Source organism: Corvus hawaiiensis, chromosome 17 (genome assembly GCF_020740725.1).
Source record: "Corvus hawaiiensis isolate bCorHaw1 chromosome 17, bCorHaw1.pri.cur, whole genome shotgun sequence".
Lineage (NCBI taxonomy): Eukaryota > Metazoa > Chordata > Aves > Passeriformes > Corvidae > Corvus > Corvus hawaiiensis.
Genome location: NC_063229.1, coordinates 14,078,948 through 14,218,589, shown reverse-complemented (window position 1 = coordinate 14,218,589; position 139,642 = coordinate 14,078,948). Strand labels below are relative to the sequence as shown.

The 139,642-nt window shown below is 46.6% G+C and overlaps 7 protein-coding genes across 12 annotated transcripts; 5 read left to right on the top strand and 2 right to left on the bottom strand.

Annotated features, from left to right (window-relative positions):
* Positions 1-23,455: 23,455 nt before the first annotated feature.
* FAM210B (family with sequence similarity 210 member B) lies at positions 23,456-28,333 on the top strand (the record flags this gene model as incomplete). The annotated part of the gene is made up of 3 exons (XM_048321991.1): positions 23,456-23,491; positions 24,999-25,171; positions 26,240-28,333. Coding segments are annotated over 3 exons (426 nt in total), but the record flags the coding sequence as incomplete, so codon positions are not given.
* Positions 28,334-28,755: 422 nt separating this feature from the next.
* On the bottom strand, positions 28,756-34,025 carry AURKA (aurora kinase A). Of its 2 annotated transcripts, none has more exons than XM_048321989.1 (9): positions 33,956-34,025; positions 33,717-33,804; positions 32,774-33,056; positions 32,144-32,243; positions 31,333-31,524; positions 30,972-31,110; positions 30,477-30,625; positions 29,747-29,921; positions 28,756-29,454 (listed from the first exon to the last, which is right to left on the bottom strand). In XM_048321989.1, the coding sequence occupies exons 2-9, from the start codon at positions 33,768-33,770 to the stop codon at positions 29,269-29,271; spliced, it is 1,278 nt and encodes a 425-aa protein (XP_048177946.1). In that variant the 5' UTR covers positions 33,771-33,804; positions 33,956-34,025; the 3' UTR covers positions 28,756-29,268. The 2 variants fall into 2 exon arrangements, with proteins under 2 accessions (XP_048177946.1, XP_048177947.1); XM_048321990.1 differs by lacking the exon at positions 33,956-34,025 and adding an exon at positions 33,934-33,951.
* A 238-nt stretch (positions 34,026-34,263) lies between these two features.
* Positions 34,264-43,102, top strand: CSTF1 (cleavage stimulation factor subunit 1). Its single transcript, XM_048321947.1, has 7 exons — positions 34,264-35,065; positions 35,806-35,967; positions 36,703-36,898; positions 38,162-38,439; positions 39,287-39,484; positions 39,973-40,363; positions 41,624-43,102. The coding sequence occupies exons 1-7, from the start codon at positions 34,946-34,948 to the stop codon at positions 41,881-41,883; spliced, it is 1,605 nt and encodes a 534-aa protein (XP_048177904.1). The 5' UTR covers positions 34,264-34,945; the 3' UTR covers positions 41,884-43,102.
* Positions 43,103-44,457: 1,355 nt separating this feature from the next.
* Positions 44,458-63,373, top strand: CASS4 (Cas scaffold protein family member 4). Of its 3 annotated transcripts, none has more exons than XM_048322195.1 (7): positions 44,458-44,614; positions 54,410-54,817; positions 57,984-58,088; positions 59,026-59,175; positions 59,690-61,027; positions 61,794-61,853; positions 62,479-63,373. In XM_048322195.1, exons 1-7 carry the CDS (start codon positions 44,570-44,572, stop codon positions 62,890-62,892), a joined length of 2,520 nt encoding a protein of 839 aa, XP_048178152.1. In that variant the 5' UTR covers positions 44,458-44,569; the 3' UTR covers positions 62,893-63,373. The 3 variants fall into 3 exon arrangements, with proteins under 3 accessions (XP_048178152.1, XP_048178154.1, XP_048178153.1); XM_048322196.1 differs by lacking the exon at positions 44,458-44,614 and adding an exon at positions 47,022-48,199; XM_048322197.1 differs by lacking the exon at positions 61,794-61,853.
* A 1,015-nt stretch (positions 63,374-64,388) lies between these two features.
* RTF2 (replication termination factor 2) lies at positions 64,389-89,947 on the top strand. Its single transcript, XM_048321689.1, has 9 exons — positions 64,389-64,498; positions 65,484-65,578; positions 65,677-65,770; positions 65,955-66,094; positions 67,276-67,354; positions 83,373-83,486; positions 86,375-86,429; positions 86,516-86,608; positions 88,752-89,947. Exons 1-9 carry the CDS (start codon positions 64,430-64,432, stop codon positions 88,934-88,936), a joined length of 924 nt encoding a protein of 307 aa, XP_048177646.1. The 5' UTR covers positions 64,389-64,429; the 3' UTR covers positions 88,937-89,947.
* LOC125334636 (beta-1,3-galactosyl-O-glycosyl-glycoprotein beta-1,6-N-acetylglucosaminyltransferase 7-like) lies at positions 72,714-79,986 on the bottom strand. 3 transcript variants are annotated; one of them, XM_048321687.1, is made up of 6 exons: positions 79,428-79,986; positions 77,140-77,240; positions 76,341-76,436; positions 74,581-75,611; positions 74,057-74,152; positions 72,714-73,291 (listed from the first exon to the last, which is right to left on the bottom strand). In XM_048321687.1, the coding sequence occupies exons 4-6, from the start codon at positions 75,554-75,556 to the stop codon at positions 73,059-73,061; spliced, it is 1,305 nt and encodes a 434-aa protein (XP_048177644.1). In that variant the 5' UTR covers positions 75,557-75,611; positions 76,341-76,436; positions 77,140-77,240; positions 79,428-79,986; the 3' UTR covers positions 72,714-73,058. The 3 variants fall into 3 exon arrangements, with proteins under 3 accessions (XP_048177644.1, XP_048177645.1, XP_048177642.1); XM_048321688.1 differs by lacking the exon at positions 77,140-77,240 and having other exon boundaries at positions 76,335-76,436; XM_048321685.1 differs by lacking the exon at positions 77,140-77,240.
* A 22,664-nt stretch (positions 89,948-112,611) lies between the features above and the next one.
* Positions 112,612-122,199, top strand: TFAP2C (transcription factor AP-2 gamma). The gene is made up of 7 exons (XM_048322124.1): positions 112,612-112,866; positions 114,084-114,560; positions 114,775-114,826; positions 116,290-116,512; positions 117,163-117,281; positions 118,619-118,760; positions 120,453-122,199. The coding sequence occupies exons 1-7, from the start codon at positions 112,819-112,821 to the stop codon at positions 120,736-120,738; spliced, it is 1,347 nt and encodes a 448-aa protein (XP_048178081.1). The 5' UTR covers positions 112,612-112,818; the 3' UTR covers positions 120,739-122,199.
* Positions 122,200-139,642: the final 17,443 nt, after the last annotated feature.

Genomic DNA, 139,642 nt, shown 5'->3' with positions numbered 1-139,642 from the left:
GCAGGAGCAGGAGCAGGAGCAGGAGCAGGAACAGGAACAGGAGCAGGAGCAGGAACAGGAACAGGAGCAGGAACAGGAACAGGAACAGGAGCAGGAGCAGGAGCAGGAGCAGGAACAGGAGCAGGAACAGGAGCAGGAGCAGGAACAGGAGCAGGAGCAGGAACAGGAGCAGGAACAGGAGCAGGAGCAGGAGCAGGAACAGGAACAGGAGCAGGAGCAGGAGCAGGAATAGGTACAGGAACAGGAGCAGGAGCAGGAGCAGGAGCAGGAACAGGAGCAGGAACAGGAACAGGAGCAGGAACAGGAGCAGGAACAGGAGCAGGAACAGGAACAGGAACAGGAGCAGGAGCAGGAGCAGGAGCAGGAATAGGTACAGGAGCAGGAACAGGAGCAGGAACAGGAGCAGGAGCAGGAACAGGAACAGGAACAGGAGCAGGAGCAGGTACAGGAACAGGAGCAGGAGCAGGAGCAGGAGCAGGAATAGGTACAGGAACAGGAGCAGGAACAGGAACAGGAGCAGGAACAGGAACAGGAGCAGGAACAGGAGCAGGAACAGGAACAGGAGCAGGAGCAGGAGCAGGAACAGGAACAGGAGCAGGAGCAGGAGCAGGAACAGGAACAGGAGCAGGAACAGGAACAGGAACAGGAGCAGGAGCAGGAGCAGGAACAGGAGCAGGAACAGGTACAGGAGCAGGAGCAGGAACAGGAGCAGGAACAGGAACAGGAGCAGGAGCAGGAGCAGGAATAGGTACAGGAACAGGAGCAGGAACAGGAACAGGAGCAGGAGCAGGAGCAGGAGCAGGAGCAGGAACAGGAGCAGGAACAGGAGCAGGAACAGGAGCAGGAGCAGGAACAGGAACAGGAGCAGGAGCAGGAGCAGGAACAGGTACAGGAGCAGGAGCAGGAGCAGGAACAGGAGCAGGAACACGAACAGGAACAGGAACAGGAGCAGGAGCAGGAACAGGAACAGGAGCAGGAGCAGGAGCAGGAACAGGAACAGGAGCAGGAGCAGGAGCAGGAGCAGGAACAGGAGCAGGAACAGGAGCAGGAGCAGGAACAGGAGCAGGAACAGGAGCAGGAACAGGAACAGGAACAGGAGCAGGAACAGGAACAGGAACAGGAGCAGGAACAGGAGCAGGAGCAGGAGCAGGAACAGGAGCAGGAACAGGAGCAGGAGCAGGAACAGGAACAGGAACAGGAACAGGAATATGTACAGGAGCAGGAGCAGGAGCAGGAACAGGAACAGGAGCAGGAGCAGGAGCAGGAACAGGAACAGGAGCAGGAACAGGAACAGGAACAGGAGCAGGAGCAGGAGCAGGAACAGGAGCAGGAACAGGTACAGGAACAGGAGCAGGAGCAGGAGCAGGAACAGGAGCAGGAATAGGTACAGGAACAGGAGCAGGAGCAGGAGCAGGAGCAGGAGCAGGAGCAGGAGCAGGAACAGGAACAGGCACTCCACAAAAGTCCTGTCCTGCAGGAGGGCCTGGATTTGAACAGATCTAATCAGCAGTTCAGGCAGGGCTGCCTTCCCCAGCTGGCCACAAGTGTTTATAGACACAAACAACGTGCCAGTGTTTCCCTGAGATCCATGCTGATAAACTCTGGAAGGTAATCAGCATTAGGAAGCAGAACAACAAATAATTGCCATAGACGAGTACTGCAAAACAGCCAATTTGGCTGTGATTCAAATGAAAAATTACTATTACTCGGCCTTCATTTCCTATCTTCTTTATCAGAACCTGTTATTAATCATATTCCCAGTTCAGACTGCAGGAATAATACAGTTTAATACCCAGCAGGAAGTGTTACATTGACATAATCACCAAGGTGTACATATTTTGGCTGAGTAATTGCTTTCTTTCGAAGGAGGAAGATTATGGCCCATCACAAATCTTGCTTTGACAAAAAACTTCCTTTTAAACAGACACCATTATGGGAAGAGTCACTCAAGTGGAAAAATATAAGCACTGGATTGAACAGTGCACATTAAATGGCAATTAGAGGAATTCCTTATTTAAAGCCAAACCCAAACCAAGCCACAAACCCAAGACAAATTACAAATCAATTACCTCTTACTGTCAAGCACATGATAATTAAAGCTTGCTTGATGCCACACTGTGAGAGACTGGCAGGGGGTTTCTAGTCTGAAAAATGCTGCAAACCCTGACTTGTTACACTGGCCCACTTCAGTAACAAAAATACTTAAGGATGTCACTTAAACTCCAAAAACTGCTCCCAAAATCTGTCAGAGGGCTTCCCAGAGGGCTCAGTCTGCTGCTGGAAGCCTCACTGGGAGAAGAACCCTGACCAATGGGACTGGGAGCAGCTACAAAGCCACAACAGCAACACACGTGGCCCATTTCCCTATAGTCTGGCTGCTAAAATTCAGATGTTTACAACTCCAAATTCTCCATTTACATTCTCCAAATAAAATTAAGCTGCCAGCAGCTGATGGCCACGGATGTTGAAGGAAGTGTCCACAGAGAATGAATGAAAGGAAAGACATTTCCAATGTATCAGCATTTCTTACACTCATCAGTGATTCTTTTCATGCTGCTTTGATTGTCTTGGGTGATGCCAATTGTACCCTCCCTGTGCTTCCCTCAGGAAGCAGATTTGTGCATTGGTTGTGTGCTGGCTGCTCTCGTTTGTGACATGCTGCCATAATTCCAGATCCGTGCCTCTCATTCTCCTGTTCTTGTTAGAAAGTGTGGTACTTTTGGGCAATAGATGATTGTCCTCTGTCTGGAGGGCTCCTGCAAAGCAAAAAAACCCCAGCTGTGAGGCTCACAGTGGTGTTTCTGAACAATAGCAAGAGGTCATCTAAGCTCACTCCAATTTACTCTGGCTGTGCCAACCTGATAACATTTTCACCTCAGACATGCTGCCACTTGAAACTTGCCATAGTGCACTGGAAAAGGATGGTTTTTTCTCCTCCAGATAACAGAAGGAAGGAAGACTGGAAAGATCCTGCTACTTCTGTAATCAAAAGCAGGCTTCATACACATTTTCCCAAAATTCATGCCACTTTTCAAAATGAACAACACAGGAGGGTTTTGTGATTACTGCTCCCAGCACTATGTCTGAGAACAGTGTTAAATAAGGTAACAGGGGAAGGCTTCTGCCACACATGGTAAATATTTCATGCTGAATTTATCTAAGAGACCTCTTTTCCTCAGTATCTTGTTCCAGCTGGCCATTTTCCATACAGGTTCGAAGCAGCTCACGTGAAGAGCAGCTGCAGGAGAATTTCTGTTATTAGAGCAAGTGGAGAGGCCCAAAGCAAGAGGCCTCTTCAGCCCCTTCAGAAAATGCAGAATCAACCATTTTCCTACCACTTCCCAAGGCTTTTGATTGTTTTTGATGTTTACAAGTGGACTTGGCAATGTCAGGTTTACAGCTGGACTCGATGTTCTTAAGGGTCTTTTCCAACCTCAGTAAGTCCCTGACTCCATGAACAGCTGTTCCAAAGGGTTACATCCTCTTTGGAAAGCACAACTGCTCCTAATCCATCCCTGATGGTGCAGCTCATGCCAAAGATCAGCAGCTCCGTATCAGGACTGGGAAGAGTTATAACAGAGATAAGGGACAGTTGAAGGCTACAGATCATAAAAGCACACCTCCCCTCTTTTAGCAGACTTCTTAATGCTTCCCTTTCTTCTCACTCAGTTTCCTTCTCCCCAGGAGATGAATTCATGTTTTATGAAGATATTTCTATGCTGCTGGGATAAGGGTGCAACTACAGACTAGAACAGTCAGGAGACACCAAAAGTTCAAAGAACCATGAACACTCGGTCCTTTTCTTTCCTAGGGCCTACTGACACAAAATTATGGAGTGTTTTTTTTTTCATTTTCTCACCTCTACTATCTGTGGCAAAGATCTTCCTCACAGCAGTTTCAGCAGGAGGAGATAATTGAAGGACATAACACAGAACTGTTTTCAAGACATTCATCGTGGTTGTGCTGACACAGCCAGGCAGGCACAGCCCTCCAGCAGGGACTGTTCTGCTCACTGACAGCTGCTGGGGCTGCTTTTATCATCTTTGAATATATAAATCACAAGCAAATATTTCTGGTTTGCTGCAGTCACAGAAAATCTTCTCAGTGTCCACCTGGTGCTGGTTACACACTCCAGGACCAGCATGCAGGAAACAGAAAGGAGCAAAGGCAAACAGTTCCTGTAGATTGTTTTTCATTATGGTGAAAATGTGATTCTGGATGGAAGATTCAAGCCGAGCACTACTTGGGTAATCATGGAAAAATTAAAGCTGGGGAAATATTTGCAGCCATTCAGTTCTGCAGCCCAGCACAAGAAATTCACCTCCACAAGAAAACCAGGTGGGTCCTTGCGGTGCCAAGTGTGGGTAAAATGTGTTGCAGACACTGCAGCCTGAGCAGCTTGGGATGAGCTCAGTTTTGGTGGAGCTTTGGGATATATCCAGGCCTTTTGCAGGCTCGATCACGGCAGCCTGTGAGTCACCCCTTCCCAGGCAAAGGAGAGCTGGTTACGTGTCTCTGATTGCCCTGCAAATCCTCCAGCTTCTCTCCCATCAGCACAGGCCTCAAGAAAGAAATAGCTTGGTGGCCTTGCCACTGATGAGTTCCCTCCTTCGAGAGGCAACAAGGAGTCCTTGTCCTTGTTCCTCGTCCTTGCTTCCAGTGACAAGCACCCTCACCATGCAGGGACAATGTGGTGTGTCCCTTTGCTGCGTCAAGACATGGTGCTTCAACATTAACCACCAAAACTGAGGAATTTCTGTTGTTTTGCTCAGGCTTTTTACTGTCAAATCTACAATCCTTAACTGTAAATTTACAGCTTTCAGAAATCTTCCACAATCACAAATACATGCTAAGAAAACTCTTGTTTGCTTGTTTGTTTGTGGCACCTAAAGATAGAAGAATTTTTCATGCAAAAGTCAAGTGTTAATCCTTCCCCATGTCTTTTAGATGAACCTTATTCTATCTTCCAGTACCTAAAAGGGCTTTGAGAGAGCTGGAGAGTGACTTTTACAAGGACATGGAGTGACAGGGGATGGCTTCAAGCTGACAGAGGGCAGATTGGGATTAATTACAAGAAAGAAATTCTTTACTTACTCAGAGGGTGGGCAGGCCCTGGCACAGGGTGCCCAGAGCAGCTGTGGCTGCCCCTGGATCCCTGGCAGTGCCCAAGGCCAGGTTGGACGGGGCTGGGAGCAGCCTGGGACAGTGGGAGGTGTCCCTGCCATGGCAGGGGGTGGAGATGTTCTTTAAGCTCCCTCTCAAACCAAATCATTCTATGAATGGAAATGTTCCAGACAATACCATTTTCTGTTTCCTGTGCTGGTGACGTGGATGTTATGGCACACTGCACTCTAAGCACTTGCAGCAACCATTTAATGCTTTCATTTTTTTCATTATATGTAATTTGGGACCTCTGGACAAGGAAGTGGGGAGTACATGGACAACCAAAATAGCTAAAAGCTTTCAATTAGCTTGGTACATATTTCAGTGCAATTAACGTTAGAATGAGCTTGGATTTATAGTTTTTTAGGCCAGTTTATGAAACAGCTGCAGTACTTAACTTTTACAATCATTTCAGCATCACAATAATCTCAGAAGTCCTGCTGCAACAACGAAACTGAAGTAGGTTTCTTTCCACTAAAATCAGTGCAATTATGGTTGCCATAATGATGCCCCAAGCAGAGAGACAATGTGGAGAGAATGTGGGCATTTTATTTTCTGCCCAAGATCAAGTTAGAGGCCATTTCTCCCTCTAAAAGCCTCAGGGAATCAGGAAGTTTTATGAGAGAAGTAAAGTAACAAAATGGAGACTTGTTCAATCTCTGACCCACCATCCTGTGCCACACACAGACATAAAAGTCTTTAAAAGAGAAGAATTAATCCATGCCAAGGTGGAAGACATGTACACATCCCTGGGCACTCCCACCCGAGCTCTCCTTGAGGATGGCTCTGCACTCAGGGTGCTGGGTGCTGCTGGCAGGGTACCTAAGCTATTTGTACAACCTGGGAAATCAGATCCTTAAAACAGAACTGTAGATTGTCCTACAGGAGCCCTGCAGCTTCAAAACTATGTGACATGACCAGACCAAGCTTTTTCTCTCACTGAGAGTCACCAGCCCCGCTTTGAGCAATACAAACTACCAGCAAAGCCTCTAAAAACACTCCTACACGCTGTTTAAATATTTTGCATTATTAATGAGGAAAAAATCACAGTTTCATTAAATGTCAAGGCCCAATTAGACAGACGAAGCAATGCACAAAGGCACAACACTTGCACTGCTTTTTTTTAATGAGCTGCAAAATAATGAGGTGAGTCCTGATTCTGAGCATAACGTGGGATCCTTGAGTTTACCCAAACTGCCTTTTTTCCAGCTGGATCTTTTATTCCTTTCGCAATATAACTGATCATTGAGCTGCGGAGGATGCTCTGCTTTTATGTGCTCTCATCTGGCTGCTGCAGACTCCACTTTCCCCCCAGAGCATCCTTAATTAAAGTTACTCTGCATTGTATCCAGCCTGCCAAGGGACACAGGGATAGCGCACAGCTTGCATTCAAGCTCGGAGAGAGCCAGAAACAAAGACAGGAATGGGAATGGGAACGGGAATGGGAATAGGAATAGGAATAGGAATAGGAATAGGAATAGGAATAGGAATAGGAATAGGAATGGGTCTTCCTGTGGGAGGAGACAGCCTGCAACCCCACAATGCCTGACCATAACCACCCTGGCAGCAGCATTGGGCTCAAGATATCCAAAACCCAAAAAACTCTTTGGTAATCTGAAGCATTTATTTTTTTTCGTGTACAAGCAATGCAGTGTTTAATCCATTAATTGGTTTAATTAACGAGTTATCGTGGCTGGGACTTTGCCCTCGTGGTAATGGTTCACTGAGAATGGAGAAGTCAATGGCACAAACACACAGGTCGGACACAGGGTGTGGAAGGGAAGCTGTGGTGGCTGGGTCACTTTTCTGTAGCTCGTGGCTACTCTGGATGTCACAGCCAGAAAGAAGAGAGCTCTGGCAAAGCTCAGCAGTATCTGAAGAATTTCGTTGGTGTTACAGAATCACGAAATTGCTGAGGTTGGCAAAGACCTCCAAGAGTCCAACCTGTGCCGGATCCCACCTTGTTCCCCCAGCCCAGAGCACTGCGTCCACGTCCAGGTGTTCCTTGGACACCTCCGGGGCTGGAAAAAGCAGAGTGGCACCAACCCAGTACAACCAAAACATGTAAAGCCACAGCCCTCAAGTGACCAATGAGCTCCAATGCTCTGACACAATTGCCAGCATTCCCAATTTGTTCCTTAATTGCTGTGCTTCCATTTTTACACCGTAAACCAAGTGCTAACGAGCCTTGTCAATGGATGAGGAAATGAAAAGCTGTGTCACTTCTTTAGATAAGACCAACACTGCCTGTTGGATTGGAGACTCTCCTGGCACTCAGCTTCATTCTTTGCTCCCTCCTGATTCCATGGAGCTCCATTGACGCGACGGGGAGAGGATAAGAACAGGCAGGAGTGCCTTGTCAGCCTCGGCACTGAGAGCTCTTGTTAATCATCAAGGGACTTGTACAATCTTTGCCATTATTTAGGGAATAGCCTCATGAATGTGTCAGGTGCCTCCTCCAGGAGAGAGAGCGATTTTAGCAACTGGCAGAGCATCAGGCTCGGGAAATGACACAGGAGTGGAAAACAAAGATCCTTGGAAAAAGATTTTTCCAGACCTGGTAAGGGCCTGCTGGAAAAAGGCAGCTGATCAGGGTGACTGTTAGCACAAGCAAGTTCAAATCTGCTGCTTCAACCTATTTATTGGGCTGTTTGGATGCAAAACTGAACTAATTTGCATTGATTTGTAATAATTTGCCCAAACTCACTCAGAAAGTCCAGTACTATGACCTAAAATATCCTTATGGATGGAGAATGTCCCGTTCTCTTCCTCCTCCCAGTTTCCAGTAACTCTGTCCTGGGAAGAACAGAACTGTATTGCTCGAGTTTTAGTGGGAGGCTACTCAGACTGGGGCAGCTGTGCAGATTTCAAAGGTTTCTGAATGAAATGAATCAGGAGATAAATGAGAATGAACTAACTCATCAGCATAATCAAAACAATGATTTAGTCACATTACAATTCAGACAGAAACAATGCCCAAAATGGGAAGCAGGATATAATTAGTCCTACTTTCAAGCAGTATTGATGCTCCTAACAGTCTGGTTAACATAACTGCTTAGCAATTGATGTATGCAAATTCAATGTTTCTATTGCTATTAATGAAGTTTGAGAGGAAATGAGAAAATATATTCAAATTAATGCTATGCAAGGTGAAAGGCAGAGCACTGACTGCTCTTTTAGCAGTCTGAATCCCAGCAGACACTGATTCAACTCCCACATCTCAGGAACAGCTGTAGGACTCTGGCCCGACCTGGGAAATGGATGAGTTTGGCCCTCATTTCCACTGAGTGGAGTCTGAACTACCTGTTAATGGTTAAGCTTCTGCTAAATGCTCAAGAGGGTCAGGATTTCACATCCATCGAGCATTGCTGGTTTTCAGGGGAGATGGAATTAGATGTACAGAATCTGATGTTTACCAAGGGCGTTCTGAAAAAGCAATAAAAGCAATCCTGTATATTTTCTAAGAGCAGGGTTGAACAGGGGAGACGTGAATTCATCAGACCACAGATGAATTTACTACACAGATAAAATAAATGTCACTACCTGATCATCACATAAGATTCATCACAATGAAAAAAAAAGCCAAACCCAAACATAATTAAGCCAGTGCGCATATCAGATTCTGAATCGAGCAATTTGGCTGCACTGAGCCTAGAATTGAAATGATCTTGTCTGTGGATGACTAAAGGTTACTGCTCTCACAATTCAAATGGAAAAATGTGTTCATCAAAAACATATCTATTAGCTTCACAATAGTAAGCACTCTGTGAATACAAAGAAGTTTCTTAGGAATAGGTAATGCTGAAGGCTTACCCAGAAACCAGGGAGCTGCCAATTTTCAGAAACAATTACTCAATTTGCCAGCAAACATATTTTCCTTCCGAGCTCTGGAAGGAGAGGCCTGGTTGTACTCACACACTAATGCCTATGTTTGCAGCTCTATATACTTCGGTATTTTTAATTTTCTGGTAACTTGTCTTGCTATAATTTTAGAGATGCTACTAAATATTTTATAGAGCAGGCCATTGTAAATCAATCTGTGACATAATGTACCATTATTTCCCATAGATCATTTTCTACAGCTCAAAAGCATTTCAATAAAGCTCTAAAAGCCCTGGCAATGACAACACACCGTGTTGTGCATTGCCATGGCAATGCTTCAGAAAACAGCTCTGATTTGGGGTCGGAAAGATCAAACATTTTATTAGACTGAAAGTACAGAGTTCATCTTGATACAACCTGAAACTATCATGTCCTAACTGTCGTGTTCTCGGCTGCTGAGACTGGAGGCAAGATTGAGGCAAGAGGAATCCTGCTGGATGCTGAAGAGATTCAGACCTTCAGTCAACAGGACACAGTCAGAAAGTTTAGGAGTATGTTTAAGGTCCAGTTTCCCAGAGCCAGGAATTCAAAGTTTGAGCCAGCCTATATCAAAAGGCAGGATTTCAGAAGAATTCATAAGAATTCAGAAGAAGAAATTATTCTGGATCATCTGTTGTGTACCATTTAAGCTTTCACTTAATCCTGAAATTATGCAGCTGGGCTGCCCTAAGGGGGTGTGAAGGGATGCTTTAGCCTTGGGTGTGAAAGAGAAAATAACATGGTACATTGGAAACTTTTGTTGCTCCGTTGTCACCCCTCCCTGGATAACCCCTGGCTGTGACAAACAGCCCTGCTGTGGCCTGGATGTGGTTTCTGGTCCCCTGAGTGCAGATTCCAGGCCAAACTCTTCTGCAACTCATCCCTCCAAACTCCCAAGCCCACACAGAGCTCCCCCAAGATGGCAGTTGCACTGTTAATCTCAGGCCTAGAAAAGCATAACAGCAAGAAAACAACTTTTTTTAGTAGAGGGGGTTGGTTGAGAAGATTTCTATGTTGTTTTGTCGTGGGTTGTTTGTCTGGGTTTTTTTAAGCCACAGGTACTTTCTGAAAGTACAAAAAAAATCCCTGTTCATGGAGTCAAGGTGAGTGCAAGAAACCCACAGATTATTTCTTCTTTCCTCCTCATCTCTTAGGGTAACTTCACATCTTGATTCAAAGAAACAGCCGTCCTTTCAAGTGGAGTGGATTCCTTCCTGCCCTCTGCCATGGAATAGTCTCTCCTCATGGCAAGGATCCCTCTTCAAAACCTCCTCTCACTCTCTCCTGCCACATCCAGGGCACTGAACCTCGGGGTGTTCCAGCACTCAGAGGCTGCTGCTCTGTGCAGGCAGAAAGTAATCAAGGGGTCAGTAGCAGGAACTTCTCTTTAGTCACACAAGGGATTTCTAAGGACTCTTCCAGAACCGGCAACTTGCAGAGGTCAGTCCATCACCCCAGGGTACAAAACTGCAGGAGCACAGAAAATGGCAGAAGGGAACAGAAAATGGATGTGGAGGAGGCAGGGAGTTATCATGGGACTGTTACATCCCAGTTTGTGTGTGTGATATGGCTGCTTAAATTAAAAATGGCAAATACAGGAAGGGAGAAAAATCCTCTGTTTGTGTTAGTTTGGAAGCTGGGGTAGCCACCCTAGAGAGCTTGTGCAAGGTTTCATCAATGCAAGATGAAAATCAAACACAACAGACAAAGAAACAAATGACCTATGAGTGATACAGGGGAGAATTCATCAGTAATACTTAACTTAAGACAGGGTGACTCACATCCTGGATATATAAAAGAGAGATGTCAAGTCCTGGATAAACAAAACAAAAATTTAAAATACTCGCTGGTTCTTCCAGAAAGTTATCCCATCAATGTACTCTTTTATAAATAGAAAAATAACTAAAATGCTAAGCATTCCCTTAGGCACTAAAGCCATGTTTAAGAGCACTTTCTGGGCTACATTCTCATCCAGGTACATCAAACGAGACATGGAACTGCTCATCCATTAATGTCAGCTTTGTAAAACCAAGAGATGATTTATTTACTTATTAATAATCTGCCAGACTATGACTTCTGCATGGAAAAGCCAGGACTTAATATGAGCTTTGCTGTCAACAGAGTTGCAGGATCAGGCACTCAACCCCTTTCCTCCCTCGGGATATTTTGGATGTACAGAATATCCGTGTGTAAACCTCTTCTTTGCCTTACTCAGAATCCCAGAATCCCAGAAAGACCATTTAAACCCGTGGGAAATCAGATTTCCTTCAGCTTTGCTTCCACTGAGCAGTCCAAAGCAAGCCAGAGTTTCTTAATTTTGAGAGCGTTCTGTTAACTTAAAATTCTTTGCTCATTTCTATGGGCAGCTCTCTGTTAAAGGAGATGAGGTTTTTGTCTTTAACTCCCCGGATTTAAATCACTTCAGCCAAGGGCAGATTCCTGATAATAGATGAATCACCTCTAGGTCATTAGCAGCTGCACCTTCTGAAGCTGACACTGAACTCCAAGGGAAATTTAAAGGAATTGGATGTTTTTCTCCTTCACCTTCTGAGCCTGGTGGTAACAAGAGTGTGACTGAGCTGAGCCAGGAGCTCAGGAGATAAAGCCCAGTGTGACAGTGGCAGCCTGAAGGTGCAGCCAGGCTGCTGAGGCTCAGGCACTGCCAGATCATTAATTAATCCTTCATTAAAGTTCGGGATCTGCATATGGGATTAATGCTCGGAAGCAGCTGGCCAGCAAGGAGCTGTCCCACATCGCCATGTGCAGCCAGCAGGGTGACAGAACTCAGCACCACAAACAGCCCACAGTGCTCATTATAAAGCACATTAAAAAAATAAAATTTCATATGAATGTGGAAGCAGCTACGTTCAAACTGTTTTACAACAGACGAGCATTGTTTGGGTTTTTTTACAGGGCCCCAGATATGGCTTTAAAGTATTTGCTCACCACCAGAATTCTTTTTATCTTATGTGTTTTAAGAAGTCTTCAAGAATTCTTCTGAGGTACAATTAAATCTGAGCCTGAGAGCTCACAGTAGTCTTACACTGTGGTTTGAGAAAGAAAGTGAAGACAAAATCTGAATTATTTGGAAACCAAAACACAAATCTGTTAATCAGACTTTTTCCCATGCTCACACACCCCAAAAAAACCCAAAGCAAAACCAGTATTCATTACAAGTTATTAATCTGGGTTTGTGTTCTAGTTGTCAATCTTTGAGAATTCAAAAGTGCAACCTTTGGGTTCTTTCGTATTAACAAAGATATGGGAAGGTGACAAGTTCTGTAATCTTTATTAAATGTACAACTGCATGTTTAGAAGAAAACTGTGTATTAAGAAAAGAAAAACAGTTGGTAGTGTTCCATGATCTTCAAAAATTGTCCAGAAAATTGAATATTGGACATTCTTGACCTTTCTAATATACAAATGCTCCAGCTACAGAAGAAAAAATATAAAGTCAGCCCCTGGTATTCTGCAGCAGGAAATAAAAAGCTGGACAAAGTAAGGATTTTTAAGTTAACATAGAAATTTTTTTTCCTAAAAATAAAGGTCCCTCCATTCATTTGCAGCATTTCTAACAATAAAAATAAAAGCATGCAATATATACCCTAATTTGTGAGCACATATGGCTGCTGCCTTAGAAATTCAATTCAGATGTTGAAAACAACTAGTTAAACATAATGTAGGTCCCTGAGGAAATTACTCCAAATTTTATCTTCAGTCCACTCCATTTAAAGTTTTCAGGGAATTATTTTAAGCATTTTTTGAAAGCTCTAGTGGCTTATGCAAGAACCCCTATTGTTAACCTAGATGGAAAAAACTTTCCTAGCTGGCATTTCACCTCATTTTAAAAAAGATAAATCTACTGCTAAGCATGAAATTAAAATTTCAACTGGATTGGTATTGTCCACTGAAGTATTTCCTGTGAACTAATTGTCTCCTCATTCCTTCAACTAAAAATCCGAAGAGTCCCAAGGTTTTTTAAGCATTTCTTGCATTACACCATGATTTGCTACAAGGTCAGGCCCTACTCAGCTGTGTTTGGCAATGTGGGCAGAGGCAAATGTTGCCACGTGCTTCCAGGGTCACATTTTATATCTGTTCCAGCCTAAAAGGGAAACTTTCTGAAAGGAGGGAAATTCCAGCTCCAGGCTGCTGGTGCTGTTCAGTGCAGAGCAGTTCAGAGGAGCAGGTGGGAGATGCTGCCTGAGTGGCACGAGGGAGCCAGGGCTGCCCCTCTGCATCTGGGGAGAACATCTGGTTCCAAGAGAAACAGCTGTGGGAGACATCTGGGGAGAACATCTGGTTCCAAGAGAAACAGCTGTGGGAGAATGGAGAAAAGAACTGCACCAGATGAGGCACTGTGGCCCCTCTCAACCTCCCCCATTCTGTGACTCCAGGGTAGCACAAGCTCAAGATTATTTCTTCCCAATTTCACATGTGTAAACTCGTTGTAGGTGACTCAGGAGCTGCATTACGTAAGTTATTGATCTGGGGTCTATCAGCTGCTAAAAATTCCTGTCTGCCAGTGGTGTGTGAGAAAATCTACTCAGGCATCACAGCTGGAGGACACTGTCACTAACAGTTGAGGACAGCTGACCTAGCTCTTAATTAACATTCCCAGTTTCTATTAATTTCATCATATCCAGCCCCGATGGTGATATCACACTGGAGCAACAGTGACCCAATTCCAAGTGACACTGCCCAGGCAGTTTCAGTCTTGTTGCATTAATAACAGACATTTTCTGTAGCCACTATCCCCTGGCAGCTGTACTGGGATTCTGCTTCTCAAATTGCTTCTGCCCCCATTCCCACCCTCTTCTCCCCTTTCCTACCCCCTGCAGTTAGCCAGGAAAAGGCAGAGGTGCTCAGCAGAGGGGATTTTCCAGGCTTTCCCTCCCTTTTTTCACTGTCTGTTTACAGGCTGGGTTATTATTCTGGGGTCTCTATGAGTGCTGAATGCTCTGGTTTGTCACTTCAGTGCCATCTCCTCAACTTCAAAATAGACCAAAGAGTTCATCATTTCCTCCTAAATTCTTGAGTTTATTCTGAAAACAAAAAAGAAGGAATCTGAACTAAGCCCGAGCCCTTTCTGCTCACTGAGAATGAAATCCTGATATTAAATACTGGCTTGCAAAAGACTGCCATGGTCATCAGCACAGTTCCTCTGCGAGTAACGTGAAGATAAAACAGAATTACAAATGTTCATGTAACTTCTGTCTGCACAGTGCTTTCCTGTCACAAACATTTAGAAACACGTCACCCCTCACAAAACCAAAATTAAACAGCTCTGGGCCCTGTTGCGTCAGTGTGTGAACTGCTTCACACCAGCTTTTAGAATCAATTATTTTGGTGTAAAAATCCATAAAAGATGTGTACATTGTTCTTCCATTCTTTAAACGGTTTTTAATGTTATTTCCATGGAAACAACTTACAAGCACATGCCCAATGTTTGTGGGTTCAAGTGTCATCCAGGAACTCCAAATCCCAAGGCTGCATCACTAAGCTGAACTCCTAAGGTCTATTCCCAGCAGTTGATAACACTGATGTTTATTTAGCTCACAAGCCAGCAGAAAACAAAGCTGCTTAACCCAGAGAAGTTTAAAGCAGACAGTGTCTATTTTAGGCCTTTTTCTCCAGTACAATTACTTTGCCTTCAGAACTGTCAGAGGCAGCTGAAGGCTTCTCAAACAACAGGCAAAATTGAGTTTTGTAGCCCCAAAATGAGGAATTCTTTCTTTTCAGGCCAGCAAAATTAATTCCCACACTGGCAGCAGCAGAACTTCTCCCAAACCAAAGTCTCTTGGTTAGCTGTGGTGAATGTCACATCCATTAAAAACCTGATTGTTCCACAAACAACTCAGAACAAAGCAGGTAGCACCAGAGAAAGCTGAGGGTTTCTGATTATCAGCAAAACCTTCAGTTTTTCAAGGGTTTAATACATCTGACACCCAATTAGAAGCAAAATATTCTCCCAATTTATTATTTTTCTTAATTATCTCGAAAGCGTTTCTAGAAGGCAAGTGACCAATTAGTCTGCGGGGTGATACACCACAGAAACCACTTGGGGTTTCCACAGGACTGGATCTGCTGTTGTGGCAGACTGGTAATTAAGGCACAGATCACTCTGATTTACATCCATTTTATAATTGCAACACTGTTCATGCCACTGAGCTGCATCCAGCTAAACCCAGAGTGTTTTCAGGTTGAGTTTTTTTAGGAGCTTTTGGAATCGGGTTATTTTCTAAAACTTATCCAGGCTGCTGGAAAAAGCAGATCTGTTCACAGACAGCTTTTCTTCTAACCTTCCCCTTCCAGTATTTCTGGTTTTTCTTCACTTTTTATGCTTCTTAACCTTTGTACAACATTCAAGATCCTTAAAGATTTCAAATTTTCAGCTCTCCTTTCTGATTTCCCTTTTAAATTCACATTTCTCTGTCCTCTTGCTCTTCTCTCTCATTTTACCAACTCTGGGGTCACAACAGTGTAATTAAGAATTTGCCTCAGCAAGCTCAAGTGAGAACTAGTCTGTGACAAACCAATAAAATAACTAAATCCATGAATAATAAGTGAATTCTCATGCGCCATCCCATAGGATAACAAATAATGAAGAATGTAGCACTCGCTATTAATAAGAAATAAAGAATAATGGGATGTTGGGAAGGAATTCCCCCCTGTGAGGGTGGGCAGGCCCTGGCACAGGGTGCCCAGAGCAGCTGTGGCTGCCCCTGGATCCCTGGCAGTGCCCAAGGCCAGGTTGGACAGGGCTTGGAGCAGCCTGGGACAGTGGGAGGTGTCCCTGCCATGGCAGGGGGGGGAATGGGATGAGATTGAAGGTCCCTTACAGCCCAAACCAATCCATGATTCTCTGATGTGATTCCATGATATTCCCAGCAGATCTGCTAGTGCTTGGCAGTGGCTCCAGGCTGAGCCCAAGCAGGCTGAGCCCAAGCAGGCTGAGCTCCAAGAGCCCCTCTCTTGTCTGTGCACACACAGCTGAGGCACAGCAAGCCGTGCTCCCAACGAGAACTGGGGAGTGAGGGCTGGCTGGGGGCCCAGTCACATCCCCGGACAGACCCCCAAGGCCTCTGCTCCACCCCTGCTCCAGGGAATCTGGCTGCTACTGAAGTAACCCCTTCCCACCAGCGTGCTTTTAAACTGAGCAATGAGTCATGAATGCACTTCACAAGGCAGCTCGCAAACAAGCCCGGCTGTGAAAAGCCAGCAGTGCCATCCATTGACTGAAGGATGTATGGCATGTGCCTGGCAGGGGAGAAACATCCATCAGCAGGCAAGGAATATCCCTCCACTCTGCCCTCCTGCTAGTGCAGGTAGTTTGGCAAAGTCTTCCTGCGTTGGAGTCCGGTCCCAAACAAATTCCTGCAATGCCTGTTCTCAAGCATCAGCTGCCAGGCTGGTTAAAGGATTTCACTGATACAGACAGAACATCTCTATTCGTACCCATCGTGAGGGATGGGCGCCTGTGCCAGTGTCACACAGAGAACACAGCAAGCCACAGGGTGGTCACACTCCCGGAGCCACAGAACAGGCTCTTTCCTCCTCCTGAGTACATTTAATAAGCACCACCATAAAGCAAGATCGGAACCAGGCACTCACGGCACTATAACACAGCCGGTAATAGGGCATCACATGCCCAGAGGCTCAGGAAAGGTTCCTTATTTTGTAAGATCTCAAAGCTGACAACCTCAGATGCAATGACTCTATTTATAATGGTTCTACTTCACCAATTCCCACTTGAAAATATGACAAAAATCTTTTATAAAGGATAGGTTATATGCTTTAAAAAATGTTCCCCATTGTTAAATGTTAGAAAGATCAGCAGACCAAAAAGCTGCTTATAGCTGTGGCTGTAATGGACATTGTTCCCTAGCTATGGGCTCATTATATTCTCACACCTATGAAATGCCTGTATAGATGCAATATATTATCACTATTTAAAGTTTGGTCATTCAAGTAGCTACAATTGTTGGTGTATCTCAAATTCTGGCTGAAAAGAAGAGCAGAAGAAGACACCAGAAGAAGGCACCTCTCCTGCTGGTCTCAGGATACTTAGAATCAGAGAAATAGGGAATGGTTTGGGTTGTAAGGGACCTTAAACCACCCCCTGCCACGGGCAGGGACAACTTTCACTATCTCAGGCTGCTCCAAGCCCTGTCCAACCTGGCCTTGGACACTGCCAGGGATCCAGGGGCAGCCACAGCTGCTCTGGGCACCCTGTGCCAGGGCCTCCCCACCCTCACAGGGGGGAATTTCTTCCCAATATCCCACCTAACCCTGCCCTCTGTCAGATGCAAGAACACAGATAAGGTACAAGCATGGGGACCTCCCCTTCTGCAAAACACTCTTGCTGTTTGTTCTCCTGAGTGTAGAACTGGCAGGATTTGAGGAGCCCTTGGTCCCTTTCTCCTGCTTTAGGGAAGTTCACAGGTGGATTTTTCCTTATGGCCAGTCCCACCAGAAGGTGTTCTGCAAAGCAAAGGTGTCTGTCCCAGAGCTCCAGGCACAGTCCCTCCCCGCGCTGGGAGCGCAGAGCGTGTGCGTCACTCCCCCGAAGGCCGCGTCCCAGCGCAGCAGCAGCAGCACAGCCACCTGCAAGATGTGGCAACAATTTCCAGTAACCTCGGACAAACAGGGGCTAATCACCGTGCCCAGTAATTCCCAGCAGCCTTTCTGAGTACGTGGCAGATTGATTATTGCATTGCACTGAAGCGTTTGACCAGAATCTCATTATGGCATTATGCAGTGAGAGGTGGAAAAGAGGGGATCTGGCCTTGGCTGTTACTTGTTCCATCTAAATGGACTGACAATTGGCTTTGGAGCAATATTGGTAAGGAGCAAAGGGCAGGAAAATCTGCCCTTGGCAATGTGACTTATGGGCTGCTACAAGAGGATGTTATCAACTATTTACACAGCTTTTAAGCCTGAAGGGGAGGAGGACAACTGGCTTTTATACTGTGAAAACAATTTGAAATTGCTGAACATTTAGAAAAACATAAACCACGTAGAATGATTTGGGTTGGAGGGGACTTTCAAGATCCAGTTCTACCCCCTGCCATGGGCAGGGACACCTTCCACTATTCCAGGCTGCTCCAACCCAGCCTTGGACAATCTGTTCCCTAATTGCCTGGAACATCTCTTGCCTAATTTTTCTTAAATTCTCATGAAGCTAAATTATCATCAGTAGTGAGAGGCATCAAAAATTAAATATAAATAAGAAGTTTTTAAATCTAAAGAAGAATCTCTCTGCAAATTTGAAATTCCATGGGAATCAGATGAGGTGTGAAACACCTTGAGGAGGCAAAGCAGTTTAAACACTCAGCTTCCAAATTTGGCCCCATCATTTTTCACTTCACAAAATACCATTTTGCCCATTTTAGTGGCGCCAGAAGTTAAACAGGACTCAGCAAACAGCATCATTTGCATGCCTCTCCGTGTTTAGTATTCAGCACAAGACACTGCACTTTTGCTGGGCTACTTGACTTCATCTGGTTTAGAAGTTTGAAAGCTCTTTTCCAGAGGTGCAGGTCTCGAGCAGACACCTCTCCTTAGAGTGGGCTGCACTGAATGATAAATAAATAACCTTCAAAAATCATCTCCAAATGCCAAACCCTAGGTACTGGAGTGACTGTTTGCACTTCACTGCAACATAAATATCAATCTAAGGGTAGAAGATGATCAATTCTTCGCAGACATGAGTTATGAAAACTTCGCTGGGTACCCAAAGAAATGAGTTATATGTTAAAGCCTGCGTTCCAATGGGGAATGGGTCCATGACAAACACAGCTCACAGAACCAGCAATGGGTACAGCAATTATTGCTCCTCCAGCGTAACCCAGGTGAATGCTTACACCAAGGTGAGAGCTGCCAGTGCTTCTGTGAGGGGAGTTTTGTGTGTCCTCAGTGCTCCAAGAGACAGGGCAAAAGGAGCTGTTTGGACGTGGAGCTGAGCCACCCCGTTAGGGTGACACACAGGGGGTGCCAAGGAAGAGGCTTCTGCTGTCACTCCCTGCAGTTCAGCTGCTCTGGGAGAAAACAACGTCCCTGCTTTGCTGGGGCTATCAATCCCACACCTGGCAGGATGTGATTTGCACTCACACACATCCAGAAGGCTGCACATCACACCAGCCAAATGGAAAAACATCTCATCAGAGGATCACTGGGGAGGATCTTGTGGAGAGGAAAATTAATGCTGCTGGCTTGTGTCAACCAAGGGACAAAGATGCCAAAAGAATTCTGCTTCCTCCATGGGAAAAGGAGCGAGCCACACTGCTCAGCAGCACCAGTCTGCTCCCTCACACACATGCACAGGGAATCAGCAGCAGTTCCCACCAACATGAGCAATGTGGATATTCTCACTTCTATTTTCTTCTGGTTTTACTTTACACCCGTTTTTGCCCAACCAGCCTAAGGGGTTAAAGAGCAAGACCTGCTGAGTAGGGGAGATTCACCTTTGTGCAGAGGCTCCCACAAGTCATCACATAAATTGCCTGATTAAGTGGGATTTGGGTTGAAGCCACAGTTCCCCTTGCTTGGACAACCACAGATTCCCACACATCTCCAGGACAGGCCCACACAGCCTCATTCTTCAAGGATTTCCAGGTAAATTAAGCAAGTAATTCCTTCTTTGCTGTCCTGTTTAGAAATTTTTCTTGCCCTCAAGTCCTCTCAAAGATGAAAATACCTGGGCTGGCTTTCCTTGGATTTAGCAATCCTAGCACTGCAGTCTTCTCCCATTCAAAGAAAAGACACCAAGATTTAATGACTTTTTACTGGTTTTGCTTGAGAAGAAAGATGTCCCTGAAAGCTGATTGTTTGTACTCAAGGATTCATGATACAGAACTTCCCTAATAAATATATTTATCATTTGCATATGGATACTCCTTTCCTGGTATCATTTTAATTCTTATTCAACTTATCAACTAGCCCCATTATCTCATCTTCATGATTCAAACACTCTTGGAACATGATGTGAAAAAGCCAATGTGCTAAAGAACAGGGCCACTTAAAACTAGTTCACATGCCATGCCCTAAGTTTACTATAATATGAAAAAATTTACCTTTGGTTCTGTTCTAAATGAAAGTCATGATCAGTTGCCAGCTCCTCTCATTGTATTTATATATGCATGACATTACTACATTTGTAATGATGATAAATGACACAGCTTCCAGCACGAAGAAGAAATTGCCTCCCACTCTCGCACAGGAACCAATTCCTACGTGTCCACAAGAAGGCATTAAATTTTGGTACCGGCACATTCACAATCCCTGAATTATTTGTAGATTAAATGATCTGCAAAACGTGTAATGAATCTGCTCTCATGCAATTTAGAAAACTTAGCAGACTTCTAAGATTTCTTCATCATCAAAACATCCTTGTAGATTCGCTAAGACATTCTCACAAGCTATTACTGAATTACTGATCTCATTTATCCCTGCAAATGGATTTAACTCCTGAACCAGCTCACTGCAGAGTCCCACAGGCATCAGTGGCTGTGTTTAGCTGGGACTCTCAGCAAACCAGAGATGGAACAACTCTGCATCCTGGATTTCTGGTTACAGAAATTGCACATTAGAGCACACTTCAGTTTTGTCACTCTTCCTACAGCACTGTCAAACCAAGAGAGATTTTGACTTCAGAAAGTCAAATTATGGAAGGGAAATTGTTATCTAAGAGCTTTATAATAGGTACCTTGATAAAGAGTACCTCCTATATTACTACATTATACACATTCTGATGAAAACATGACAAACCTTTCTGACAAATTACAGAGAATGGTCATTATGGAAAAGTCTTTGCCTCACAGGAATTCAAATGCATCTCCTGGTGACATTATACCTACTGCCTCTTCAATAGCTCTCAGCTCAATTCCCAGCTTTCCTCTTACTGATGATAAACAGTGACTGCAATAACACAAATAACACAAAACCAGAGCAGCAGTCTCTGGCTGTTGGAAAATTGCAAATGGAAAATAAGAGTAAATATAGATAGAGACAGGCTGAGAGATGGAACAGGGGTTCAGACAGAGCACAAATAAATGCAGTAGATAAAGTGCATTAATAATTTTGGTTTATTTTTAAATAACAGATCCATGAGCCATCTGGATTTGGGGTTCACATCTCCACACCCCACGCTCTTGTTTCAGGACTGCACAACACACTGTTGAGATCTGTGTATTTTTTAGCATTTTGTAGCACCCCTTTTTTCAGTTTATCTTATATTTAGTGTAGGCACCAAAACATTTTGAGATGTGTTTGTAAATATGTGTGTCTATGCAGAAGCATTTTCTTGAGCTGTTTCTGAAAGCTGTACCGTGTCCCCTTTATCTTAGTTACAATGAGCAGGACACAGCTAATGTCTTTTTCCCTGCACTTATAAACCATCTTCACATTAAGCTGTCTCCAGCCTGGGTGTTTGCTCCTTTTTCACTGAGCATATATCACTGGGTGTTTATCATATTGTTCCTTCCTGCTTCCAAGCTAAACCTCCCACTGAGATTTGGAGGCAGCAGACAGCCAGGCTGTGCATATACAGCTGCCAGCCCTAATGCTTTCATGCCTCATTAAGTGACCTCCTGCTCTTTTCTGCGCTTGCCCAGGATTTTTGGATGTCCAGCAGCAGCAACACATCTGTCACAGGAGAGCAGCTCCGTGGTCTCTGTCCCACAGCAGCTCTGATGGATCTGCCAGACAAACACAGGGAAGTACCCAGTGTCCCTGTGCAGAGCCCAGAGCTGCCACTGACATCTCCTTTATTGAGACCAGAGTTAACTCCTGGGATTTTTTTATTATTCAGAAAGAAAAGGGACAAAACTGTAGTGTGCTCTGCTCAGAGCACTGCCATGCCAATATCATGTCTGCTCTGGTGGTGCAGGTGTGTGTCACAGAAAACACACGGCAAATTGCTTTGGAGCAGTAATAAACATTGAAATTGTATTCTGAGAAACCATTCTTCTCAAAGCATTCAGAGAGGGGCTGGATTTATGAAGCAAGAACTAAAGGCAGTGTAAAGCCCTGGAACTGGCAGTGCTGTTAAGACAGAACAGACCATTTCAATGCAAGCAAAGCTCTCTCCCTCTCTTCCCCTGAGATCCTCCTTGAAACCCATCTGTTCTGTGGTGCCTCGCACTTAACAACAGCCGCCCACCAGCCCTGCACCACCCTGTGCTGTCCTGTGCAGCTCCACTTTGTGCTCCTGAGCTGCAAGTTCTTTCCGGAGGGAACCCGTCCTATTTATCCGACACAGTTCTCCCATTGTCCCCAGCCCTGTGTGCTCACATGGCTGTGGAAACACAGCCATGAAGAGAAAAGGCTTTGCCGCTGGCAGAGGGTGGGATTTTACTGCTCGGGCTCGGCCCTGGGATGCAGTTTCAGGGATATTCACCCTTCACCCTGCCATGAGCAGCCGTGTCTGCGATGGCGCGGAGCCCTTTCGGAAAAATGCAGCTTTAAAACCCTTGTGATCCCAGTTATGAGGGCACCCTCTGACAGTTTGCTGACAGCTCCCAGCTGTGCGGGGTAGTCACGCACTGGAGGAATGGGATGGCATCCAGAGGGACCTGGAAAATCTTCAGAGGTGGAACTGTGCGAACCTCATGAAGTTCAGCAAGGCCAAGTGCAAGGTGCTGCCCTTGTGCCAGGACCCAGGGAACGGCTGGAGCTGTGCCAGGGCAGGGTCAGGTTGGATATTGGGAAAGGTTCCTTCCTCAGAGGATGCTGGGGCACTGACCAGGCTCCCCAAGGAATGGGCACAGCCCCAAGGCTGGCTGAGCTCCAGGAGCATTTGGACACCGCTCCCAGGGATGCCCAGGCTGGGATTGCTGGGGTGTGAATTTCCCCTCTCTCCGTTTAGAAGCGCTTCCCCCTTGCTGCATCACTCCAGTTCCTGAGGAAGAATCCTTCTCCTTTGCTGGGGATTGCTGGGCTGTCCTGTGCTGAACATGATTCTGGCAGGTCCCTTCCAACCTAGAACAATCTGTGACTCTTGGGGCTATTTACAAGTGCCTGGAGTGACATGACATAGGGATAAAACTTCAAAATGAAAGAGACTATTAGACTGGATATTAAGACGAAATTCTTGGCTGTGAGTGTGGGGAGGCCCTAGCACAGGTTGCCCAGAGAAGCCGTGGCTGCCGCATCCCTGGAAGTGTCCAAGGCCAGGTAGCACAGAGCCTTGGACAGAACACATCCCTTCCTCACGGCCGGGACCGCTGCGGCTTTAAGGAGGCGGTCGGGGCGTGTGCCCGGCCCATCGTGCGCGCTCGGGAGGCCGGGCCGGTGCCGCCCCGGTGCCGCCCCGCTGCCGTGTGCCGGCGGTGCCGCCATGTATCGCCTGTGCCGCCTGTCCCCGCTGCTGTCCCCGCTGCTGGCCCCCGTCCCCCCGCGCTGCGCCCCCCGCCCCGCCTGGGCCGCGCTCCCGCCGGGGCCGGGCCCGCGCCGCGCCGCCGCCAAGGTACGTGTGAGGGCTGAGGGGCCGCCTGCCGCGGGGCTGCGCGGAACGGCACAAAATGCCCTCATCTGAAAGTGTTCCTCAGCTTTTTGGAGGTGTCTTTAAGTTTTTTGGAGGTGTCTTCACCTCCACCCCCTCGCATCCCCATGGGATCAGTAAAAAATCGTGTTTATCCCGGGTTTCTGTGGGAGCTGGTTTGCACCTGCTGGTGGTCACATTGTCAGTGTGAGCTTTCCGGGATGCCTCGTCTACAGTTTAATTTCTACGGTTTAATTTGCGGCGTGGTTTCTGCTGCCTCGTTGCGAAGCATCACGGGGTGGTTTAGATACGTTTTCATGCTTTAAATCGCATGAATGATGCGAATAAAATCGGCTTTTTAGCTGAAATATTGTAGCAGAATGACATGGAAATAGGCAGTAGCTTTACTTGCTAAGCTGTACATTATTCCGTACATGACTCCCTTGGGTACTCCAAATAGTATCTGTCGAAGTGGTTCTTTTTTAACGTTTTGCTTCAATACCGTTCCTGGTGTGTGAGCCTGGGAACATGGGTGAATTGGAATGGACTTGGAAGATCAGAACAAGCAGGTTTTCAGTCCTTATGATCCGTCCATAAGACCCAGAGCTCATGAGTCACAAAAGAAAAATCTAAAATTATCCATTATGCTTGAAAAATTTAGATACAAGAATCAGGAGATGTTTTACTCCTGTTAGTATTTCTTCTCTGGCGAGCATGGGGGGTTTCCAAGGGCTGCCTCATTGCTACCCTCTGCTAATGTCTTTTCAGATTGCTTTGGCATATAGTTTAGTGTGAAGTTCTGCGCTTGAAATGTACTCAAAATAAAAATCTGTCAATGACTTCTACTGTGACAAACATTTTCAGTGCAGTTGGACTCTTGACACCAGCCCTGGCATGTCCCTGCAGTTGTTGTCTATGCCGTGGCAACAGAGTTGCTTGTTCCTGTCATCACTTGCAGTTCCCGGTTCTTCCTTTTATCAGCTCATCCATTAAGGGTGATTTATAGGAATTTAAACGTTGGATCTCTTCCATCAGGGAGCTGTTACTAAGTGGTACCGGGTGGGCTTCCAGTGCCACTGGCTGCTTAGCCCTGGAACAAAAAGCTGTGCTCCAAGGAGTCGCTGGGTAAAGCTGAGCAGTGGGTGGAAGCAAATAGCTCTGACACCTCAGTCTCATGTCTGAAGCAGCTGTGTGGGTGTGCCTTGGCACACATTTGGATCAAATAATCTGGTTTTAATTATGAAACTTGAATTGTGTAAGAATTTATGCCAAGCTCAGTGCATCCCTTTGACAGGAATAGTTGGGAGAAGGGAGCTTGCCTGGGCTCTGCCACAGCATCTGCTGTGCTGATGTGGAAGAGCAGAAGTGAGTTACTGTCTTCCCAAATCACTGTGTGCAAGACACTTCTTTCATTATTTCAGACTGGTTCAACTAACTGGAATATGATCTTGTGCATAATGCTAATAAATACTTTTAATTGTTTTCTTTCTAGGATGCACATGAACCCCTCAAAAAGACAGCCACTGATCCCAGTGCTGAAAACAAGAAACTCAACAAATCCCAGCAGCTGAAACAAGTTTTTAAAGAATATGGTGCTGTAGGAGTTTCCTTCCATGTTGGAATTTCATTAGTATCTCTGGGAATCTTCTACTTGGCTGTGTCAAGGTGAGGTTTGTACAGCTGTCTGCCACCTCTGGGTAATGGTAAAAGTAAAATACATTTACCATTGTGCTTGCCTCTGGCAGGAGACAGGCACCTTATGCCTGCTAGATCTATAGTCACCTCCTGAATTTTGAGTATGGATGGGTCCATAAATGGACCTGATCTCCCATCAGGCATGAGACAAGAGAGCTGTACAAGGTCTTTTTGCACGGGTTCATCAGCAGTGAAAACAGCAGACACAGCACCAACATAACTGACTGGGCAGAGAATGTATTTGTTTTGCAGATATCTTTTGTTCTTGCTTGGTCTGGAGAGATAGAGCCATGCAAAAGTGCTGGGGCTTGGAGATAAACTTTTTTTTCTGGGTGTTGAACACAGTTTGTGCAGTGGAACTGCAGAAAACAGCAGCCACTAGAACAGAATTACAGTGAGAATGTAACAGAACTGCACGGGAGTCAGGCGGGGAGTTTTGTGTGTGGCTTTGTGAGAATGCATCAGTTACATGAGGTGTTCCAGCTGAGGAGACAGGGGAATGTGTTGTTTTTCCAAACATTCCCTGCTGCTTATTCCTGACTCCAGTGGGGAATATGTGAATGCCTGATTTCTCCTGTTCACTACATCGTGGGACAGGGTAATAACATTTTTTTTTCCTTAAGGTATGGTTAAATCCCTGATGAAATCTGCTATGTCTATATTAATGAATTTGGTGGATAATGCTCATTTGAGATCTGTAACACTTCCTTCACTTGCTAGATTTTACATAATTTGTCATTTTAACAGCTTTGTACTCCTGTGTTAGAACACTAAGCCTAACAACAGGTACCTCGTTTGGTTTGCACTGGTCTGTGCTTAGGTGATAAATTTCCCCAAGACACAGAATAGAGTTGAACGTAAAATTTGGGAAGATGAAGTTCCAATACAAATTCACAGTAACATTTTGAGAATCACTATGCAGAGAAATTTTATCTCTAAAGGCTGAGTTGCAAGCACGATACATTAAATTCCCTGAACGAAAAACAAGCGCTTTATCTTTCCTATCTTAAACTAAAGCCCTCTTCCCTCTTCCCGCAGCGGTGTGGACATGAGCGCAGTTCTGCTCAAGCTGGGCTTCACTGAGGTCTCGCTGCAGTCCGGGATGGCAGCTGGCACCAGCACCTTCGTGCTGGCCTATGCTGTGCACAAGCTCTTTGCCCCAGTGCGCATCAGCATCACCGTGGTGTCCGTGCCCTTCATCGTCCGCTACTGCCGCAAGGTCGGCTTCTTCAAACCCCCTGCCTCCAACCCCTGAGCTCTGCCTGGCTTTTTGTTTTCCAGTGCTCCACATCCACGTAGCTCTTCAGGTGCAAAGTTTAAAGGACTTATTTGGGTTCAGGTTGACCTCATTTTGCGTTTCTTACTTGGTCTTTCAGGTAATTGTGAGAAGTGCTGTCCTTGTCTCCTTTCCCTTTTGCCACTTACTCTTTGGAAAAACCTGTTCAAATGGGATCTGGTTTGCACTTCAAGTGGGAATATAAATGCTTGACAATGAGCACAGTTCTGGGTCTTTATAATCCAGCTTTTTGAACCTTTTTTTTCCTTTTCAAAACAGTCATAGCACTCATTTATTACTGTGTAGCTGAGAAAGTGAGATTCTCTTTCCAGTAGAATAAACAATATCTCACTACGGGGGGTAGTTCTCTTGAAAAGGGTATATATTGGAATCTAAAGTGGCAGGTGCGTGGTTTTTTGTTAGGAGAGGCTTATGTTATAGCCTCTCTTGCAGTATAACACAGGCACTGAACTCACTTAAGTAGGAATACCCATATGATGGATTATTGCACAGTCATAATTGGTTTAGTCACCAATAGGTGATGCACTGTTCTGAAACTACGTGTAGTGCTTCCATATTCCAAGATTTTATTGTCTGAAAATGTGCTGGCTAGGAGCCAGCCTTACTAAAGTTCTTTTTTTTTTTCTCCTAATGTCTATAGACTCAGAAGAAATCCTGAGTCTATTGAAGTCACTGTAACCAGAATTACCTCTGTGAACATACTCCAAAGAGCATCAAGGCAGAGATAAGCTGGTGAAGGTTTAGCATTTTGAGATCTGACTTTGTACTGGAAACACTTTTTTTTTTTTTTTTTAAAGTAAGCCCAGCAGCTCTCTGCTCCTGTGGGTGAAACTCAAATCTGCACGTGAAGTCCAAACATTCCAATTTGCAGCATCCCAGGAAGAATTCCTGTGCTTTGGGTGGAGAGTATAGCAATGAGGGGGTGTTGCCCTTCCTTATGGACACACTGTTGTGTTAGAATGTATCATCCACATTCCACCTTCCAGTTAACCCAAAGACTGATCCCAAAACATAAATGAGTGTAACACTGGGCTAAGCCTGAGTTTGGGGCTCAGGCCTGTGCTGCTGTGAGTTTGAGCCAGATCTGGGGGTGTTTGGGACCTGCTGTCTGCTCTTTTCACATTTGTGCTTGCACTTACCCCAAGGTGGCTCTGATACATCTGTTCATACAGAGCTGTGATTTAAGTAAAATAGCAGGAAGATAGCCTGATGCTTTTGATTTTTGCTAAAATTTAGTGAATGGAGGAAGGAATTGTGGAGTTTTGATGAGAGTTGGCTGAGGGAGGAAAGGAGGAGCAAATAACCTCTTGTTATGGAGCAGCTGCTTGCCTCCCCTCAGCCAGAACATTAAATTGCACCTTAACTCCTTCCCCCCCAGGAAGGCCCAGCTTTCCTGTGTACCAAGGATAAGAATTCCTAAATAACTCTTGAGGCAGCCTTGTGTACTTCAGAATCATTTCTGAGAAGTTTTGTCTTAAACTGGATAGAGAAGGTATATTCAGAGCTTCTTTTTCAAAATCCTGTGTAAAGCTGAACTCCTTCAAAATAAATGTACCTAAGTCAGTAGAAGGCACCAGCACTCAACTAGAGATTTCTTGCTGTAAAGAAACAGCTTCAGATAAATTATGGCCAGACTTCTGATTAGTTAAGGTAAATAGGGTTGTATAAACTACTGGCAGTTTGTTTAGATGAATTTTTTTGCAAAGTATATTTTAAATTAATTCAAGAATATATTTTGAATTCTAGAATCCTTACTTGTAGAAGGATCATTTTTTTAAATTGTTTATAAAATAGCCAAGTCTTATAGTGAAAAGACAATAAATTGCTTTCTCTTAGTTTGCTTGAAGTGTTTTACTGGAAAAGAGTTGGTCTCTTTATTTTGGTGGCAAGGGGCCTGACCCTTGGTCCAGTTTAAGGAATGTCTTACAACATCTGGTGTTGTTAGTTCCTGTTACACCACATCTGAAAGTACTTCTGAGAGAAAGGGCTGGAAGATATCAGATGGGAGATGTTTGAATAAATTCCTTGGAAAAAGGACAGAGCAGGCCAAGCTCTCAATAAACCAACCAGGTTAAGTAGTAACACATTTGGTACTTACCTGGTAATCCTAAACTGGGATTGTGGGATAGTAAATGAGTGTGTGAGCTTCCTTTTTGACAGGTGGGAATTACACTTGTGGGAATTCACCTCTGGCACCAGGAGTAGTTCAGCTGTGCTAGTGCCAACCAGTGCCCACAAGGAACCTGACCCTGCTGGGTGCAGTATAGGAAGTCTTTATTTTACAAATTGAGTGCTCACATTTAAAACTAGAGACAAAAGCAATTGCCACATCATTTCTAGAACACTTGAAAAAGGCATTCACCTCGCTCAGTTTCAGGTTACACCACAGGTAGGAGACCCTGAGCAGCCCAGGGAGGGAGGAGCAGGCATCGCCAGGATATTGCACTGTTCAATAAGCCAGAACAACAACTTCTCTTGGTGGAACAACGAATCATTTTCGGCACAGACCACAGCACAGGAGCCTGCAACAGCTTTACATCAACAAACCTGGCCCACATGGAACTGGATTTCAAGTACATTAAATATTCCCCAAGCTCCAGCTAGAAGTCAAATAATTTGATGCTGCAATTCAAGTGTAAGACATCAGCCAACCCAAGGATTTGCATCCCAATTGCCACTAGATTCCAAGACCTGCTTTTCCTATTGTAAGCATTACAGTAGTCACAGTACAAGGCTCCTCTTGTTGATCCCACAAGTCACCCTCCTAAAACTATGTTTTGGATGGGGCAGCACCATCACTCTTCTTGCTGCTGGGAATCTTTGTAGAGTTTGCTGTGATCCAGGGATGGAGAAGGACATCCTTCAGGGGCAGGCGATGGAAGGGGTTATGCTTCAGGAGCTTGGAAATTAAATCCCTCGCACCTTCCGTTACAAATGGAGGAAACTTGAATTCCACCTAAGGAGAAAGGACATTAAAAATTACACAAAAGTTCTTTAGCAATAACCAAACTATAGAACCAAAGAGCTCTAATCAACCTCCAAGTTACACCTTGAAAGCTTTGCCAGCCTTGCAGGCTGTGCATCTTCTGCCTATTAAGAAGACACCAAATCATTTCATCATAATCCTGGTTCATCATAATTCACAGGTTGTAGAAGTATTTGTGTATTACTGTGTCTGTTTTCTTCATGCTTCAAACTTAAACCTTTCTAGAACTAAAAGCACAACCCAGATAAGCACTGGCACTTACCCTGGAAATAGCTCTGTAGGTTTCCTGATAGGTTGCTGCTTCAAAAGGTGGTTTCCCTACAAGGAATTCATAGCACAGAACGCCAAGGCTCCAAACATCCACCTTTTCATCATGTGTTCTTCCCTCAATCATTTCAGGAGGCAGGTAGTCAAGTGTCCCACAGAGAGTTGTTCTCCTGAAGAAAAATCCAAATTAATCATTGATGAAGATAATTATAGGATCTATTTCAAGAGCCAGATAAAGACTAATGCTGGCAATCATCTGCACCTCAGTGCACCCACCTGAATGGGCTCAGCACCACAACAGCTGGGAAAGAAAAGCCAGCAAGACATTTTCTACTTCTCCTGCAACTAGTCTTAGCTCCTTTCTTCACCCCTTCAACACCTTCTTCAACTTGCTAGAACAAATCTGTTCCTCTCTTGTCGGGTGCAATGTCACACTCTCTAAGAAATAACCAAACTGGCAGTGTAATGTTTGAGTGCAAGTGCTGGTTTGTCATCTCAGGGACCATGGTAAGCCTGCAGTAACCTACATCTCTTTCAGGGTCAGCAAGGTTTGCCCTAAAAATCAGGATAACAACACTCCCACACCAGTTGACTGTTAAGACCTCTGTTGTACCAGCATTTTTCACCAGTATTTTAAGAAGTTCACATATAACCTCCCTTCCACAACTGACACAAAAACTAACACTGACTACAGGAGTTCACTGCAGAAGAGACTGAATTCTCACCTAGAAGATGGAGCATGCACAGACCACCCAAAGTCAGCAATTTTTAACTCTCCATTTGATCCAAGCAGCAGGTTCTCTGGCTTGATGTCTCTGTGGATCACACTCTTGGAGTGACAGTACGAGAGGGCATCTGCAAGTTCTGTGATGTACTGGGTGCAGAAAGAACAATCTTTAAGCCACAATGGCATCGTCACCTGAGTTTATCTGGCTGCAGCACAGCTTTTTTGAGGCATAATTATAGTTTTAAGTTAAAGCAATTATTCCTTAACCCTTGAAGTCTGGCAATACAGGCTGTGCCTTGCAATATTAAACAATTCTGAACATAAATTCCTGCACAGCACTAAGTCTTCCCAGTTATTCCCTGTCCCTATGCCAGCTAGCAGCTAAGGAATCTCAGTTTCTCCAGCAGAACACAGAACGTGATCTGAAGAGCTGGCACTATCCCACAGATATCCCAGATACACAGAGTAATGATAGGAAGCTGGAACAACCTACAGTAGCAGTTCTTGGCTCATCAAACTTGGTGAGCTTCTGAAGTTCCCTGTAGACTTCTCCACGAGGTGCATGCTCCAGGATCAAGTAGACTCTTGTCACATCATGGAAGTAGCCATATAATCTGAGAATGTTGGGGTGCCTGCAAAGAGATTTCAATGTTCTTCTGAACCAGGCGTTTGTCCAAAACCTTTAATTTCCCTGTCCTGCTCCCCCCTTTCAAGGCAAGCATGGGAATTTCATCCCATAAGTGTTCCTTCACCTCACAACAAGGAAATCTTATCATAAAGGGAAAACCTTATCATAATCAAGGTTACTTTATTTGGATGCAAACAAAGCAGAGTATTTAGTCACTAAATTTTACCTAAGATGAGACTGTATTTCCACTTCTCTTCGTAGTTGATGTTCTACGCCAGCTTCCTCAAGTTGTGTTTTAAAGAGCACTTTCAGTGCAAGAATAAATTTGCTCTGTTTTTCACGCGCCAGGTACACATTCCCAAATTTTCCTTTCCCCAGAGGACGACCAATTTCAAAATCATCAAGAGACCATTGCCTTCTGCAAGAGGAAAGTTAAAAGCTGGATAGTTGTGTTGGCTTTGACTCAAATTTATAGTTTGTAACGTTCCTGTTCAAAAGATGCTTAGGGCTCTAAACTAGACTTTAGTCTGTAAGAAAACACCAAGAGAATCAAGTAGGCATGGACATTTTTCAAAAGGAAGTTCTGAAAGCTATTTTCTTTGTTCCTGAAGCTTTTGCAGACACTACCCCAACCACACTACTACAAAATGAAATTGTGTTTGCCAAGCTGGGCTCCTTTAGATACTCTTAACCCAGCCACATCACTAGGGCATGGCAAAACAATTTAAAGTTGCCATAAACAAATGCAATTTCATCCCACATTAGACTCCAGCCTCCTGCCCCAATGAGGGAGGCTTTGTTTTCAGGAGTACCTTTCATGACAGGGGCAGCAGCTATCAGTGTTCTCCCATGGGAAGAGCTACTCTGCATTTAGCAAAGCTTTCTTTAGATTACAGCAAGTCCTTGTTCCTGACAAATTGCCAGGTCCAAGGCAGCTTTCCTTGTGTTGTGCCTGCAAAGTGTGAGGGTCACCAGGCTCCACAACCAAGGGAACTCCAGCAGGGCTCAGTTGTCCAGAATTTAGGCATAAAACTTACTTTTTAGTCTCTTCACTTTTCTTTTTAGGCTCTTCAGTCTTCTTCTTAGCAGGCTCTTCAATTTTCTGTTCAGAGGTGCTCTCAGCTTCAGGGTTTTTTGCTGTGTACAGAGAAATAAATCAGTTTATGAACCAGACCCACAAACACAACACAGACACACACATAGGAGCAAATCAACCCCTGTGCATCATCTGAAGCAGCTTTTAGAATACATTCAATGATATTTTATGCAACCTACCATAACTGACTGCTAGGAAAGGAACAGCACTGGCAAAATGTAATTTTAAAAGCTTTCTAAAAATAAAAACCCATTAATTCTCCCCCCAGAAAAAAGTATTCTTGTACATGAATCTCAGAAAAACCTGTAAGGTCTGAGTGCCAATTATACTAACTCCCAGCTGGCTGCTGAGCACCTGGAAGTTTTTAACAGCATATTGGCTCTAAGTAGTTAATTTAGAGATAAATTCACAAGGATGGTGCAGTGACACCGGAGGTGAATCATGTACTGCTGTTCTGTTTGGGGGCACAACCAGGAACTTCCCTCCAGGCCTGTTGCCAGCCCAGCAGCAGCTTTAGGGAGTGTCCTGAGTGTCACTGCTGCACACACATGTAAATCATCCTCAGAATTACCAGGTCCTGCAGCCTGGGGAGGTTTTTCACTCCTCTTGCTTGCAGCCTGAGGCCTCACAGGGGCTTGCTGGGGCAGTTTGGGTCGGAGCTGCTGCACTGTTTGGTTACTGGACAGTTTTTGGGTTGACAGTACAGGTTTTTGGGATTGCACAGGAACTCGCCGGGCAAAGTTTGCAGGACACAGAACACGTTGTGCTGGAGCTCCACTGGTCAGTAACCGGCTCTGGGCTGAATGCTGGGACACAGGGACACGTTTGGGGCCATCCCCAATGGGATTTGCAACCTTCAAAGAGAAATGATGACATGTTAATTGTACAATAGCACACCAGAATCTTTACAGCCCCATTCAGGATAGCAAAACCACACAAAGCATATTAACGGAAACACTAAAAATCATGTATTGATAGATTAATTAAAAAGAAGTTTTGTTTTTACTGTTCTAAAACCTTTCTAGGTCTACTTGATTTTATGTTAAAACATTGAGAAAGCACCTCTGTTTCTAAATAGAAAAAAATATGTAATCAGGGTGATCTTGGGCACTGCTGCACATGTGTATCAATAGTGACATTGACACAGTGCTCGGTTTTAAAACCTGTATCTAAAATAATTTGATTATACACAGTTGCTTACTCTTTAAATGATCTTAAGTACTTAAATTATAAGGAGGCCTTCCCCATTTAATAAGACATACTAATATTAATAATAGTAAATAAAGAAAGTCAGCTCTGGGCACTGTTTTGTCCACGAGAAAGCTACTGAAAGATAAATTACTAATTTGAAACCTGTAGCGAATGTGCGATAGGAGAAACGCAAAAACCGCCACTCCCTGAACAGACCAGACCTACAGAATTTTAATGGCGAACTCCCAGGCATCGAGACCAACGATCCAGTAGAGGAAACTGCTCAGGAAGATGAACATAAACCGCGCATTTCAGGCCTTTACCTTGGCAGCGCGGCTGGGGTACGCGGCGTGGTTCTCTTTCATGTTCCTGTCCATAGCGCCCGAGCGGGAGCAGCACGTACAGCTCTGCCTGCGGGCGAGAGGGAGCCAACGGCGGTCAGTGACCGGAGTACAGGAGGTCTCGGGCCCTTTATCAATCACCAGCCCTTATCGATAGCAATCCCTTACTAACACCCCCCTGCCCGCACCCCCATCGAACCAGGCCAGGCCGCGCCGCTCACCCCGGGCCCGCCACCTCAGGGCCGCTGGAGCTGTTTGAATTCAAACCGCCGCGCCTTAAGTACCCCTTTAAACCCCCGCCGCCCGCCATTGGCCGCCCTCGCGCGGTCCGCGCACGCTGATTGGCTCCTCCTGCGGGCGGCCCGCCCGCCCATTGGCTGCCGAGCGCGCTCCGCCGCGCCGCGAGGGGCGCACGCGCCGCGCCCGCCCGTCCGCCGGCGTTGTCGCCGCGCGGCGCGTTACGCACTTTGCGTAGCGCCGCGCCCCCCGGCGCGCGCCGCCCGCGCACTTCCCGCCGGCCGAGCCGCCGCTTCCGCTACGCAAATCGCGTAACGCGCCGCGCTCCCACCTGTGGCCGCCGCCGCCTCCGCTCCGCCCCGCACCCGGGAGCGCCGCCAGGTCAGTCCCGCTCCCGCCAGACCTCCCCCCGAGACACCCCCATCCACCCCCGGGCAAGGCCGGGGAGCGGCGGTGCTGCCACCGCGCGTGGGGCCGAGCGCGAGCGGGGCCATTGTGTGGGTGCCCCCCCGGACGGGCCGAGCAGGGCCGGAGCCTCCCGGTGCGTCCCGGCCGAGCGGCCCCGGGCAGCGCCACGTGCCGCCAGCGCTTGAGGGCGAGTGCGAAGTGCGAAGGCACCGCCCGGCCCGGCCCGAGCGACGCGCGGACCCCTCGCGTCGCAGCCCCCGACAGCGCCCAGACCCGCGCGGCTCCCGAGGAGACGCCGGGACAGCGGGAGCGCGGCCGGTCAGCGAACGCGGCCCGTGAGTAGCGCAGTGAGCGCGGCGTGAGGCGCTGCTGCCCCGCAGCCCGGAGCCCCCGGGTCCCTGCGAGGCGCCGCGGAGCGAGGAAACTCCAGTCGGCACTTGGGGCTTGTGAAGAACTGCGATCCAAGGCAACTTTTCACTGTCTCCGCGGTGCTGAAAACAAGAGCGAAGGAGACCCTGGTTGTGTGTGTTGGTGTTTACAAGTGGTTCAGGATAGGTAAAAAGAAGATGTCGGGTCGCCGTGTCGCTGCAGCGTGTGACAGACGACAGCTGCCCCGGGGCATGGGGAGCATGGCAGCCCCGCTGCTCGACCCGCGCCCGCTCCGGCTGCCCTTTCTCGAGGCTGACGTGAGTAGGACTCGGGGAGGGGACGGTTTGCGCTGGGGACGGGGCCGGGCCCGCCCGCAGCGCTGGACAGCAGCGCCAGCAACTTAATTCCCAGCCCGTTCACGTCGCCGTGTTTGGGATCCGGGGTCTGGCGGAAGCGGCGCTTCGGAGCTTTGCGGCTGCGACACAAAAGAACCCCCGGGCTCCCCCCGCGCCCGGTGGCGGCCGGGCCCGCGCCGCTGCCCCGCCCGCGATCCCGCCCCGAGCGCGGCTCTGCGGCCTCCGCCAAGGCCCTGCTGCTCCGGGAAGGGGGAATGGGAATGGGGAGAGGGATCCCCGGAAGGGGGAACGGGAGGATGGGCCCTCGGGATCCCCGGAAGGGGAGGAATGGGGAGAGCGACCCCCGGGATCCCTGAAAGGGAGAATGGGGAGCGGGACCCCTGGAAGGGGAGGAATGGGGAGAGCAACCTGCGGGATCCCTGGAAGGGAGAATGGGGAGCGGGACGCGCAGAAGGGGAGGAATGGCGAAGAGGGACCCCCGGAAGGGGGGACGGGGAGAAGGACCCCGGGATCCCCAGAAGGGGGGGAAAGGGGAGCGGGGCGCCGGGACCCCCTGAAGCGGGGATGGGGCTCGGGACCCCCGCCATGGGGGGGTGGGGGGGGGGGGGGGGGTGACTCCCCGCCTCCCCGTCACGTGATGCGCGGGGTGTGGCGGTCACGTGACGCCGCCCCGTTGTGTCGCCCCCCTCCTCCCCCCCAAGAGCCGCCTCCCATCGATGTGCGGGCGCTCGATGCAGCAGCCTTCGCGGAGGAGCGTCCTGCGGGCCCGGCCGCCCCCGCCGCTGCCGCCGCCGCCGCTCGATGCGCTCCGCGCTCCCGCCGCCATCTTAGGGGCAGAGCGCGGGCGGCAGAAGGAAGGCTCGGTACGTACCGGCACCGACGGGGCCGCGCCGCCCGCGGCTCCGCCAGCGCCCGCCACGGGGCTGCGGGCCGCCCGCGGCCGGCGGGAGGGCGGGGAGGGCGCGGGGCCCCCGCAGGGAGGGCGGCGGGGCCGGCGCGGTGCTGTCCTGCGCGCCCCGTGCATCCATCCATCGGAGCCCGGGCCCGCCGGCAGCACCGGCTGGGTCGTTTCGCTCGTGCCGCGGCTCCGCTGCCGGCTCTGGTGCTGCTTAGCACAGTCCGGGGCGGTTTATGGCGGAGATTTTCATTTACATAGCTAGCAAGCGCAACAGGTTTTTCCTCCCCTTTTCCTTCCCTTTCCCCTCTCTTTTCCTCCCCCGTTCCCTCTTCTTTTCCTCTCTTTTCTGCCCTCTTTTCCTTTCCTTTTCTTCCCCTTTCTCTTGCCCTTTCCTCCCCTTTCTCCCCTCTTTTCCTTCCCTTTTTCCCCCCCTTTTTCCTGCGTTTTCCTCCCCTTTTCCTCCCCTTTCTCCTGCCTCTTCCTGCCCCTTCTCCCTTTTCCTCTCTTTTCTCCCACCTTTTCCTCCCTGTTTCCTCCCCTTTCTCTCCCCTTTTCCTCCTCTGTCCCCCCCAGTTTCCTCCCTCCATCTCTGCTTTTCACCAAAACCACAGCAACATTTGGTGTCTGCACTGAGATTTGTTCTAAGGTGCTGGTGGTTTCATGCAACTCTCTTGTATGTGATTTTTGTTCTTCATTCCAGGCCCCCCCAAGGCAGTCCCTGCTCACAATGTATAGGACAAAAGTCAGTTTGAAAGACCGTCAGCAACTTTACAAACTGATAATTAGTCAGCTGCTCTATGATGGATACATCAACATTGCCAATGGCTTGATAAATGAGATCAAACCACAGTCTGTCTGTGCACCCTCTGAACAACTGCTGCACCTAATTAAGTTAGGTAAGCTGGAATCAAAAGCTGACATAAAAGTCTAGTTTCTAAATCCCCAGTGAATTAAGAGTTGGTGTCACTGGAAAGACACCTTTGATGCAAAGGTGGTGTCTGGTAATAGCACAACACTTGTACATTTGGGTACGGCCTTTGCTTCTGTGGGGTTTTTTGAAGGGCATTCCTGTTTCTTTAGAAACAAACCAGATCCCTGAGTGTTGCCCAAATCTGCTTGAACTCCTCTAAGGACACTCAGCATCCTGGGTGAGTGGTAGCTTTCTCAAAACATCCCAGTAAATGGGAACACTGAGCCCACAGATCTGAGGGAAAACGTCACCTTCACAGTTCTGCTGACTTTAAAAGTAATTATTTCTATCTGGTTGTTCCTGACAGTGTTGGAAAGGGAGCAGGTCCTTCCATTGGCAATCTTTGCTGGCTTTTATATATCAGTCCCCAGGAAAGAGCTTCACAGTCTGGGGCCTCAGCAGGGCTGTCACCTGTTCTCTCCCTGTACTCCCTCTGGAAGTGCCACAGCGTAGGGAAATCAGGGAAAACCCCTGAGCTGCTGTTGGAACAAGCTGACCAAGTCCTGGAAGAGCTCTGGCCATGACACTGTGTGTAACTCAACTGGTTCTGCTGCCTGAACAAGCTGAGTGCTGAGGGTATAAATCTGTGAAGCCTTGTGTCTGTTTGAAATATAAATTTTAGACTTGAAATGAGCAGATGAAAGCAGCAAAAACATCAGCACTGGGCTGAAAACTCTTTGTGTCTGCCCTGTTGCCACTTCCAGTGCTGAACTCTCTGGTCTGTGGCTGCATCCTGGAAATAAAGATAAAAATCTCTAAAGTGGGTTTGAAGAACAGTAACATTTTTCCCTTGCAATGCTGGGATAGTTTGGCTTCAGTGCCATAAAATAGGAAAAGAATCAGTAATTGCCTTTGGGTTTTTTGCTTTAAAACTCAAGTAATGATGTTGGGGCTTGTTGTTCCCCTGTGAAAAGCTGACCAGAGGCCTGTCCACAGCCAGTGACTGATTCTCAGTGCATTTATCAGCACTTTCCAGTCTCACTGGGGTATTCCCACAGCTAAGGAGGAGCTGTGCCTGCCCCAGCGCAGCCCAGCTCCCATTCATTCCTCCCCAGTGCTGTGTGACCAAACCTGCTCTGCCAGCTCAGCTTCACCCTCTGGGCTGCCTTTCCCAGAACCTTCCCCGGAGCCGTGGCAGGGGCTGAGGAGAAGGGTCCCTGCCCTGAGGGCGTGCCCTGTGTGTCCCCAGGCATGGAGAACGATGACAGCGCCGTCCAGTACGCCATCGGCCGCTCAGACACCGTGGCACCGGGCACCGGCATCGACCTGGAGTTTGACGCCGACGTGCAGACCATGTCCCCCGAGGCATCCGAGTACGAGACCTGCTACGTGACATCCCACAAAGGGCCCTGCCGGGTGGCCACCTACAGCAGGGATGGACAGTTAATAGCCACAGGGTCAGCTGATGCCTCCATCAAAATCCTGGACACCGAGAGGATGCTGGCCAAGAGTGCCATGCCCATTGAGGTAAGGGATTGGAACCACTCTGGGAGTTGTGTTCATGGCATGCCCAGCAAGGTAAGGGATTGTCATACTGGGAATTCTGTCCATGCCATGCCCATTGGGATAACTCGGGAAATGTAACCACTCTGGGAGTTCTCTCCATACCATGCCTGTACCTTGTGGCTGCCTCAGTGGGTTGGACTAAATACCTGTCTCAACATATTCCCTACTCCAGCAGCTGCTTGTAAAGTCCTGTTGAAGGAAGAAGAACCAGGGCAGGGACACTGGTGTCACTCCTGGCAGCAGGGAGAGAACTGAGCTAGAAGTGGCTTCTGGGTGCTGATCATGGCTGTATTGTCTGACCACAGTTCATGCTGAACCCACCTGTGGCCTCTGCAGCCCCCACGGCCACCCATGTTTCCACTGGGTATTTCAGAGCTGTTTCACACACTGATTTGCTTCATCTTTCTCCAAGGCAGTTAGCAGGTGGCAACGAAAAGTGGGATTTTTTTGCTCAGAGCACACACCAAATGGTCAGCAAAGAGCTGCAGTTTTGGTGCAGCTTCTCTCGATTCTTCCAGCAGTCAGTGTTTTGCTTTGGGCTCTTTATGAAGGTGATGTTTTCTTGCACCAGTTCTCTGCCACTGAAACTGCTTTGTCCTTGAGCCAAGTAGTTTTGACCTTCATAAAGACACAGGGATCTTACTTGTTGACATGTAAAGGGCCTTCAGATAATGAAGGGAACAGACTCTCTGCCTGGTCATGTCAGAAAGGAGCTGCTGTTCATTCACTCTGGCAAGCCTAAAACCTACTTTTCTTGTCAAAAACCTGCTCTATTTTCCAACAGCAAGATGTTAAATGTTCTTTGTAGGTCATGATGAATGAGACAGCCCAGCAGAACATGGAAAACCACCCAGTGATCCGGACTCTGTACGATCACGTGGATGAAGTGACGTGTTTGGCTTTCCACCCAACAGAACAGATCCTGGCATCTGGGTCGAGGGACTACACACTTAAATTGTTTGATTATTCAAAACCTTCTGCCAAAAGAGCCTTCAAGTATATCCAGGTGAGATACTGTTCAGAGCAGCCACAGCTCAGATGTTTGAGTGCTGAGGTGTTGTGAGCTGACCTGTGCCTCAGGGTTTCGGGGTGCAGGGGGACACAGGTGCAACACTGGCAGACATTACAGACATTGTGTCTTGAGTTTGTGCATCATGGACACCTGTATTTAAATGAGTGCCAGTCAGCTTTTTGTTCATTAGACCAACTCTAATATGAATAACTTGGAAGTTAATTTTATTATCTTTGTTTTGGAGGAGCATTTGGGATTAGGTGCTGGTGGGCTGGGGCGATGTGATATCCCAAAAATGAGGAGGCACTGCAGGCTGCTCTAGGACAAAAGCTACAATGCAGCCACAGGCAGCCTGTCCCTTCAATCCCATTATTTGTGCTGATAATTTCAGTAGTATTTTAGCATTTTAACACCACCAGCACTAACCCTCCCATTTCAGATTTTTTCCTTCCTCACCCCACTGTGCATATTTAATCCAACAGGAAGCAGAGATGTTACGCTCCATTTCTTTCCACCCTTCTGGGGATTTCATCCTGGTGGGGACCCAGCACCCAACATTACGCCTGTATGACATCAACACCTTCCAGTGCTTCGTGTCCTGCAACCCCCAGGACCAGCACACGGACGCCATCTGCTCCGTCAGCTACAACGCCAGCGCCAACATGTACGTGACGGGCAGCAAGGACGGCTGCATCAAACTCTGGGATGGGGTCTCCAACCGCTGCATCACCACCTTTGAGAAGGCACACGATGGAGCTGAAGTCTGCTCTGCCATTTTTTCCAAAAATTCCAAGTATATCTTGTCCAGTGGGAAAGACTCTGTAGCTAAGCTCTGGGAGATATCCACTGGTCGGACGCTGGTGAAATACACAGGTACGTAGCAGGTGACCTTCCAGCCTCCTTCTTTTCCAGGTGCTGAGCCATGGCAGGGCTGGAAATACTGTCAGAACAATAACGATTCCTAAAGGCAATGGAGAAACTGCTGCTTTGAGGATAAATTACCCCAGATTTTTGAAAACACTTCCTGTAGACTAATTCCAGAAGAGAAGCTGTGCTTGTGTGTGTCAGTGTAAACGTATTTAGTCAGAGTAGATCTGGAGAAGTTTCTGACATCGTTACTCCATTGTTTTGGAGGGAAGTTACCACTGAATTAGGGAAAAATAAGAAACACTGAACCTACTTCAGGGCAGTTGATTTAACCATTAACTCTTGCGGCTCTATAGCCATTGCAATACTCTGAAATGTACCTACAAGCTTCAAGTTTGCAGTTGTGTGCGAGGTGGTCATCCTTGGAGCATGCTTGGATCTCAGCAGGATTTAGGGAATAAGGAAGGCTGTGGAAGCTTTGCATGTGACAGCAACTGTGGAGAGCCTTTGGGGTCAAGCATTGATGTGCTTAAGCAGTAGGAGCACAAAAGATGCCGAAGATGGGTGTGTGTCAGCTTTGGGGTTTGTAGCTCTCTTTGCACTCCTGCTCCCGGCCAGCAGGGAGCAGCACTTTCCCGGGAAACCTGTGCGGGATCCCAGGTAGGATTTGGTGTGTGCGGTGCACTGTCAGTGTCTGTATAGGAAGCACATTTTATCTGAGGGTATGGCCAAGGCAGGTCATACAACGTGTGCCATGTGATAAATACACTGGAAATTCCTCAAGGATCACCAGAGTCTGTGGGTTCTCCTCTCTGTGCTCTTTCCCCTTGGTCACAGCTGAAAGCCTCAGGCAAAAATACTCTTAAAGGTAAAGGCTTGGACTTGGCACAGCTGCAGTAGGTAGTTTTAGAATATATACATGGACACCAGGAGGAATTTCCCCATGCAGAAGGTGGTCAGGCCTTAGCAGGAGCTGCCCAGGGATGTTTGGAGTCCCCGTCCCTGGAGGTGTCCAAGGAGGGGCTGGATGTGGCACTCAGTGCTCTGGGCTGGGTGATGAGGTGGGGATGGGTCACAGGTTGGACTCAAATCTTCCTGGTCCTGTAACTACAAAAGAATATTCATCCCTGCATCACTTGTTGCTTGTGGAAGCGGTTGGACAGCAGAGCTTTCTACAGCTCCTTTGTAGAAAGTTGATACTTACAGAAAATTATTCTTAGGCATTGCAAATTTCCTAAAAGTCACTATTTTGCTGCCTGTATTTAGGTGCTGGTTTGAGTGGCCGCCAAGTACACAGGACTCAGGCTGTGTTCAACCACACAGAAGATTACGTGCTGCTCCCAGATGAAAGGACCATAAGTCTGTGCTGCTGGGATTCCAGAACTGCCGAGCGCAGGAACCTCCTGTCCCTGGGGCACAACAGCATCGTGCGCTGCATCGTGCACTCGCCCACCAACCCCGGCTTCATGACCTGCAGTGACGACTACAGGGCCAGGTTCTGGTACAGGAGGTCCACGACAGACTAAGGAGAGCTTTGCAAGCAGAGCTGCTGCAGCCCTGTGGGATTGTACTGCCAACAGCTGCCTCCGGGGAAGCCGCGCTGGGCCCGGGCTGAATTCTGTCAGACGTGGCAGGAGATAACAAAATACTGACGCTCTTCACCCCACACTAATTTTTTTATTAGTGTGCGTGGTTTAATTTTTTAAGTCATCTCTAATTGTACTGAAGGGAGGGGGGTGGAGAATAAAATGATCCTGGCAGGAAGGGCTAAGCTTGTTCCCCTGCCTTTCTGAATCACACAAGGGATAATGGGACTGTGTCTTGCTCAAACTGGGCAGAAGGAGCCAGTTCTGCTCTGAGTTGTGTTTGTGCAATCCCACTGAACTGTGGTAGAGAAGAGATCACACAAAGAGCAGCAGAACTTGGTGTAGATGCGTTAATGAAGCCTTAAGCTGCCTTCAGCCACAATTCATTGTTTGTAAAGCTCTGGTTTGTATCTTTCAGTCTGGGGTTTTGGTGAATTCTTTTTTGTGTTTTTTGTTTATTGGCCAAGTGGTCCTTCAGTTCTGAGTTGTGCCATAAGAATTCAAACAGGATTTTAAACTGTTCAGATGAATTCAAGAAATGGTCTTCTAGTTCTGGTGTTAAAACTCAGATTTCATCTCATTTTGAATTTAGCTTAACAAGTGGGACCTCAAAGTGAATTTCTAATCGTTTTAAGGAATATCCACATTGCAACTAAAATGTGACAGTGCTGCTGCAGGTGAAAATGACAATAATTTTGCCTTAGAGACCTTTAGTATCCTCTCAAAGAAAGAAACTTGTGCATCTGAATTTTTGTGTATGTACCTCAGAAATGTCACTGTTCCATTTGACTGAGAAACCTTCATCTATATCTGTTACACAGCACTTGAATTACATTCTTTAATTAGTCACAAACCCAGTGCCCATCGTTAAGAAACTGTGCTTAAAACTTCTCTAAGTTGGAAAATTCATTACTTGTTCTCCCAGAGATCTGCCTGAGCAGAGCCTTAAACTTGTTCTTGGAGGCCTCCTCGTGCAGAGCTTTTGGGCATCACAGCTGGGAGCTCCTTTGCTCAGAGCTCAGCACTTGCCTTCATGAGGGAATTTCAATGTGAGGTGGTTCTTGCTGCTGGATTAACTTCCCATCACACTGAGGAATTGTCAAGGGCTGGTGAGGGTACAGGTTTTGTCTGTATTTAAATAAAGATTGCTTTTTAAAAAGCTCTTTGATACATAAAAAAGGGATTGTATTTGTTTTCTATATAACAAAAGAGAAGTGGATCAAATATGGGAGGCTGGGGCTTTGGGGACTTGGGAATGATGAATTTGTTGTGTTACACCTGAATCAGGTGCAATTATAGACTCCAAGTGGAGAATGTGGGATGTTCTTTTTAAAAGAATGAAATTTCATTTTCTCTTGAAAAGCTCCCTGTATGCAAAACATTTCTGAGGCTCAGTCCTCTTTGCTCCTCTGCCTCTGAGTTTCTGACTCTTCAGAAGCAGTGGTGGCAAGAGATAGTGATGCTGGTGGCTTTTTTGCTGGAGGAACAAGGAGAAGCAGAGCTGGGGGGAGGGAAAAGGGAAGTCCTGACACAGTCACTGAGGGTGATGTGGGGTGGGTGACAGCAGTGGCTTTTTTTTTTTTTTTTTTTTTTTTTTTTTTTGGTGCCACCTTTTTTAATTCTGCTGAAGCACCTGTCCATAATTAATGCACTTGTTCTTGGTGTTTGGAATCTACTTTTAGAACCCTCTTGGTGGTTTACATGTTCAAGCACCGCTGTGGTTGTGAACAATGTGTGAGCTCTCACCTTGAGCTTCCTCAGTTCTGTGGGCTGTAACTTGCAGTGCAAGTGCAGAAAGTTCCTTTGTTAACACAAAACCATCCTGCCCTTGGCACCCTGCTGCCTTTCCATGTCCTGGACATCTTCTGAGGCCAGAAGGTCGGTGGGTTTCTGTTGGAGAAAGAAGGGCTGGGAAAAACTGAACTCGTCCTATTGAGGGAGGAAATGCAACCCTGGGGTGAAATTTAATGTCCAAGGGCAGGTTGGAGGGGGCTTGGAGCAACCTGGTCTGGTGGAAGGTGTCCCTGCCCATGGAATGAGGTGGTCCCTAAGGTCCCTTCCAACCCAAACCATTCCATGACTCTCTGGAATCACCTTTCCCTGTGGAAGTCTGGAGGTGCCTTGAGTGCCCATTCTTGATGGGCTCCTGCTTCCTGCTGCCCTCAGGGCCATGAAAGCTGAGACCACTTGGAAAGCCAGGAAAACCTGGCTGCGAAATCCTGTGGCAGCAGTGTCTTATCAAGCCTGTGCAGCTCCTTGTTGTGCCATAGCCTTGAGCTCACTGCTGCAAAAGAGGAAACACAGGAGCATGAGCAGAGGGCTCAGACTTCCCACTGCTTCACTGCAACAAGTTGGTGGCACGCAGACCGAGGAAAATCCTGCTTGCGCACATTTTTCTTACTTCTAGTCGCCAAAAGGGGTTTTTTTTTGGGTTTTATTCTGTCCTCTCATCTTCTGTTGTCACAGATATTATCTTGCATGATACCTTGTTTGCAAGTTGTCGGTGCTGTTAGGGGCAGAGCTGTCAGATGGACTTTGCTGAGGCGGAGTTCCCAACACGCGGTGCCTGTGCAAGGCTGAAGTGTCCCCGTCCCACTGTGATTCTCTGTCTTACTCCGAGTGGGGAATGACAGCAATGGATGCAAAGCCCAGGAGCAACACAACTGCACAGGTAGGTCTGGTTTTTTGGGTAGGGAAGGGTTTGATGCTTGAATTCAGTGGGATTCTTGGTGATGTTGGAAGTAGCACTGATGAGGCTCTTCCAGTTCTGGCCCTTCATGCCAAGAGAGACCTTGAGGGGCTGGAGCGTGTCCAGGGCAGGGAACGGAGCTGGGAAGGCTCTGGAGCCCCAGGAGAGGCTGAGGGAGCTGGAAAGGGGCTCAGCCTGGAGCAAAGGAGGCTCAGGGGGGACCTTGTGGCTCTGCACAAGTCCCTGACAGGAGGGGGCAGCCGGGGGGGGTCGGGCTCTGCTCGCAGGGAACAGGGACAGGAGGAGAGGGAACGGCCTCAGGCTGGGCCAGGGGAGGCTCAGGGTGGACAGCAGCAGGAATTTCCCCATGGAAAGGGTGCTCAGGCCTTGGCAGGGGCTGCCCAGGGAGGTTTGGAGGTGGCACTCAGTGCTCTGGGTTGGGGACAGGGTGGGGATGGGGCACGGCTTGGATTCAGTGCTCGCAGAGCTCTTTCCCAGCCTCAGTGGTTCTGTGACTCTGTGAAGTGTTTGGGGGACAGAAGGCTCTTGTACCTCATGTCCCCCTGTGCTTTTCATTGTGACAAAACCACTGACTGGGGAAAATGTCTTCCTGGGGTAGATCCTGAATAAAGCGGGATTCAAAATGAACAGGCATCTGGAAATGACCACATTTGTGAAATTATAAAGATAAAATGTCAAGGTTCCACCTTACTGCTATGCTGCAGTGACATTAGAGACACAGATCCTTTGCCAGAGACTTTCAGTGGCAGCCCTGGTGACCTCTTGCATGACATAATTCCTTTGTTACATGCAAACCAGAAAGCCTTTTGAAACACTATGTATTCCTATTTTGAAAGACTTGAACCAGAGTATAAGGTTTGTTACATTTATTTCTGTATTCATATTCCATCTAGATTAATTTTATACGGATAAGAGGCCCTGCTGCAGCTGTAAGGGTTGGAGCATGCTGAAATCTTGATTCAAAGTCAGTGCCTTGCCGTCCTGCTGTCTGCAAGTCTAATAAATGTAATGGAATTAAGATTTTCATCCTGGATTATGATCTCAGTGTTTACCATAAATAAACTGCCTCCTGGAAATCTGATAGAAAATGTGGGGAGAAACCTTAACAGGACTTCAATGAGTCATTGTTTTACACTCAAAATTTTCCATCGAGGCTTGTAAAGATTAGGGGGCTACTTTTCACACTGAGTCATCAGTAATTGAGGCAGGACATTTTTCATCTCTGTATAGAGGAATTTTCTATTTCTAGATATATTTCCAGTTCTCTTCAGTGGATTGTCAATAAATCAATGTAATGGTAGCAAACCCATTCCCTGTTCTGCTGTGAGCATTTTAGACATGGCCAGAGCAACCCAGTCAACTTCAGCTGAGTAATAAAAAGCCAAACTTATTTCTGCAACATCATTTCTGAACTGTTTATAAGGCCCCTGCTGGCCTGGCAGTATCATATATTTGAATAATATAAAAATACAAAGGGGTTTTTTTGTACTCTCTGCACTCCTTGAGGCACCAGCCCTCGGCAGCGTTACTGTGACGGGAAATGCTCTGCAATTATCCCTGTGTCCCAACTATTGCACCTGCACAGGGAAAACACTTCTGAACATGATTTCAGTTTGAGTTTAGCCAGAAAATGGTGTTGTTTGTTTGTTGTTGCGTATCCAGTGGCAGCACAGGAAGCGTTGCACCCCTTGGTGCAATTTCAAACCCCGTGAGCTCCACGGGCTCCTGCTGTGTGACAGCTTTGGCTGAGCTGCTGCCCCAGGAAAACAGGAGTGTGTTTGGATGCGCATAAAGTGGATGTGGAGTTTATCTGTCCTAAAATGCCCAGTTCACATCTTCCCTTCTCACCCACAAACATGAGTGGGGAATGACAGAGATTCTGCCCCTGTGTCCCACTCAGGTGAGACCCCACCTGCAGAGCTGCCCCAGCCCTGGGGCCAACAGCAGAAGGACGTGGAGCTGCTGGAGAGAGCCCAGTGGAGGCACCAGGATGAGCAGAGGGATGGAGCAGCTCTGCTGGGAGGAAAGGCTGGGAGAGCTGAGATTGTTCAGCCTGGAGAGGAGAAGCTCTGGGGTGACCTCACTGTGGCCTTGCAGGACCTGAAGGAGCTGCAGGAGAGATGGAGAGAGAGGATTTCCAAGGGCTGGAGGGACAGGACACAGGGAATGGCTTCAAACTAAAAGAGAGGAGGTTTAGATTGGATATTAGGAAAAAATCATTCCCTGTGAAGGTGGGGAGACCCTGGCACAGGGTGCCCAGAGCAGCTGTGGCTGCCCCTGGATCCCTGGCAGTGTCCAAGGCCAGGCTGGATGGAGCTTGGAGCAGCCTGGGACAGTGGGAGGTGTCCCTGCATAGCAGGAATTCCCTCTGGGGTTCCTTCATGGGAACGTTTAATTGTATTTGAAAGTAGTTCTGTCCCCACTAGATGTGGGTTTGTTGCTGATATTTCTCCATCTTTTCAAATGCTGGAGCACCTGAAAAACTCCAGGGTAGCAAGGGAATGGCTCTTTATCACCTGCATGAAGTGTCTGAGGGGGTCAAACTGCTGCTTCTAATGTTAAAAAAAGAAAGAAGAGAAAGAGCACGCAGGCATTGAAATGGGCTGCTTTTGCCAGGAATCCTTTCTCCTTTGGACAGCAGCTGGTTTGCTCCCAGCCCAGAGCTGTAGATTCTGTTGAGGAAGCTTTTCAATTCAGCATTTTCTAGTCAAGACACTCAAGGCTTGTCTAGCTACATGATTGTGGCTTTGGGAGCCAGTGTCTAATTTAATCTTGAAGCTGCTGTGGAAAGAGGAAGGAAGAAGCTTTTACCAGAGAAAAGCCAGCCCATACAAAGGCAAAAACAGTAAAAATTTGCAAATGCCAAGATACCACAAATCCAAAGTGGTAAAACCTGTGCACCAGCATGACCTGGACTCAGCTGGGCAAATAGCAACCATGAATAATTTAAATAACACTATAGCTTAATAACATTCAAGGATTTTTTAGATTAGCCCAAGAAACAAAACCCTTCCGCTGCAGGTCATATTTGGCTTTCCTCCTCGGGTTTTCTGCCTCTGCAGGGTTTTGCAGGGGGTTAATAACCACAAAGGAGATCTGTTCAGTTTTCTAGAGACAGGTTGAAAGTGTATCCAACCTCAAACTAGTGTTAATCAAAACAAAACAACAAACCAGGAGTAAAAATTGCTGCTGCAAAAATGTTTCTAAATCCAATCCTTTTCCTGGTCCAGCCCTGCTGCCCTGGCTGTTCTGTTCAGAGCAGGGCAGACACTCCCTGCAGGGGGGTCTGTGTGTCCTGCACATCACCAGCTGCAGCCCAGTGGCTCCCTGGAGAGAATTCTGCTATGTAATGAGCTCCCCCCATTCCCAAAGCTGCTTTCCTGGGGCTCCCAGCGAGCAGGAGGTGGCAGAGGCTGAGCCTTCCCTCTCCAGCTTCCAGCCAGACCCTCCAGAGCTGCCTGATCCGCTGACAGGGCTGGGGAGATCCTCCTCCTCCTCCTCCTCCTCAGGCGATGGACTAACAGGGAAACAGGCAGCAAAATGAAGGTCAGTGTAAATACTGGGTTTTTTCTTTCTGCTGCAGTTAATTTGATGACTTTCTTGATTTCATTTGTAGTGTTCAGAGGGTAAAATCTGCATCTGGCAGGGTCCCTTTGCAGTGTGTGTGCTCAGCTGATTTGCACATCACTAACAGAGCACGTGGTGCCGATTTTTAAAATATAATCCAAATGAATCCTTTCTCAAGAACAGCAGTGTGGCTGAGGAGGGTGAGGGTCGGTTCTGTGGGTTCTGTGTACATTGAGTAATAACAAGCTTATTAAAAACGATCATGAGTGACCCAGACGGGTCACTTCCACATTCTCTTGGAAAAAATGAGCTTAACAGTTGAGCTGTATATTACCTCAAAAAAGATGTTTTTGCATTGATTCCTAGAAATGGGAAATGGAAATGTTGAAAGAATTGAGGTCACTCTGTGATGAGGAAAATGCCAAGTAACTTCAGTCTGAGTTCTGCGAGCCTGGGAAAGCCTTTGCACTCCAGGGTAAGGACTGGCCCCATCCTGCAGAGCCATCTGCAAGGAGAACTGAGGCTCAGAAGAGGAAAGGAGTGCTCTTTTCCAGGAAATACAGTTTTCTCTGCTGGTGGAGGGGAATCCGTGATGGATCAAATCCATTTTCCAGCCGCTTGTCACCGTTTCTGCCCCCAGCCCCCAGGCTGGGCTTTGTGCTGGCAGGGGGCTTTGGCTGTGACACAAGTGAGTGGCTCGGCGGGTCCCAGCTGATCCCTGGCAGCCGGGCAGGGCAGGCTGTGCTCTCACCATGTGTCCTGTGCTAATGACAGGGAAGGAGCAGTGTCCAGCTGCTGCCTGCACGCGGGGATTCACGCCACTGATTAGGGCAGGTGGAAAATCCACTTAGCCCAGAGAAATGTTACAGTTTCGGTGATATTTATTCAGAAACCATCCATTTGTCAATTTATTCCATGCATTTAATTCATTTGCTCAGAAGCACGAGCTTTGCAGGGCTGTCCAGAGGGCAGGGTTAAAACAAGAGCTGTTTGTGGGGGCTGATAAGAGCAGCCAGAGAGCCCCAGGAAGCCGCAGCTTTGGGAGTTTTGTGGTGCTGCTGCTGATTCACTGTGAATCAAAAACCCCCACCCTGACCTCGGCCTCTCCACTGCTGCCACAGCCATGGAGAAAGGGCACGGCCGCAGGGACAGCACCCGGCCACCTCCAGCAGCAGGAACCCACAGCAGGAATTCCTGCCGAGGAAAAACGTGCCTTTTGCTCCTGCCGAGGAAAAATGTGCCTTTTGCTCCCCTGCCCAGCTGCCCTGGCAGTGTTTCACCTGATGCACAGGCAGGGAGAGCAGGGAAGGTGAGGACCCTGCTCTGAGGAGGACACTTGCACTCATCAGGACTTTCCGTATCTGTAAAGCCACGTTTAGAAATGAACGTGCTCAGATGTAATTAAGATCCTAAAAGGTTTAAAAAAGTCAAAAGAAACCTAAAGTGATTGGGTGCATATGGGGAAAAGAAGTTTGAGGACCCAAGCCCCAGGAATGCAGCCAGGGTGAGAGGTTGGAACAGCAGGAAGTGGCAGCTTTATCTTCCCTTGAACGTGGGCATGAGAGCACTCGTGTAAAAGTGAACTGAGTGGCGTGAAATCCTGGCTGCACTTGCCACTTCTGGAGATTTTAACACAGCTAGGATTTGATTAACTTTATTTGTGGAGAAAAGAGCGTTTGGGGAAAATTAACACAACTCCGGCTTGTAATTCCCACCTCTGCAGCACTGCCTTGTGTGAAGCTGCAGGAGTTGTAAGCTTGAATTTTTAAAGTGGTGATTCTGTATTTGATCAAAACTGATCTGACCATTTAGAATTCAAAACCTGCTGATCAGCACCTGCTTCCACCCCCACAAATCAATTAAAGCAATAAAAGCAAGTCCTGATGTTCATTCCTCCTTGAAGCTCACATAAAACTTCTGTATGAGCTGAACATTTCCAAAATACATAAAAAAAACCAAAAAAATTGCAGAAGGACCTTCTGCAAGTCACAGGAAATGTTGCACATGCAGGTAGAGAATGATTTGAGCTTTCAAGGTACATTTTCCTTTTCCCTGTGGATGTTGATATGAACTCTCTACAATTAACTGGGCAAAATTTAAGTGACTCAGCGTGGTCTGGGGTTTAGAAGGGAATTCTCATGGAAGCCTGTTCCCAGCTAATGGATGATGGAGAATGTTTATTTCTCCAGCTATGTTGGGAGGTGAAGAGATTAACTGGAAGCTGCTCTGTAAACATGTCAGAGGTGCCACTGATGCATGAGCAGCACTGTTTAGCAAACACAGGACACTGCTGTATCTCTTCCTCCTCAAATATTTTAAGTCCCACTTTCCTGCAGTAAAATGCTTACACGTGTATTGATGTGCAACAAGAGAAATATTTCTCTTGATCCACGAAAACTCCCAGGATTTAAACTGTCTCTTTATTTACATGATGTCAGTAGGAGTTTTTAAGAAGCAATTTGAAGACAATAAATGAAAAAATATCTTTTTTATTTGAAATGCTGTGAAATAGTGCAGTACCCATTCACATGAAATAATACAAGGGTAGTAAATTGAGATTTCCAAACACAAACTGAGTGGGAAGGGGGCATTGAGAAATTATTTTGTGAGGCTTGTGGGCAAGATGCTCAAATTATCACGTGCTGTAAATCACTGGGTATCACCTGGATTTTTCTAGCAATGTTTGAGTATATTTTATAAGGTTATTTTTTCCTCTTGTGTAGTCCTGTAGGCTGAGGATAAGGCTTGGCATAGGAGAGGGATCAGGAGATTTTAGTAACAGTGGGATGTTTTTTCCTTAGCATCAGTATCTATTGTGTACACAGAGCACAGATGTCAGTCTGAGGGTGTAGAATTTGACATTATAGAACTGTGCCCTCATCAGCTTTACTGCTCTTAATTACAATTTCTCCATTAATAAACATGAGGTAGCAGCTTTCATTCCTATGACTCCCAAGGGCTGTCAGGTTTTACAGAGGGACCAGTGCAAACAACAAAGATGTGAAAAGTCCAGTTTGGGGGGGAATTACTCTCTCCACATCTGAGCCACAGTCCAGTAAAGGAGATGCACTTCCAGCTACATGAGAGCTTTTGAAGTGAAGCTCTTCCGGAGACCCTGCTCTGTAAATCCCTTCAGTGTGTGACCCACTTGCTTTGCCCTCGGATGGCTGTGGGCTCGGGGGTCCCGGTGCCTCGGGGAGGGGCTGCAGGGGACACTTTTTTCCTCTTTTCTAGGTCCATGCTCTGTCACCAGCTCGTTAAAACCCTCTCAGTGAGAGCAGAGTCCCAGCACTGCCTCTCAAGGTGCTTTTTTTTGGGCTTTTAGGATGTTCTTTATCTTAGGAAAAGTTTTACAAGGCTGCTGATGGGGATGAAGCAGCAAGCAAATAAGGAAAATCACTTTGACCTCACCTGTGTTGCTTTAGTGCTTTTTACACGTTTGTTATTTAAGGGCACAACACACAAAGCACCAGAGAGCTCCACAAGCCCTGGCCGGGGAGGACACACTGGACAGCCAGAAATGCAGCTCCCACTGCCCTCCCAGCACAGCCCCCTCCTCGCCGAGCATCCGTCAGGGCTCTGCCATCCTGGGAATGCAGCGCTTGTTTACAGTCACGGGCAGGTCAGGGAGGCTTCTGCTCACAGAGGGGAAGGGGCTGCCACAGCGATCCCTCACACACGTCCCGGGGAGCCGGGAGTGCAGCCAGGGCCTGCCTCTGGCACACAGCCCCACGCTGGGTGATGCAGAGCCTGCACTGCAGATAACCTCACCCTGCAGACAGACGTGGTGGGAGCAGGCACCCACCTCCTGCAGCTTCTGCCTGTGTGCTGTGCACTCTGCTGAAATACTGAAATACCAGGAGTGGATGGCAAAGATGTGCTCTCCAACTCCAGAGTATTGGCTCTTTGTCCTGAAACATGGAATTTAATTAAGCCCTGCCTTAGCTGGGAAAACCTTTGGGGTTTGGGGTTTTTTTATTTTTCTTTTTAACCTCTTCTTTTTGACAGCTCCACTGACCCTGCTTGTCAGAGGTCTGACAATCTCTCAGTTCATTCATGTTCTACTGGAATTTGGAGCTTGTTTCCATCACTTCTCTACTCAAAGTCTTCATTTTTCCATTCCAGCCCTCTGGATGGGATGTGAGATGATCCATGAACAGATCTGTTTTCTAGCTAGGTCAGGTTCTCCAGAATGCCCTATGAATTAATTGATTAATTCATTAATCTATCTCCTGCTTGGCTTGATTTGGGATGATTTTAGAGGTCCCTGGGTTCGTGTTGATCACATACTCCAGTGTGAGCTCTAGAAATGCAAAATCTGAGGCACCATGTTCTGCCTTGGCCTGGCCTCTGGCTGGGGGCTGCTGGCCCTGGGATTTGCACACCTTTACTGGCCAAACCCAAGGAATGTGTGTTGTGCCCTGAGTGAGGGACCCCTCTGATGGAAAGGTTTGTGTCTCTGGTTATAAAATTAGGCTCAGCAGCATCTTGAGTGTGCTGCTGCCACAGGAAAAACTTGTCTGGGGAAGTGTCAATATTGAGATGCCTTCTAAAACCACAGTGTGAACCAAATGTTCCTCTCAGCTGTGTGGGTGTGAGTAGGAAGGGCAGCCTTGCTGTGTGTGCCCCAGCCAGGCTCAGATCCTCCCTGCAGGCTTCCTGGCCCTTCACCCATTTCCTGCATGTGCCTGGATAAGGCTCTTCATGTTGGAAAAGGGGGAGAGTCTTCCTCTGCCCACCCTCCTCAGGGCTGAAGAAGAGGCTCTGTCCTTCAGAAGCGTGTCTGCGCAGCATCCAAACCCAAGGATCAAGCAGGATTGATGACTAACAGGAAAAGTTGGCTGTTCTCCCTTTTTTTTTTTAATATGTGGAGCCCAGGCCTGCCCCAGGGTGGGATTCCTGGCTCCAACATTTGGCGTTGTCCAAATCAGAAGTGGACTCCCATGTTCAAGGCAAAAGCCAGGTTGGGCCATGAGGCCAAAGGGGCTGTTGTCCACCCCTGGCAGCTGCCCTTGTCCCACAAAAAAGCCATTGTTCATGGCCACCCCGACCACGAAACGCCTGCAGCCAACAGTGGGCCCTTGTCACCAGCTGAGCTGACAAATTGGGTTTCTTCTGCTGCAGCTTCAAGCCAGCTGCTGCTTCACAGCAAATGCTCTGGACAAAAATACAAGGCATCACGTTTCCTATTTGGGTGCTATCTCTCTGGACATTAGTTGCACTTTCTGGTAAGAAATTCATGCTGAGACACAGCCAGTGTCCCACTGACTGGGAAGCAGACGGTCCCATTTTGAAGCTGAAAGCAAAATCTATCTGGTACTGAAAAAACCCTACAAACTGCCTCCACAGCTTTCTCTACCCTTTGCACAAGCACCTGGGGTGACTAGAGCTACCTGCAGGCTCTGGCTGCCCCATCCCTGGAAGCATCCAAGACCCGGTTGGATGGGGCTTGGAGCAACCTGGGATAGTGGAAGGTGTCCCTGCCCGTTGCAGGGGTGGGATGAGATGATCTTTAAAGTCCTTTCCCACCCAAACCATTCCATGATTCTATGATCTTGTAATGAGTAAGTATGAGATGAAGAATTCACAGGACAACAATGGGAAAGCCACCTATTTTTCATATAGGGATGTTCATAAGTAATCACAGAATCATTAGGATTGAAAAGGACCTCTGGACACCACTCAGTCCAACCCTACTGCTTAGGCAGGGCCATCTGGAGCAGGTGACACGGGAATGCATCCAGGTGGGTTTGGGATGTCTCCAGAGAGGGAGACTCTACACCCTCCCTGGGCAGCTGTTCCAGGGCTCTGCCACCCCCATGGAAAGAGGTTCTTCCTCATGCTGACGTGGGACTTCTTGTGTTTTAGCTCATAAATCTAATATAATGAATCTAAATAATGAACATTAGCAATGCTCTTCAAGAGCCTTGGGGGAAAAGGTGAAGAAATAGATCACAGTAATATTTTTATTATTATCTATTGCTTTAGTGCACTGAATGCAGCAGACATAAAGGGCAACAGTTTAACTCTGGCATCGATGCTCCAGAGAGGTTGTTCAGTGTGAAAAGGGGTGGGTGAATTAAATGGAGCTCGAGGTGGAAAGTGGATCTCAGCAAGGTGGAAACACCAAGCTGGAAAGTAAAGAGCCCTTGTGCGGGTGTGACAATGTCGGTGTCCTCGTGTCCCCAGCACAGCCTGGCCAAGGCGCTGTACGACAACAAGGCCGAGTGCTCGGACGAGCTGGCGTTCCGCAGGGGGGACATCCTGACGGTGCTGGAGCGGCACGTGCTGGGCAGCGAGGGCTGGTGGTGGTGCTCCCTGCACGGCCGCCACGGCCTGGCCCCCGCCAACCGCCTGCAGCTCCTGCCGGCCACCCCGGCCCAGAGTGACCAGCCCACGGAGCCGCCAGCGGGACACAACATCTACCAGGTGCCCTCCGTGCCCAAGGCCGCGGTGCTGTCGGCCACCTACGAGAAGATGGAGGGCTGGGTGCAGGCCCCGGCCACGGGCTCGGCCGCTGCGGCCCAGGCCGTGTACCAGGTGCCGGCCCTGGCGGCGCAGCTGCTCAGCGAGAGGACCAAGCGCTCCGTACACCAGGTGAGAATAAAGACAGCTCTGCAAACAACGGATGTTGTTGTTAAAACAATCGTTGGGAGTGGGAAATGAGAAAGCTTGAGATTTACAGTGGAATTTGCAGCAAAAGAATGATGGTGTTTAGGAAACTGCCATCAATTTATAGCATCATGTGGGAAATGCTGCTCTGGGCAACAGATGACAGCGTCTATATTCTGTAGTCCCTCACCTTTCTGGCAGCTTAAAAAGGCTGTAAAATAGGGCAGGAAGTAAAGAATATACCATTTGTCTGGGAGAATCTATAAATGATTTACAAAGTTAAAGTAACAAGACAGAACTTTCTCCTCTGATGGGTCACAGCACGCGGCCATCCAGAGTCCTCTGGGCACATGTGGGGTCTTTGCATCCATCTGCACAGGAACATGATTCATAATTTTTTTTAATCACCCTTTGGTGTGTGATTGCTGGGTTTGGTCTGGTTTTTAGTGTCTCCAGCAGCTCAGCAAGCTCAGAGTGCTGCTGCCTCTCTCTTGTGCTGCTCGAGGCAGTCACTAGGCTTGCACAAAATAGCAGCCCCTGTCAGACATGCAGGACACAAAGTTTTGCTGTGTGCCCTCAACCAGTTTCTCTCCCAGCCCGTTTTTGCTGCTGCTGAGACGGTGACCAGGGTGTGCAGGATGAAAGCAGCCACCAGTGCCCCCAGTCACAGAGGAGAACAACCCGATTTTCCAGGGTTTCATTACAGCTCCCTGGCCCGGCTCTTCTTTCTCCCAGTTCCTCGTGTTTGACATTCAAATGGAACACGTACATGGAACATTTTGATTACATGTTGCATCAAGTGTCTTAAGATCAAAACCTTGTGCTTTCTTCAGGAAAAAATGAATGGGGAATGTTTCATAATGAAAGGGAAATAGAGCAGGTGGGGATGGAGTTCAAGTGCAAGGTTTTGTTGAGTTCCGTGAGCTCTCCAGCCCTGCGTGGCTCTTTATTCTGTGTACAGAAATCACATTAGAAATTCTAATTGGAAAAGGAAAAGGAAGAAAATTCAGCTTTCCAGTGTTTTAGGCTGGTTTAATGATCATTTGATTTATGGGGCTCACTCAGCCACCTTTCCTCCTGCTGTGCAGAAGGCGAATCATGGAAACCTCGCTGCTGCTTCCTGCTGGGTGGCAGGTGGGTGCTGGAAAACAACAAACTCAGGGCATCCCTGGTGACCAAAACCTCATTTTCAGCTCTACAGCTGCAGTGCACAGCCATAACTCAAACTGAGTACAGCTACAAGACTCCTGCACTTGCTGTGAACTGATTTTGCCACATTCCTGACACTAAAGGAGCCATTTGCAAACTGAATCAGAGATTGGCATGAATTTTCCATGTTCTGCCAGCAAATCAGGTGGAAAATGTCATCTGTTCATTATGTGGATGAGTGGTCTGGCAGAAGAGCTCCTTGGCTCTCCCTGTCTCATTTCATGAATTTATCCACCTAAGCTGTGTCTAGTCTAAGACTGAAAAAGAAATGTCCCAGCCTCTGATTATTATCCAGAAGTTCAGAGCGGGGCTGCCTGTGGCACAGTGTCCCAGCTGTCCCCACACCAGCTGCACCCTGGTGGTCACCAGCCGTCCCCAGGCAGGGGAGCTCAGGGAGCACAGAACGATCCAGACCATCCCACAGAGATCCTGTGGCACAACTGGCAAAGCTCCTGGCATACTCAGCTGTCCTCTGAGCAGCTGGGAAAAGCCACTCCGAGTCTTTGAGGGAGCTGATTGAAAGCAATGAAACAAAAAGAAATCCCTCAGAGCCTGGGTGTTTTCACCCCACAGAGAAGCCCCCTCTTCTGCCTCACACACAGGGCACCTTCTGGTTCTACTGTCACTGAAAGGACTTCAAAAAGGAGTAAGATGTGATATCCAGTGAGTTTCCTTCTTGCTATATTCTCAGATTTGTCCATCTGGAAGCAGACCTGGGCTAAGAATGGCTTTCCTGACACCTTTTATGTTTTGCCCTTTCACTCAGGGAAGTTGTGCCTGTGTTGGCAAGTAAGAGGCTCGTATTCAGGCACAGGTTGCCCCATCCCTGGAAGTGTTCCAGGCCAGGTTGAACGGGCTTTGGAGCAACCTGCTCTAATGGAAGGTGTCCCTGCCCATGGCAGGGGGTGGAACTCATGGTCTTTAAGATCCCTCCCAACCCAAACCATTTTGTGATTCTGTGATTCTTTATCACAGAGCGCTAAGGGGATTTGTCTTCACTCCTCATTCCCTGTTTTCAGATGAGAGCTGAAGCAGGCAGAGTGAAGCTGCAGTCTTCCTCCTCTACCATATTTCCCCTAACTTTAGTTGCTGCAGGACTTACATGATGGAAATCACTCCCTGCAGTCTGAAATCATTTTGTGCAATATCTCACCCCAGCATTGTTTCTGGAGGTCAGTGGTTTGCAATGGCCCATTTATAAATTAGCTGAGGGCAGCCAGGCTAAAGACAGGCTGGATGAAGAAAATTCCATGTTTTGGTGGTTGATTTTAAAAAAGAAAAGTCCTAACCCAGCATTCATACTTTGTGACATTAATTAACTGTCCCACAGATCTGGTCACGGCTGCTCAAATTATGTTTTAATCAAACAAGAGAATCTGACTGCAGATGAAAATATAATGCCCATATTGGACTCCCCTGCTTATGGAGCTGGACAGGACATCAAGGTTTACTCCTTCTAAATGAGTCAGTCTTTCATAACTACAGAATAATGCTCAGCCTGCACATTTTTGCTGCTCTTACATTAAATTGGCTTGACCCAATGACTCTGTGGGCTTGGAGAAGTCGAAATTTCCCCACTTCCTTTTTTAAGTGGTTCTGCTTTTTGGCAGTCTAAAGATTTCAGTGATAACTGCAGCTGGATTTTCTCCAAATCTTTTCTGTCCCACGGTTAGTAAGGCAGATTGTCTTTGATATGCATGTCCCAGTAATGATCTTATCTAAAATGTAGCAGAAATGCTGGCAAAGGAGAATTATTTGGGAATGAACATCCTATTGCTTGTAAGGTCACTTTCTGTCTCTCACCTTCAGTGAAGAGCTGAAGGTTTTTACCACTTAAGAGTGATACTCCAACAGTGGATTATCCAGCTACATGACTTTTCAGAGCTGTCCTGAGCTTCCTGCCAATGCAGTTTTATGATAATTGTTTTTGCTCCCCTCCAAGCACCTGTTCACTCTGCCGAGAGCCTGCCGGGCTTCAGCCCCAAACATCAGGGGTGAGGTGTACGATGTCCCCTCCGCACAGCGCCGCGGGTCCCTGCTCACACAGGTGAGTCCTGCCCCGCTCCCTCCCTGCAGCTGGCACCCCAGAGCACCTCCGAATAGATCTGGAGGTCAATTCTACTGCCACCCTGTTGGCTTTTTGTAAAATTGGGAAGAAAATCATCTATTTTTTAGCTCAAAACCTCAGTTCTCCTGAGTTTCTTAGAAATTTAGAGCAGTGTGTCTTAAATCTGGTCCGTTTCCCATAAACATTTCCATTTTTTCTGTTAGTTAGGCATTTCCCCGTGGACTCCAAGGCAGAGAGGTTGACAGTACTGATGTCTTACTGAATTCTCAGTATTAGAGTGCAAACCTCTCTGCCTTGGAATCCACGAGGAAATGTGGGGTGTCATTTGGTCGGGGTGATTTGGGGATGTTTAGAGAAGAGTCACAAGCGCACGTTCAACAAGAAATTAAATGTCACCCCCACCACCCACCTCCTGGGAAAAACATGCCCTGGATTTGGTCATGTCACCGTGACGTGTCCTGTTACACAATCTTGCCCTCGGTACTGTCCCACTCCCCTAGGAACAGTGAATGTCACATTTTCTCCACCCCTCAGCCTGTGCAGGTCACCAGGATGGGACAGGGCGGTGAATGTCACATTTCCTCCACTTCTGAGCCTGTGTAGGTCACCAGGATGGGGCAGGCACCAGCCCCCAGCCCTGTGCTGTCACCTCCCACACAAAGGTGTGCGTGGCACTGGAGCATGTCCAGGAAGCCTCCCCACACCGCTGCTGCTCCCTGGCAGTGCAGGGTTGAGCCCAGTCCATTATTATCAAGTTATCCACAGATTTCCTGGAGTCACCTGCCTTGTGTGAGGGGCTGATCCCTGCTCAGACCCAAACCTACTCAAGTATGGCCCAAAGCCTTTCATCCCACTCAAGGCCCCAGTGGGCTCTAAAAAGGATCCAAATAAACCTTTTTTTTTCCTCTCTGAGCAGAGCAGTGCCACTCCCCCCAGCACACAGAAGGGCTCCGTGCTGGGCAGATCCACTGAGATCTTCCAGGAGGAGCAGAAGCAGCTTTACAACATCCCCTCCAACCCAGAAAAAGCAGGAGCTGGCAGCCAGAAGGACTCAGCAGCAGGCAATGTGAGTAAGGCTTGGTGGACACAGGAGAATAATCTGTCACTGCTGGGATGCCTGGCTTGGAGCAGGGGCAGGTTTCCCATCCCTTCCCCACTGTTTCTTATACAACAAATGGTCCTGAACTTTCCTTTTCCAGCTTGGACTCCAGCTGTACACACACAGATCTGTATCAAGTCAAAATTTAAATTCATTGAAGGTGTTTGAGCAGAGTCAGTGGTGTCTGTTGGTGATTTATTGTTTGCCAGGGTGTGCATGTGAATGGGAAAAAATCAAGTGTCTACAGTTTTCACTGGCTGGGGACTTTGCTGTATGATCTAATCACCTGTGCTCCAAATATTTTACCTTTCATATGTGCAGATTGTGCATTTTAGAAAATAAAAAACAGAGGTAGCCTTTTCATGGTGCTGTTCCATTGACATCAGGGGAGTTGCACACATTTAAGTGCTCTGAGAACTGAGTTCTGTTTCTCATTCTTGTTTAAAAAGATGGTTTCTAAGCCCTCTGTGCTCTGTTGCAGTTATATGACGTCCCTCCCAAAAGAGAACTCAATGACTCAGAAAATAAATCTCAGAAAAAGTGCCGGGGCCATTACAACACTTTGCCAAACCCTCGGAAATCCGAATGGATCTACGATATTCCGGTATCCCCTGAAAATTCCGGATTCAAAGCAAACCCTCCTGGCCAGTCTGTGGAGAAGCAGGTGCTGTATGACATACCCCCAGCCAGGTACAAGGCTCCAGCCACAACCACGGAAGCCAAGGCTGGAAATCCACAGTTATACAACATTCCACCGAGCCAGCGGAAATTAACCCTTCCAGAAATCCCCCTTTACGACGTTCCATCCTCACGGGATGCGCTCCCCTTGCCACAGAACGGCAGCTGTGAGGTGCCCCTGAGTCTCCTGGCCCCCAAGGCTGAGAATCAGATCTCTGGGGAGAATGTTTATGATATTCCCAAAGGTTTGCCCAGCGCTGGGCACCCCAAGAAAGAGATGGAAAACAACAGCGATGGCTCTGGAGACCAAGCACGCGGCGCTTCTCCACAGCTCTCAGGGGACACCAAGTCAGAAAATGACCCTTTTAGTGTCTCTAGTGTGGACAGCAGAAGCAGCACTCTCTCCTCATCCTCCAGCTCTTCTGCTGAGTCGTTTTCTACTCTGTCACCATTGCCAGAGCCTGTCCAAGAAATTAAACTGGAGCTGGAAGAAGCCATCGAGACCCTGACTCGGCTGCAGCACGGAGTGTCCAGCTCCATTGCCAGCTTAATGATCTTTGTGAGCAGCAAGTGGAGGTTGCAGGAGCACCTGGAGAAAAGCCTGGAGGAGATCCACAGAGCAGTGGACCACATAAAGGTGTCACTGGGAGAGTTCCTGGCTTTTGCTCAAGGCCTGAAGGGAAATGCCTCCAACCTCACTGATAACAACCTGCAGGCCAGGATTAAAAAACAGCTTGAAATCCTCATGAACTCCTACAAAATATTGACAGAAACAAGGGAAGCTCTCAACAACTGCAGCTGGTCCCTGGAGGCTTTGGTGCTCAGGAAGCCCCAGAGCAACCCTGATGACCTGGATCGCTTTGTTATGGTGGCCCGGACAATTCCAGACGATATCAAGAGGTTTGTGTCCATCATCATCGCCAACGGGAAGCTGCTCTTCAGGAAGAGTGAGAAGGAGCAAGAAACGAAGCAACCAAAAGTGAACCCAGAATGCAAAATGGCAAAACAAATCCCAGTGCCAAGAAGAGTAGAAATAGAGTCACTCCAGAGAAATGCTCCTGATAAAACCATCCAAAGCCAGGTCCCTTTGGAGAAACCAGAAGAAAATTCCACCGAGGATTGTGATTATGTCCAGTTACAGGTCAGTGAAACTGGGATTTGCCCTCTGTATTCTTCACCCTGTGCAGATATTAGGCTGTGAACTACCAGCACTCTTTTACCTTTGCACCAGTGCCACATTCAGTCTGCACTATGTCCCGTTTTCCAGACTTTACATGGATCCAGCATTTTGTGACAGTGCTGGATGGCACGTGTACAATGAGCAGTAATTTTAATCAACAGAGAATATAAAACATTTTTATCATCTTGCCAGTTTAGATTCATTTGGGAAATAGGATTTATCTGGGAGTTAGCAAGTCCTCACTTCTCTTTTCCCTCACAGTTCTCTTCCTGCCACTACATTGTGTTTGGCTCTGGCACGACAAGAGATGTTCCTTCCTAACTTGAGGTGTCATGAAAATCCTGCTTGCATAGAACTCAGACTGTGAATTATCACATTTATTTGTTAGAATAATTCTGGGTGATTTTTAGAATCTCCTTAGAATTACTAAAATACCTACTAAGAATACCTCCCTTGGTTTCCCAAAGAAATGCTGGCTTGTCCTTAAAATTTAGGGTACGTTAAGTTGAAATGTTTTGTTGATGTTGGTTTCAGTCTTAAATCTTGCAGGATCGGGCACATTATTAGTAGGAAAAAAACTACATCTCCTTCTAATAAATTCACCATTGCTGTCTGTAACGTGAAGGCTGCAGAGCAAGTAGTTGTTTCCCCATGAAAGAAGAACACATTTATATTTAAATACTTTATGTAGTTGTTTCAACTTTGCTTTCATTTTAATTTGTAACAGGCACAGAAAGTCATTTCAGGTAAAGAAGTAGCAATGAAGAGTACAGAGTCAAACCTGAAGGTATTTTTGACTTAGAAAATATTATCTATGAGGGCTTTCAGTCCCTGATTTCTGTGCTTGCTAAAATTCAGAGTAATTTGCACTCAGACACACACCTCTACAAAGAGACCTATTTGCTTCTCAGAGATCATTTTCCCAGAATTGCTGCTGAAAACCTGTGAAAAACATTTATTTCCAAACAAACAACTCCAGTTTAAAGTCATACTGTTTATTTTATTGCCTTTCAGCATCATTTGGGATAAGGCTGTGAGAATCAGTATTTCAAAATATCTTGTCATGCACTGGCACAAAATTGCCTCTTGTTTTGTGCATTTTTATCATTCATAACCCTGATTAAGTCCATTAAAGATCAATGTTTTCTATTATTTTAAAGCTTCAAGCCCAGACCGTGTAAAGGATTGGTGTTTGGCTGCAGCACTTTGTGTGCTATCCATTATTAAAACTGTATTTAGGGGGAAAAAAGGCAATCAGGAGAATTTCCAACACTTTATGGAAAGACAAATTACTGTAAAGGCTCCAGGATGGGGCAATTTGGAGACCACAAGAATTTAGGGTAGAGTGACCAAAGAAACAACCAGCATGTGACACCAGGCTGAATCTGTTTTAATTTTAACCCTTTCTCCAGGTTTTGCCATGTGCAAAAAAGACTCTGAATCCCAGCAGGCAGGACCTTGGCAGGAAAATCCCCCTCCCAGAGCACTGCAGGCTGTGCTTCGCTGCCCTGCACAAGGCGATCGGGGTGTTCACCACCAGCCTCCGCAACCAGCAGCCGCCCGAAATCTTCATCTCCCACAGCAAACTCATCATCATGGTGGGGCAGAAGCTGGTGGACTCTCTGTGCCAGGAGACCCAGGAGAGGGACGCCCGCAGCGACATCCTGCACAGCAGCAGCCGCTTCTGCAGCCTGCTCAAGAACCTGGCCCTGGCCACCAAAACCGCAGCCCTCAAATATCCCAACGCAGAGGCCACCAGGGAGCTGTGGGAGCAGACGGAGGAGCTGGCCAAGTACACCCAGCAGTTCAGAGCCATGATGGACTGAGGGACCTGGTTTTGCTCCTCTGGACACCAATTTGCACTCAGAATTCCTGCCAGGAATTCGCTGGGTGCTGGTGCACTGTTAGCAGGTGAAGATCCCCACAGCAGCTGGTGCAGAAAAATTCAATCTGCACTTTCTTCTCCACTGTTCACATCCCACCTGGAAATGTCATTGTCACAGTGACTGGGTGGGAATGTTTGCTGTGTATTGGAGCAAAAGTTGTTGATTATCAGACTGATTTCTTCTTTTTTTGTTCTCTATGTATGTCAGATAAATGTATTTTCCTTTTTTATTTCTTTTTTTATTCATGTAAAGTCTCTCTTTAAATGTAGCTGCACAATGTTTTGTAACTTATGATATCCCAGTATCGACTGTTTCCTGAGGACTTTACTCAAAATTTGTAATTACAGGGTTTTTTTACACAGCTGCAAAGCTAATTTTTGGGTTTAATATACAAATACAACACAGTACAAAATCTGGCCAAGGTGTCAATGGGAAATGCTCCAGGCTGGTACTTGAGCATAGAGGAAAACTTTGGGACAAGTCTTGACTCCTGATAAATCTACAGGGAGCACATCAGCCTCTGTCACAGCCCAGAGCTGCTGGAGCATTTCTCCAGCAGGGAAAATATTTATTTCAGTCACTAAATGTGCAGAGCCACTGGACAAGCTCTTCCTACAGCAGGAAAGGTGATGATGTTACTCCCTGCTAGAATCCCAGCAAGTTACACCCAGCGCTGGGGAGGCTCCCAAGGCTCCATCCCAGCCCTTGCTGCCTTGGGCAGCGCAGCTTTTGAACTTTATCCCCCAATTTTCTAGATGTGAAAATTTCTGGGTGTGACAAAGACCCTGCGGCAGCACGGGCAGGGCCCGGCTACATCCGTGTCAATTGTAGCTCTCTTCATTAATTTAATTCACGGTTTGCACGCGAAAGGCCAAGGCGATGTTCGCCCTCAGAAGGGACAAAGAACGCCCTGAGCAGCCGCGGGGCCCCGCTCCCCTCTCAGCATCCTCTCGCTGCAGTTTTCCTCGTCACCCCCGTGTTTCTGGCGTGATTTATCGCCCACATGAGTCCCTGTTACTATCGCTGTTCGCACACTCAGTGCAGCGTTTGCATCCCGGCTGAATTTGTGTGTGTGGATTAAACTCGCTCCCGGTACCACCCGTGTCCGTGACATTGCTGAGGGCGGGACGCGCCCTCTCAGCGCCCCCGCCAGCCCGAACCGCCTCGGCAGCGCCTCGTTTGGCCGTAAATCCTCCCGAAATGGGTGTCCCGAGGAACTTCCTCATGAAAACACGGAATAAACCTGCGGGAAAGGGGCGGGAAGGGCGCTGAGAAATCCCCCTGGCCTCCCCCCTCGTGCTCGCTTGGTACGTTCCGACCGCCCCCGCTCCCGGCGCGATGGAATCGCCCGGCGCGCACGGTGCCGGTGGCCGCGCCCCCAGCTCCCGTTGCTAACCAACAGTGATGTCGTCATTGCGGTGCGCCGGAAGTGGAGCGGCGCAGCCGGAAGTACGCCGGAGGAGAACCCGGAAGCGCGATGGGGTGTGATGGCGGCACCATCCCCAAGCGGCACGAGCTGGTCAAGGGGCCCCGCAAAGTCGAGAAGGTGCGAAGGGGCTCCGTGTGTGGGGGGCTGCGAGGAGAGAGAGCCCCGGCCCGGCCCGCGGTGCTGCGAGCCGGACATGGCGCTCCTGGCGCTGCAGCGGCGGGGCAGCGGCGGGGCAGCGGCGGGGCCCGGCCTGCTGGGCTCTGTGTGCGCTGTGGCGCTGGTGGCGGCTGCAGTGCGGGTTCTTTGTCTTGTGGAGGAGTTTGGACATGAGCTTCAGCAATTCCAAGGGCCGGGTCCTGCACTGCGGTCACAACAGCTCCGGGCTGGGGAAGGAGGGGCTGGGAAGCCGGGAATGGAGCCGGGGGTGCCGGTGACAGCGGCGGGACGGGAGGCCAGCGGGACAGGAGGCCAGCGGGACGGGAGGCCAGGGGGACCCGGCCTGTCCCAGCCGTGGTGTGGCAGCAGGAGCAGTGAGCGTCCCTTATACTGGCCCTGCTGAGGGACCTCGAATGCTGTGTCCAGTTCTGGCCTTTGCTACAAGAAGGGCACGGAGGGGCTGGAGCGTGTCCAGGGCAGGGAACGGAGCTGGGAAGGCTCTGGAGCCCCAGGAGAGGCTGAGGGAGCTGGGAAAGGGGCTCAGGCTGGAGCAAAGGAGGCTCAGGGGGGACCTTGTGGCTCTGCACAAGTCCCTGACAGGAGGGGGCAGCCGGGGGGGTCGGGCTCTGCTCGCAGGGAACAGGGACAGGAGGAGAGGGAACGGCCTCAGGCTGGGCCAGGGGAGGCTCAGGGTGGACAGCAGCAGGAATTTCCCCATGGAAAGAGTGCTCAGGCCTTGGCAGGGGCTGCCCAGGGAGATGGTAGAGAACTGATCATGAATTTTGCCAAAAACTTTAGGTGAAGTTATTTTATGAATTAACTTTGAGTGCGGAAATCAGGTTTGGTAAGAAACCTGGGGATTTGATGAATGCTTCAAGTATGATGGGATTTTATGCTTAAATAATTTACAAATATTTTAAAGTAATGAGGGTTTCTTCCCTTCCAGGTTGACAAAGTTGCAGAATTGGTGGCCAGGTGGTTCTACTGTGCCCTGAGCCAGGAGAAGCTACGTCGGCCCATCGTGGCCTGTGAGCTGGGCAGGTGGGAATGTTTCCACAGACACCTCAGGAGTAAAAATAAATTATAAATACAGAACATTATGGCAATCCAATGTAACCACTGCAACTTTCGTGTTACAGGTTGTACAACAAAGATGCCATCATTGAATTTTTGTTGGACAAATCCCCTGATAAAACCCCCATGGAATCTGCATCCCATATCAAGAGCATTAAGGTAACCAGGTTGTGTCTAACATGAAAAGTTAAAATAAAAGGTTAAAATCGTGAGTGGAAGTTCAGTCATGCTGTAAAATCTCCATTTCCTTGTGCTCTCACTACGTATTAAAAGGTTTAAAACAGCAAAACACAATCAAAATCAGTGGGGCAAAAAGCTTAAGGTTTGCATTCTTATTTTTCAGAATGTGACCGAGCTGAACCTGGTGGATAACCCAGCCTGGAGTGGGGACAAGGAGAGCATCAAGGGGGACAAGTACGATGACCTGCAGTGTGCACGGTTCATCTGCCCCGTGGTGGGGCTGGAGATGAACGGCAGGCACAGGTCAGCCTTGCAGCCTGGAAAGTGGCCCCTGGGCAAACTGAGCACACAGCAGGGCAAATTGAGTGGGTAATGGTGTCAGTCAGGTGCTAACCCAGGCCTTGGTGGGGAATCTCTGTGTCTGTCTGCAGGGAGTTCAAGGGACTTCTGGGTGTCCTTTCACGTTATATTCAAGAGGAAAGATAAAAGTTAACCTTTTCTTGAATGAGTTTAGATGTATAATAAAGGAGTAGACAGAGGGCAATGTTGGTAGAAAAAAAGTGATTAAATGTTGTTTGGGGGCTGAACCACAGGAGATGGGATGTGAGCTCCCTGTGAGTCACATCGAGCAGTTGGAATCATGGAATGGTTGGGTGGGAAGGGACCTTAAAGCCCCTTCAGTGCCACCCCTGCCATGGCAGGGACACCTTCCACTGTCCCAGGCTGCTCCCAGCCCCAATGTCCAGCCTGGCCTTGGGCACTGCCAGGGATCCAGGGGCAGCCACAGCTGCTCTGGGCACCCTGTGCCAGGGCCTCAGCACCCTCACAGGGAGGAATTTTTTCATAATATCCCATCCATCCCTGCCCTCTGGCAGTGGGAAGCCATTCCCTGTGTCCTGTCCTTCCATTCTTTGTAAATATTCTCTCTCCATCTTCCCTGCAGCTCCTTCAGGCACTGCAAGGCCACAATGAGGTCATTCCAAAGCTTCTCTTCTCCAAGCTGAACAATCCCAGCTCTTTCAGCCTCTCCTCACATTGTAACCCCTCCCTGTGTTAGGATCAGAATGGAGATGGGCTGCCTGTTCCAGCCCTGCAATATCTCTCCATTTTATTGCTCTGGGGCAGGGAATTTCCTCACACCCAGGTTACTTCTTTGTCTGTCACCTGAGGGATGAGAAGAGGATGAGTTCACAGCTGAATGGTTCACAGCCATTTCTTCCTCCAGAGAGGGATTAGCCAGGAGATACTCAAGATAAAAAACCAAAATGCATGTTGTGCTTTAATGTACTCAATATTTTTCATTGAATTCTTACACTGTGCAGTTTAATAATTAATTAATTAATTACCTATTTTAATGTGCTGATAGTTTGATTAAGGGCAAGAACTGTAAAGAAAGTGAGCTGTGACCTGCCAGCCCAGTCAGCACTGCACAGATCTCTCTGAGTTTTCTTAAAATCATTGTGTATTTTATCTTTTCTTTGAAGGTTTTGCTTCCTGAGAAACTGTGGCTGTGTGTTCTCTGAGCGTGCTCTCAAAGAAATCAAATCAGAAGTTTGTCACAAGGTGAGTTTTTCCAGCTGCAGAAGCAGTGGGGCCATGTGTGTGTAGATACAATTGCAGTCGCTGCTCTAAAGAGGGAGTTTTAATCTGAATGTGCAAATTGAAATGAAACTTGTAAAAGTTCTGTTCTGTGATGGCCTCAAGTACTTCTACATGGCCTTTTTTTAATAACACAATGTTTTTAAATAATTGTAAAAATAAGTATTTTTGTTCTTAGAGTTGGATTTTGCTGTAACTACTTTAGAATTTCCATTTTTTTCCCAATATTTGGTTCTAATTTCAGTTTTTAAAACAGTGATTGCTTTGGTTGTGGGGTTTTTGTTTGATTGGTTATTTTTGATTCCTGAATCCACATGGCTTGTGTCTTACCAGTGTCTGTTCTGTGTTTAAACTGGCTGTATTTTCAGAATATGTTTTGACCCCTGAATTTTTAAAGGACATTGGGTGCTGCTTTTTTACATTTTTCAGTGGGGCAAACTTTGTAGAATTCTCAGCAGTTCCATGATTTATTGTAGAAAATACAGACTTCATTTCACATTGCTGATCTCATTGTGCAGGTTTCTAAGGACAATGATGAAATTAGCAAATACTCTTTTTTCCTATCACTGCTTTCATTATCAGCAAGATTTGTGCTGGAGTTGCCACACTTGAGCAGTTATTTTTCTGTGAACACCCTGATGTTGGATGAAATATGGAATATATTTATATTAAACAAGACCTGTGAAGGGAAAACTTGTGTTGGTAAATTGTTGGCTATTGGATAGAAGGTTTATTCTCATGTTGCTGCTTGCAGTGCTCATTCTGTTCTGTCCTAATGGCTTCGTTTCCTCTTGGCAGATACTCATTTATTTTTAATGAGGTGTTTTTTGGTTGGCTTTTTTGTTTGTTTGTTTTTTGTTTTTTTGGTTTTTTTTTTTTTTTTTTTTGCATCCAAATTTTTGTTGATGGATGGGTGTAACCAGAGCAGTAGATGCAGGAATGAGATATTTTGTCCATGGTTTGGCCAGACTGATAATCTTATAAAAACCAAATGAATCCCACATGTTTTTCAGTATTTAGCTTTTTTCAGTATTTAGCACAGCCACATTTCCATGAAGCTGGTTTCACCTGCATGGGAATTCTTCACAATATTCAGAAAGATTCTTCTAGAAATAATTAAAGGGATATAATATTTAGTCTGTCATCTTCTCATTAGTGGATTTTGATGCACAAAGACAATGTTATCCAGCTGAGAGAACACATTGATTAAGGTCAAAGAGTGATTTGGTCGATTTTTGGGTGTATTCTGATACTGTTCTCCTTCAGAATCAAGGAGAGTAGAACTCTTCTAAACAGGATCAGAGAGAAGTGGTTGCTGTGCTTTGTGGCATCTAACAATTGGTTTATATCCAAAGCACTAATTAGCATATTCTGCATTTATGCAGCAATGGTACATACAGGAAAATGAACCAGAACTAATGATGAAGGAAAAGTGAAGTGTTGTGCACTGTATATGCTCAGATTAGAACCTGTTACCAGTTAATACAGTCCACTTCTGATACATGCTAAAAGAATTTAAAGTACAGAATGTTAGAATGTTATGGGTTGTCTCATAGATGTTCTGCTGCTGTTAACTGTTGTGTTTTAAGAGTTGCAATGGTTTTGGAGCAAAATGCAGCCTATGTGAGCCACAGCATTTTCTTTTTCCTGGCCTTGCCACTGTCTGTGTTCAGCCTGTGCCCATCTCACTTGTGTGTGCCGAGAGTGACATGAGGAAGGTTCAAAAAGGATAATCCTGTCTCGCTGTGGGACTCTGTATTCAGTTCCCAGCCAGCAGAATCTGTGTTTTGGCCTCATCCCGGAGGTTTGCAATGGGTGTAAAACTGGAGAAATGTCAGTGCTGGAGCTCTGTGGCCATTCCCATCCCCACAAGTGTGGAATTCAGGAGAGCTCTTCCAAAACTCTCAAGGAGCTCTTTCAAAGCTCTTTTTTGGGTGTGCCCTTCTCCTGTGAGCCCCCAGAGCAGCCTCCCCAGTCTGCTCCCTCGTAAACAGCAGTGATTTCCCACAGGGCTGTGGACAGAGATGCTGTAAGGATACACTGAAAACATTCCAAACTGAATGCAGGTATCCAGCAGACCTCTCACTGCTCAGTTTTGAGCTCAGTTTTTACTGTGGCAGCTCACACATGAAACAGAGAAATCCTTTTGCCCAGGGGTGTGCAGGTCACTAAATAAGTGTTCAGGACAAACAGGATGCACGTGCAGATTTTTGTCTGATCCAAGGAAATGGGAAACACCAAGACGATGAAGGATTGAGCATTCCTTGGCTTCTCTCAACAGCCTTTGCCACAGTACTGGATTTGAAGGAGTTTATGGAGTCTAGGGAGGAGGAACCAGGCTTTCAGAGTTCTCTTTGTTTTGCCTCAAAGAAACTTTACATGAAGAGCTGGCAATATGAAATACATGCATTATCTGCTCTACTGGAATTGTTAAAAACACTGTAGTGGTAGCAGAGGAAAGCACAGAAATGGGAGAGGAAACTGTCATGGGTGGGGGCCCATTAGTAAAGCAACTGTAATAAATATGTGAGACCATTCTTGAAGTGCTTTACCTTGAAAAGAAGCTGTTCTTTCTTCACATCTTAAGTAGCATTTTGAAGGATTCACCTAAAAACTAACATTCAAATGTGAAAACTCTAAGCCAAAGGACCAGTCAGACACTGGAGCAGTGTTGAGAAAGATTGTCTCTCATTGCCTGCAGGGTAAATGCTTTGAACTGTCTTGCCAAGATATAAAACTTCATGGGTTTGAAAGATTTGTTGAAAGAGCAATGAGAATTTTTTAGTGCTGGTTTAAGTTGGAGAGCAGGCTCGGTAGATGAAATGCTTGGGACAAATTTTATAGCTTCTACTTAGGTTTAAAAGAGTTGGAAAAGAGCTTTTGTCTGAAACAGAGCAACTTAGGAGTGCAAATACATCTTGTAATACATTTTTACACAGAAGTGGATTTTGTTTGAGCCATATTTTTGAGCTTTTGATCAGTAAGAAGGGAAAATTTAAACTCTTAACACTGTCACGTGCTAAAATGTGACTTAGTCACATTTCAGTCAGCAGGAAGAGAAATAACTTTGCTTCCAGATGTGGATTCTGTAGCAGCAGCTCTGCAGATTGGGATTACTGCTGCCTCCTGCTTCCTGTTCCTCAGGAAGAATTATTTGTGATGGAATCTGTCAGTTTAAAATTTGCACTTTGGAGCAAGCTGGTTAATTCACCAACAGCCTAAAATCAAAAGAACAAGCAAGACTGTCTCTGCTCCCTCTTTTTGTATCTGATGGGATGTTGGAGATTTCAAGTTTGTAGTGATCTGTGGATTTTGGTGGTGCCCAAATATTTTGGAATTTTTGTGGCTCCCAGGTTCTTGCATGGGCAGTTTTTGGTGCCTGCTAACTGGAAGTCTGCTATTTGACAGAAATTATGCTTTAATCTGGAAGCTGGCTCTCTTAAGAAGTTCCTATGGATGTAAAAGTATGCTAGAAGTGGTTTGGAGACAGGACAGAGGTCATGGAATTGGTGGTGGAAGTCCTGGGAGTCACTTTGAAAGTTAAGGACAAGATTACATTTAAAATGTACTTTCTTGGATCACTTCAAAGTTTATTTTGGACTTGTTTTCAGAGTCAACTAAATACACACTTGAAATGGTGCCCTAACTATGAAGCTCTGTGCCATATCAAACACTTCATGCCATGTTTAATTTAGATAGAAAGCTTTTTAAAACAGAATTTACGCACGTGGCTGTCAGATCCAGAGCTGTGTGTGCAGCAGTGGTTCCTGGAACCAGGGTCACTTTGGCACTTTCTGCTCTTAGGGCACCAAAATTAGCAAACATTTGCTGAGGTCTAAAAGTTGTGATTGATCTACTCTTAACATAGTAACACAGAATTCATGAAGGCTTTTCATGTGTGTTTCAAGGAGGTAATGTGGTCATGGTAATCACAATACTGAGTTGAATACTATTTCTTACTGATTGAGAATGGTTCGACGATGATTTCCCTAAAATTTTGTTTCAAGTACAAAATCCTTTAAGCAAAGAGGGTCATGCTGCAGAGATTTTCCTAGATTGATATGGGTAAAGTCATACCAAAATGGTCTTTTAAGAGGTCTTCTTGTGTAGGGTTTTTGCCTGGTTCAATTTCTGCAAAAGGAGCCTGTGATATATAGTGCCTGGCTATTGAATATTTAATTTTAATTCAATTTGGAAGTGATGCACAGTTGTTCTGTGTGGTGGTGCCAGGGTGAAAGCTGGGGACTGGATTTGCTGCAATGATGGCAATAAGGAACGTTCCATTCCCGTTTTAAAAGACATCATGGAGTGGATAAATGCTGGCAGTGCCCTTGAGTGGACTGGAGAGAAATTAATTATGAATATTGCTATGATTAATACATGCCAGAGACCCATTAGCTTCAGTAATGGTTTGGAGAGAGACTCTCAACAAGCTCAGCGTGAACATGTGCGTGCCTTTTATTTTCCTTTTCTTTTTTAGCTTTATTTCCCTCCATAAAAAGCATCTCCAGCAATATTTAGCCACAAGATAAGTCCTGGATTATCCATGGAACTGAGCACACGCCTTTGGGTTGAGTTTGTAAATAAATAGGGACCAGATGGCCTTTCTTTAGGTTAAAGTTCATTTGCAAGAAATGATGTTTCCAATAAACTTGTGTGGGAAAATGAGGAGTAAAGGCCCGGCAACCTGGGAATAAGTTTGTAACAAGAAACTGTCATGTCCTGTTGTTGGGTCATTTGATTTTTCTGGGAATAGGCTCGATCTGTAGCCAGTTTTCTTGTAAAAACTCAGCGATGTTTTGGGTGCATATTGAAGATTACATTGAAATTGCTCCTTTTTAAAATGTATTTGCATTTATTTATTTTATTTTTATTTATGATTTGTAGTTCTTAATCAAGTGAGTTTTCCTGGTCCCTGCCATGTGTTACTGCACTTGCTGCAGGCTCTCTGCATCCCAGTCAGGTACACTGAGATGGAAAAATGATTGAAAAATGGCTTTTTGCTCAGTTTTCCTGCAATCCTTGGCCTCAGATTTTCCCTGTCTCCTTGCCCTAAACTCCTGCAGAGACTCAGAACAGTGACTTTAAGACAAACATGCATTGCAGGATCCCTCTGTTGTTGGGAGCAAAGCCTGGGAAGGGCAGCAGTGATGTTGCCATGCTACAAAATGAAATTAGGGATGCAGCTGGCCATGGGAAATGAAAACAAACCCACACCCCCCGGTGGCATGGGCTGTGTCAGAAACTGGTTGTCACTTATGTACAAGCTCGGAAGTTTTAGCATCATTTAGCAGCTTCGTTGTTCAAAACACTTCATAAGACATTCACTGGCCGTGACTTTAATTTGTTATTTCTCCATATTTTGTCTTTGTTCAGTCACTGCTTCCATTTTATTACTTTCATGCCAGTTAGTCATGCTTTGGCTGTGAACATGAGGAACATTGACTTTTCCAGCTAAAGAAGTCATTTAATGGATTATGAACTTCCCCCCTGGTCTTCAGCATAGATTCAGACATTCTTTGGGAATGAACCCATCGCTACTGGAATAAAGAAAACCTGTTTATTTCTCTGGGAGTACAGCACTGTGCTTTACCCTTCGAGTGAAGCCTGTGGCTATAAATGTCCGTGTTTTCTGCCAGGATGCTGCACATTTAAGTTTGGGAGTGGGTTAAGCTCCCCCATCCAGCTGCATGTTGAAGTGGCTGTGCTCCTGCAGGCGCCAGTGCTCCTCGATGGGCGCCTGAGCCTGGCGCAGCGCCTTGAGCCGCAGCCGCCTCTCCAGGCACTCCATCGCCAGCGGGTTCCGTGCAGGCTCGAATTTGTTGGCAAACAAATGAGGGGACTCAATAATCCACTGCAGGTCCCCCAGGCCGTAGATGCAGATGTCTCTGACGTAATGACCTGCAGAGACAAATGGGAGGGAGGTGGCAGCGGCAGGAAGATGAACTGAAGCATTTTTTTTAGAAAGAGTTTTTTCGCCTTTTGATTTCTGCTAGAGCATCATGGAAATGGAGCTGGAGGATAATGCTACAGTATTATAAAGACAAGGGTTTGGGTTTATGTTTGTTATGTTTGTTACCTCCAGCTGCTTCCCTGCCATGTTGCTCTGCTTAATAAAATCTTGTAGTTGGGCATCAGATGCTCTGATCTCCTTATTGGGATTCCCTGCACAATCACACCTGTGCTCAGCTTGCACACTTAGAGATTTTAATTATTTCTGCATGCTTTCCATGTGCTCAGCACTATTCTTTTTTATTGTTGTTCAAATTGAAAGGATTTAACCCAATGTTGATGGAAGTACCTGACAAACATCCTTGTCAGGTAAAGCCCCTCCACTGACAACTGCTCAGTCAAATCAGTGCCCTGGTAATTAGGGGCTGCAGGAAGGGTTGTCAGTGTATGGCTGCTGTGTTCATCTCCAAATATATAAAATATCAGTAATATTTTATTATAGAAAATACGTAACTAAGATATTAATATAATGTATATCTCCTTCAATGGATACGGTGCAGTAATTTATAGGGTGCCTTGTTTTATTCAATACTTCCAAAATAAATTATATATGACCACTGAGGCACATTTAATAGCTGGTTTAAATAGTATGTAATCACCAATTAATGCTCATCAGTGAATCAAACTTGAGTTCACGATCAAAATTCACATCACCTTTGCAGCCCTTGTGTGAGGCTCCTTCTTGATCTTTCCATTTAATGGCTCTTAGGTCTCCTTGCCAGCCTGCATTGGGTGTAGCCCCTGGAGCATCTTTAAAAACAAAAGGCTCTGATAAGTTCTTTTTTACTTATTATAGGGGAAATTTTCACTGCTGAAGACATTTAACTGTAGTGAGATTATGGCTTTATTTGCAGATATTTATGTTGTAAGAACAGACATCATTGTCAGTATTACTGCTCTTTTTATTACTTGAGAGCAAAAGCTTTCATGCAGCAAAGAAACTTTTTAGCCAGCATTTTTCTAGCTCATGGTCTGCACTGCAGCAGCACTTCCCTGCAATCAAGCTTTGTTTCTCAGCCACCAGATGTGACTTTTCAAAAGGGCAGCACCAAAGCTGAAGAAATTACTTTATTTCTGCAATTCAGCGCTGTTAAGCTCCGAGTTGGAGCTCAAGGCCTCTCCCTGCCCGAGGCCTTGCCCTGCTGGGGTTATTTGTGGCAGAAATGACAAACTCTTACCAGGTAAACGATTGAGGGTGACCCAGTAGTGCTCATCAGGGCTGTAGGTGTCCCTTGACCACTCCAGCAGAGCTTTTGCCCGGGCATCACTCAGTGTGAACTCCACAAAGTCTTTAGTGAGGATGTAATAGGCACTGCCAAAATATATTGTCAGGTTATGAGGAGGTTGAGCTTTCCTGATCTTTGCTGGATACACGTATGGCACTCCAGAATGGATGTATTCCCTGTAGCTGACCTCTGTCCTGTGTTTTATGTGAAGTGGTTGGACTATCCCAGGAGTGATATTTTTACCATTCCACTTACTTTTTATGTATTGTATAATTTCTTTATTTGTTTTCAGGGGGTAATCTTGACCACACAGGTTAATAACGTAATTCCACTGAACTTTGGAGTTAACGAGGTCTCTCATGCAGTTAATATCAGCTTGTAATCTTGAAAACCCTGCATAAACAACATGTTCTCTTTTTGAGGAAATAAAAATATTTTCGAAGCAGTTAACAATGTTCTGTACAGCAGTTTTATAATCTCTGGGTGACTTTTCATCAATATGGATGCAGTAAATATTCTGAGGCATATAAATAGCTCTTAGCAGCCTCACAAACATTTCCAGCTCCTTGTGAATTGTAATAATGTACGCCAAGGAGAAATTTCCTTCTTCATCTGACAGGGGTCTGGTGATAAAATGCAGAGTCTTCAGGACTGTGGAGCAGCTGCAGGAAGTGTGAATGCAGCTGAGTGGTTTGGACTGGTAGGACTTCTGACAAAAGTTTCCAATTCTAAAGGCTGCAGGTTTCCCCACAAAAAGAGCTGAGCAAAGTTCATCTGGGTAAAAACCACACTCCGCTTTTTTGACTTGGAATTTTTGGTCATTTGGCTCTTCATAAAGTGGAACCTTTAGGTAGAAGAAGGTGTAGATGAATGTACAGACAGCAACGCACACTAAAAATCTTGATTTCTTTGCATGAAGTGGGTTCATCTTTTATTTCCAGATCCTGTCTTCTTATCATAGTCCACTTAAACATTCAGATCATCTGCAAGGAAAAGTGAGATAGAGCGAGCAAGAGAACCTTTCTGTTTATTGTTTTAAATGGATGCCATGTTAGTGCTGCATTTTTAAATGCTGGGATTACTACCAGGAGCATCTGTGTGTGCCCATGCTAAGTGCACTCAGCCCCTGGGAATGCACAGCCATGAGGTAGGAATTTTGTCTTTCCAGGACAAAACTATCTCAAAATGATAGAAAAGAACCCAAAACGGCTTTGAATTCTTCACTGCTTGCCCAAGGCAGGGCTCAGCCCATCAGGTGGGAGTTTTCTGTGCTCTGAGGTCTGGGTGAGCCCAGGGCCCCAGGGAAGAAGTGAGCTCTGAGTGCTGAGGAACAGCTGCTGCTGAGATTTCCTCAAGGCCTGGGAAACCTGAAGTTCCGCCAGAGGATCAGAATTCAGTAAATTAAATCAACAGAAAACTTATTAAATAAACAGAAGGAAGAGACTAAAACGTAATCCACAAAATACACTGGGTTTTATCCTTATAAAGTCAGCAAATGTTTCTGACTCTGAGATTTTTTTTTTTTTCCCTCTGACATCTTTGTGTTAGTGCTTTGGAAAACTGAACATGGGGACAACGCTCATTTCTTATTTTTGGCATATGTGCATAGCCTGAGCTAAGGACACAACTGCCAGTACTGGCATTCAGAAATAACCAATTTACAGCATATTGGCACAGGAGTTTTTCCATTGTGGTTTTTTCCTTACTTTTACCTTGTGGAACAGTCAGAAGAATGAGAGTGCAGCAGTCCTGAATCCCACAGCAATTACATGAAGTCTTTGTCCTTGAAGCATTTGGTATCAAAATTCCTAGAGAAAAATACCAAGGAGAAGGTCTATTGACTGCCATTAAGCTTAATAGTTAAATTCTAACAGATTTTCATTTTATTTTAAAGGTAATTAATTTTCTCTTCTTTTAATCAATGATTTTTTTAAACAAAATTCTCATTTCACCTTGAAATATTTTACATTTTGCAGCTGTCAAAATCATGTAGTATTTGGCTTTACATGGGAACAGAGAAACATGGATTTTTATAAAGATAGTTCATTAAAGGAATGCTGCTGTGGTTAGAAGCCTCAAGGTTTTCATTAGAAGGAGGTGGAAAATACTTCTTTTTATTAAAAAATCAGTATCTCCCTTAAAAGCTTGAAAATAAAGAGGGCATTGTAGTTAAAGTAGCAACAAGACATAAAATTTCAAAAGCATTAAGAACACAAATTGAACCAAGCGAAGGGATACTCCATATTCCCACATTTTTAAGATCCTTTTAGGCTTATGGGAAAGAATGTATTTATCTTTTGGTCCATATTGGTATGCACTGGATTTCATGCTGGAATGGTGCCTCTTTTCCACTGAGCATTCCAGAAAGGGGAGTTGTATGTTAGGTGGAGGACTCGTCCATTTTCCCGGGATGTTCTGTCAGCAGCTCAAAGAAAAACATGAGGAAATCAGCTCCCAGGAGAATATTTTTGCCTTCAAGCTCCTCAGGGATCCATCTACTGGGTAAACAACCTTGATGGGAGCGTTCCATCCATCTGAACAAAAAGCTGCAGCAAATCCAGTCCGTGTCAACCTTTCGATGCTGTGCAGAAAGCAGGAGAACAGGGATGCCACTGCAAGGTGAAAAGCAGGATTTTTGCAGTAAAAATGAAATACATCCTGTGCTTCAGCCCAGAGGGGGTTTCCAGGAGGACCATTACATACCCAGGGGCTGGAATTGGGGAAACACTGATTTCTGTGGAGCTGGACTTGGACAAACTCTTTATTCTGAGGGAATAATTGCAGGAGGAACATTGAGATTCCTCTGAATTAGTGAATGTCACGAGATCTCTGGGATGTCACAGGGAAGGTTCATTCTGAATATAAGAATTACACTAAAGACAGTGGGCAGCTGTAGAAATATTTGGGGTTTTATACCTGCTAAAATATAAAACATCTTAACACCAAGATTGTGGGTTCAGTCCCTGTACAGATCATTGACTTGAGAGTTGGACTCAGTGATCCTTGTGGGTGCTTTCCAACTTGGAATATTCTCTGAATCTGTCCAGAACGAGGGTGCTTGGCAGGTTTTTTCCTTAAATACAGGTTGCAAAGTGTAGTTCTAGGGAGCCAAGCTGGAACCTGCTTGTTTCATACACTTGAATTTTTATTACCCTTCAAGTAATAGCTTCTGGGGCTGTTTCGGGCTGTTAAGTGTTTACTATGGATTTTTTCCTACTGGACTGTGTGACAGCTAGAAACTGTATTTTTATGGCAGCATAAAAGTACACAAACACCCCATAATCAGGTAAGAGGTAGCAATTCCTCTGCAGTGTGAACATGTTTATGGAGAACGGCTGAATGATGAAGCCTGGCCTGCAAGAACAGAATTTGACATCTTTCAGCCTCAGGGGATATTATGGAATGAAAGCAGTGGTGTTTTGGTAGTGTTTTACCAGATTTAGAGCTGGAGTTGCAGCTCTCAGTGCCACTGGATATGAAATTTGTTGTTTAGCAGGATCCTCTCACCCCTGTCTGCTGGCAAGGATTATTCTCCCAGGTTTCCTCCTGCCCTTGAGGAGCAAGAGATCCCATTGGGAATGTCCACTGTCCATAACCCAGTCTGGGACTATCTTGCCCTTGAGTCTTATTATGCAAGAGTGCCATGATAGGTATTTTATGTTAGCAGAATGTCTTTGAAACTCAGCATTTCTTATGTTATGCACAGGTTTTCTAAATCTGGAGGATGAAGTTGTATGAATTTTTTTTAAGAAATAGGGATTTTCAAGCACCTTCGGGGATGCTTTTAAGGATATTACTTAACAGAAAATTGTTGTAAGCCTAAGATAGTCCATCTCAATTAACAAAGTAAACTCCAGAGGAAAGGGGAATTATGATGATGCCTGGAAAAAGCCTGTGAAATGTCAGCTCAGCTCACTGAGACCCCATTAGCACATACTTGGCTGTGCATTTTGTTGTAACAATTCGTTTTGCTTTTTGCTGTTTCTTCCTGCCATTGCATTTAGGACTGCATCACTGCACCTCTAAACGTTCTGTTTTCTCTGTGCTCTTTGCATTTGCTTAATATTAAAGTTTAGATAAAGTTTGTTTTGTATGACCTCGTGATTTAGTGAGACAAATGACTTGGGAATGCTTCATCTTCTAATATGCTGAAAAAGCATTAAATTCTTAATTCAACTTTTTTTTATATCTGTTTTTTTTGTTTGAAAGGTATTTATGCAGTCATTAATGTACACATTTTATAAACGGGGAGGACTGATTCAGTCCTTAAAAAATGTTAAAATAAATGTTTTTAAGTGCTTTTTCCATTGTTTTGTTTTTTGTTTAAACGGGTGTCAGGATACAGAGTCTGCTTCTGGGTTTTGAGATGCATTGAGTAAAAACATTTCTCCATCAAACCCAGTTATTTAAACCATTCTGATTTTAAAACACTGCATTAGAATTGACATATTCAACAAATTTATGGAGTTTTAGTGTTCATGTTTGCTATTTTTCCTGTTACGTTTTTCTTTTTCCTTGTGTATTTGACCTCATAGTAATTTAAAACAAACACTATGAAAGCTATTTAAACCCTTAAGTTACAGGGCTGTAAAAAAATTAAGTTGCATAAATACTGTGAGTTTTAGAATACAAACAATTAGAAGCAATGATCTCCATCCTTTTGTGCATCCGTGACAAGGTGAAGAAGGGAAAAAACATTAACCTTACTGCAGATTTGAGTATTTTCTAAGAAAAATTGCCACTTTACATAAGGAAAAAGCAAAAACCGAAATGCTGCGATGCAATTGATGCAGCCTTACCTCGTCCAGAATTAGCCAGGAGACGGCAGCATAATAAAGATAAATCCAGGGTCTCATTGTCCTTCAGCAGGAGCCGGTGTCCCTCATCCCGATCCCAGTTAACCATTAAACGGGAATGTTTTCACCCCGCCTTCCCTGCAATGTTTAGCATATTTATCCCGCAGGAATTCTCGGTAGCTTCAGGAAGCGGGGAAACTTCTCCGGCCGAGGCAGCCTGGAAAGGGCTGGAATCAGACGGGTGGATGCGGAGGAGGAGTATTGCCGAGGAGCAGGAATAACTGCTGTGCCCCCGAGCCTTTAACCTGTGCCCCTGGGCTGTGACAGCTGAGCCCGCTGGCTGGGAAAACTGGGAACCCGCCTCCTCCTCTTCCTCCTCCTCCTCCTCCTCCTCTTCCTCCGCCTGCCCTTAACTATTCGCCTGCCGAAACTTTCCAGTTCGGAGCCAAGAATTGCAGCAGGGAATTGCTGCTGCCGGGCATTTGCAGTGGCTGGAGGCTGAAATGAGAATAAATGGAAGGTCTCCTTGAAACACAGACCTCGCTTGGGATAAGCACCTTAGCGTAAGTTAGCGAAAGAATTGAAGGTGTAAGTTAGCGAAAGAATTAAGGGTGAGTGCCTTTATAAATGTAACCACTTCTGCAAAACAGGGATGAAGCCCTGAGTGGGCTAAGGAGGTAAAAAAGGAAGGGGTTGAATGTAACTGCTGCCACTTCTGCAAAACAAGGTCTAACCCTGGTGGGGTAAGGAGACAAGGAGGAGGCTTAAGTGTGACTGCTCTGTCTATAAACGCTTCTGTGAGCAAAGGTCCAGCCCTGCTGGGCCAGGAAAATAAGAAAGGGAGCTGATACAAAAGGCTAGAAAAACAAATTGTGTTGTAATGGATAGGAAATGGAATATAATCAATAAAGCATAGGTATATACAGAATAAAAGTCTTCTAACAGTAAAGTTAGGTGTGTGTGATGAATCTCTGTGATAGGACCATGTGCCGTGTTTGTAACCCTGAGATAAAGAAACCACAAGTTGTGTAAGACCCCAGCCCTTACGACTCTTAACTTTTAGGTAAGCAAACAAGGCACATGCCAGAATTGTAAAATTATAAAAGTCTGTGTAAAATGAACCACAGGCAGACACGAACATGGAGGTGTTGAGCCCTGCATGTTCTCTGGTGCCAATAAAGGTGTGCTTTGCTTTACTTTACAGTCCCTGCTATGGAGCAGCAGATTGCTTTGGAGCATCCTTCACACACAGAGGGTTTGCTGTTACAGCCTTTTAAAGGTTCTTAGGGGGTTTAATAAGTTGAAAGCTGAGTTTAAACGTACTGGGATTGGGAGGAAACTTTCTGATAAAAATACCATGTTGTTCAGAAATAAATGGAGAGAAAACCTCGAAGTAAGTTACAGCACAGCTGCAGGTTTGACAGGTACAAAATTATCACTGATTTTAAGAGAAACTCTGTAAATTGAGGCTTTTTCTTGGACTGGTTTTGAAGTAGATGCTGCAGCTGCTGAGTGGAAGTTCATGTTCTGTGAATCAGTAGGTGGGAAATTTCCACTGCTCCCAGGTTGTCCTTTACTCTCTGACCCCTTGCATGTCTGGGTAGGGTGACAATGTAAAAAACCATGTTCTGCAAATCTGACACTACTGAACTTTTAATGGCTAAACCTCTGGAAAATTCTTTCTCTTAAAACTTGTTTAGTTAACTGTGGCAAGCAACAATAATCTTTAATACACAAGTTTGTGTGGCTGGGAGATGAACAGTGAGATGATCTGTGATGTTCAGTCCTTTTGCTAAATACCTGCCCTGTTTAAAGAGGGACAGTCAGGTTTTGGCCATCCATGTCCCATATCCTGGTGGGAATTGTGCATTTCCTAGTAATGGTCATGTTCAGGAGCGCTGCAGGAACTCAGTGTTTAAAATTTGGGAAAGAGTCTTTAGGTTTCTCTGAAGACATTAAACTGTAGCACTGGTGTAAACATTTAGATATGAAAACGTATTTGCCTGTTGTTTATTTGTATTATATTAAGACTGGAGTAGTCATGCACAGAACTACATTTTAGATGCTATAAAAAAATCAGTGTGTCAATGTAATTTACACAAAGAAATAATATACAACTCTTGTCTTAGGCAGCCGAAACTGTAAACTCTAGAATTCAGGAAGTCATCTTAAATAAAGAGTTCATTATTTCTTAAAAAATTCCGTGTTTTATACTTTAAGAAAGATAAGAACTATCTCATTTAGGAATGTCCTCTATTCAAGGTGCTAAGAACTATAGCAAGTACCTTCATATATGTTTAAAGTCCCAAAATAAACAAGGTACAGCAAAGGAGACGCTGTGATATCATAAAACAAACATCTACCCCAAGACCTTAATTAATCTGAAAGAGCAAACATCTGAATTTGCAAAACTGAAATTTCTTTCTGCTTTTTATCTCGTTATTAAAACACTAAGATGTTTGGAAGGATATGGTCTCTGACATAATCCAGTGTTGTCATGGCAAAAAATTACCTGTTTCAGGGAATGGAAAGAGAACACTGTCTTTATTTCCCTGTTTCTTGTAAATACTTTTCAGTTTTGAACAATTCCACCTGTGTTTTCCAGATGGGAACCTGGATTTGGTTGCTCTTTCAAAATGCAACATTTAATAAAATTAGAATCTACTGACAAAATAGGTTTGAAAAATGCTGTATTAGGAAACACCCTAGAAAAGAAATTGTGGGGCTTCTAGAACTGAATTCGTGGGGTTTCTTGATTTTGGAGCCTTCTCACTCCCAAGTGTGAGATCACACCAGGCCAAGACTTCTCACTGAGTAGAAATGGAAAAATATTTGTTGTGTGTGACTTCTCTTCCTGCCTGCCCTCCTGTGCCTCTCTCTAACCCTTGCTTCTCCTCTCAATCTGACCACTTGGGTTCAGGTTCGTTTTTGAAGCTGTGCTCAGCTTTTGAGCAAAGTCCTGCCCATATGTTCTTTCATTTGTTTAATTCCTGCTGCAAATACAGGAGTAACCTTTCGAAACCTTTGTTTAGAAAAAGAAGAAGAGTAATAGCAGAGGCAGGATTATAAATTAATCTTGCAGATTAGCAGAAAGCTTCTGCATTTAACAAAATAACCAAAAAAACCCCCCCCAAAACCAACCAAATAACCAAAAAAAAAAAGAAAAAAAACCCAACCAAAAAACAAGCAAATTGAGATCTTGGACAAGAAAACATCATGGTCAAATGTGCTCATACATCAAATGATTGCAAATGTGCACAGGGAAACATCTGTGCCTTCAACCATGAAACAAATGTGGAAGTACACAGAGCACATTACAGCCATTATCCAGATTAATTTATGAAAGTAGTTGGAAACTTGGGAGTGTTTGATAAATCAGATAAGGGTCTGCTCTCTGTGGTACAATCCAATGAGACAGCAAGGCAAGGGTAATGAATTATTCTGCTTTTGTGACCCCTTTTTATCCCCACAGTATAGAAATAATAATAATAATAATAATAATAATAATAATAAGTATAGTACAACACCTTCACGTTTTCCTGTCTACCAGCTGAAGAGAAAAACTTGCAGTCTGTTCCACATGTAGAGGAATAACACCAAAGGTGGTGTCCCTGGTCAGTGTAAAGGAACTTCTCCCATCAGTTTTTGTTTCTTATCTCACTAAGCTGAAAGACAAATTCTAGAGCAGAATGGCATCAAGGTCTTAAATGCATTCATGACTGAAAATCAGAAAGTGCTTTTGGGTTTTAGCTGTGAGGTTCAGAAAATGGAGTAGATTCTAATTAGGAGTACTTTTAAGTACATTTGTGCCGGTAATGCAAGGAACCCATGAACAGAAAATACACTAAGGGACCTTATTTTTCATGAAAAAAAGAAGAATTAGTGCAGAGTGTTGTTTATAGGAGACAGAAAAATAAATATGCAATTTTGTCCTTTTTTTTCATCAAGTGTGGTGTTCCCTTTCAAGAGGAAGATGTGATTATCCTTAATGGTAATAAAGAAGATGTGGAAATCCTGAAGAAGAGGATGGAGGCGAGAAGACTTAAAAGTAAATTAGAAAAGGTAAGATTTTTATACATTATTTATTACAGAATTGGAAGAATTCTTGTCTGCAATGAATCTGCTCTTAGATTTGCTGATCTTTATGCAGATGGAGGAATTCACTCTGTGAGCTGTGTTGTATTTAAGCACTACTTTGAAAAGCAGTGGGGTTTTTTGTGTGTATTTTGCCAAGAACATCCTGAAGTCGTACATCCTCAACTTTCTTCTGCCCAGCAGGCAATGCCCTGTGCTCTCAAAATGAGCAAAATGGACTCTGTGCCAGCAATACTCCAGGGTTTCCTTGAAATGAATTACCTCCAGTAATGAGCTACGTCATCCCTGTAGTTCTTGTGGCAGTTCCTGATGATGGCATCAGTTTTTTGATCTTATAAAATAAGATGTCTTTTATTGGCCTCTGCCAGAAACAGGATGTTGGGATCTGTGCATTCCTGGGCTGATGATGTAAGTGTGGAAATTTATCATGTTTTGTGGTTTTCCCAGGCAGTGCAGCAGAGCTGCAAGGACTTGATTCCCACCTAATTCCCACCATGCTGTTGAGGCCTTTGCATTTTTTTATCTGACCAGGTAAAATGAGGTGGAAATCAAGTCCTTGCAGCTCTGCTGCACTGCCCTGTGAGGTGGGAGCTGTTCCGTGGTGCTGAGCTGTCAGATGACACTTCTGCATGTGGGAATTTTTTCAGCACTGCTGTTTTTCCCTGAACTGCTTCCTGGAGGATGCCAAAGCAAGCAAACCTTTAGTGCTGACTCAGGCCAGGGTGCTCAGACTTAGCTGGATCTCAGGAACGTGAGCCATTGTCTGATGCTTTCAGCATCTGAGACTTGAGATGGAGGTTTCATCCCTTGATTTTGCCATGCAAATATTTCCCTAGTTTGTTTTAAAACAAATCCTTGTTTCCTTGCCAGGGAGCATATGATTCCTGCTCCTCACAGGGCCTTTATTCATCTGGGCCAGTACAGCATTGCTGGGCCTGGGCAATACATCCAAAGGATGGTTTTCCATAAAAATCCTGCTGTTCTGTTTCCTGTTTTTCATAGTCTCTGCATATCATGTCTTATAGCTTCTGGCATAAGAATGATAATCTCATGGTGTCTATTCAGGTGGGTTTTCTTTTTTTTCCCCCCCCTCAGTACTCAGTAGTTAAAAGTTTTGGAAAAAAAAATTTTATAATTTGTTGCTAGACTATTGCAGATCTTGGCAGATGAGTGCTCAGCCCCAAAAGCAGTGGTTGGTTGCACTTGGTTTGCTTTAGGAACAGGGTCCTAGCAAAGCACCTGTAGCTTTGGGTCAAATAATTTTGAATAATCTGAAAGTTGATGCTGTCCCCAACTTCTGCTCAGCAGAGAAGTACCTGAATGTCCAAGGCAGTTGTGGCTTTTAGGGTGACAGCCCAAAAGGACACCGTGCCCTGGTCTTGGGGCTCTGTGCTGTGGGGGAACATGCAAATGGGATTTGTTTGGTTAGATGAGAATTTCAGGACAGGATTTGCAAATCTCTCAGCAGCCTCAGGTGGTGACCTTGGTGCCCCAGCTGGTCCCTGCAGCTGGAACCAGCCCCTGCTGTCACTGGCACCATCTGAGACCTGGGAGCTCCATCCCAGTGTCAACACAATTCCCAGTTTGTTATTTCCTCCTCAGTTCCTTCTGAGCAGGCTCAGTGGACTTGCTGTGTTTGGAGCAGGAAGCACAAACTCCTTTTCTTTATCCCCATGAGACAAATCATCAGGAAGATGCAGCTGGCATTAATACAAAAATTTATTCAAGCTCAGCTCTGCCACTGTGCCCATAGTGAAACACCTCTATGAATACACACATCCATAGAGCTACAGACTTCTCCTTGGAAATCCACCCGTAACAAAAGGTGGAAATCCCCTGCACTGAGGTTTTCCAGGTACCTGAAGGCGAGGCTGGATGGGAATGGTCTATGGAAGGTGTGTGTGCCCGTGGCAGGGGTGGAATGGGGAGCTTTAAGGTCCTGCCAACCCAAAACCATTGAGTGGATTTCTCACACCAGGAGAGCGACGTTTGCAGGCAGAGCCGTGATCCTCTGCCACCACCTCCTGGCTCAGCTTTGCAGCAACATTTGCTGGGGCATTTTTTCCCTCGAGCATTAATCCTTTGCTTCACAGCAGGGATTCTCCTGAGTTTTAGAGCAGAATTAAATATATTTATTTTCTTTGAGGTTGTGCAGCTGTCTTAAAACATGTTCACAATTCAGAATGTATCCAGTGAGAATAATGCTAATGACTGTTGTAATACATCTTTCTTTTTCAGCTTGGCATTTATGTAATCAAAGCCAGTAATGGGATTCTTCTTGTTTTTTTCTGTTTTTTAATCTGTACAAACATAAATTAATTTGGAAAATCTGCTGCACAGATGCTTTTAAAAACTTTAGATTAACTACATGCATCCTGTCTTCCCAAGCAATGCTACAGCAGAGGGTCCAGTTATTGGCTGGTACCCAGGAGAAATTTTTTTATGGACCAGACAAAATTTAGTGAATACGAGATTCAGGATTCTCCTGAAATTTTTCTTGAAAAACATCTTTATTGATTACAATTAATTGTGTCTTATTAATGTTGTACAATTTGCTGCCCTGCTGTGTGGGTTCAGATTATCAGTTAATAACACACCCACCTTTCAAAGTATGCAAAGCAAAATATTAAATCCAGACAAATCCAGTTTTGTCCTGTAGTTTTCTTTAATGTAACTGCAGGGTTCCCAAGAGTATTAATTTTTCCATGTAGAAATAATACAAAAAATGTGGAAAGAAAAGCTCCACTGGGTAAGAGATAAAAATGTACTGAATTCAATTGTGTGTTTATCAAATATGAGTTGGGAGTTTTATCTCCTTTCAGTCCCTTACCAGGTTTCTGCTTGTGTTGTTTCAGAAATCAAAGAAATCTAAGTCAGCAGGAGCAGCTTCTCAGCAAGAGACCTCTGCAGGTAATACAGCTCCCAATTCTGTGTCACCTTCTGAGTCTTGAAGCTGATTCAGGATTTCATTTTTTTGGCTTTTTTTATTCTTTTAGATTCTCCAGGTCCCTCAAAAGCTAAGAATGGAAAGGATTGTGTCAATTCCAGCTCTGGGGAAAGCAGGCAGATTGTCTTCACCAAAAGTTCAGGTTGGTGGTTAATCTTAATGTGAAAAATGGGACCAGATCTGCTTGTTTTTGTCATTCTAACACTGCTTTAGTTTGGGAACTTGAATGGATGAGCTTAGAAATTCTTATTTACACGGTCCAGGGTTTGGCATGTCTGTTTTGTTGGCTGCGAGGTGGTGGAGGAGAATTTGCAGTTTCCTGATGTACAGCTGGTCAAAAACTATGTTATGGCACTTTATTTGGATGAATTGTGTTAAAAATCCCTGATTATTTAACTTTTAGTCCTCGTTTTATCTGCTAATTTGCTATGTGTCCTTGGGAGCACTGGAACAGAACTTCAGGATGCACTGATGAACCTACAGCAGCCTTGAAGCTTGGAGTAAACTTGGCAGCCCTTAAACCCAAAGGATGGTGCCCTCTCTTTATTTAATATTTTTCTGCTATTTAATGTCCCCATACTGGTATTTTCACACAGAATGGGTACATTTTTAAGGTCAGTCTGAGGTTTCTGTGGGAAGTATTAAATCCTCTACGTTAAAAAAATCAGAATAATTTGAAGAATCTGACAGTGATGATCCATAGATAAACTGGGAGAAGCTGAAATTCTGTCAGCAATGCCTGACCTGCCCTCTGCTGTCTGCTTTTATACAGGAGAGACTTTTAAAAATACTTCATCCCAGATGATGATAATTGCTCCTGGATGTTGAGCAGCCTCATATTTGTAATAATGAAAATGAATTCGTTATTTTCTGAGGGTGTAAAAGAAAAAAAAAAGTGCCTTTTGAAACTGCTGTTTCTGCCTGCTGTTACATTGACCAGCAAGAGATTAAAAAGAGGAGAGAGAGGAAAATAAAGGAAAATCCATGAGGAATGGCAGTAGCATGGGAGTCAATTTGTGAACACGGCACCCTGAGGTTTCTGGGCTTGTATTCTTCCAAATCCAGGGTTTGGCAGCGCTTTCCAGACAACTGTTGGTGGCATTGCAAACGTTCTGCAAAGCTGAACAGGGTCTGGTCTGTGAGGATTTGGGGTTGCACACACAATTCCGTGAGGATTTGGGGTTGCGCACACAATTCTGTGAGGATTTGGGGTTGCACACACAATTCCGTGAGGATTTGGGGTTGCACACACAATTCCGTGAGGATTTGGGGTTGCACACACAATTCCGTGAGGATTTGGGGTTGCACACACAATTCCGTGAGGATTTGGGATTGCACACACAATTCCGTGAGGATTTGGGGTTGCACACACAATTCCGTGAGGATTTGGGGTTGCACACACAATTCCGTGAGGATTTGGGATTGTACACACAATTCCGTGAGGATTTGGGGTTGCACACACAATTCCGTGAGGATTTGGGATTGTACACACAATTCCGTGAGGATTTGGGATTGTACACACAATTCCGTGAGGATTTGGGATTGCACACACAATTCCATGAGGATTTGGGATTGTACACACAATTCCGTGAGGATTTGGGATTGTACACACAATTCCATGAGGATTTGGGATTGCACACACAATTCCTGGGAGCCCCTGTGCCTGAGTTTCACTCAAGATGTCGAGTTTCTGTGTTCATTTCTTTGCACCAGACTTGGCTTTTTCAAATACCCTTCTGCAGCTTGGGAGATGAAATAGTCAAAAAAAACCCCTTTTTTTTTTATGTAGCAGTAGATAAAATACACTGAGAAAAACGGTATCAGAAACAGAGGATGGGCATTTCCCTACTACGAATATAAAATGATGCAGACCTTTGTTGTTGGTCGTAACTTTGCAAAGAATAAGGGGAGCAGAGGGATTCCCTGGGGGAGGTGTGGCACAAGTTCTGCTTTTGGCATTTGATAGCTGATTTCTAAACAATACTGCAGGCTGCTGGGGGCTTTCATGTTGCTTCAGACCAGAGCTCAGAGCCAATTTTCACACAGAGGAATAAATGTCAGTACTGAATTGCAGCTCAAGGGATTTACAGAATTCCTCTCTCAAGATTTCTAAATGTATTTTGAGTATGAATTCTAAAGGCTGTTGAGTCCAGTTATGGGAGCTATTTATGAGAGACCTGAAAAATGTGTATGTTTTAATTTTCAAACACTGTTTTTCATCTTTGTTTAAATACCTTTGTACACTGTAAGCTGTCATGCTTCATTCTATTCCTTCTTCCCCTCAGAGAATGGAAATCCATCAGTCCCAGGAAAAGTCAGTAAAGCTTCTTCCACCACCACCAAGAGATCCATTGCAGACAGCGAGGACAAGTCTGAGGCTTACAAATCTATTTTTACAACTCACAGCTCAGCAAAACGTTCCAAGGAGGAGTGTTCCAACTGGGTTACTCACACAGCTTACTATTTCTGAAACCATGAGGAGCCTCAGTGGAGCAGCCCCTGCTCTTCTCCTCCCCCAGGGCTCTCTGTCCAACTCTGATACAGAACTTTTGTGGTGGTCTCATCCTATCTGGAGTTACTCTCTTTGTAAGTTATTTGTAAACCTGTTCACAGCTGATGAACCTGTGTTAGCTGGATGGCTAACACATTCTGTTAAATAAGAAGTAGACCAGCAGAATCCATGTTGTAGCAGCAGATCTCATTCTGAAATGTTGGATTTTTTGCACAAAAATTCTCTTTTCTCCTCCCAGTTGGATGTTGTGATCCTCAGTCACAGGGCTGTGTCCTCAGGAGGAGCAGGGAGGGGGAAGTTCCTGCTCTCCTGTTGATTTGTGCCACCACTGTAATTACAGTTTTCAATGTATAACTACAGAATTCAAACCCTCTGAAACTTTCTGACAGCAAAAAGATAAATAATGCTTTTTTTTGTCAAGCCAACTGGGCCCTCAGTAGAACTATATGCTTCTGAAAGGTCTGTAGGTATTTTCAAATAATTTACCTTTTGACAGAATAGATGAGAGAGCACAGTCATGAAAATGTTTGTGCAACATTCTTGTCCATATTGCTGTAGCCTGTTTTTAACAGCAGAATATTCCCTTGTCAATGCTTGAATCCCATAATACCTACATGGAATGACCAGAGGGAAGGTTGGAAGTTTTTCACTTTCCTCCCTCTTTTAAAATTGAAATCTGCTTTTTAAATCTTGGCACAAACTAACCAGAAGAGAAATGCAGAAAGGAGGAGGCTTTTAAAACCACTGCATGAAGTTACCTTGTTACCTTTGTGTGTGAAAATGATTCATTATCCTTGTAATTTATTTTTTAAAGTGTCCCCATTTATAATTGGCAGTAGTTACCTGGAGATTCAAATGCTGTGTTGATATTTGCATAGGTGGTCTCCATGATTCAAAGAGGTTGAATGAAACTGCTTGGATTTTATTATTATTTTGATGGGTATAATTAAAAATTGGCTTGCTGTAGAATTTGTGTGGTGGTAAGAATTTTTGTTTTCCAGAGATGTCAGCACATCAAACAGTTTGAGGTTTGCTGGAGCTTCCAGGAAGCATTCAGGCACATTTTGTATGCATAGCTAGGAATCAACTTTGTTCTCCTTGTTCTGTATTCTTTTCCTTATTATCCTTTATTATTTGTTGCTTACAGATAATGAATTTCTGCACTAGAGGTGTCCCATAGTAAGGCTTTTATTTGCAGTCTAATTCTGTTTGACAATACATGTTAAAATCCTATTAGTGTTTTATAGGACTGCACTTTTCTTCTACTTACAGCAGTTATAAATCCTAAAGGGAATTAATTTAAGGCTTTTGATTTAGTTTTTACTTTGCTAAAAAATACACAGGGAAACACAATATTTAGTTTTGCTTCTCTTTTCTTAGTGATATCAGGCAGAGTCCAAGCTGTTGGTCCCAGGTTTTCCTGCCCACTGGGCCATAATAGTGACTCCTTTTCTGAGTCTGATCTGCTCATCTATTAAAACAAATTCCTGGCTAATAAGTTGGTTAATGTGTAGATTCTTCCTGTACCCCTGCGTTTATCAGCTCATGCTCTGCCTCTTTGCCATGGTTGTGTCCAATATTCCTCCATCCCCACGTGGGGGACGGAGCTCTTCAAACACTTCTGGGTTATGGAAGTGTTTTCAGTGGGGACTTCTCCTTCCCTTTCCAAAACTCCAGCTGTGAAGGAATGTGATGTATTGTTGGCATGTGAAACACTGTTGGAATGTGAAATATTTCTGGCCTGTGGTGCAGTTCTTGCCACAGCTGGCGTCGAACAGGAGCCCAAAGTGCCACTTGTGCTGTTGGCAGCCCGGGATGGGCAGCGGGCGCTGGAACGTTGACTTGGCAACTTTTAATGGATTCAAGGGAATAGTTTGCTGGAGGATGTTTGCTTTGTTGTGGTTTGCTTTTTGTTGGAGAGGGCAATTTAATTTTCTTTTAATGTAGGTGAATTTGAATGCTGGTGAAAGTTGAAAACTGCGGAAGTCTTGGAATCTGAAATCTGGGGTTTTGAGATGCCACATGAGTCTCCTGCAGCACTGCGTCCATGGGGCTGTTCTGGGGAATTCATGGGACAGTTAGTTTTGTTTCCATGCTGTTCAAGCCTTGGCCTCTCTTCTGAAAAGCTCAAAAAAGCATCCAGTTAGTGGCAGTTGTATAATAGGGGGCTGTTTTTGTGGTGTGGAACCTGCCCTCTGGGGACTGCACTGAAATGCAGCAACTTCCCCACACACTGGTGGTGAAACCTGGCCCAGGTGTGCACGAGTGGAAAAGGCCTGGAAGGTTCTGTGTCCTAAATCACCGTCCTGGGAGCTGCCTGGTTGTCTGCACAGGGGAACAGGTTCAGTCCTTTCCATATTGGTGCCTCTGAATCCCAAAACCTGAGGGTGTTCCCACATCCAGACCCGCAGAGCTCAGCCCGCTCTCAGTGGTCAGAACTGCAGCTTCATTTGGTCTCCAGCTGCCACACCATGAGATCATCACATGCCACTCAAATTGGCCAAAAAGGCTGGAAGTTCCCTTTAAAACATGATGCTTGTTAGATTAAAATATTTCTTACTCATATCCTATTCTTAGCTAAACTGAACAAACAGAGTTGTCTGTGAGTGTCCTGCCTTGCTGTGCAGCCCAGACCCCTGTGCAGTTGGGAGATTTTGCTCTAGATTCAGACCCTGCCAAATAGTTTCTTGGTTGCATTTAAAAATAAAAGGGCTGTTTAGACATTACAATCCACAGAGGGTCTGAAATCAGTGTGTCCTAAGCTGAATACAAATCACAGACAAAAAGTGTTTTGTTGGGAGGGTCACAAATGGAACTGATTACTGCTAGACTGTGGATTTCCTTCTGGAGGATGGAGCTGATAGAATTCCTTCCTGACAGTTAGAAATTATAATTGAGTTGGGGTTTTGCTGTGCTTCAAATTTAACCAAGCTTCAAAATGAGTAAGAGGGATGGAATCCAAATCCATCTGCAGTTCTGCCTATAAACCAGGATTTTCATCTAAATATCCATCCAAGTGCCCAGTTCCTGGGGAGGTGCTGCTGCCGGTGTCGGAGTTGTGGCTTTGTCAGGAATTGAGCTTCACGTGGATTCAAGTATCTCTTACAGGTCAGTGACAGAATTCAATTTACAGACAGACCACAGATCCCATTTGGGAAAGAACCGGTTTCATTATGGCTTTGAGTAAAATGAAATTGTCTTTTGAAAATGTTTCCCTGCCAGCTCTTTGTGACACATCCAGCACAACCCAACCTTTGTGGGGTATCTGTGAGAGGTTTTCTCAAAAGCCAAGGGCTCGCTGGTGAAGAGCAACCCCTCTCCTTGCAGAAGTGTTCAGCTCTGACTGCACTGCTACTTTTTCCACAAAGTTCTTCCCTTGTTTCCTCTCGTTTGCCTCTTTCTTTCTGCTGCCTACAGAAATTTCCTCAATGATAGAGGATGGCAGGGAATGGGGAATGATGAGGGTGATGATGCTCTGGTTTTTCAGCCCCTTTGCTCTTCTGGGGCTGATCTGCATTTGTGCTGCAGCCAAGACGGGGAATTTTCTCCTTCTTCCAGGCCTTGTCTTAAATGTGACATCAGTTGGAGTCAGGATAGACTTGGAGTTTGTCACTTCTTGATCAGGAGAAATTCCTTGCTGGAAAGGGTGCTCAGGCCTTGGCAGGGGCTGCCCGGGGAGGTTTGGAGTCCCCATCCCTGGAGGTGCCCAAGGAAGGCCTGAACATGGCACTCAGTGCTCTGGGCTGGGACAAGGTGGGGATTGAGCACAGCTGGGACTCCATGATCCTGGAGGTCTTTTCCAACCATAATGATTCCATAATTCTACGCAAGGCTGACCTGACTCTAAATTCTATGTTGTTTGCTTAAAATAGAAACAATATAACAGTGTAAGTTTTCCTAACAGTCATGAATATCACATTTGTGCCATGAGTTTCCTCTTCTGGTTTTTTTGTGTTTGTTTTTTTTTTTTTTTTAATTAAAAGCAATTTTTTTTTAATTAAAACTAATTCCAAGGAATGCCTTAGTCTCAGTGATAAGTGAGGTTTGCCCTGCCTTGGAAGGGCTTCTGTGCTGGCCAGGATGGGTGTAGCTTTCTGCAGCTTGCCTACAAAGCTAAAGAAATGCAAAGCAGCTTATTGCTCAATTCTGCTGACTTTAGCAACTAGGGAGGACAAATTAAAAAAAAAAAAAGGGAATATCTAGTCTCAACCTGGGCATTTAATGGGTCCCAAAATATGCTGAACTCTTTAGTCTAAATGGGCTCTTTAGTGTGGTGTCAAATAAGTTAAAAAGCGAGGGAGCTTTACAAAGCTGCCTTCATTGTTTAAACTTGTTTCACTCATATTAAGGCTAATGTACATTTATTCAGACTGACAAAGTGCTGAATTTACACAACAGGGATAGTAATAATTAGGTCAGATACTTTTCAAATGGCAGCGGGGGGTGGGAATACTTGGCTCTTTCATGCTTATGAATGGCAATGATTATTAGCGCTGGCCAGGCCAACCACAATACCTGCAAATGCTCCTCTCACCCCATGGATTCCCCTGCCCGGCCAGTGCCGCCTCCCAGCTCCCTCCCTGTCTGCTTCAGCTGCCAGCCAGCCTCTGCAGAACGTGGAACTGGTGAGAATGTGGCACTCCTTATGGGAGTACATAGATTTTTAGTGAGCCAAGAGCTGTCCTTTGAAGCTGGGCTCCTCTTCCCTGCTGGGATCTGACTGGGACCAATAAATTATATTAACAAAATTGAAAACTCGGCCATTAAATTGCATTGTCTGCTCAACTGTATGACGTTGAGCTCTAATCTTTCACTTTAGACTACCCAGTTCTTATATATTTATCGTGGTGCCCTTAACCATTCACACCCCTGCGGTCCCTGGGGAGATGCGGTGTCCGTACCTCGCACCTTTCTCAGGTATATTTGGTGCTGGTGACTCCCAGGACAGAACGCCGGATTAGTCACTCCGAGGAGCTCATCCAGCACAGCAGGAATTGTTTCTCCAAGAGCTTTTTTTCCTTGTCTTTCCTAATATATGAACAAGCGCTGTTGTTTAATTCAGTGCCGCCCAATCTGCTCGCATTTGAATTGCGGTCAGCAGGGCTGTGCTGGGCTGCTCGGATCCACTAAGCTGGAGCCATTTACTCCCCCATTGAGATTTAAGCTACTCCAAGCTCATTTGGTTTGCATGTTCCCATTCCTTAAGGAATCATTAAACAGCTCCCAGCACTCCGGTCCCCCTTGGATGCAGCGAGGAGGCTCCATGGGCACCGCCAGCCCGGCGCTCCGGTGGGCAAAATCCGCAAAATAAGCTGGAATTTCACTGAATGGGCGAAGTTTCAGTGTCCCATACACCTTTCCCCCCAACTCCCTGCGAACGAGCATCTGTAAATGAGTGAGGTGCGCTCCTGGGGATTCACCAGGATGCATCCCGGGGAATGCGGGATCCACAGCGGGGAGCGGGCGCGGGGGCGTCTGGAGCATCCCGAAAATGCTGTGAAATGCATCGATCCCGAAGGGAATGGCTGGGCTGGAGCCGCCGCAGGCCGGGGCCTGGGCGGGATTGAGTCTCTTAACGACTTGTTCTTTTTTTTTTTTTTTTTTTTTTTTTTTGCTTTTTTTAAGGAATTTGGAGCCAAATGCCCGCGGCCTGAGGCCGGGCTGCGCTTCCTGCGGGCGGCCAGGAGGGGGCGGCAGCCGCCCGGGCACGGCCAGGGGGAGCGCCCCGCTCTGGGGACAGGGGGGACAGAGGGGACAGGGGGGGACAGGGGGGGACGGGGGGGACAGAGGGGGACAGAGGGGACAGAGGGGACAGAGGGGACAGGGGGGGACAGGGGGGGACAGGGGGGACAGAGGGGACAGGGGGGGACAGGGGGGACAGAGGGGACAGAGGGGGACGGGGGGGACAGAGGGGACAGAGGGGGACAGAGGGGACAGAGGGGACAGAGGGGACAGAGGGGGACAGAGGGGGACAGAGGGGACAGAGGGGGACGGGGGGGACAGAGGGGACAGAGGGGGACAGAGGGGACAGAGGGGGACAGAGGGGACAGAGGGGACAGAGGGGGACGGGGGGGACAGAGGGGACAGGGGGGACAGAGGGGACAGAGGGGGACGGGGGGGACAGAGGGGACAGAGGGGGACAGAGGGGACAGAGAGGACAGAGGGGGACGGGGGGGACAGAGGGGACAGGGGGGACAGAGGGGACAGAGGGGACAGAGGGGGACGGGGGGGACAGAGGGGACAGAGGGGGACGGGGGGGACAGAGGGGGACAGAGGGGACAGGGGGGGACAGAGGGGACAGGGGGGACAGGGGGGGACAGAGGGGACAGGGGGGACAGAGGGGACAGGGGGGACGGGGGGGGACAGGGGGGGACAGAGGGGACAGGGGGGACAGAGAGGGACAGGAGGGGACGGGGGGGACGAGGGGGACAGAGAGGGACAGAGGGGGACAGGAGGGGACAGAGGGGGACAGAGAGGGACAGAGGGGGACAGGAGGGGACGGGGGGGACAGGGGGGACGGGGGGGACAGGAGGGACAGAGAGGGATGGGGGGATAGAGAGGGACAGGAGGGACAAAGAGGGACGGGGGGACAGAGAGGGACAGGAGGGGACGGGGGGGAAGGGGGCGACAAGGGGGAAACAGGGAGGGGACAGAGCGAGCACATCCCAGCGGGACCCCCCGCAAACCCAAAGCCCAACTCCGACCCTTCCAAAAGACTCTTTGCTGCCCGAAGTGCCCCAAACTCCCCGAGCGCGCTGTAAATCATCGCCGTTTTCCAGCGTAATGAAAGCCCCGCGTACCCAGAGCGGTGCCAAAGCTGCCCCTCCAGAACCTGCCCCGTGCCCCGCGGGTCCCTGCGAGGATGAAGGTGGCGAGGATGCCGCAGCATCCGCGGGGTCCGCAGCGCTGCAGGAGCCGCTGTGTGTCCTCTGCCACAGAGCCTCGCTGGGGCGTCTGCCCTGGGAAATGCGGGATTTCAGGATAAATCTGTCGTCTCTGCCGTCCTTTCCTGCTGTCTCCGTTGTTTGCATGCATGGGATGTTTGTATACACTTAAAACCGAGGAATTCATCGTAATTGTGAGTGGGGGAGCATTAACAGTGATAAAGAGAAGGGCTGCAAAGAGGGAGAGGCTGTGCCCGACTTTTCATGGGATGACTCCCAAGTGAGAACAGCAGGATTTATTTGACAGTTCATACACTGATTTTTCAAAGCGAGTTGGTCAGAAAATAGAGGGTTTGTTACACAGAAAATTCCAGTGTTTTGGGGCTTGTTTCCATCCCAGATCCGAATGAAAAGCACAAACTACTCCCTCAAGAAATGTCCTGTTAGATGTTGATTTGGGAGAGTTGTTCCAGCAATGTTCAAGTATTTCCTTAATAAAAACAAGCTACTCAGAGAATTAACATTGCATATATCTTAAATTTGAAACGAAATAAAATATTTGGCTCTGTCACCCCCTAAAAACAGTGCAAATAGCTGCATGCTTGGGATTTAAATCCTATTTTCTGGCATCTGTATTAATATGGAACATTTTCTCCTTGCAGTGTTTAGTGCTCCACGTTTGATTTGGAGAGATCCCGGAGTCAAGTTGGAATTTCAAAAACAAAAGAGGGAAAGAAAAACTTGTCTTCTATTTTAGGGTCCTGCAGTACTGGAAATGCAAAGGCTGCAGAGTGAATATTTAACAAGTGCATGAGAATCTAAAAAAGTGTAAAGCAAATGCCAGGCAGCAGTCGCCTTGCCTTGTTCAACTAGAGCAGCATTAAGACATTAAAAATAGATTTACAGATTTCATAATGCGATTGCAACATTCACACAGGTTGGGATTTTTAATTTAACTTTGAACTGGATCATGCAGATTGCAGGGAGACCAGAATGGACTATATTCTAATGGGGGAATTTGCCTTACGCAGGATTAACATATCAAAGGCAGGGCAGGATTTTTGGAGAAGATGGCACAATGATCTGGCTGCTTGTGGGGTTGGCACCTACCAGAGCTGTTGGCACTGGAGGAGGGTTTCAGACCATGAATCAGGGAGGCACTAGCTCTGCTCTTGTCGTGTTCCTTGTGTTGCCCACCGGGCTTGGTACAGGCTGCTAAATTTTGCTTCAATCTTCCCTTGGTGTTTGAGGTCTGGTCAAACAGAGGTGGCAGCGTCCTGGTTTAAAAAAAATAACTAAAGCACTAAGAAAAGGCCCTGCTGGCTGGGTGAGTTAAGAGATGCAATCCCCTCCTGCTTCCTCCCTCCCAGGGGCCATCACACCCTCACTGAGGTGTAGTTGATGATGTCGGCTTCAACACCAGCCTAAATAATATTGCCAGGAAAGGACTTCAAGGCAGGCAGGGATTCCCAGAATTTGTATCCCTAACAAGGGTGGACAGCTGCAGCATTTTGGACGTGCAGTGGAAAAGGTGAAGAGCAGAAAGGACACAGGCAGGGCCTGACTCCAGGATGGTAGAGGGCATCCATGCTGCTCTGTTTTCCTTTGATCCTTCCCTTGGGAATACACCTGCAGCTGTGCTGGAGATAACTGCTCCCCTTCAGACAGCCAGAATAATGGAATCCTTCACTGTTCCACTCCAGAAGGATCCAACAAACTCTCCCCACCTGCACAGAGAAAGGCAGGACACCCCTCTGAGCCTCCTGCATGTGCCAAGGTGTCATTTTGTGTCTGTCACACTTTGTGTTTGTCACCACTTTGTACCCCAACACGAGAACATCGGATGCCATCACACCACCTGCCACCTCTGAAGGGAGGATATCCATTGGCCCAGTAGCAGCCTGGTGAAATTCCACCTCTTTGGCCAGAGGTTCTCCTCAACAGCTGAATTCCCAGTGGCACATTAGTGAGCTTTTTCCTGGCAGGGTGGAAGAAAACTCTGCTTCCACTTAGCCCTCGCTGCTGTGGTGAATTCTGTGTGCTCTGCTGGGCTGGTGGCATGTCATGATCACAGGGATTATCCCTGTTTTCCAGTCAGAAAATGGTCCATATGAAAACAACTGAGTGATGGGATGAACAAAAGGAATTATGAAAACTATATAATTTTGTCTGAGAACTCTGGTGCCTTCTGGGAAGCATCACAGAATCCCCAGCACAAAACATCCCCTCAGACACGGACAGCACAGACAAGGAGTGGTGTTGAGCAAGAAGCTTGACCAGAGCAACGATTATTGATTTCAAAACATCCCAGAGCTGTGTGGCCACAACAATCTGGGGCAAAATTGGAGGAGTCAGAGTGAATCAAAGTGGGGCAAACTTGCTGCTCACACGACTGTTGGAGATCACTTCGTGCAGATATGCAACACCTGCAACAAGTTTCGTGCAGGGACTTGCCTTTATATTGAATTGAAGTGTAGGCATGGGTTCTCACAGGGGAAGGAATGCTGGCTGAGAGGAACAGGGAGCCTTCTGCATCTGGAATCCAGAATTCCTGCTGGATTTGAGCTCCTGAAGGAGAGGTGCCCAGTTTTGGTGCAGCAGCTTGGGTTGGGGGTCAGAAATGGAAAATGAAGTTGGTTGTGAGCTTGTGGTGCTGCTGCCTGTGAGAGAGCTGTCCTGAGAATAAGGATGCTGCATTTTGCCAGAGCCCAAATTAAGCTCTTGCTTTAACATTTGGCCATTTTTGAAATCTCCACTTCCCAGCCAGCTACAGCAGCTGGGGGCTTCATGGGCCTGTTCCAAACAACCTGTGCACGATAGCAGAGAAAAATAAACTTTTATTCACTGTGTGGTCATCCCTCACATGCACTGGGGAGAGCCTGGGGATCACCGGAGCATGCTGAGAACTGGCCCCGATTAGCAGTTAGTCAGAAACAGCAAACCCAGCAGAGCCCTGTGTGCACCTGAAGGGCACAGACACTGCCCCAGCATGGTCATTTTTTACACCAAAATGTTGGATTTTGATGGTGCAGCAAAACTGCCAAGAAGGAGATCATGCCACACAAGACACCCAACGTGTCCCTCTGAAAGTCACTGTGCTTTTCTGTGATCTTTTTACATGATCTCTTTGCTTTGTTTCCTCTAAAGCAGAAACCACCTGCCTGAGGAGTCCGGTCTGTCTCAGGGGCTGAGATCCATCCTCAGTGTTGGGTAAAATTCATGTAGAATTTGCAACTGGATTTGCTGATTTTATAGGTTCTTCTTTTCAGGTTCCTCTGTATTTAATAAGAGGTGTTTATTTTTTTTTTTTTTAATGAAATTTCAGATTTATCTGAAGCAAAGCAGCAAGTGCTTGTGAAATGGGTTCATTTCTCCCCAACAGAGCTGGGTTCCAGGTTTAGAGATTATTGAAACTGTTTTCACTTATTCAGCTTGGAGCATTCCCGTAGGATTTTTAACCTCTGAGCATGTTTCCTTTCATCAGCAGGGATTGCAGTAGTCTGCAATGACTTCTTCTCCTTTGGCTCAAAAGTTAAATATGAATTTATAGCGTGATTGCATTGAGATTTCAGAACTGTGCTGCAGAAATCGATGTTGCTGTGATCTTACCTGCCTGGAGATTACAGACCAATAGCCTTGATAAACATCCCATACCTTGGATGATATATTGAGCTCCAGAGTATTTTTATTAAGCTGCTCTAAAATTATTCTCAAAGGATGCAAACCTCGTCTTAGCTACAACTGTTACCCATAGTCTTTAAAGAACATTCTGCAACCTTTTTGCTAAACAATCTGCTCAGCTGTTACCAAGTTTTACCCAATATTCAAATGCACTTATTCCTTTTCAACCCTTGCCAAGCTGAGGTTATTAAGAAAGAGATACAAATTAAAAGGATTAAAAATGCAACTCTAATTAAACACATATGAGCAGTTAAAAGTCAGCTCTGCCCTGGTTATCTGTGCACACAGAAATATCACACACAACTTAAAACAGCCAAAGTCTCCATTAAGAGCTTGCTGAAGGCACCACCAGTGTAATAACACACTGTGCCTTCTCTGGAGCTTCTTCTGCGTAGGTCTTGAAATACTTTTAAAAATGAGATGAGCCAGTGCTCTCCCCACTTGCAAAGAAGAAGCAGCTGAGGCTGAGAGGAAGGAGAGGAGATTCTGCACTTGAATCTTCCATGAACATGAACTACATGACCTCATCCATGGAGAAGAGCTCTGGTTGTCCCCAAAAGCTGTCGCAGTGGCGTGGGATGGGGGTGACTTGCCTTTCCAAGCAGACCTGGGGTTTCTTTTCAGAAGAATGTGCAACAAAAACATATCAAGCCACGGTTGGCTCTCTGTGACAAAAGTGAGTTGGTGTCTCTTAAATAAGTATCCAAACAAGCCCTTGAGGACACATAATCACCCAACAGCATCTGTGATCACAGCTCTGCGTTTTAAAGGATTAGGGGGGGATTAGGATGTTTGTAAATTCCTCACCAACCTTTTGTAGAGGCAGGATGGAATATTTTTTAAAGAATTCACAGACTGTCTGTTAAAAGCCTTTATTCCCTGATTTGCGCTGGGTGTGGGCCGCTTTGTGATTTTTTAAAAGGTAGCCTAACATGGCTCATCAATCTAGGCTGCATATAAATCCTGCTTTGTATGATTCCTAATAAGCTTCGAGGGCTTTCTGCTCCTCATGAAGAATGGGAAAACATCCTTGCACTGGAGAATAACAGCTCCTTTCATTCTGCCACTGGTGCTGCTGGTTTAACACCCCCACCCAAGGGAATGATATCACCCGGGGAAAAAACTGAGTGGGGTTTGATCCCCAAGAAGTGTTCCAGAAAAGCCTCTCATGTTCTGGTACTTCTGGGGCCAAACATACCATGATTGGCTTGAACATTCACAGGAAATAATCAGGGTTCACCAGGCAGGATAACAGGACTTTCCTGCTTTTTCTGGGAATGGGAGATGAAGCTGGACAGGGAAGGAGAGGAACACCCTGACTCGTGCCTGCATCCAGGTGAGAAGAGCTGACATCATTTGGATACAGTGAGTATTAGACAGGGATGTTCAAAGCATCCCTTGGGCAAAAGGAATAGGAAATACTACATTAAAAGAAATCAGTTTGCTTGAATGGGTTAATTCTTCAATATTGTTTTTGGCTGCAGTCATCTTCTCCCCAAAGCTACTGAGGGTGGAATTCCTGTGCTGCCCAGCTCTACCTGTAGGTCCCAGCAAGGGCAGCAATCCTGTTTGCAGATATGCCAAAGATAGGGTGACACAAACAGGCTGCAAACTTTGGGCTGAGCTTTTAGCTAATTTTACTTTCCAAAAAAAAGTCTGAATGTTTAAAGCTCTGCACCTGACATTTCCTCTGCAATTTCACCACTGTTTCTTTAGCCAAGGGCTAATCTTGACCATGAAATCTGCTTCTTGTGTATGATCATTCACTCCTGCTTGTCTGGAGACATCTCTGAGCCGTGATTCTGGAGGTGTTTGGGAACTGGTCAATGTTTCTGGACACTTCCATAGGTGAGACAAAAGCTGCCTTTGACAATTCTACACCTTCTCATCGACTTTTCTGATTTCTCTTATTTTTACTGTTTTTACCAAGGTACAACCATAAGGAATTGAAAAGATGGATAGATAGATAGATAGATAGATAGATAGATAGATAGATAGATAGATAGATCGATCGATCCCTGGAAGTGTCCAAAGCCAGCTTGGATGGGCTTGGAGCAACCTGGTCTATGGAAGGTGCCCCTGCCCATGGCAGGGGGTGGAATGAGATGAGCTTTAAGGTCCCTTCCAACCAAACCATTCCGTGATTCCGTGATTTAGGGGAGTGAGGGAGGGTCCCCTCCGTGTCAGCCTTCTGGCCCTGTGCTGTTGTCTGAGCTGGGGACTCAGGTAAAAATCCGAGCACCTGCATCCTCCCCGCCAGGATAAGAGGGGGTCCCATCCCAGTCTGACAGGTTCTTTGCTCCCTTCTGGCTCTCTTTTGCTTGTATTTAGAGCAGTGTGCATTTGCCAGGCTCTGTGTGGGGAATTAGGGCATGGGGATGTTAATTTTTGTTGCTGCTTGTCCCTCAGACATGGCCCGTGAGTTCTGGCCCGGGGCCAGCCTGAAGAGCTCTGTGTCTCTCTAACCAGAGGTGCTCCTCTGCAGAAATACAACCACGGGGTTTCGTAGGGTCACCCCTGAGGACAGGCAGTAATTCACAGTTTAATTAACCTGCTGAAGCCACTGCAGCCGCCTGTGCAGAGGGCAGAGCCAGCACTGGGGTGAAATGGGAGAAATGTCCCAATTTGAAACCAGAGGAGTAGGTGTAAATCTTCCCTTTAGAAGTGGGGAGGGATCAATACACACAGGCCCAGCTTAGTGCTAATTACAGCTTCACCTTTTAGCTATATATTAAAAAAAGAGCTAATCCTTGAATATTTAAAGTCCTGTTTCTTCATGACCACAGAGATTAATTGGGAAATGGGAGTAACTGGAGAAGAGGGGCAGAAACCAGAGCAGCACTGGGCAGCCTGGGCCAGGGTTTGGTGCCTGCCCTCCCTCCCTGCTGGGCAGGGCAATGGAGGAGCACTTGAAAAAGTGAGGGTTTTGCTCTTTTTGGTCTGCTTCTCTCCTCCTCCATGCTTTAGTAATTCCTGGGTGACTGATAACAACCTTCCAGATAAGGAGTCTCCAGTTAACAGCCGGGATATGCCCTTCCCATCGGTCATTATTGCCTAATTAGCAATTTGCAATATTTCGCAATCGATGACAATGACACGAGGTGCCATTTGCAGGGGTGGGGGCTGCAGAGCGATTGGCAGCATTTTCCTGGGAAAGCCGGGCCGGAGAACGCAGAGCTGAGGACATGTCTGGGGTCAGGAGAGGTGCCTCCAGTCCCAGTTATGCCAGGAGAAGGGTTTTTCCCAAATCCAGTGCCTGGGAATGGCGCTGCTCTCTCTACCTGGCAAGGAAAGTGGAGGGAGAGGGAAGTGTATTTTAATGTCCTGGGGGGCTGACCTGGAAAAGCAAAGCAGAAGCTGCCAAGGAGGAAGGAGGCTTTGAAGGCTGGAGCTCCCTGCCGGGCATCTGGTCCCCATGGGAGTCCTCTGGAGGCCAATTTAACTCACTAAGGCAGCAGAAGACTCACACAGCAGAAGCAATGCATGGAGTGATCCAGTGAGTGCCAGGAGCTGGATCCTGCTGCTGAGAGAGCTCAAAAAAGGAAGGAAGAGAAAAAGTCCCCTGCTCCCTTTTTGGCTGGCACTGCTGAGCTGTTGGTGCTCCACAAAAGAGCAGCCTGAGGCCACATGCAGTGCCAGTGAATCGGGACACTGCTGCCCCATGCAGCACCCCAGGAGAGCAGGGACACATTTATTTATCCCTGCTGAGATGGGGACACGGTGTGACACCAGCACAATGCTCTGCCCTGCTCTAGCACCCATCCCACCACCAGCCCAGCCAGTTCACCACTTAAAAACCATCATAACATTGAACCAGTCCTCTTCAATGTGGCCACGGAATGGCTCATCTGGCCCTGGATGCCTCCAGACGGGATTTGGCATCTCCTGGCAGCACAGTCTGACACAGGGTGTTACTCTGGAGCAGCCAACTCCCTCTGCAGGCCCTGAGTGTTTGGTGGGGCACAGAGGTGCCTAAGGAATGAATGCAGAGTGCACAGCTGCTCCTGGGGAAGCTGTGCTGGAGGGACCAGAGCAGAGGAGTGCTGGCCTGAGAGCTCCTTTCCTGTCAGGATCCTTGCAGGGAAGGATCATGAGGTGTGGAAATGCTCTCCCATGTTAAATCACCAAATTAAAGGTGTCAAGCCAAACACAAATACACCTGAAATCGTATTTACTACTATAAATGATACAGAAAATTAATATGGATGGAATTCTGCTGAACCCTTTTTAAAGGCACTTTGCTGGTTGCAGTCGTTCACTGGAGGTCCTTGGGCTGCAGCCAATGTCGCTGTTTACTTTGGAGAACCAGAGCCCTTTTATTTGTGCTAATCGTCCACCTGTGATAAGAGAAAAAAATAACAGAGATAAAAATAGCCTGTCACTGCAGCATTGCTGAGGGTGGGAGGAACCCAGCAAAGCAACTGAAGGTTCTCTGCTGGGAATGAGCTTTTAAAGGGTCACAGAAATGATCAGTGAGGGGCACAACTTCTGCTGCATTCATCACAGGGATACCCAAACCCTGGATAAATCCTTGGGTATTCCTGGGCTGGGTTTGCTTTTTCTCAGACCAGTTTCCCAGTTAATGCTTTTCAGAGACAGGTCTGAAATTAAGATTTCCATATTTATGTGCCTATTAACATAGATGCATTAGAAAACTTAATGAGCTTATGTAACAAATTGCTGTATGACATTGTAAACGACTCGGGAGAGGATCTGTACTTAGGGAGATAAGGATGGCATTTGCAATGGCACCAGCTCAGGGAAAATTACAAGGAGCAGCAATTGCATGGTGCAGGTAGACTGCTCTGAGACCAGAGCCTCAAGGTGCTGTCCCGCCAGCGAGGTGTGTGCGTGGGGAGCCTGGCCAGAACCCTCTTGCTCAGCTCACACGGGGCCACACAGCCACAGCCTCCACCCAGGGGTTTTCCATATCCCAGGGACGAAATGAGGCTGTGCTTGGAGTCAGCATCGCCTCTCTGCCATCGCAGCCTTCCTGCGTTGAGCAAGACCCTTTGGGCACGTCTGCAGGGAGCAGAGCTCTCCCTGTGCCTGCTCAGAGCTGGCTGGATGTGTCAGTGGGTTTGGGAGGCCTCCAGCCACTGCTCTGTGCCTGCTCCAGAGGAAATTGGTGTCCCAGGCACAGCAAGGGCTCCCGGAGCTCCCAGGTCACATCTGGCCAGCTCGGGGCAGAGGCAGGGTGAGGTGGAGGTTTTGTAGCTTGTAGATATGCTTTACATGTCCCTGTTTCCTGCTTCCCCACTCTAAACAAGGAAATACCGCATCCCAAAACTTTTGGGGCAGGAAGACGGGGTGCTGCCTACGTGTGTGGATAGTGCAGAGCTGCTGAAGACAAGCAGAGTGTGGCAGATTTTCAGTCTGGGTCTGCTGAAGATGTAAATTCTCCTCACCTGCTTGTGTGCACACAGGATCCTCACCACAGACCGTGGGCACAGCACAACGTCCCGAGAACCTGAGGGAGGTTTTTAGGGAGGGAGGGCTCAGGATTGAAATAGGTGAGTGCTCAGACCCTTCCCTTCCCCGGTTAGAGCAGAGTTTTATACAGAGAAGTCAACAGCGTGGGGCTCTTCCACTCAGTGTCCCAGGGAACCACAACTGGGCAACCGCTGTGGCAGCAGAAGTGTGAACTCATCCCTCCCTCCCATGCACTGGGAAGCCTCCCTGTGACCATCCACACCCCTCTGTTATTAAGCAGAGCCAGGTTTGGACTCCAGAAGGCACTGTGGGCTCAGAGAGGTTTGGCTGGCGGGGCTGGAACGAGCCACAAGTGGCAACTGGTGCCCCGGGCGTGGACAAGGAGCCCGGGCACTGCTGGGGCACTGGGGGCTCTGGAGGACCCTCACACATGGCCCTATTTCCCCAGCCACCGTGGTGTCTCTGTGTGCTGTCTGCGACAGAGCAGGTGATCCCTGTCCCCACCAGGGAGCACCGCAGTGACTCGGGAATTGGGAACAACCTGGACCTGGTGCACAGCTCGGTGCTGTCTGCGGTGATGCTGCTCCCAACCACACCACAACAGATTTACAGACTGGCTGAAAGGAGCGAGGATTCCCCTGGCAGAGCCCTGCCGGGATAAGCTACGCTGACAGAAGAGCACTTTAGCTGGTGTATTCTGTGTTTACACAAGAGCAGCGCTTTATCGCTCTGGCTCTACTGGCAAAGCTCCCCTCGGGCTACTCCGGCTCGCACCCTCCCTGCGGAGCCACATGGGCACGGGCTCCAAGGAAAATCGCATCCCACCGAGGGGCCTGGGAGCCTGCAGCCTCTCGGGGCGGTGTGCCAGCCTCCCCCCGGGCAGGCAGTGCCCGAGAGCCCGGCCCGGGCTGGCTTCAGGTCACTCTGCAGCCACCCACACACACCCTGCCCTGGCCACCTCGCCGTGCTCTGGGCTAACCCATCATTTGCATGGGTGCAGCCTGACCTGGTTTGAGCCCGTGTCTGCCACTGCATTTGCATCTGTTGAGCTGAGCTGGTTTTGTTTCGCTGTTGTGATTGTTTTCAATTCTAATGCAGCCCGGCACAAGGAAGTGGTGACCTCGTTCCTCTCCTCTCAGCATCAGGTCTGGCTTTCAAAGGCACCATCCGCCTTGCACCAGTCCGGCTGTCACCTATAAAAACTGCCTTCCTGCCCTCCAAATTCTCTCTCGTTCCTCGACAGACCCTTGTCCCACCGGTCTCCAAAGTAAAACTTCCCTGTGTCCCAGAGGGAGGAGCAGCTCTTCTCACGTCCCTCCAAGGCTTCCCTCGGCTGCTGTCCAAGGCCACGCTCCCAGCGTTGTTAATCGCAGCTCTCTGGACACCCAGCTCACCAAACAGTCCAAATTTGATCTGGATCAGGTGTGGACCGGGGCTGCCTTTCTGCTGAGTCAGTCAAACCACGGGGTTAGGGTCGGCTTTGGAATTTTTGTGAATTGGTTTTGGGGACAGGATGATGGACCAGGTCTGCCATGGTGTGGGCAAAAGACATCTTATGCAAGCATGAAACTGCTGCAAGTTAGTGCCAGCTTCATTTTCAATACATTTGCATTGGTAGAGTGAATTTACCCTTCGTGCTTTCCCGTGTTGGATTTTTGTAGGAGGAGGAAGAGATTTAGAGCTGCTTGCACTGTGTTGCCTGCTGGACTGCGGCTCCTAAATTCCAGGAAGCCCAGAAATGAAGATGCCTGAAGTGCTGCCTGAATTTACACTTGAACTGAAGCACCCTGAATTGTATTGCCTCTGTTTTGTTGCTGAAGAGCGAAGAATGTGGGTTTTTTAATAGAAGAAAAATCACCTGGACATCCCAAGTCTGTGTCCCTCTACAATCCCACCTGCATGCAACTACCTGAACTGGATAAGAGGCTTCAAAGTAGTGTGAATTCTTTCACCTCAGAGTATTTCCTCTGTGCGTCTGCAGAAGTAGTGCTGCAGGAAATTTCACAAATGGATTTGCATGGGAAAAATAAATCTATTTTAAAAAGTCACTCAGCCCCTACATGTGTGTGCAAGAGTAACCAAAACCAAATCCTTGAGAAAGCTTTTCCCCCATTTGTGATACAGTTTAGATTTTGTCCAGCTGAGATGGAGAACTCCAGGGGAAACTGGCTACTTAGAGGGATTAGGAGTTTTCAAGAAACTGGACTGTGGAAGTAAGAGAGTAACTGAATATGTTTTCTTTACTTATTTAAATTGCCTACAGGGAAAATCCTCAGCTTCAACTCACATGACCCATTGTCCTGACATCAAGGTCAGTTTACTCATTTCATCACCCCTGAAGAGTGAAAGGTAACTAGAAATAATGCAACTGACTGCTGCTTTGTAAATTCATTCCCTCCTGCTGTCTGCATCTCTGCTTTATATTGTGCCCAAAATCATTTTGGAAGGTGTTTAGATAATTTTCCTATCAGGATTTTAAACTTGGCATGTCTGTGTGTATCTATGGATGTACATGGAGCAGTGAGTATTTTTAAAAATGCACTTTATACACTTAATTGGTACCCTGACGGTGCACAGGCTGCAGGACCTCTCAAATTTAGGGATGGAAAAGACCCTTTGTACCTGGTGCCCATCTTTGTCCGTGGAGGAACCTTCCCCAAACATCACCATTGTGACCCAGCAGTTGTCTGCATAAAACATCATCGCCAACCTTTATTTTTTATAATATGAATTTTGTCTATGGTGCCACGAGCCTGTTTATCTTTTTACTTTCAGAAAAAACCGAACTAAATATATGAATCCTGATTTCACTTTTAGCATTGTGGTGTTTTTACTGTTTGGGTTTTTTTGATCTTCTTTTATTTTGAGCCTGTTCCCGGCAAGAGGGAGCTGAGTTTGGTTACACAGTGTCCAGCAGTGACAGCCAGCCTTTGGAGCAGCACTCTAGCTAACAGCTCCTGATGGACATAAAGAGGAGGGAATTTAAAAAGTCAGAGCATCTCTCCAGAACAGAATGATCATTGCACTGCAGGCAAAATGTCAGAGCCCTGAGGAGGCTCCTCAGGGTCATTGGACAGAGATGGGGACCGGGGACCACAGCTCCCACTCCTGTCTTGGTCCCATCAGATTAGAATCCAGCTCTGGCCACTGCTGGGATTATTATCCTTGTTTTATGAATGAGCAGACCAAGGCAAATGCAGCTGCTGTCGTATTTGTGGTCATCCCCTGCCTCAAGGACAGGGGCAGGCTGGGAATCTGGGTGTTCCTGTGCCCTGTCCCATTCTGTGGCTGCAGGCAGGCTCGTGTGAATTCTTTCTCTCCCAGGTATCCGTCTCCTGCCGCAAACCATCCAGCCTGACAGATCTTCTCGTGTACAAAAGCCAGAGAAACTCCTCTGCAGGAGCCCCAGGCAGCTGCACATCACTGCTGAACCTCTGCCACACGCCATGGAGCATCTCCCAGGGCCCAAAAGCGCTTGGTGCCAAAGCCTGTCACTTCTGCCCAGGAATTGCTAAACATCCTCTGTGCTGCGGGCTCACGGCACACCATGGCCAGGGGACTCTGCTGCTCCATCCAGCTCCAGAGGGATGGAGCAGGAAGAAAACATAGCTGGGATTGTATTTATTAAGCAAATTAATAGGTTGGGGGAAAATGAAGAAAGTGTGGGCGCTTTCTTCTCACTTCCTGCAGACGTGAGGGCTGGAGCTGAGGCAGGGAGCTGGGAAGGGAATCAGTGCTTGTCAGAGCAGCCCCACTCCACTGCCTGTCACCTTCACTTTTGGGGGGGACCAGCGCACTCACAGCCCTGACGGGCGCTGACTGCACCCCCAATACCAGTGTAGGATCGTAGAATCACAGAATGGTTTGGGTCGGGAGGGACCTTAAAGATTATCCAATTCCAGCCCCCTGCCCTGAGCAGGGACACCTCCCGCTAGCCCAGGTTGGTCCAAGCCCCGTCCAGGCTGGCCTTGAGCACGCTTAACACCGGGGCAGGTGCTGAGGGAGCCTCGGGGGAGCTGGTGGCAGCCCGGGGCTCTGCGGCTGAGCCAGCGGCTCTCGAGCGGCCGCTGCCCTCCCGGGGGTGCACAACGGAGGGCGACGAAAGGCTGCCGTCAGTCAGGGATTTCGGGGATGCTCCGGGTGCCGGCAGCCGCGGGGAGACACGCACCGACGCACACCGGCCCCCGCGTCCCCCGCGGCTCCGCAAAGGGAGGAGAAACGGCGGAGCAGCAGGAAAAAAAGACTTAAAATGTGCCGGCTCTGCCGCGGGCGGTGGGACCCGTCCGGCAGCGGGGAACGGCCGGGCAGGGCCGGGTCTCGGTGCCTTCCCGGGGAGGGGGCGGCCCGGTTTGGGGAGGGGGAGGACAGGGGGAGGGGAATGCGGTGGGGATGCTCCGCGCCCCTCCGCGCCCCTCCGCGCCCAGGTGTCGGCGCTCGGCCACGGGGGCGGCTGCCCACGGCTCTGCTGCGGAGCATCGCCGGGCACGTACGTACCGCGGCACTGTGCCGGGGACCCCCTGAGCCCCCCCGGGAGCCGTCCCGCCCCCGCGGCTCTGCCCCCGGCTCTGGGCTGCGTGCGGGGGTCCTGCCCCTCCGGCGGGACGGGATGGGGGGGGGGGGGGACACCCCGCTTTCCGCCCCTCCCCGCGGCCGCGCCGTGGAAGTTCCGCGGAGTCTCCCGGGGCCGCGGGGCAGCAGCTGCCTTTGTCGAGCTCTGCAGGAGCCGAGGCGACAACCCGGACAGGTTGCTGCAGCCTCATTAACAATACAGATATGTGTGTGTTTAAATAATTTTTAGAGGAAGAGGGATGTAACTAATTAGCATCCCCACGCTCTCTTTTAATTGCTGCCAAATAGGAAAACTACTGACTGTGACAGAGGCGCAGCAGTGGGCTCTGGCTCCCCTCCCGAAGCGTGTTCACGCCTGGGGGTGCTTCGTGGTCCCCACGGGAAACTGCATCCTCGTCAAAAAGGGAACTGAGCCGCCACGAAGCAAAGCACTTCTTCTGCTTGGAATCAGGGGATATCCCCTAAGTAAGAGTACCAATTTAAAAATATTTTTATGATTATTATTTTTTAATAAGTAAATAAAAGCCGCCACCTGTCAGGAGCCATCTCCCCCCCCCCCCCCCCCCCCCCCCTTGGCTGCTGCTCGGACCCTGCACAGCTCTGCCCCGTGTCTCAAAGGCGTGTGCAGGGAGGTTCGGTGTCCGTGCAGCAGCCCTGGCTGCCTGCGCATTCCCTGTGCCCGGGAGTTTCCTGGAAATGGAGCGTCTCGCCGGGCGCAGCTGCCGCTGAGCTCCGCGGGGACCCCCGGCCCGCCCGCCGCGGCTTCTCCCGGTTAGAGAGAACCGCGGAGGGCTGCGGAAAGCCACGCTGCGGAGAGGGAGGGGCTCAAAAAGCGTTATCCCCCTGCCTGAGCCCTCAGAGAGGACCGGACCAGCTGAGCTGCCCGTGTGCCCGGCCACACCAAAGCATCCCTCGCCATCAGCACCCGGGCGGGGGCCGCATCCATCACCTGCCGGGCGCGGGGCTCTCGGGCCGGGCACCCGGCGGAGGCGGCGGGCGATGCCCGTCCCTGCCCTGCCTTCCCTTCGCTCCCTGCCTGCCCTTCTCTCCCCTTCCCTCGCCTCGCCCTGCCCGTGTGCTCCCCGCGGAGCCCGGACCCTGCGCCGGTCCCCGGCAGCGGCTGCGAGCACGGAGCGAGGAGCAAGTGGATGTACGGGAAAGTTTGTCTCGAACTTTGTCGTGTTTAGCCTCGTCTCTGCTCTCTTGGCTTGTTGTTTAGGAAGCCAAGTGCTTATTTTGGTCGCCTTGTTTAGGTAATTTCTTATACATCCCTCATCCTCTTCCACAGGTCTATTTATAAATATTATTCATAGATAATAAATAATAAGAACGCGAATTCATCTTCGTGATTTTGGCCACCAAAACGAAGGTGTTCAGGCACGGACAATTCCAAAGAATGATAAAATCGTGTTCGTTTTTCAGTGTGACATTTCTGAGCAGGAAGAAAATCTGGCTTCTGAGGTTATAATAAAAATAACCAACGTTGTTACAATTCTCCTTTGGAAGGAAGAAGAGCTGATCTCAAACCAGGGAAACTCGACGGTTCCCCTCCTCGTTTCTTTCTAAATCCATCTTGTCCCTTTAATACAAATGAACTTTAAGCTCCCCCTGTATTTTATTATTTAGATTCCTAGTCTTAATGACGCCAGGAGCAGCGCAAGCACACTCGCTAATAATCGTCGCGAACTGCATTTCAAAGAAACATCCCTGGAAGAAAAACACCGTCGGTAAAAAAAAAATAAATAGAGACTCCACCAAAAATGATAATGTGGAGTCGCTGATGATGATGGGCTTAATGCAACTGCTGCAAATCAGCACCTGCGTGGTAGATAAGGCAGATAACACCTCCAACAGTTACTTCCAGCACCCTCGTCCTCCTCTGGTTTATTTTTAGATCATTCATTTAGTCGGATGGAGGGGTTTATGGTGTTTGGATTTTTTTAAACTTTAATTAGTGTTCGTGGTATTTTTCTTCCCTGATCTTTAGCGGGGGGAAAAAGTGAGTGAAGTGTGAACTGGTTTAATCTGGAGACGTGGGTCTATCTCGGGCCTTTAATAGCAGCTCTCAGGCGGCTCGTCCCCGGGCACTGATAGCCAAGATCTCCGCAGCCAGCACTGTCCAGGGTCAGCTTTTGTCTCTGCCACAATAAACAAACACTTGCTCCTCTCATGTAAATGAGCAGTGATCCGGATGCACCTTAAAACACTGGGAGAAGTCGTTGCTTTTGAAAACGATGTTCATTTTGTCTGACACACATAACTGCATAGATCAAATGCCTGCAGAAAGGTAGCAATTTGGCAGGGAAGTATTTTCTAAGCTTAGATGAAAGTGTGCTCACGGCGTCCGAAAATGCCTGTCTCACCTCCCACCTGCTTCCCCAGCCCCGAGTTTGTGCGAAAAGATTAGACAGGCGGGACTTTCGTTGGAAAAGGTAAAAAATTAAAATAAAAAGAAACCGATGCGAGGAAGCAGTCGCACAATTCCCAGAGCCCCGGATCGGAGGCGGTGAATCAGGGCTGCTTTACCTGCCAGGGGTTCGACACCACTGCAGTAATCTTGTCGGATCATTAAGTAAATTATACCTTAAACACCGGTAGCTTACAAGTTGTAATCAGTAATTCAACTCTTGACAATTATGCAAATGAAGCCCCAGCTGCGCTCGGACTTTCTCGCTTTTGCTATGTGGACTTTTTCCGAGTTTATTTCGCCCAAAAACCGCCGCGTGTGGGGGCGGCGGCCCTGCGCCGCCCTACGCGGGGTTTATCAAAGTCCTTCCACGCGTGGAAGAGCTGGGAACACCCGGCACTGCTCCCACATCCCCCAAAAAGAAAGCAGCACGTGGGGGAACGCGGGGAAGCCTCTCTGCAGCGGGGGGATGCCCACGCGTGACCCCTTCCCCGCGGGGCAGCACCGGCGGCGGCGGAGGGGGGGGTCCGGCTCCGCGCTGCCCGCCCACCCTCCGCGGGCGCGGAAGGAGTGGCTTGGGGCTGCGCGCTCCCTCCTGAGTGGCTGGCGGCTGCGGCGCCCGAGCCATCCCTGGGGAGGAGTTAGGATAATCCTATTGCCATTAAGGGCGTCTGGGCAGGGAAAAAAAAACCCGAGTGACCATAAGCGCGGAGGGTTAGTCCGTCAGCTGCCTTCATGCCTGCCAACTGAGCTCCGTCCGGGGGGCCGCTCCTCTTCCCCAGCGCCGACGTGGATTTACCGCCCGTGGGGGGGGGCCGAGCTGTTCTGTTCGCGGCACCGCGCACCTGGTCCGGACGCTGGACGCCATGTTGTGGAAACTAGCAGATAATGTCAAGTACGAAGAGGACTGCGAGGTGAGAGGCTGCGGGGAGGGGTCGCAGCTGGGGAAGGGGGGGTCCTGCGCGGGGCTCCGCCGCCCCCGGGCCGCGCTGCCCGCCCCGCTCGCTGCCCCCGGGAGCGGCAGCTGTCCCTGCCCGAAGACCCCGCTTTGCAATTTTTCATTTTCCTTTGGAGGTGCGAAATTTATTTTTATATATGTATATATTTACTGAGTCTTTTGAACTCTGGAATAAAACGGGGTGCAAGCCCCAACTGGGAGAACCGAGCTTGCATCCCGCGTGGAGCAGCGCCGTGCGGGAGCGGGGCACCTCGGAGCCCCGGGGCTGTCGGAGCGCACCGCACCGGGGCGGGATGCGGAGAGACCGGCAGGTAGCAGCCGCGGCGGGGTGAGCCGGGCAGGGCGAACGCTTCCTTCCCACGCTTTTCCTCCCCGGGAGCGGCTCCCACCCGCCGCGTGGTGCTCCCGGGTTTTGATCTCTCCGAATTCGGCTGTGTTCCCCTGTGCCCCCCCCCCCCCCCCCCCCCCCCCCAGCTCCGCTGGTCCGCCTGCTCGGCTCCTACAGATTAGCTGCAGTCCCCGCTTCACGCTCCATTGGGACCCCATTCACCTCTTATTAACTAGCCCTGTTATTTTAATGACCGTGAAGCCAGAAGCTGCTAAATCCCTGGATCAGCTCAATGTAGACATTTCAGCTTTGACTGCTGAGATTGGAAATCGGGGGAGAAGCAGCGATGGCACGGCTGGAGGCAGCACCGCCGTCCCTCCCCGTCGGGCAGAGCCGGGAACCCCGGCCCGGGCGCCCCTCGGGGGTGGGAGGGATGGGGGTGTCGGGGGTCCCCCATCGCTCCAAGGGCGGCGGCTCCGCAGCCCCCCCGGCCCCGGCGTCTCCTTCCCAGCCGGGGCAGCGCGGCGGAAACGCGGCTGCGTCTCTGATTTGAATTTTTCTGCTCTTAATGATTCTTCTGATGACTTGCACAAGCGGGAGGGTTGGTCTGGTGTAGTTGCGATGAGGAGAGCAGCGAGAACTGGTTTGTAACTTTTTCCCTGGGAGTGAGGTGATTTCTTCCGCGAAGTGCCTTAAAAACACCAAACTCCCTGGGCAGGAGCAGGGCGGCTCTCGCTCCGCTCTCTCCTTCCCCAGTGCCGCCATCCGCAGCCCCGAGCGGCCGCCGTGCCCCCAGACCCCGCTGACGGCCACCCCGTTGTTCCCCACCCCTGTGTGCTTTCCAGGACCGGCACGATGGGAGCAGCAACGGGAACCCGCGGCTGCCGCACCTCTCCGCCGTCAGCCAGCACCTGTACAGCCCGGCCCCGCCGCTCTCGCACTCGGGCGCTTCCGACTTCCAGCCCCCCTACTTCCCCCCCCCGTACCAGCCGCTGCCATACTCCCAGTCCAGCGACCCCTACTCGCACCTCGGGGACCCCTTCTCCATCAACCCCCTGCACCAGCCGCCGCCGCCGCCGCCCAGCCAGCAGCAGAGCGCTTGGCCGAACCGGCAGAGCCAGGACCCGGCGGCGCTGGCCCCGCACGGCCGCCCCGGGCTGGTGCCGCACCTCTCGGCGCTGGAGAGCGGCTCTGCCGGCAGCCGCCGGGAGACTTTCCGGCGCTCCGAGCTGCTGCTGCCCCACGGGCACGGGCTGGACGCCTCGGCGCTGGCCGATAACCTGGGCCTGCACGACATGGCCCACCAGATGGAGGAGGTGCAGGTAAGGAGCACCCGGACACCCCCTCGGCGAGGCCGGACGGGCCCCGTCCCCTTCTGCACATCCCATCCCCGTCCGTGCAGGGAAATCCTCATTTTCTGCGCTTCGCCCCTTAGGATGCGGGCGCGCGGGGAGGGGGTGGGTTTCCCAAAAGCCCCCGGTTTTTTCCCTCTCAGCTCTTCCGGGTGCGAAACTTTCTCCCCCTTTCTCTTTCCAGAATGTGGAAGATCAACACTTACTAATGCATGACCAGACTGTCATTAGAAAAGGTCAGTAAGGTGGCACCGCAGTTTTACTTTCCCTTGTCAATAGTTAAAAGTTTAATGACGCACCGGTGAAGTGACGCCCTATTATTTTTATAAAGACCGATCCTTTGGGATCGGGAGGGCGGAGGAGTTTTTATTCCACTCAGTCCCTGGATTTTTCTGACGCTGTCCGAGGGAAGGTGGCGGCGGGGACAAGCTCCCAGGGCTGCCCCGGGGCGTGAGACTCCTGCGGGGACACGAATCCCCTCGTGTGCGCTTGTGTTGTGGCTTTAATCGAAAGCAGGACCTTGAACGGATTTTAATCTTTTCTGAAATATGTGTGTGTAAAGTGACACGGGGCTTTTCTCTCGTTTGTTTGTTTGGGGTTTTTTGTTGCTGCTAGCACTCAAAGACAGCTTTTTTTTTCTTTTTCTTTTCCAACTTTTTTTTTTTTCAACTTCTTTACAAGACCTGAGAAAGAACTGAGTTCGCTGACAGAAGACTGTTTGGCTTTATCTTAATCGAAATTGGTTTGTAGCTGAGGTTTTGAGGAAGGAGGAAGACGTATTGACTCAATTTACAGTAATTTAGCTTTTTTTCCTTGCTTTTGTTTTTAAACAAATTTGTGCTTAAAAAAAAAAATAAATCAGAACTTTCCTCTGAAGACTTCAAACAAATACCTAACTGAGGAAAAGCAGAAGTGTGTGTCAGAGCGCTGATTGCTGCCTTTAGCTCATGGGAGAATAATTTTGCTGTCAGATGCACCACTGACAAATCTTCCCCCTCCGGGAGCGGGCCGACCTCGGCTCTTTAACCCTTTCGCCAGCAGCACACTGGGTGAACTGGGCGGATTTGTGAGGGGATGGAAAAGCTGGATCTGTGGTTTGCTCCTTCCAAAGCCTTTGTTGTCCCTCCTCACCTAAAGGCTGGAGCTATTAACGAGGAGCAGCTCCTTACTTTCGGTTCTCCCTGGGCTGTGTCCCTCTCTGTTGTGCTGTCTGGCAGGAATTTGTTGGGATTAAATTCCAAAGGCGGTTTCTTAAATCTGCGTGTGTGAGGTGGAGGATGAAGCCCAGCGGGAGCTGGAAGGTTTCTCCCTGCCCTGACTTGGGAGGAGTTTCGGCAGTAGCTGCAGGATGCTAATTCGGAGTCTGTCTTAGTATTGGGTTTTTGTGAGCACGGCTTTGCTAACTCACAGGCTGCTGCTCCAGAGGTGTGGGGTTTGTGTGCCTTGAGAAGCATTCTTGGTTGTGTTTGGCAGCTCCTTGGAATCCAGTGGCAAAATCCAGCTGGTCAGGTATAATTTTGGGGACCTTTCAGTCCCTGTGCTGCAGATGGATGCTGGGGACGGGGGCCAGTGGTGTGAGCATTTAATACCAAACAAAATCCTCTCTCCTGGGTTGTTTTTCTAGAAAGAAAACTCACTTGCTGCTTCCTATTTACTTTTCCCTTTTGTAAAATACCTGTTTCCCCTCCTCCGCCCGCAGGTCCCATCTCCCTAACGAAAAACAGCGCTCTGAGCCTGCCCTGCCAAAAGGATGGGTTAATTGGGGTGGTGATCAACCCCAACGAAGTGTTCTGCTCCGTGCCAGGGAGGCTCTCCCTGCTGAGCTCCACGTCCAAGTACAAAGTGACAGTGGCAGAGGTGCAGAGGCGGCTCTCGCCCCCGGAGTGTCTCAATGCCTCTCTGCTAGGAGGAGTCCTGCGAAGGTAGGACGGCTGCACTCCCCTCCCAGCCACCCCTCCGTGCCTGGTGTTTGTATTTCCCCTGTTTTGCTGTGTGTGAGCAGCCACATCAGCACAACCACAGAGCCTTTTAGCGAGTTCCTGATTTTTGAGAAGCCCAACGACGCTGAATCCTAATAGGCTTTGGAAATAAAATGTCTTTGCACTTCTGCTGCCTCTGGAGAAGTGCTATTAACAGCTCTGACAGCAATTTTTATTCTCTGTTTAAAGCTGGGGTTTTGTCTCAAAACCAGTTCATGGAGCTGTCTCTGATTCCCAAGACAAACTGTTTCCCTGTGGAATGATTTTTTTATTAAATCTCATGATCCTGATTAATCATTACAAGGACACTTTTTATGACCTTTTTTGCATACACTTAATTTGGCTTGTGATCATTCTACAGCTGTTGGTTTCAGTGGTGCAGTTTAAAATATTTTGATTTTGACCTGCTGTGTTTCATCCTGGCTGGTTTGAAGTAGAGCATTTAAAAAGTAGGTCACTTGAAAAGAGCCTGTTTTTTATCTTCTCCCCACCCCAGTAGAACCCTATTGAATGTCAGTAACTGGAATTTCTCATCTTAAAAAGAAGTGTTCCCTGAAGATAAATAAGGCCGTTTTTTTTCTCTTTAATTACAGAGCTAAATCTAAAAATGGTGGCAGATCATTAAGGGAAAAACTGGATAAAATTGGCTTGAATCTTCCTGCTGGCAGAAGGAAAGCTGCAAATGTGACACTATTGACATCTTTGGTGGAAGGTCAGTCTCGAGTGTGTCTTAAAAATAAACTTTCTCCCCTTGTGTACAGCTTTTATCCTCCAGGCAAAGCATGGAAAGGTTAGAAAGTCCTTGAAAGTAATATGGGGTTTTTTGTTAATTTTCAAGTGAGTGTGGTGGGGATGTTGCAGCACCTAAGGAAGGGCTGTTCTGCCTTTGAGGGGCTCTCCTCTCTCGTGAGCCCTGCTCACACAAACCCAGCCCCTGCTCCTCTTCCTCACGGCTGCATCCCGGGATGCTGGCAGGGATGCAGAATTCCTCCGTGCCAGGATGTGCCAAAGGCACCTTCGTCCAGTCTGTTTCTTGAGGGTTGTTTTGGGTTTCACAAGGGCGAGGCAGGGAAGGCAAAATGGGTGAAACTCATCACATTAGTGGGTTTGGTTCCTTGTTGGGAAACTTTGGAAGTCTGGGACAGCTGACTCCAGTCCTGCCCTACCTCAGCGGTGTCCTCAGAAGCTTTGCTAATAAACAAGGTTATAAAGTGAGATTTATAGCTTTTGACTTCCTGGTAGGAAACTGGAGCCCCTTTAATCTGTGCCATGTTCTGTAGACCCTCTGTCAGTTACGCTGACCTGAAGGGTGTGTATATATGTACGTGTGTGGTTTACATTTGGTGCTCCTGTTTCAAGCAGCTCCTGGGAGTGGGACAATTTAATAGGAATAGAAGCAGCAACTGAAATGAGAAGAGTGAAAAATGATCTAACAATACCTTCCTGCTGTTTATAATGCAGCAACTTCCATTTAAAAGCTTTCCTTGGAAGTTTCAGAGAGCTGATGTGTGTGCACATGCACACAGGCACATTGCACTGATCATGCCAATCTTTTTTATTTTAAGCCTGATCAAATTGTTTTAATGAAAAAAAATGATAAGGTTATGCACCTTGCAGTTTGGTTTTCTGTCTGAAAATTCTTAAGCAAAAATATTTCAAGAGCATACTAAACTAAAAACTTTTATTATGTAAGTGGGATTTAGTTGGCAGATACTTTTAAATATCAGTGGACAATTTGATCTTGACTGAGTTGTATTTTTTGCTGTGCAGTTATTCTGGAGAGAGACAGGAATTTTTCTTTCTAGTATAAAAGCAAAGGGAATTCTTTTTTGTTGCAGTCACCATGCAAATCTTTTTTTTTCCTTAATGCAGACTTATAAAGAAACACTGATCCATCAATTAGAAAATGGTAATGAGTGATCGAATGGTGTCCCTTTCTAAAACAGGAATACACTTCAAAGATCCACAGCATTTTCCCCTTCATTTCCCTGATTTCCTTATAACAATGATATTTCACCACTTAACAAGCACTCCCTCTCACCCACCCAGGTGAAGCTGTGCATCTTGCTCGTGACTTTGGCTACGTGTGTGAGACAGAGTTTCCTTCCAAAGCAGTGGCTGAGTATTTAACCAGACCACACATGGGCCGCAACGAAATGGCAAACAGGAAGAACATGCTTCTTGCTGCAAAGTAAGTTTTCAGCTTGGATTTTATTTTTTCTCTCCTTTTTGAACATGTTTTTGTCTGCTGTGACTGTCTGTGACTGAGGGATAGTTTGGTAGATTTTTGTGTGTAATTTTAATTGGGAAGATGAAGCAATTCTTTTTATTTGGTTTTGGTTGGAATTCAGCTATGGCAGCAGTTTTAGTTCAGTCTGAACCAATAATAAGGGTAACAGTCCTGTAGGTAACTAAAGCAGTTTGGGCCAGTTCTGTTCAACTGCAGTAAAAGCTTCAGGAAAAGTCCTTTACCAGGACAACTGTAAGGAGAACGTGTCCCCAGGTGTGACAGGGTCGAGGATGTGGAGAGCAGGTGTGGCCTGGGAACGTGAACCAGTGTCAGGACTGGGAGCAAGGGGAGCTCAGCCTGTCTCCTCACAGCTGCCCTTGGCAACAGCAGCTCCCAGCTTTCCCTTGGGACTCCGGGAGTCAGGAGCTGGAGAGTCCCTTTTTCCCTATTATGGCTGAAGATTTTTATAGTTCACTGGAAGCCATCCTTTGGTAGGTGTGGAAAGTCCCTGTGCTTAAACAAATTCCTGTTACAAACCTCGGTGAAGGGGAAGGAAGGGGAAAGGAGAGAAGCTTTGTTCTGCTGTTCTGCAGCCACTTTGTACCTGTGAATAAACCCCGTCCTGAGCAGGTCCCTGGGAGGAAATACCTGTATTGAGCTTATCTAAAACTGGTGTTTGGAGTGCTCACTGTCCCCTTTCCCCTGCTGAGTTCCTCTCCCAGGCTCAGGTTTAACAGAGCTTCAGTTCATGATTGGCTCTCTGAGATGTTTTTTTGGTTTGGGGTCGATGTAATTCCCTGCTTTTGACAGCACCCTCGCTCTGCAGAGGAGCTGAGAAAAACCTGCTTAAGCTGCTGAGAAAATTGCCCTGACTTTGTACTCACATCAGGCACGCAAAACACATTCCTGGTGTTGAATTCATCCAGCCTTCCTTTAAAAGAGATCTTCTTTTACAAGAACAGATCTCTTGAAAATTTAGAAATCTAGTCTCCCTTTCCTATAGTTTGAGCACGATGCTAATTTTTCCTGAGCACTCCTACTGCTCCTGAATATTTTCATTATTGGCATAGTTACTGGCACTAATAATAATCCTCTGGAAGACATTTGTGATTGAGAAATTCTGATAAAGTGATGATTCTGTTAAGATTGCTCAGCTCCTGTGAAATCCCTTCAAGGGGACAGATTTACAAGCAGCAAACAACATATGCTGGAGCATTATTAAGCACTCATGTTTTGCCAGGCATATGTGTTAGTGTTTGCAGGATCAGGGCCTCGGCCTCCCTATATATACATGGAATATACACAACTAAATTAAATCTCGTCTTCAGCTGCTCCAGTCTTTCTAAACCACTCAGCTGCAGCTGTGAAAGTTCTCATAGAAACCAGCACTGAATTCCCACTCCCCACTTCAAATCTGGAGCAAATGATGCAGGGCAAGCCAGGCACCAGAGGTGGAGAGATTGTTTTGCAGAGTGTTTTTGTGATGGGGATGCAACAAAAGGTTCGTCAGGAAGTGGTGCTAGTAAACAGGCTTTAATTTTAGACACAGAATTTCTCGTAATTCCCACATAAATGCCAAATATTTGGTGCAATTTTCTTTGTTATTTTTGTGTATTTGCATGGTGTAAAGCGTGAGCCCTTTGTGTGTTGCAGGCAGATCTGTAAGGAATTCACAGACCTCCTCACTCAGGACAGAACTCCTCTTGGAAACACAAGACCCAGTCCCATCTTGGACCCTGGCATCCAGGCCTGTTTGACTCATTTTAGCCTGATCACACATGGCTTTGGGAGCGCTGCCATCTGTGCTGCCATGACATCCGTCCAGAACTACCTAAATGAAGCGTTAAAAATAGCAGACAAATCCTACATGAACGCTGGCGACCAGAGCCCCGCAGAGACCAACAAAACCATTGACAAAATGGACAAGCACAGGAAGTGAAAGGAAAACCAGACTTTACTCTTCCTCCTAAACACAGACTGAGATCTTCTTGCCAGGGGGAACATAGAGATTTGGGTGTTTGTTTTTGTTTTGGTTTTTTTTTTTCCCTCTTGGTTTTGTCTTTTTTTGTTTTTTGGTTTTTTTTTTTTTTTTTTTTTAAGAAAGGAGGGGAAAAAGGGGAAAAAAAAAAATCATTCAGGATCTTCATTCCTGCTGGATCCGTGAGGCAAGTCTTGCTAAAAGCTGCAGTATCCCTGTTCTGTGGAAGCAATTACCTGAAGATAAGTACTTGGGACAAGTGTATTGAATCCTTTGCTGTAAAAGTGGTGCTATAAAGGGGGGGTTGATGGAATTCTACAGAGAGATTTATTTAGATTTCTTTGCCACATCTCAGTATCTCGTGGGTGACCAGCTTCATGTGTAGTTTTTAAGAGACAGATTTTAGATGGAAGCCTGTTTTGCTCTCTGATACAATTTCAGGGGTCCATTCTCTCGAAATGCAGAAGTAACAATAAAGCAGTATTAAACAATGGTATAGAGAGTTATGTACATTACATTTTTTTTATAAACACCTGAAAATAGTAAGATTATTCTGTGGGGGGGTTTTTCTGTTTGTTTTTTTTGTTTTTGTTTTTTGTTTTGTTCTATTTTGTTTTGGTTTTGTTTTTTTTTTTTCGGATTACCGTAGGAGAGTACTAAAATCCTGCTAGATTTAAGATGGCATTTGACATGCTTATTTTTTACAGAAATATTCAGGCTTTTAAAAACTGCAGCAATGTTGGCTGCCGTTTATATTATCTTGGTATTTTTTTAATGAGGACTAGTTCAAAATGAAAATACTTTTAGAAAATTCACTTTCTGTGTCTAAGGATATTGCAGCTTTATTCACATATTTATATTGTCTTGTTTTTAAATTTGGGGGGGAAACTTGAAAGAATAGGCACATAACTTTTTTTTTTACTTTTTTTTTGCCTATTAAGGCCAAAAAATACTTCCAGGGAGGCTTTATGTGTATTAAGGGAAGCAGTGTGTTGAATGTAAATATTTATTTATGTGTAATTTAATCGGATTTGTAAATAATGGTGAACTTTTTAATACTTTTTTTTTATAAATGGGTTTCAAATTTTAATTTTTGGTAAGTATTTCAAAGGTAATGGGTAAGCTAAACATATCTTTAGGTTTATGCACAGGTATGTTATACAGGGTATTTAAGACTTTTTTTTTTTTTTTTTAATCTCAATTCTTGCCACTGAAGATTAGATTTAATCTGAGGTGTTTGTTCACAAAGCAATAATTTTGTGCATCATTCACCTGGTAACTGAGTAGACATGCAAAACGAGTGTGTGAGTTAGTGTGTATGTGAATAATGGAGGTTCTGAGCTATCTTCAGATATTTGTAAATGTTCCCACTATAATTCTGATGTATATGATAACCATATAATAAAAGTATTCTGGATAGAAGCATGGAATGTTTTGTTAACTGAGAACAGCTCTGTTTTCTTTCTCTGCTCGGGGAATGTGGGGCGAGTAGCACTAGAGGACATTATGTATTGAGTCATAATTGCAGCACTTTGTTCGGATTAACAGAACAGAAAGATGAAGCTGTTTGCCAGTAAAACTAATGGTTTCAATTAAACACGTTATGTATCTCCAAGAATCTTTTATTTTTTTCCCCTCCTAAGATGTCATGGTCTTGCCTTCTGCCTGCTTCAATAGACAGCTTAAATGCAAACTGCGAGGCAGCCTCTCAATAAAAATCAATCCTACCAGTTTTGTTCTCCTGCTGAATCTGCCTGTCTTGGAATAATCTGTCTCTCACGACAAATATTCACAAAAACCTGGGGTGTGAAATTTGAGAGGTCTCCCATCCGCTTTCAGCCCAGTTTTACTGATTTGAGGAAGTTTACGTTTTGCAGAAAGTCCTCAAAGCGCTTTGTGCCGTAGGGGTGAGGCAGGAGCTGGAATTATCGATGTCTCAGATGCAAAATAGCCAAACAAACCTTCCTGAAGAGAAATTGGGCTTTTTTTCTCCAGTGCTTTCTGAAAAAGGAACGTAAATCTGGGCTTTAGTGTGTCCTTGGCCCTTCAAGATCTGATCAATCCTTGAGGAAGGTGACACTGGGCTGTCAAGTGAGAATTCAGTTCACATCATGGCAGTGTTTCTTCCAGAGCTGTGTAAAAGAGGCAAAGTGTACCATTTCTGAACACCTTGCTTATAAATCATTTTTATGTTCTCGTTTTCCCTTTAAAGGATAAAGGAAAACCACTGGAGGTGTGCAGGGAGAAGAAAGGAGAGGGAAGCACAAAGAAATGAATGCCTGTATCAGTGGAGAACTGGGAGAAAAAGCTGGTTTTGAGTTGCAATGCAGTCCCCTTCTCTCCTAAAGAGGTGTGAAATTCCAGCCTTTGCATTTGTTAGACTCATTGTAGCATTTCAGAAATGAGCATTTTGGACCATCTGTAGGCACAGGCACAGCCAGGACACATGATGACTAACAGAGCTTCGAAAATACACAAACAAGTTGCCCGTCTGAAGTGTATTTTTATGGATTTTGTATATTTATACACAGAAATATGCTGGGTACGGTGGGAGCTTGTTTAGAGAATGCAATGCTACAGCTCTGTTCCTTTTTTCCTCTTTCTGCTGCTGGACTGCTTATCCAGCATATATAGGAAGATATTTTAGCTACCAGACAATGGAATCTTGCTTTTTTTTTTATTAATGCACAAAACCAGGCAGTGAAATAATTGCCCCTTGGGATAGGAAATAAGGATGTTTCCATTTATTCCTGCGTGCATTCAAGCAAAGCCAGTCAATTGTCTAATGTACTGACTCGGGTTCTATTCATATGTGTGGAACATTAGAAATGTGGAGTTTCCATTACCTTAGTGCTTTTCTTTACTGTATACTTGAGCTAGGACATTCTTTTTGAAGCTCAACCACCTTCCAAGCTGTGCCAGAACCATGAAACAACGACGTCTTCTGTTCCATCTCCTGAAAAGGACAGTTAAACTTGTCTCACCCAAAATTATTACTCTTAAAGGAATGTGTTAATTCTTGGGGAATGTAGAAAGCAGAGTGATCTGAACATTCAAGAAGGCACTTGCTTCTTCCTGATCCTCAAAATTTCATGGTTTTTACTGCTTTTACGCAGATTATTCCTGAGCTGGCTAAAAGAAAAATTTCTAATACAAGTCTCTTCAGAAGGTCCATTTTTCATTTCCTTTGAAAATGGACTATTCGAATCACTCTGTCCAATCTTCTCCCTTGCCCTTCTCCCATCAAAAGAAGGGGTTTGGTCATAATGTGAAGGAAAAAGGCTTTAAAATATTTGGGTTTAAAAGTAAAAATTATTGAAGCACTGCCCTCCTGCAAAAATCTGATACATACCTGTAAAATAGTTGAATTCATGTAACTCAGTAAAAAATTGCCTCGTGGAAAAAGAAAATATTTCAACCATGTCTTGCCTGGCTGGCAGCAGCAGTTGGGCATCAGGATGTTGGGCTCTTCCCAGATGGGTCCATGGCAGGCAGGGAGCTGCTTCCTTTCCCCTGTGGCAACTGAGGACATGGCCTTGGCAACCCCATCACCTGAGAGAGGTCTGATTGCCACACATCATTAATTGCAAACCTGAGGATTAGTCAAGAGTCCACCTCATGAAACTGTGTGACTTCATGGCACTGTTGCTTTCAGTTTAAAAAGAATTTTTTTCCTGGTGTTCACAGCTTCAGAAAGAAATAATGATGCAAAACTAGTAAAATATTAAATAAAACTAGAACTTTTGTCTTAATTTAGTAACTGATTTCAGTTAACTTTATTTTTGACTCTCAGTTCTGATTTGCCCTCCACTTATTTCACTGTTATTTATTGTTTCTCCCTGACTCTTGGCTGCAACATCCTGCCTGTTCCTTCAGAATTTTACAATAAACCCAGAAATGCATATTGAAATGGGTCTGCCTGGCTGTGCTGATTTCTTGTGGCCCTTCTCAGTTTTTTTCCCCGCATGCAGTGTTTATGTACATCCTTGTAGATATTTTGGCCTGTGTTGTGGAGCTTCTCTCCTGACAGGGCTTTGGCTGCTTTTGGCACTTGTTCTGCAACAACAGCTGGATTGTTTTATTTTATTAAGAAAAAAAGGGGGTGCTGTTGACACTTTGTCCCCAAACTTACTTCACTAAGAGAACACAAGGTTAGGGACAAAGCTGCTTCCCTGTCGCTAAAAGAAATCTCTGAATTTCATGTTTCTGTTCATTGATATTGCAGGTTTTGTGTGGGGAACCTGGAGCCAGTTTTGTCAAACCCTAGAGGGTTTGTCAAACCCTAGAGGGTCCATTTGGGATGCTGACCCAAGGAGCTGAGCCACAGGAAACGCACTTGGGAATTTGTTCCCAAAGCCTGGCCACAGCCAGACACCGTCTTTGTGAAATCTGGGCGTTATCCAAACCAGTTGTGGCCGTCAGGATATTTCTGTGGTGCCCGGCCATTCCCTTTGCCTCATGTCCCACGATCCATGGAACTTCATGGGCCACCATCTCTGCCAAAATTCCTCAGGGGCTATCCTGGAACCATCTTTTAACAGATTGTTAGATTCTGTTCTGTATCATTTGCTGCCTTCTCCCTCTCCCATTTTCACTTTCACAGGGTTATATAAATAAGTTTATTCCCAGTTTCAGATGCCACTTTGCATTCATTGGATGTTCCTGTCTGTCTTACAGGGATCTTCCAGCTGGTTTCCATGTACCATTGTTGTGTAAGGGCTGGCCACAAATATTCCCTTTTTCCTCTCTTTTAGCTAAACAGCCCTTTTTAACTGGTTCTCGGGAAGGCCTTTCTCATAGGCTACTACTATGCCATGACACATTCCCTAAATATCCATATGGAGTATTTTTTACCCATAATTTGAAGTTAAAAGCATGTAATAATACAGACACTTGCTCTGTGCCACAAAACTCAAATACTTGTTCATGAGTGCAGCAGAAAGTCCAGAGATTGACAATGAACCAAATAACAGAGGGAATCTTTTAGGTGAGCTTTAGAGTTTATATTTCCAGGTCAATCAGCATACGGACTGAGGGGGAAGTGAAAGGTTAAACCAAGGGTTGGAAAGATAATGTTTTTCAGCTGATTGCTGCAATAAAACAATTATTTGTAATTAATTGAAATAGTTCAGTGACAAAACGTGGTCTAAAAGTCTGCCAGCTCCCTTGCTGAAGAGAGAGAAGGGAAAATATTTGATTTCAGCTCTCTGGTAGGAGGGTTCCTGTCTGGAAGCAGAAACCACTTCTACCAGGTCTTCATCCTGTCCTTCCCTCTTTGCATCACATCAACTCCATAGAGAATTGAAAAAAACAACCCAAATCCATGAATAGCTGAAGGTGTGGGGTCTGCTGGAGGACTGAGAGCACAAATGTGGCAGCTGGATGTGCTGGAGCTGAGCTGGATGCTGGACTGTGAGCTGGAGCATCTGGGATGGAGGCACACGTATTTTTGGCTGTGCTGAAGAAACAGCAATTAACCTCCAGCAGAGAGGTAGGGCAGCTACCTGGGACCAGCAATTTTCTCCAGCTCTTGCAGCAAACTTTGCCTGAGCTCATTTGTCAAGCTTTGAATCCTTAAATCCATAACTCTAATTAATTAAGAATCTCTAATTACCCCAAAATGGTGCTCTATACTTAAGGTTAAGGTGTGGTGAAATCCAGAGAAAACATGAGAGAAGCTGGAGGATGTTCAGAGCAGAAGATGCCAGGAAAATGCGTGTTTTCATAGGTGTGGGGGAAGCCAAATGGTTAAAGTGTCAGTGACCTCTAGGGCAGGTCCGAAACTGCCAGAAGCCACTGCCCAGTGCTTGGGCATTGATCCATGTGTTCCTAAAAGAGCAGTGACCACCAAACTTGTCAGCAGAGACTCTGATATTGGAGAGCCAAAGCCGAGTAACCCTTGGCATTTAAACAAACAAACAAAAAGTGTTATTTTCTAAACCAGAAACACATTGGATGAAGCTCTGGTTCTTTACAACCTTAACAAGAAACACCGGTGGGGACAGCACTGAAAATATCAGTGCAGGTGGGTTCTGGCCCTGCCCTCTTTAGAGAAAAAAACCTGTTCATACCTGAGGTCTTATTGCTTATTATGTTAAAAATGTATAGCTTTTAACTGGTCTGTAACCAGTCGATGTGAGTCAGACAAAGGTGCAATATGGACAGAGGCATCACTTGGAGCTAAAGTTTGGCCTTTCCGCAGAGGATGCTGTTTTCCAGACTTCACACACGAGTTCCTAGAAGCCCAGGCTAAAGCGTTTAGGAATCCATCTGTGAGGTTACCTGAGTGGGTGAGTGGGATCAGCTGGATTTGGGGCTGATTAGCCTCAGCAGAGCAGCAGACATAAGCCTGAAACACTTTTCTGTAAGCAGGGTTGGGTTAGCGCTTCTTCCTGAGGATTTGTCAGCATCATCCGTCAGCAAAGGTAAGCTCTGATAACAGAGTGGAGACAGGGCGCATCTGCATGTGTATGCGGTCTTTGTGAGGACGTTAAAGGAGGAGAACTATGCATGTTTCTGTGTGAGTGGCAGGGTGTCCCCTTCAGAGCCTCAAGTACCGTTTCCCGGCTCCAATAACGGGGAGTCTTTGTGTTGTATGGCAAACAAACGCCTGTACTTAGTGGCTTTGTCTGGTGGAAGATAAAAGTTGATAAGATCCTGGTAAGGTTGTTGTGAGGTGCTCCTGTTGACTTTCCTGCAGAGGGTGGTTCCAGGGATTCACTCCAGAAAAACTGCTAGGCTGGGGGGCAGAATTCAGAGTGAATTTTGTTGACATTTGAAGTAAAAATTGTTTCTGCCTGGTTTTCTTAGGGACTTGTGTGATTGTGCTGTTAAAAAGCAACATGAGCGTAGCTAAAATTAATCCTTTTATTTCGCATTTGCTGGCAAGGTAGGGCAGTGACTTGCATCAGCGAGGTAAAGATGAGAATGACTCTTTGTGTGTGAACTAAAAAGGTGAGAGAAAGGTGTTAAAACCATTACGGGATTTCTTTTGTATTCATTTTCCTCAGATAAGTCACGATCAAAAAAAAAAAAAGCGCGCTAAGCTGTTTGGCTCCCTTCAAACAGCCCCGTTTGTCGGTCAGGGTGCAGGAAATGTTCTCTTTTGCCACTTTCTTGAGAACCTCGAGGCTTCTCCCTTGGCAGCGCTGTGTGCTCCGAGCGGGGATGTGCGGGATGCGGGGATGCTCCGGAGGGTCCGAGCCGGGTCCCGGCTGTCCCTTGGTGCCGGTTCTCCCCGGGCCCGCTGGGTGCTGGCTCAGGGCAGGGGGCACTGCCCGAGTCCCTGCCCGGCTCCGCCGGCTCCTGGCTCACTGCGAGGTCCCGCAGCCAGCGCAGCAGGTCCCGGCCTGTTGGGGCTGGGAGATGGAAGGAGATCACAGCCAGGGCCAGAGGTGATGTGGCCCCAGGCCATCATCTTATATAAACCCCACGCATTTGCATACTGTGTTGTACAAGATGAAAACTGAGGAAATATTTCCTTCCCCCCCCCCCCCCCCCCCCCTTTTTTATTAAAAGGGAAGAAAAGAGGTGAAAGAGCTTTTAGAAAGGATATCCTTTAAAAAAAAAAAAAAAAAAAAAGATGTCAGAAATGTAGTTTCCAGAATGGCAGCGTCAGTAATTGGTCAGAGATTTCAAGGGTGACTGTCTGATTTGGAAATTTGTCGTAGTGTACTTGGGGAAAAAAAACCAGCCCAGAGGTAGGACCATAAACAGAAAGGGAATATTGGGCTGGTGATGGGGAACTCATCCCTTTTGAAGGAGCTGTTTCTTGCCCCTGTTGTAGGCCAAACACAGGAGAAATCCCTCCTTCCACAGCAGGGCTGTGGCAGGAAGAGACAGAGCTTGTGGAGTCACCAAGCCAAGGCATCCTTAATGACAGGGGGTGACTCAGATATTAATGCAGAGGTCAGTAAACGGCCTGGGATCTCCAGAAACGCACCTTAATCTTAGACTTGGCCAGTGCTGGCTTGGTGGGAGCAGTGGATTCTGTGCAAGGACCACCAGGTAGATCAGTGCTGATGCCTCTTTGCTCAGTTGCATGTTCCTCCTGGGCTGGGCTCGCTGCTTCCCACAGAGGCTAATCCCGTGCAAGCTCTTTAGTGGAAAAATATGTGGAGGTCAGGCAAAAAATTCCAGGAAATTGCAAAGCTTGGATGTTGTCTCTGTTGTGATGCATTAGGAAGTGCTGGCTGGTATTTGTGGAAGCCTGATAAATATCCCAGGGCGTACCTGTGGCCATGGAGTTCACTAACTACAGCTGCTGCATTAAAAAAATTAAAAATTGCTATTTTAGGAAGGACAGAAGGCCAAAAATGTCCCTGCCGGCTGGATGTGAGAGTGAGCTTGGAAACTGAGTGCTCTGCTCCCCTGAAAGTGAAACCTGGGGGCAAGTGAAGCTGCAGTAGGGCAGGTGTCCAGCTCCCTCTCTGGGAATGGGGTGTCCAGGCTGGGCAGCAGAGATGGCTGGAAGTTGCTTTCAGCTGTTGCTTAAGGAACTGGTTATGATTTTAATAGCTGGTTGAACTGAACCAACCAAACTGCTTCCAGCACAGCCCTGCGCTTGTAGGTGATGAAGAGACTTGAATGGGAGGCAGCGTTGGGTTTCCTGAGAGGCTTTGTTTCAGCAGGGTTTGGTTTGCTAATCTCCAGCTCCACCATTCCCTGCAGGACTCCCAAAGTTGTGGTCTTCAGCTTTTCCCCAGGCCTTGGCAGTGGTGTCCATGGCTGTGTCCATGTCTTTATTCGTCTTGTATGTGCAGGGAAAGGCAGTGGCAGCTGCCTGCTCTGAATTGGGGGGATGAAATTCATTTTTGGTCACAGTGAGCTGCTTCTGAAGTATTTATGGTCAGACCAGGCACATGTTTAGGGCCCCTAATCGTTACTGCAATAAGTCACAGTGAAATACCTGAACACTTTGCATGTCTAAAAAGGGAAATAGCTGCTTGTCACAGGACTGTGAGGGGTGTGAAATCTGCAATGTCAGCGTGGCCTTAAAATATGGTTATATGAGGAATTGGACTTGTCTAGTGAAAAGTTTTGCATTTTTAAATTTTTTTATGTCTCTTCCTCCTCATGCCTCCCCTTTCATGACCCTTATGAATTTGCTGATTGGGGAGGGGGAAATCTCCTGCCTTGTACCAGAGTGTAAACTTAAATATAGGATAAAAGGAAATAAGCATGTTGAAATAGAGGACTATGTATCTATGCTAATAGGCCTCACTTAACTGCAGCAGTTTGTATCTCTGGAAGTTTTTCTGCTTCTTTCCTCCAATTCTTTCCTTGGGTTTACATCCTGGCCTTTTCAAGTGTGTCCCTGCACAGATCCACTGTGAAGTTATACTGCGTTTATGAGGATGACACAAGGAAAGCTGACTCTTCCTGTGGTTCCTATGTGCCCTTCCCTGAACTCTAAATACAGCCTGGATCCCTGTGTGTTCAGGGATCTCATCACACCTGCCAGTTGGACAGGTGGCCCCTTCCACCTCTCTGTCCCTTTCTAAGGCACTCTCAATCATCTTTGAAAGGTTATTTTTCACAGTCAGGCTCTTCTTGGTAGTGACAGGATGGGAAGCAATGGGCAGAAACTGATGCACAGGGAATTCCACCTGAACATGGGGTAGAACTTTATTGTGAGGGTGAACTGAGCCCTGCAACAGGTTGCCCTGAGAGTTGAGGAGTCTCATTCCTTGCGGATATTAAAAAGCCATCTGGACACAGTCCTGAGGGAGGTGCTCAAGGGGACCCTGCTTGAGCAGGGAGGCTGGGCTGGATGACCTCCAGTGATCCCTTCTGACCTGAACCACTCTGTGAGAGTCTGAGAAAGGTGGAAATGGTTATTACAGGATGCACTGCAGCTGGGATGTTGTGGAATAGCCTCTCCTGGGACTTTAATGAGCTTCATTACAATAACGAGTCAAGCAAACCTGTCCGTGTTGCTGCTGCTGGGTGTGAGAGCTGATTCCTGGAGCTGGTGACTTGATGTCTGGCTGCTGGAAGTCTCTTTAGTTGGTGCTTGTGCCTTGCACTTATTTCTGAGGTTTGAAACACCATCATGTGCAGGCAGCATCAGGACTGTGTTCCAAGTACTTTGTAGGCAATAAAAGTTGTTGTTCCCAGCTTACCCAAATGAGCAGTTTGAAGGGAAGGAAGTTCTTGTGTCTGAGAAAGAAACATGAAAAGTTACAAAGCCTCAAGTGGGCAAATAATGAAAGAACTAAACTTTTCCTCTCTAATTTTTTTTTTTGTTTTTAATCGCTGTGAGAGCATTCCCTCTGGCATGTATTAGCTGACCTCTACAATACAAGGCAAAGGTGTCAAAGAACACTTTCTCAAAAATATGTACCTAAAAATCCCTGAGGCCCAGACTCTTTTTTTCCACCAGGGGTAAAACCCAGAGCCACCAGGCAGGCTGGAAATTGCATCCTTGGGGAGAGAAGAGGCTGAGGGTAAAATGCACAACTGCTCTTTGGGGCTGGGCTGGGCACAGCGGGGCAGCTGCAGGACTGGCCGAGGGGAGCCTTCCATGGCCTTTTGCAGACAAGGAGCACTGTGAGCGTTTCTGGTGAGTCACTGCTGGGCTAAAGCACTGCCCAGCAATGCTGCTGGGTTGAACCATTTTGTAATGTAGAGGTTATTCTTCCTGTTACTTCTGCCGGCAGCACTAAGTTGTTGTGACAGTGATGTTGCTGGCTGCTGCTATTAATCCAGCCTTCCTGGAGATGCAAAAGTCAGGCTGTATCTGGGGCAAGATGCGCAGTCAGATTCATCCCTGCTCTGTACTTAGTTGTTCTGAGTCCTGTCAAAATAGCACAGCCATTGTGTGCAAGGGTTACAAACTGGGGAGGGATGTGACTGGGAGCTCCTTTTCCATTGCATCCTGGTGCTGGACCACATCACCTTATTATCCAAAGGGTCTCTTGTCTGGGTGCACCTCCAATTTTTCCATGCAGTCATGCATTTCTGCTCCATGCTTCAACTTCCTGCCTCATCAATGCAGCCCTTATCCAGCCCTCAGCATCTCTGTGGATTTATCTAAGCACAGCTCATCCCTGGGGATGTGTGCTGGGGAAAAGACTGGCTGGGGTGCTTTGTGTTGAGGGCTGGAAGGAACCATCCAGAAGTGCCTTGTTCTTGCCCTCCCAGGGATGCCTGGACCAGGCCACTGTGCTCCCTGAGCCACTGCACTCCCAGGCCTCAGCTGGATTTCATTCCCTGCCTCTGCTGGGAGAAAGTGGCCAGATGTGCAGCAGGCAGGTGTCCTGCCTGCCCCCTTGGAAGCACCGGTGGAGTTTCCCATGTGCCATGACAGGGAGCTCATTAAGGCTGGCCCCTGGCACAGATTGCTCTGCACAGGGTTATTTCCACATATTCCCCACCAAAACAGCCTCTCTTTCTGCATGAACTCCTCTTCCAGCCCAGTCCTTGGAGCAGGGAGTGAGTTTTGGTGGGTTTTGACCATAATTTCCCTTCTAGTTTGAGGGAGGGATTCCCTCACTGGAGAAGTCCAGGCATCCTCTCCCATATTTCCTGGCTGTGTAGGGTGTCTGTGCCCACAGCCAGGTCTGTCAGCAATGCTGAGGGCCTTACATGAAAAAAGGTGTGAGAAAGGACAGAATGCTGCCCAGGAGTGCTGGGGAAAAGGGTGAGGAATTTCTCTGCCATCCCTGTGGATGTGCTCAAGGCACTGGAGGGATCTCCTGCAGCCACAGGACTTGGGCTGGAGCAGGGGAGAAGTGTGAGGGGGTGTGCAAGGTGGTGTTTTAATTTTCTTTGTTTCTCACCATCCAAACTTATTTATATTGACAATGCATTAAATTATTTTTCCCCAAATCAAGTCTGTTTTACTGATGGCAGCAGCTGGTCAGGGATCTCTGTGGTTTTTATCTTGAGCCATGAGTTTTTTAATCTTCTTTCTTCTCCTGTTGAGGAGACACTGGGGGTGTGGGTGGCTCTAGTCCAAGGTCAACCCACCACGCTTGTGCAGCTCTGTGTTCATCCAGTGATTAAGCTGTATCCTTGATTTTATCACAAATTTTTCCTTCTCTGTTGTTAACCTGGTGTCCACAGGCCTCTAATTCAGCAGGAACCCTCCAGATAAATTCCTTAGTCAACGTGTGGGGAGTACCACAGCAGAAATGGGCCAGGTTTCAGGCTCTGGATTCCCTGGGCTATGAGGGTTACAAAGGCTCTGTGTAATCTCCTTCAGTCTAACCAGATTTTCCTCAAAATTGTGAGCAACACCCTAAGAAATTTCAGCCATAGCTAAAATTCTATGCTTAAAAATATTAACCTTAGCTAGGGCTTGTGTGTGTGCTTATGCAGGAAACTGTGTGCAAGGAATGCACGAGGAAAGCTGCACTCCCAACTCTGCATGCACAGGCCCAAACACTTGGATTCATTCTTAAGATGTGCATAAAACTCCTTCCCCTTCACTTGGTTTTACTGTAGCTGACAAAGCTGCCTGACTCGAGCATTTCAGAAATCTAATGCTTAAGATTTCACTGTGGATTTTTTGGCTTCAAAGTGATTTTGTTATGTCCCCAGAGCCTGGTTAAATCCTTAGTTATAATGATTGCACACTGAAGGGTGCTGTTACATAGAAATGCTGTCCCATAATGGCTTCGTTGCTGTGGAAAATCCGATGTTATTTGGTCATTCGCTACGAGTTCCCTAAGCCATCAAGACATTTGCCTCAAGGCTACAAACACAAAGCTACAGGCAAAACCCTCTGGACATAATGAGTGGGCATTTATGCAGAACTAAAAACTGGAACAGCTGAGCAGTAGCTCTATGAATAGCAAGCATGCCTCTAAGCACAAAAGACATCATTCTGCAATAAAGGGGTCTATAATGGTTCTGACATCTTGTATGTCAAGATCATGCTACGTTGTTGTAACTTTTTTTTTTTCCTGTTTGTTTGTTTGAGCCGTGTTCCTTCAGTAAGGTGTGAGTAATTAAAGGGTGTGAAGGAAACCCTATAGCTCGGTAAGAAGAAAAATTGGGTAACTGACACTTTTGGCAAGATCCATCATTTTGATCATGTTTGCTAGGGAACAAGCTTATTGCTCCCGTGCTGTATTCCCAGTTCCACCCTTCAGGATTTCTTAGGGGTTCCTCTTGTATCAGCAGCTCTAATAGGCTCAAATCTAATGTTAGCTGAGAAGTGTCTTCTGATGGAAACGCAAAGATTGGACTAACCATAAACTACAGGGTCAGGGAGTCAGGCCATACAAAGAAGGGTAATAAAATTCAGAGTGATTTGGATCAACAGGGAGCTGGAGGAGCTTAATGCTGAGAAATGTACCCCAGCGAGGTCTCAGGCCTTTGCAAATCATCTATAGGCACTTCCAAATAAATGGCAAGAACAAGATGGGAAGGGATGTGCGGCTCTTACACCAGGAGCATAATGAAAACCCAGAGTAGAAATTGGAGTTGGAATATAGAAACAGCCTAGAGGAAAAACAGGAGGGGAGAGGGAATGTAGGAATACACAAGATGATAAATCATTGTCTAGGTGTTTGCATCCACATGTATCTGATCAGTTCTTGAGGCACTGTTGATTTCCAAGTTAGTGTGGAGTTTTAGTGGGGTTTTTTGTTTTATTTCCATATTTTCCTTGTGCCAAGGTGCTGTGGGACTGGTGAAGGGACTTGCCAACCCTTTATGACTGGAAAAACAAATTCAAATGTGTTTTGCAATCCTTGCAAAGTAGTTTGGGCCTCTCAAAACCATCTATCGTAGAGGTGAGCAAAGCCCCAGTACTGTGAAGTTCCTACAGGAAAATATGGTGCAGGGATTAGGTGCTGCCTCTGACCTGAGAAGTGATGGAAGTCTCCCCTGTAAAGCAGCACAGATACCTGAGCTGGCTGTGACTGTGGCACAATAACCCAGCCCTGCACTTGGGGAAGCAAATTTCCTTCCACCAGCGCAGCAAGTGCAGAGATCAGGGCTAGAGAGCCCAGAAAGCTGGCAGAAAACTGGAACCTACAATACAGCTGTGCACTCATTTCCTCATGTCCAAATGCCTTGCACAGCCACAGGCAAATTGTTTCTCCCCTCAGCATGTGGCTTTCTTATCACTGAAAACCAGGTATCATCTCTCTTTTGCATCTCACCCTGAAGAGAGGCAGAGCCTAAACTGCAAGACTGTCAGATATGGAAGGATGATACTTAAGTTGCTTAGGAAGGCAAAGGGATTAATTTCATTATCCCTCTGTCTTCTTCCTTGCAGCTGCTAGTGATGGCTTTTCCTGCCAGGAAAGAGACTCCTGAGGCCCTGTTGGGAGAATGACAGCTCTGGCCTGCTGGTAAATGATGGCTCTGTACTTTTGAAAAGACAATTGATAGAGCAGCATGGAAGAACAGGGATTGAACTGTTCCCGTCACAAAATGCAATTTAAACCCAAGGATTTCTACCTGGTCAGAGTGACATTGGCTGCAGCTGTATGAAGGCAAGGCTGTGCTGGAAACCTGTCCCTGCTGTGTGTTGTAGAGAATGCTCCTGCCACACCAAACAGGGCAGTCTGGTCGTGAAGTCAGATTTTGTTCTGCTCTGTTTGTACCAGTTATATTTCAGACAAAGATTTTAATCTCTGGAAAGCATCTTCTACTGTTGCATATTTTAGTATCATCTCTGTCTGTGACTGGCAGAGAAGAGGTGTTTTGGTAGAGGTATTTTGACTGAAACCTTCTTCAGTTTTTTGGATGTTCAGACTATTGTTTGACTGGAGGCATGTATTTTTGGCTGTTAAACAAAATATCCAGTTATAAAATGAAAATAGGGCATAAAAATACCTGTATTTTGGTATACCAGCAAGTGAATGCTAAAAGAGATGCATAGTGACAGCAAAACTACAAAGACTGAGAGCTGTGTGTGCCTGGAGGTGATTCTTCTTCCACCAAGGGTCTTCTGGCACGAAGAGAGACAGAGGCTGGCACTCATCTCCTGCTGTGGGTGTGTGTAGTCCATGACTAGAAACCCCTCAGCACCTGCAGGAAATGCACAAGCAGGAGTAAATCCCCCCAGGTCTGTGACTGAGGGGAGTCCATAGCCTGGTCTTTGATCCCACATCCCCACCAGGTTCTCTTGACTTTGAGACCTGACCCTGCTTTTTTACCCCTTTATTGTCCAAGTGCCCCTGGAAGCTGCAACCTGCATTGCTTGGAAGGATGTGAGAGTTACTCCTTTGTCATGTCATGAAACCCTTCCAAGTAGTCCAAGAATTCTGTTCACAACACACCTCCCTTATCAACCCTTCCGTGTACAAACTGCATAATCACCATGTAGCCTGAACAGCACTGCAAGCTTGTTTGCTTTGTGATTTGTGGTCGGATCATTGCATTTCAGCGTTTACCAATGAAAGGAAATTACTAACAAGACACTGGTATTTACATTAATTGTGGCTTTGGGGAGATAGTCCAAAGAAAATTATGCCAAAGCCAGTTATTATGTGTCTCCCTAACAATTAGAATGAAACCCAAAGTTTATGAAACAAAAGTTGATCTCAAACAGATTTTAGCTGCTATTTGATATTTTCCCTAGAAAGGACTGAGGGGAAAAAAGAGGCTTTATATTTTTTCTTCCTCCTTTCTTTCATCCACCTTCTAAAAACTGTATAATGCACATGACTGGAAAAGGTAGCCTGTCTACAATTGAAAGAGAAACTCCTACTTTGCAGCGAGCAGGACCTCAGCTTCCCAGGAGGTCTCGTGCAGTGGGTCAGTTGTCACACATGCCACACACACTAAATGTCAGAGTTTCCTTGGTTGAAGCAGTTGATTTTCATTGGTTTTGTTTCACCTCAAAGCAGTTTTGTGCAGCTCTGTAGGTTAAGCAGAGGTTTTGCTCCAAACCCTTCAAGGTACTCCCAGCTCCTTTCATGTATATCCCACGAGATCATGGTGTGAGTGTGCTGAGACTTCTCCATGCTCCCACTGCAATTTGAACTATTTCTGGACACTAATTCAATGCTTTTTATGATGTTAGATGTATGATGAAAAGCAATTTAAGGTTTCTTGGGATGACTCACTTGCCAGCATAGTAGATCCAAGAAACAAACACAGATGTGAGATTTAAATTCTCCTTTGGCATAAAACACTGCCTCATGCTATAAACCACAAACTATGCCCAGTGGAGACTGGGAACACTCTTCTTTTTTTAGCTTCAACTAGTCAGGTAACTTCTGGCTTCAGAGGTGAGCAGGAATTCATGCACCTTGTTCTCTCACTAAATATCAGTGCTGTTTGTACATCCTCACTAATGGTGGGATTTGTCTCCTCTGACTCTGGATGTCTGACCTGAGCTTCTTGTGGAGGCTCTGTAGTGAGGAAGTGCAGGCATTTCTGAAGGATGAATCATCTGCCTTGCTGTCAATGTCTATTTTAGGGACATGCCTGAAGTGAGGTGAAATTAAATCCTTCCCCAAAAATTCTTCTGTAAGAAGGGGGATTTTGGATGCTTTGGGGAGGTAGTCTGGGCTTCCTTTCCTCGGATGACCTCGTGAGCAGACTTTTACCCTTACGTCACTCCACAAGTCCTGAGCAGATCCAGGCACAGGAATGTGTGTTCTGGCACGGGGCAGGCACACAGACATGTTCCTGCTGACCTGGCTTTGGGGTTATTCTGCTTCTCCCTCTTCTCTCAGAGGCAAAATGGACTACACTGATATGTAGCTGGCCACCAAGAGGCTGCAGACTACAAGTGTAACTGGGCTTAATTATTAAGGTATAATTTAGGTCTTTGTGTTTATAGGATAATTGTTTCTTTTTTAATATAACTTAAACTTCGCAATGCGAGAAACAGGCCTGAACCTGTGGATGGAGTGCTGGAAACTGTCTAAGAAGATTAAGGTCTCATAATTGATTTCACATAAACAGGTGTGACTGAATTCATCAGGAGAAGGTTAAGACTAAATGTATTCTGCTAATTATGTGAAAATTGCCAGAGTGTGCTGGGTTGAGCAATTGCCTTCCCTTTGCAAGTGGGATCATTCCTCAACTGTTCATCAAATGGGAAAAATGACATTTCCTAAGCAAATGAGCCAACCTGTCACACGCTGGGCTTTATTTTGAAATTTCTTTGCTTGTAGACATGTTGGCAGTGGTGGATTTGGCAATGGGACATGGGAATGTCCCTCGTGTGCTGTACCTGACTGGCAGCGTGGGAGGACAGGTGTCAAAGCAGGGCTGTGTCATTCTCTAAACTTCAGGAATCTGCATAATTGGAAATTCCTGTTCTGGAGAACTGAAGGAGCAACTCTGTTTAAAACACTTGCTACTGGCTGTCAATGTTTATGTGACCCCTTAAGTCAATTTCTTTCCTGTTTAGTTCCCTATAGCACTGGAGATGCAGAGCATGGACACTTCAGCTGTACATGGAGCACCCTTTGTCTTGGGTTTCAAAACAGCCACTGGAGTATAAAACTCCTCACCCAGCTGACAAACAAACTGATTTATTCTGTTTACTCTGCACTCTGCCATCTGTCCTCCTAATCTTGCATCTTGAGGGAACAAGATAGAATTGACAATGTTGAATGTATTGTAGAAAGGATGAAAGTCCTGCTTCTGAGCTGTCCACCTCAGACTGTGCAGGTGTGCCAATAAATTGTGTGGCAAGATAAAAGTATCCCAGCACAGCACCACCAGGGCCCTGCAATTACTCTGTGGTGCTCTGAACAAAACCATTTGCTGATGAAATCGTTCTTTGAGTCTCCAAACTGAAGGGTGACTTGTATTTAAGGTGTGATTTCAGAAGCACATTTGCATAGAGATGCTCTAAAATTAGTTCAGTTGCCTAAATTGCTGTTTTGTAATAGCAAAGATATTGTTTGTAACATTTAAAATTACTATAGAAAATAATATCCCTTGTGTATTATTCTCTTTTTCTATTTTAATTTTGAGACCCAAATGCAGACTTACACTGATGAGCAGTGAGTGATGATTTAGTAGCACTTTGATTATGTGTTTTACTCAAGTTAAAGTGAGCAACTACCAGGTAAAAAGGAGCAAAATCTTAATTTAAATCAGTATTTAAAAAAAGCTCATTTAATTGCAGCTCTGCAGAATGCTGGGAAACCATCTTCTAAGTGCAGATGCACAGTTTTATGTATATTATTTAAGATATTCACCATCCATTCAGATTTTCAGCTTATTTCTTTGGAGAGAGGGCTTTCTGAAGTACAAATCTTATTATTCTTAGGGGATCCCATCAGGAAGAGCTGTCTGCATCTGCATTTTGAAAAAGGGATGTAGTGGTTGTACCTGCACCTGCTGAATGTGAGCTAAAGTTATGCTGTTTCCAAAAGAAAAATAAAAAGCATTCTAGATGAACTAAACTTTGCAGAAGATATCAGACATAACCTTCCACCTTTCTTGCTTTTGGTAGAATATTAGGAGGAAGATTATTTCCAGATTTAGGCATCATAATTTGGGAAAGATATGGACCAGGTGGAGATTCTAAAAAGGAAGGGAAAAAGTTTATGAAAAAAGATTCAACTTGGGTTGCTTTTCGTGTAGAAAAGACCAGGATGGTGATACAAGCCTTCAAAAAGAGGGAAGAGAATTTATTCTGTGTCCATTCATCCATAAAAATAAATTTCTTGACTACAAAACTAGACATCAGAAAACCATTTTTAGCTGTAAGAGGATATTTGTAATAGATTTTGAGTTTCAGCTGAGGAAAAAATTAGACAAACATCAGTTTGGAGCAGGGAAGGGAATAGCTGGAAGATTGCTAGAGATCCCTTCCAGCCCTGTTGTTCTAATTTTATGATTTATTTTTTTAATAACTGCTGTAAGCACTCTTGTACAGCAAGTTAGAAGAAGTAATTTTAAAAAATTATAACTTCAGTTACTAAAAAATCAT

Excerpts from the sequence above, each read along its gene's own strand:
- AURKA (XM_048321989.1), bottom strand. The coding sequence starts at position 33,770 with ATGGACAGGAACATGAAAGAGAACCACGCCGCGTACCCCAGCCGCGCT. Across the intron at positions 31,525-32,143 it reads AAAAGTGAAGAGACTAAAAA|AAGGCAATGGTCTCTTGATG; the intron begins GTAAGTTTTATG and ends TTCCTCTTGCAG. Across the intron at positions 30,626-30,971 it reads ATGAGCCAAGAACTGCTACT|TACATCACAGAACTTGCAGA; the intron begins GTAGGTTGTTCC and ends TTCTGCACCCAG.
- CSTF1 (XM_048321947.1), top strand. The coding sequence starts at position 34,946 with ATGTCGGGTCGCCGTGTCGCTGCAGCGTGTGACAGACGACAGCTGCCC. Across the intron at positions 36,899-38,161 it reads GCTGCACCTAATTAAGTTAG|GCATGGAGAACGATGACAGC; the intron begins GTAAGCTGGAAT and ends GTGTGTCCCCAG. Across the intron at positions 40,364-41,623 it reads GACGCTGGTGAAATACACAG|GTGCTGGTTTGAGTGGCCGC; the intron begins GTACGTAGCAGG and ends GCCTGTATTTAG.
- CASS4 (XM_048322195.1), top strand. The coding sequence starts at position 44,570 with ATGACAGCAATGGATGCAAAGCCCAGGAGCAACACAACTGCACAG. Across the intron at positions 58,089-59,025 it reads GCGGGTCCCTGCTCACACAG|AGCAGTGCCACTCCCCCCAG; the intron begins GTGAGTCCTGCC and ends CTCTCTGAGCAG. Across the intron at positions 61,854-62,478 it reads GTACAGAGTCAAACCTGAAG|GTTTTGCCATGTGCAAAAAA; the intron begins GTATTTTTGACT and ends CCCTTTCTCCAG.
- RTF2 (XM_048321689.1), top strand. The coding sequence starts at position 64,430 with ATGGGGTGTGATGGCGGCACCATCCCCAAGCGGCACGAGCTGGTCAAG. Across the intron at positions 86,430-86,515 it reads TCAGCAAGAGACCTCTGCAG|ATTCTCCAGGTCCCTCAAAA; the intron begins GTAATACAGCTC and ends TTATTCTTTTAG. Across the intron at positions 86,609-88,751 it reads TGTCTTCACCAAAAGTTCAG|AGAATGGAAATCCATCAGTC; the intron begins GTTGGTGGTTAA and ends TCTTCCCCTCAG.
- LOC125334636 (XM_048321687.1), bottom strand. The coding sequence starts at position 75,556 with ATGAACCCACTTCATGCAAAGAAATCAAGATTTTTAGTGTGCGTTGCT. Across the intron at positions 74,153-74,580 it reads CACCCTCAATCGTTTACCTG|ATGCTCCAGGGGCTACACCC; the intron begins GTAAGAGTTTGT and ends TTGTTTTTAAAG. Across the intron at positions 73,292-74,056 it reads CTCACACAAGGGCTGCAAAG|GTCATTACGTCAGAGACATC; the intron begins GTGATGTGAATT and ends TTGTCTCTGCAG.
- TFAP2C (XM_048322124.1), top strand. The coding sequence starts at position 112,819 with ATGTTGTGGAAACTAGCAGATAATGTCAAGTACGAAGAGGACTGCGAG. Across the intron at positions 114,561-114,774 it reads ACCAGATGGAGGAGGTGCAG|AATGTGGAAGATCAACACTT; the intron begins GTAAGGAGCACC and ends TTCTCTTTCCAG. Across the intron at positions 114,827-116,289 it reads CCAGACTGTCATTAGAAAAG|GTCCCATCTCCCTAACGAAA; the intron begins GTCAGTAAGGTG and ends CTCCGCCCGCAG.